The sequence below is a fragment of the Musca domestica genome, unplaced genomic scaffold (assembly GCF_030504385.1).
Source record: "Musca domestica strain aabys unplaced genomic scaffold, Musca_domestica.polishedcontigs.V.1.1 1, whole genome shotgun sequence".
In the NCBI taxonomy this organism is placed as follows: Eukaryota; Metazoa; Arthropoda; class Insecta; order Diptera; family Muscidae; genus Musca; species Musca domestica.
The window spans coordinates 41,013,799-41,119,571 of NW_026712114.1; the positions used below are offsets into that span (position 1 = coordinate 41,013,799).

General features: G+C 34.8%; 7 protein-coding genes and 1 non-coding gene across 8 annotated transcripts; 5 read left to right on the forward strand and 3 right to left on the reverse strand.

Annotated features, from left to right (window-relative positions):
- The first annotated feature begins 27,290 nt into the window (after positions 1 to 27,290).
- TRNAL-AAG (transfer RNA leucine (anticodon AAG)) lies at positions 27,291 to 27,372 on the forward strand. Its single transcript has one exon. It is a non-coding gene; the product is annotated as a tRNA-Leu (tRNA).
- A 10,154-nt stretch (positions 27,373 to 37,526) lies between these two features.
- Positions 37,527 to 40,766, reverse strand: LOC131806038 (uncharacterized). The gene has a single exon (XM_059130103.1). It carries the CDS (start codon positions 40,764 to 40,766, stop codon positions 37,527 to 37,529), a length of 3,240 nt encoding a protein of 1,079 aa, XP_058986086.1.
- Positions 40,767 to 46,006: 5,240 nt separating this feature from the next.
- Positions 46,007 to 56,050, reverse strand: LOC101897444 (putative aminopeptidase W07G4.4). Its single transcript, XM_011291942.3, has 6 exons — positions 56,033 to 56,050; positions 55,589 to 55,728; positions 48,625 to 48,997; positions 48,421 to 48,562; positions 46,908 to 47,248; positions 46,007 to 46,837 (listed from the first exon to the last, which is right to left on the reverse strand). The coding sequence occupies exons 2-6, from the start codon at positions 55,603 to 55,605 to the stop codon at positions 46,187 to 46,189; spliced, it is 1,524 nt and encodes a 507-aa protein (XP_011290244.1). The 5' UTR covers positions 55,606 to 55,728; positions 56,033 to 56,050; the 3' UTR covers positions 46,007 to 46,186.
- Positions 56,051 to 59,844: 3,794 nt separating this feature from the next.
- Positions 59,845 to 61,073, reverse strand: LOC101897612 (protein BCCIP homolog). The gene is made up of 3 exons (XM_005177948.4): positions 60,858 to 61,073; positions 60,674 to 60,800; positions 59,845 to 60,606 (listed from the first exon to the last, which is right to left on the reverse strand). Exons 1-3 carry the CDS (start codon positions 60,981 to 60,983, stop codon positions 59,972 to 59,974), a joined length of 888 nt encoding a protein of 295 aa, XP_005178005.1. The 5' UTR covers positions 60,984 to 61,073; the 3' UTR covers positions 59,845 to 59,971.
- A 505-nt stretch (positions 61,074 to 61,578) lies between these two features.
- Positions 61,579 to 62,055, forward strand: LOC101897951 (COX assembly mitochondrial protein 2 homolog). Its single transcript, XM_005177950.4, has 2 exons — positions 61,579 to 61,790; positions 61,900 to 62,055. Exons 1-2 carry the CDS (start codon positions 61,710 to 61,712, stop codon positions 62,053 to 62,055), a joined length of 237 nt encoding a protein of 78 aa, XP_005178007.1. The 5' UTR covers positions 61,579 to 61,709.
- A 13-nt stretch (positions 62,056 to 62,068) lies between these two features.
- Positions 62,069 to 62,762, forward strand: LOC101897788 (protein Abitram). Its single transcript, XM_005177949.4, has one exon. The coding sequence runs from the start codon at positions 62,069 to 62,071 to the stop codon at positions 62,675 to 62,677; it is 609 nt and encodes a 202-aa protein (XP_005178006.1). The 3' UTR covers positions 62,678 to 62,762.
- Positions 62,763 to 67,821: 5,059 nt separating this feature from the next.
- Positions 67,822 to 72,914, forward strand: LOC101898118 (uncharacterized). The gene is made up of 4 exons (XM_005177951.4): positions 67,822 to 68,293; positions 68,647 to 68,708; positions 72,126 to 72,493; positions 72,566 to 72,914. Exons 1-4 carry the CDS (start codon positions 68,270 to 68,272, stop codon positions 72,856 to 72,858), a joined length of 747 nt encoding a protein of 248 aa, XP_005178008.2. The 5' UTR covers positions 67,822 to 68,269; the 3' UTR covers positions 72,859 to 72,914.
- A 7,201-nt stretch (positions 72,915 to 80,115) lies between these two features.
- Positions 80,116 to 93,474, forward strand: LOC101898296 (endochitinase). Its single transcript, XM_005177952.3, has 6 exons — positions 80,116 to 80,242; positions 86,906 to 87,539; positions 87,599 to 88,214; positions 88,400 to 88,561; positions 92,732 to 92,902; positions 93,035 to 93,474. Exons 1-6 carry the CDS (start codon positions 80,239 to 80,241, stop codon positions 93,185 to 93,187), a joined length of 1,740 nt encoding a protein of 579 aa, XP_005178009.1. The 5' UTR covers positions 80,116 to 80,238; the 3' UTR covers positions 93,188 to 93,474.
- Positions 93,475 to 105,773: the final 12,299 nt, after the last annotated feature.

Here is a 105,773-nt window from a genome sequence, read left to right on the forward strand (position 1 = left end):
CACTCAATACTAATATTTTTTATACCCTCCAACATAGTATGTTATGTCAGCAGGATTTATGGTATTGAAAATGGGCCATGTAGATCCACGTTTTGGTATAGCTCACATATAACGGTATGTAAAGTTCGAAATTGATACTACAGCCTAAGACAGAAAATTGTCTCTGCAGGTCTACATTTTCGTATAGCCCCCATATAACGGTACCCCCCGATATTCGGTACTTTGTTGATTTTAGCAACATTATTCACCGCAATTGTTTAAAATTTGGTCTTTGAAGTTCGAAATATATACTACAGCCAAAGACAGGAGGTTGTCTGTGCAGGGACACGTCTTCGTATAGCCCCCATATAAAGGTACCTCCCGATATTCGGTATTTTCATGACAGCTACATTATTCACCATTTTTTTTTTAAGTTTCGCATTTGAATATTGTAATGGCTTATGCCAAAAGTTACCTAAGTTACCCAACTTTTGAACTTCCATTTGAAAAGAATGTTCGCATAACTCACCCAAGACTACGCCCTATGAAAAAAATTCAAGTTATTATGTCACTTCCTAGCAATGTCTTATCACTTTGTACATTTTAGTAAGCTTCGAAGAAGCTAAGATGAAAATATCAAAATTCTTAGCTATCGATCAATAAAAATGTTGTAGTATTTTGAACCTTTAAAATACGAAGGTTCAAATATCTCTAAAACTAAAGTAGTCTTTCTTTCAAATGTTTGGCTCATACCAATCTCTCGGTTATAATAATACATGGTTTTCCTTAAATGTTGTTTTATCTCAAGGCTCTAAAGAAGGGAGAGCCAATCGATACAAAAAAAAAAAAAAACTTTTAGTACTATCTAAAATGCCGCTTTATTTCAGCCAAAATGTTAATTTTTATCGATCTCCATATCAATAATGTAGCATTTTGTACTTTATAGTACTTTTCACACTCTTACAGTACAACGTTTAGAAAATCCTGCCGATATCGCTATGTTACTCTTGAACCTTTAGTTTCCAAATTTCTAAAAACCCCTCTTTACGAAAGATGACTGCGATGTACCATTTTTTTGTACTTTTAGTAAAAAAATCAAAGAAGTAAGAAAATATTTCATATGTTTATATTTTAAACCTTTCGACCTTGAGAACGAAGAAGAAGTTACCGACTTTTTTCCATTTTTATATCCTACACCACATAGTGGTAAGAGTATTATGTCTTTGTTTGTAATATGAAGAAGGAAGAGAGATAGAGCTATACTTATTTTTGAGGATCTTCATAGAATCACTTTTTGAGTCGATTTATGCATGTCCGTCCGTCCCTCCATGTATTTTTGTTAACAAAATGCAGGTCGCATTTATTATCCGGTTGAGAAATTTTGCAAACAGTATTTGTTTGGCTCAAGGACGAACCCTATTGAAATGGTTGATAATCGGATCAGATTTAGATATAGCTCCCATATATGTTAAACCGATTTCGGGTTAATAGTGCATCAAATAGCCAATATCCGCCAAAAATTTTGGCGTATCCGACAGAATTCAGTCTAGAAGCAAATATATTAAATTTGGTGAAAATCCGTTTGGATATATCTATAGCTCCGATATATATCTTTATCCGATATCAGGTTTATTGTGCACTAATATCAGTCCAAATGCACTGAATTTTGGCAATTTTTACTGTTTTCATTATATAAACCAGCATTTCAAATTTGGAGAAAATCGGTTGAGATATAGCTCCCATATATGTTTAATCCGATTTGAGATTTAAAGTCCCTCACATGCGTAATATGCATTCCACGACAATTATCTTTAGTACCAAATATTAGATACAGCTCTGAAATAAGTGTATCAAATTTTGTCAAAATCGGTTCAGATTTGGATATAGCTCCCATATATATCCTCAACCGGATTAATTGTGCACCAAATAGCCAATATTAATCCAAATGACCTGAATTTTGGCATACCTGTCCGAATTTAGTGTAGAAGCAAGTACATTACATTTGGTGAAAATCGGTTCAGATATAGCTAAAGCTCACATATATATGTTTCATCTGATTTGGTGTTTAAGTCCCTCACATTCGTAATATGCATTCGACAACAATGATATTTGATACCAGATAATTTATTAAGCTCGGAAATACCTTTGCCAAATTTTATCGAGAACGGTTATGAATTGGATATATCTCCCATATATGGCCTTAATCCGATTTCAGGTTTATTATGCTAATTTCAGCCCAAATTGAGTGACGTACGTTTTCATTTTGTGCAACTCGGCCCCGATATATATTCTTTTAATATAATCCTTCTCGAAGTGATATCATGCACTCTATAGCAAACTATAACTGCTCTAAAGCCAAGGTGTAGGGTATCATATAATCGGCCCGCCCGACTTTTGACTTTTCCTTACTAATTTTATCTCGATTTCATTATCCATTTTTAACATGGGGAGTACAAAAGTTCAAGGCAGTCGGTGTGGACCTAACCTTTTTTCGAAGGGATCCACTTAAACACAAAAAGTCAAGAGTGACAAGACCTTCGAAATACCTAAAATCACCTCACATCACTCCATGGGGGATGTACCGAAACGTTGACCTATATTAAGAAGATTTATCCTCATCCCAATAAAATTAATTATCTGCAATTTTAAAAGAATCAAATCTCTAAACTAAATAATTCAAAATCTCTCATCAATTATATTTTTTATGCTTCATTAGAAAAAAAAACGCACACAAATTCCCTAATCTTGCCAGCATTTCCACACAGTAGCATCGAATGAAGTTTAACAAATTAACAACGGCTACACATAGCAACAATGCCTGGATGGGAGAAGATACCATAGAAGACGAACAAAAAAAGGTTCATTGACTTCTTATCAGCCGTGACCCAACAAACAATTAGCAGAAAATAAAACTTAAAATTTCACCATATCACGATTAAGCTATGACAGCAGAAGGCAGGCAGGCAGCCCAGCGAGCTTAGCAGAAGATACCGTAGCGACGTTTCAAACCTACAGAAATAGTAACAAACCAAACAAAAAAAAAATGCCGGTGATTAGTGGCGTATAGTCTGGCGGGAATGGTGGCTGCCAACCTCGGGAATATGAAGAAGAAAGCCGAAAAAGGTGTGAAAATCACGTTCAAAACGTCAAACAAAATGATTGTGCTATTTTTGGGGGGTTTAAACATCCCAAATGTATCATTCTACTCTCATCGTCAGCCGTCATTCATTACTCGCTCATTCACTTGACAACAACAACAACGCAACCAATGAATCGCTTGTAATTGAGTCGTATAAATAGGGACGGCAGAACAAAATGGAAAAAATTCCCGAGTCATTATAATCAAATCTTAATTAATAGTATCGTTGTTAAGCGTCTTTTTTATTCGCCACATTATGCTGGGTTACGAATGTCTCTTAGGTTGGCTGTTGTTGTTGGTTTTCTGTTCGATTGCCTACATTTTAAAATATTCTTTTTTTGGTAAATGAAATTATTTACGGTTAAAAGGGAATGGAAAGATTGTGGGTTGTCAACTACATGATTGAACATTTTAAATTAATTTATTTTTTATGAAACACAATGTTATAATGCAATAAATTTATTATAGCTTATAAATTATAATAGGAATTAAAATAAATAACCACGTCTTCTGTTTCAGATAAATGTAATGCAGCAAAATTCGGAATCTTTTAAATCGAGCGGTAAGTGTTGCCAATGCATGTATTAATTTTTAAGATGTTGTAGATCGATTGAATATGAAATATTTCGAAAATGTCGATAATCTTAATGTATTTAATATATATGCTTGAATAAATCCTTCGTACATCAATAACTAGAAATGCCATTTTATGGAGGGAACATTAAGTTTGTTATTTAGCCATGTCCGTCTGTGGAAACCTCTATAGCTTCCGAAGGAATTTATATAGGTTAATAACATTTAACTCAGATGTATTTTAGGTCCAGATAATGTTTATATTGAATATGGAAAATATGCGTCCACGTTTTAATATACAGAAAAACAGCAACCAAGTCAAAGGCTACAATTTTTATTGTTTTTTTTTTTAATTTAATTGACTGAAAGCAAAAAATGTCGGAAATAGCATCAAATTTTAGAATAAGTTTTGATTTGTTCGAATTGGTCACCTTTGGCACGAATTAGGGCCTTCAAACGGCCATTGAAACCGTCGCACGCTGCCCAAATGTTGATCATTCCCTGCGAAGCGCTTGCTTGAAGTTATCGACACTTTGGTATTTTTAAGTGCCAACCTTGCTTTCCAAAATACTCCAGACACAATTGTCCAACGGATTGGTATCCGGAGATTTTGGTGGCCACTGTGTGCTGGAAATGAAGCAAGGAGCCTCATTTGAGTGCTGAGGTGCTGACTCATGTTGGCATGTCCAAGGTCTGCGGCCAAAATGTTTGCGTGCCCAAGGCTTTAATACACCCTCCAGAATATTTTCGCGATAATATTCGGCATTTATTCTGATGCCACGGTCGATATACGAGCGGAGAGCGACCATTGGCTGTTATGGCGGCCCACACCTTCACCATGGCCGGCAATTGAGTTCTGATGGCCAACTGAAGGTGCACATTTTCAGCTAACCTCTTTGGCAAGTAAACACGATCAAACACGAGAAAACCAAATTTGGCAGTTCACCACATTCTGCCAAGCGAAGCAACTCTTAAGTTCTTTTGAGTCAATTTTCTTTCTGTTGCGGTGTAAGTTTTTGCACTCTTTGGAATTTCATTGGTTTTACCCCAACCTCATTTTTCAATATTTGCCGAATGGAATATTGCGATATGTTCAGCCCAAGAGTCAGTTTTGGGCTACTGCGACACGGTAACGAGCGATGGTGCGAGACATAAAAGATTTATTCACATTAAATGCTGGAGTACTCTAACGATAGCCACTTGTGGGTTTCCAGCCAAATATAAAGAAATCACACTATCACGCTTAAATTCCATCAGGAATAACTTTTTTCTGGAAAATTCTCATCAAAATGATTTTGTACGCTTGTAAACAATATAATGAGCTGTCACTGGAATAATTTTAACAGCTGTTGGACGAGTGGTTTAGAAACGAGAGCATTCTAAAGTTTGTTGCAGTTTTTTCATCTCACCCTGTATATCGCCATATAACAATAACGCCAGATTAATAATAATATTAGCAACTGCTCGCAACTACGTCAACGAAAACTCGACCTTAAAAACTCCACTCGTGTTAGGTCATTTGTATACCCTCCACCATTCTATGGGGGTATACTAGCTTTGTCATTTTATTTGTAACTCCTCGAAATATTCATAATAGACCCTACAAAGTATATATACTTTGGCTCAGTGTAAAATTCGAATACGAATTTTACGCTGATACGTCTATCTGTTGTAATCACGCTATCTTTCGAACAAATTGAGATAGTCCCTATACAACTGTTTTCATTTAAGTAGTAGTTTTTGGATTTTTTTTGTTTTTTGAAACATCTCAAGTTCCTTCCAAATGGTGAATAGTATTAAAAGAACTTAGCTGCTTTTTTACTTGTTAATACTCAAAATGAACAATTTGTTCAAATTGACAGGACATTTAGTTTACGTTTCCAAAACCAACCCCATGTATCAAACTTACTTTCCAACCTTGATTTTCACACAAAATTTAAAGTTTTTTGCTCCATCCTAACTTTAGGAGTATTCAAATATTCAATTTTTAGTACTTTTCGTACCCTTTTAGGGCGAATTTCCAAAAATCCAGCCTTATCACACGCCTACACAGTAAGACTGGCCCTTGTGCAAAACTTAAAGATTCTTTTGAATACGATGAAGGAGGTACAAGGTCAGTTATTTTATTTGAATTAAAATCTGGTTATGATAACAATTAGACCGAATTCAATTGGAATTTTCCACAATATTGGGACAATTTGTTTAATCTTGAAGAAAATTTCAGGAAATTCCCAACTATAGTGTCAAAGGGACAAATCTGTCATGACTTTGCATCAAATACAGATATATATCCAATACAATACATGCACGACACCAACAATAATAATTTTCTTCCACAAAATACGACACGGAATAAATACAATATCCTAAGAAATGAAAACAATTCCAATCAAAAGTGGCAGTCGCTGTCGCAGCGACAGAATGCAGGGATTTGTGCTCCACAATGAACATTAAAACTGGCTAGCTAGCTGGCGCAGCGGCAGGCTATGGTGGCATCCTAAGGCGGCATAAAATTACAGTGCTCTCGATGTGCATAAGATCAACCTATAGCCAAAACGACTTACATGCTCAACCATCCATGATGACGAGTGACGAGTTGTCTAACCAACCAACCAAGCAACAGGCCTGCCGACAAGGCAAGCTTGCTTGTTGTTGTTTTTTTATTTGTCGCTTACCGGCAAACAATGTTCCAACCATGGGCTCCAACCAATTGGACTCAATGAATGAGTCTTGTAAAGCTGTTGCAGATTCGCCTGTAAAGAGTGTCGTATAATCATGATGTTACTTATTGACTGGGATTTGCTTGGCACAGTGGTCAAGAAACAGCAATTTTTATCGGTGTTGAGGGTGGGTGGTAAATTGTGGAAAAGTGTGCATGGGTAGGACAACAGTTTAGTTAATGTGGATCCAGTACTGGTTGTGTATAGATTAAACTACTATTGTAATATTACTCGAGTGGAGAGTATTTGTGAAGCCGAGTTGACACCGATCGACTTAGTTCAACAAACAAAAATCGAAGGAGCAATTGTTGAAAGAGGTGTTTAATATTCCCTAAAAAACACTCATTGCCCTTAAAAACTATTGATACAAAAATTATATGTTAACAGTAAAACCCATAAAAAATATTTGAAAATGTTTACGACTAAATATCTTCGCCTTCCTTCAAAATTGTTAAAAGCTTTGTTTAAAAAAAAATAAATCTACTATTTTTCGAAACATACTTTTAAAAAATATATAACTTAAACCCTTATAGTTCATAATATATAAGACTCCAAGACTTTGTCAAAATCTATCCTGATACGTCATCAAAGAATAACATTGAAAACCCACGACTTTATTTTTTAAAATATATTGGCAGTTTCACGGTTTTAGTCCTGATAGTTTTCCATACATATTCTCAAATCATTTTAAACGACAATTTAAGGACTTATATTTCACACTTTTATGATATTCAGGACTTCTTTCGAAAAATGTCCTTCAATATTGCAACCAGGGTAGTTCTTTACAAAAATATTGAAAAAAAAAATTGCTTCCAAAAATATTCTTAAAACCAGTATAAAACAGCTAAGTTCGGCCGGGTCTAACTTTTAATATCCTCCACCATTTCGAAGAAAATGGAAATATTTCAATAAAAAAATTCCGAAAACTACCATTTAAATGAAAACCGTTATATGGGGACTATACGAAGATGTGGACCTGCATACGAAATTTTTCGTCATAGGCTATAGTGCCCATTACGAACTTCAAATACGAAATTTGTTAGAATTACGGTGAATAATGTCGCAAAAATCATGAAAATACGGATTATCGGAAGGTACCGTCATATGGAGGCTACACGAAGACGTGTACCTGCAAACCAAAGTTCTTCCCATAAGTTATAGTACTTATTAAGATCTTTCAATACGAAATTTGAAACGATTCCCATGAATGATGTTCCTAAAATCGTCAAAATACCGACTATCGGGTAGTACCGTTATATGGGGGCTATACGAAGCCGTGAACTTGTAAATAAAAAATTTTGTCGTGGGCTGTAGTACCCATTACGAACTTTAAATACGAAATTCGAAATAATTCCGGTAAATAACGTCGCTAAAATTATAAAAAACCCGAATATCGGGAGGTACCATTAGGATCTTCCAGTACGAAATTTGTAACAATTCCGGTGAATAATGTTGCTGAAATCATCAAAATACCGAATATCGGGAGGTACCGTTATATGGGGACTATACGAAGACGTGGACCCATTATGAATTTCACATATGAAATTTTAAATAATTCCGGTAAATAATGTCGCTTAATTACTAAAATACCGAATATAGGGAGGTACCGTTAAATGGGAGCTATGCGAAAACGTAGATCGACATGGCCCATTAACGAAACTATGCATGTATGCAACATTTTAGCCTTTTATCTCAATTCGTTCGAAAGATAGCGTGATTATAACAGACAGACAGAAATCGCTAGATCGTCTTAGAATTTTACGATGATCCAAAATATATATACTTTGTAGGGTCTATTATTAATGTTTTGAGGAGTTACAAACGGAATGACAAAGTTAATATACACTCCATAGAAGGGTAGAGGCTATAAAATACCCTTAAAAATTTATGACTAGGTATATATCCAATAGATATAAAAATTCAGGGCGCCTATGCTTTCTTCTTTTGCCTCTGGTTATATATTCCAAATTAAATCTGTCAATAATATAAATAGTTATTTTTTCCCACTTTTCTTCCACTGTTCCCATACATCGAAGTGTTTGTCGTTTGCGGCTGTTGTTGGTTGGTTGGTTACTGCTTGATGACTTGGTTACATGGCCTTTTCTTTATTTAGTTTTCTTTTTTTTGGGCTGCCAAGAGCTTTAAGGCATAATACACACGTTTTACATTTGCTGCAAGACCAAGCCAACTAGCCATACCAAAGCCAAGAAAACTACCAACCAGCCAGCCAGATAGCCTTCCAGCCCATCATTCCATCAAGCCAAATGAATTTACAACGAAATCCAGAAAAGAACACAAATATATATGATCTTACACACATGGCTACATGTGTACATACCTACAACGAAGAAAAAAAAAAGAAGCGCACCACTGAGTGGAGTGCTCCAGCCATGATGTTCCATGCAATGCGCCGCCATGCACTCCGCACATTGCAATGTGACAATGGAGTAGGCCCAGGCGCAAGAGAGGTCCCAGAGACAGCGATGACGAAGATATTTGTTGTGGATCATCATAATCATGATCTCTGTCGCCGTTGTCTGTTACCTTCTTCTTGTCAATGCTCCCCATTTGGAAAGATGCTACGCTGCTCTTCTGCCGCGATCCACCTAAAGGCAGAGAACAACGTCGTACGTCTGTTGCTGGTTGGTATAGTGCAGTGTTATAGCGTGAGTGAGCGAGTATATATTTAGATACAAGCTACGTTACCCATCAGCAAACAGCAAAGCCAGCCGACCAACCGACCACCGAGCAACCAACGAAACAGTGATGTGAACGGTCAATGACCGTACAAATAGTGACCCACTAACATCCGCGAGTGCGTTCACCTTAAGAAAGCAATTCATGTGACGTATAAAAACACAACAACCTGAAGTACGAGCGTAAAAACACGTCTGAACGAGCCCAACTAAAATAACCAACCAGCAAGCCGGTTGGTTGATCGGTCGGACGCTCGCTCATTCGTTGGATCGGGCCAACTTACAACATCTCATCGTCATCAAGCCGGAAAAGAAGAGATTTCGATATCCGTCCAGTTCTCTTTGAAGGGGTATCGAAATAGTGAATCTCTTTTTTCGGGAGCTTAAGACAAGTCATACTTCATTGAGATGATGTCTTATAATTATTTCGGTCTCAAGCGAAGAGTAGCTAAGAGAGTAGGTGTGAAGAAGATTACGTTTTTTTTTTTTTGATAGAATTATGTTTGAGGCTAAGCTGAGCTGTGGAAGTCAATTATTTATTTATTGATTTTTTAGATAAATAAAAATCCATTATAATCATGCTTTGGATGTGTAAACTCATTGATCTTTGCGATAGGTTTAGAATAATTATTTTAGCTAATATTGATCAAGTCCATTGATCTTGAAGTTGGCAAATTGGGAAAAACGCTTATTCATTGGAGAATTGAATGAAACAGTTTTAAGCAACTTGAAATACTAGCTGACCCGTTCCGCGTTGCTGGCCCATAGTTTTAGTATTTTATGTTTATTTTTCTTCCGATATCCTATATATCTTATTTTCAACCTTTACTCTAAGGTCAACAATTTTTATGATGAATGCATGAACACTATTTCACTCCATCTATTTCCAATGAGTGTCTTCTTATTATTATGTATATTTTTGGTATTTTGGATTTAGTATTTTGGATTTATTTTGTAATTTGTTGTTCAGTTTCTCATAGGATACCCACTTTGAAGCTAAAAAATCCATATATAATTTGGCATTTTTAGTTCTTAAAGTGAATCTTCAAATCGGAATATTTTCAAAAAAAATATATAATCTTCTTCTATATATATAAAAATCAATTGTTGTTCGTTGGTAATGGAATCAGTTGAGAGCGGCTGGAGCGATTTGCATTATTTTTTTGCACAAAAGTTCGTCAAACCCGAGTTTAGTTTTTAAAGAAAAAAATATTGACCACCCACTATTTCGATTTATCTTAAATCCTTATATTTGCCAAATAATAAAGATATCGGTTTTAAATTTTTTACACGACATACTGTTGACTTTCCCTCCAATCCTAAGTATTTATTTGGGGGCTGAGGAACTGACCATGCCTTACTTTTAAATCTATATATATATCGTTGGTAATTGAACCAGTTGAGACTGGCTGGAACTATTTGGATATTGTTTTTATAAATGTTCGTCCTACCCCGATCAAAGAAAAAGTGACCAATTTTTGCGCCCATTTTTTTCGATTTATCTAAAATCCTAATATTTGCCAAAATCTGAAGATATCTGTTCCACAGTTAGTATACGACGTAATCTTGACTCTTTCCCTCCAACCCTAGGTATCTGTTTGGGGTTAGAGGAACTTGCCACACGTACTTCTTTAAATTTATATGTAAAAATTTGAAAAAGTATAGTAACACATCAGTTGAGAACGGCTGGCCCGATTTGACTCAAATTTTCTTTTGGTTAATTGTAATTACAGTGAAACCCTTCCCGAACCCTTTAAAGTAACCTTAAATCATAGGTAACGTTATAGGGGCACTATGCGCTATCGTCAGTAATTATACTGCGCCGCAGACAATCTTGGGGTTAGGATATTTTTCGGTTGGTAAATAAAAATCCCAAAAGAGGGATTCCCGGATATAACTTTTTTAGAGTCCGTTTTGCCCCATACTCCACGAATGTAACGATAAAGTTTTAAATTTGATACAGTCCTAGGGGTTACATTTGTACAAAAGGTTGGTGTACATTGCAAATAGCCCCCCTCAAATGATTAACCACCTTTCAAATTCCTCAAATGATGCTAATTTGAGATTTTAGAAAGAAGAACAAATTCGTTAAAATAATTATAAGTATAGGACCATGCTTCATTATAACTCTTATGTGAAGCTGTTCGTTGATTTTAGCTATTACCAGGGTCTTGGTCACATTTTTCAACTGATTTTGCCCTTATTTGGCATTTAGCTTCTGGTAGAAGACCTCTCGCGGAATTGTTTCAATGTCAATGTTTCGGAGTAGCGCTCATATAAAAGTACCTCCTGATTTTACCTATTTCGAGGGTTTTTATTATATTTTTGAATCGATTTGAATAAAAATGTGTGTTTAGGCTACTTTAGGGGGTAGATAACCAACTTACATGGGCCTATTATAAACAGTTAATGTATACTTTTTAATATATATGCTATATTATTTAGGTTTTTAACTCTCAAACTATAACCTCTTACTGAAAAATAGGATCAGTTTTTTTGAAAGACGTATTTATTTCTATTTAATCGAGTCATTATTTATACTAGAAATTGTGCCACTTATGTGAGCCAGATTTGTGAATTATTATGCTTTAAAAACTATGCATTCAAGACTAAAACTACGGGCCAGCAACGCGGACTGGGACAGCTAGTTTTGTATAAATATCACAAAATGTAGCAGTTAAATGCGAAGTTTTGTACGATTTTTTAAGATCCTTTGTTTTAATTGCCAATTTTTTTCAATTAAAATTTTATAAAACTATTAAAAACTTTAGGGTCATTTTTATATCATCATTTTTATACTCTACACCACAAGGTGGTCAGGGTATTATGTCTTTGTGCATTTGTTTGTAACAGGCAAAAGGAAACGAGATAGATAGAAGATCTGCATAGAATCACTTTCTGAGTTGATTTATGCATGTCAGTCCGTCTGTCCGTCCGTCTGTCCATGTATTCTTGTGAACAAAATGCAGGTCGCATTTATTATCCGATTGAGATGAAATTTTGCAAACAACATTTGTTTGGCCCAAGGACGAAATTGGAAATAATAGATAGATATAGCTCCCATATATATCTTCGTCCGATTTGCCTTTTATTGTGCACCAAACGAGTAATATCAGCCCGAATAGTATGGAATTTTGCACATACAACCAAATTAGGCCTGAAAATAAGTATGCCAAATTTTATCGAAATCGGTTCAGATATAGCTATAGCTCTCATATATATTGTTCATCCGATTTACTGTATTTGTTACCCACAGCCGTAACATGCACTCCGTAACAACGATATTCAGGGAAATATATCAAATACAGCTCAGAAATATCTTTGCCAAATTTTATCGAGATCGGTTCAGATTTGGATATAGTTTCTATATATATTTTTATCCGATTTCAAATTAATTTCGCCCCAAATGGGCAATACAAGTCCGAATTTAAAAGATACAAATACTTCGGCATATTTAGTCCTTTGAATTTTAAATTATAACTATAATCATAGCGTGTATGATTGAATTCTCCCATAAAAACTTTTAATTATTAAGTGGAGCTCAACTAAATTAGCAAAGTGGTGTAGGGTATCATAAAATCGGCCCCGCCCGACTTCAGGACTTTCTTTACTGGTTTTAAATTATTTTCAAAGTCTTCCTCCCATATATTATTCGTGTGTCTTTTAAGAATATTTTTTGCAATATCTTCCATGACAACATTTTTTAGGAATATATCGTGAATTTTTTGTAACATTTTTCTGTTAATAAACCCATATAAGGAACTTCCAGGCCAAATCTTATTTATTTTTTCCAAGATGGACGTCCTGGCAAAGAATTATGCGTATTTAAGAATATTCATAAAAGGTCTTCCGGGACAAAAAAAAGTAAGCAAAGGCTATAGTCGTGCGGCCGACTATGTGATACCCTAAAACACTACAATATGTTCGAAATCCCCTTACGTCCAAATCCATTTTGGAAAATTTCCTTTTTGCAATAATGTCAAAGAGCCCTGCCCAGATGTTACCCTTAGGTTTTTGATCCGGAGAATTTGGCCAATATTTATTTATTTCTTACATAAAATTAAGGGATATTTTACCCGCTAACGGCTCAAATTGGTAGGCTTCTGCCCAGTCCCAAACTATAACTCTTTGTAAATTTTCGCGTCGATTGGTTCATAATTGTGGCCTATAGAGCAACTGCAAAATCTAGAATTTTTTCTGTTCATTTTCTGTCCATTTCAACCCCTAAATATTTTGCGATTATCTCCAATCATCTCCAGTAGGGTTCTATTCTGACCCCAACCCCATCTCCATTTTCAATTTCGTGAGGATCGGGCCATAATTGCGACCTGTAGCTTGATTACAAATTAACATGGACAGACGGACGAACGGACATACATTGCTAGATCGACTCAGCTTGACGAGTTAGGAAGATCCATATATAGGTTCCCATGTGGGGGACCAATATTTCGAGGTGTTACTTAATTTTTGGCTCAATCAATACCCCCAACACATAGTGTTGTAGTGTATAAATATAAAGAATCTCATGACAAACAAATCGTAAATCTTTTACGAATATTTTGATGGACCTCCGGACCAAAACCACAGATTTTTTAAGAACATTTGTACATGGACTTCTACGACAAAAATTGTGGAATTTTCTAGGAAAACTTATTGGAGAACATGCTGACCAAAAATTGATATTTTTTTTAGAATCATTTTCAAGGACATCCTGACCAGAAATCACGATTATTATTTTTTTCAAGAATATTTTGAATAACATACTGAATTGTGCCATTGCGAAATTTAAGAATATTAAAAAAAATCGAGAATTTTTCCAGAACTCGTGGGATTGGACTCAGTCTGACCACAAATTTTTAAAACTAAAATCCGAAAGTTTTGGATTTTTAAAGTACGTTTTTTCCAATGTCTTCCTGTAAAAACATGACGGATTTTTTGTTTAAAGGTTCCCCAACCAAAAAATTTAGTTTTTTTTTTAAATGACCGACACTTTTTTAGAATATTTTGAAGTATGTCTTGATCAAAAATAGTGGATGTTTTAAGGATATATTGTAGAATATTCTGAGCACAAATTTAGCATTTATTTTGAATTTATTTAAGAATATTTTAGAAATGTCTTTCAGAAAATGTGAACTTTTTTGCGACCTCCTAAGCAAACAATTTTAGATTTAGCATTGGCACATAATTTAAATGAGAGGAAAAATTTTATTATGGTTATATAACTCTTATGATTCTTAAAAATTATATAATAATAATTGATGTTGGACAATGTCAATTGCTGCCTTATGACGTTATTTTGGATCAATTTGGCAAGAAATATGCTCCATTTATGTACCAGTAAGAAATAATTTAAGTTTGCTTCTATCGATGAATTTTGAATTTTTTTTATGTAACTCGATAATTTTCAAAAATAATCCCCTTGAGGCCCAAAGACCACATAGCTTACAAAACGCTTCATAAAAATATTTTCTCAGATTTTTTTCTCACAGTTTCAACAAATCCTTGAGCACCTACCACGCATATATATTTCTTCTTTCTCACGACGGGTATTTGACTGTTAGACCCTGACTTTCATATTAAATGTTCATCGATTTCCTGCGAAGTATGGCACCCCGTTTTGACACTTTCACATAAATAATTTCAATATTTTTTTTATTACTTACCACCGTGCGACCAATCGAACTCACGACGTGAACGGCAAAGGAGATAGTATCCTTTTGCCGGTGTTTCTACGAAAACAAAGTCATAAAACATAAAATCATAATTTTATGCAACATAAAATATATTTTTTTCTATTGGCAAAAACACGAATAAACTAACACCTCAGGGACCCTTAACTTAACGACCGAGTGCCCATGAACAGGGGCTCTTATCTGAAGGACAATCTCTCAAGTGAGAAATAAATGTGAGCGGACAACAAGGAACCCTAGGATGATGCAAAGAGTGACCTTTGTGTGGTCGGTGGCCTTAGTTGTTGTTGTTGTAGGATTCAAAAGGTGTCATAACATTTATGACATTATTCATAATCTCGAAAGGAACATTTAGCACAAACAACACACAACATACTTAGGACAATAATAACACCCGCATCTAGACTCACTCTCACCATGCCAAACGATAACTGCACGAGATGACAATGAAAATATGGACCACCCTTTAGGTAGCAGAAAAATATTAAATACAAACGAATTACCGCCAACCTAAAACTAGCAAATGTCACCAACCAACCAAACCAAACTTCTTAGCGTGTGGCTGCCTTTAACAATCATAAAACTATCGCAAATAACAAAACTTTACATAGCTCATAAAGATAAAACCGAGCAATGTAAAAGCAAGCAAGCAATGAATGTGTATTGAGATAACATTGAGATTTGTACAATGCTGTCAACTGTCTACTATGGGCGTTACACAAATAAAACCTAACAAATATTTCAATTATCAATAAAATTATTAAGAAATTTAGTTTTCTGATTGAGATTTTAAGGCATAAAATTGTAACTCCATCTGCTTGTTTTTACAAGTCTAAAGATTTTAAATTATAAATGTAACACAAAATAAATTCAAAATTCAATATAGAAACCCCATAATTTTCTAACTAATTTTATGGAGAAATGTAAATTTCGATCAGAGAGAACAACTTTTACAAGAAAGTACGGAATCAAACAACAGTAAAAAATGTCAAAATGAGCGTTATTATTCCATCAAAATCAACATAAATATAGGACGAACATTACAATCACGCCACTATTTAAAAAACGGTAAAGTTCGAATAATCTTCGCACGTAAAGAAAAAAACGTATATTGAATTATATATTCCACTATTTGAGTCTGTTTTATAATACAGTGTTCATAATTTCAGAAGTTTTTAATTGGAGATAAAAATACGTAATCTATATGAGATAATTGTGAAATTAACGTTCAGGCTGCGGCATATACCATATCTCAACCCATGATAATTTAGGAATGTAAATTGTGATTTTTAAAGAGTTCTTGTAGCTTAAAATTTGAACTAAAAGTACAACTCAACATCAAAAAATTATTTCAATATTTTTTATCATTATTATACCCTACAACACTATGTGTTTGGGGGTATTATAAGTTTAATTGGCTAAAAATTGTGTAACAACTCGAAATATTGTTTTCCCACATAGGAAATTATATATGGATCTCTTTCTCGCCGAGCTGAGTCGATCTAGCTATGTATGTCAATCCGTCCGTCTGTCCATGTTAATTTGTAATCACTCTACAGGTCGCAATTATGGTCCAATCCCCACGAAATTTAGTATGGAGGTGGAGTTAGGGTCAGAATAGATTCCTTTTTTTTGGAGATGATCGCATAATATTTACGGGTTGAAATGGACCAAAAATGGCTGGGCAGAAGCCTTCCAATTTGGTTGGTCATCGGGTAATATTTAGTGGGTAAAATAGACCATAACATTTGTTTTAAATAAAAGTCAAATTTTTGCGTATATAGTAAATTTATCTGATATATATAGCGAAATATATACAATGTGTGTATACAAAAGAAAACAATGTGCGTTAGCTAGAATGCTTATATCTCAAGAATGGCTGGACCGATTTGGATTGTTATTCTTGTTTTTAATGATGTCCGCAATATATTTAGGGGTTATAATGGACCAATGAATGAAAATGAATGTTCCTGATTTTGTAGCCGTTATAAAGGTCACAAATAGAAACCAAATGACACGACATCTTACATGAAATTAGAGTAAAACGGACCACAACTTTTGTGTGAAAAATACCAACATTTCCATTCTACCGAAACGTTGAAAATAACTTACAGTCGAAATCCAAAATACGCAAATGGCCAAATATCGGAAATATTATATTGTATTATTATTTATTATTATTATATTTATTATTATTATTGTTATTATTATTATATTATTATTATTATTATTATTATTATTATTATTATTATTATTATTATTATTATTATTATTATTATTATTATTATTATTATTATTATTATTATTATTATTATTATTATATTATTATTATTATTATTATTATTATTATTATTATTATTATTATTATTATTATTATTATTATTATTATTATTATTATTATTATTATTATTATTATTATTATTATTATATTATTATTATTATTATTATTATTATTATTATTATTATATTATTATTATTATTATTATTATTATTAGTATTATTATTATTATTATTATTATTATTATTATTATTATTATTATTATTATTATTATTATTATTATTATTATTATATTATTATATTATTATTATTATTATTATTATTATTATTATTATTATTATTATTATTATTATTATTATTATATTATTATTATTATTATTATTATTATTATTATTATTATTATTATTATTATTATTATTATTATTATTATTATTATTATTATTATTATTATTATTATTTATTATTATTATTATTATTATTATTATTATTATTATTATATATATATATATATATATATATATATATATATATATATATATATATATATATATATATATATATATATATTACTGCATACAAAGAATAATCCGATTTGGCTTCAACTTTGCAAATCCTAATATTTCCATCAGTACTACCTCAGGTGAGAAAATGAACAGTATCGGTCCACTCCGTCAAGTACCTCCCCCTACAAAGTGTCAACATTTTGAATAATTATAATTCTAATAAAATGTGGAATAAAAGTCCGCTTGCCTTCAAATTTGGTACATCATAACATTTTTATTAAGCCAAAGTCTAGTATGAAGATGGAACATATCGGTCAAATCCTTTTGGTACCTCCAACAAAGGGTCAACATTTTGAATATCCATGAAGCTTTTAAAACGCGAAATTAACATCCGATTTCCATCAACACAAGATCTGTTATAAAAATGGTAGATATCGGACCATTTCTTCTGGAACCTCGCCCACATAAGGTTCAAGATTTTTAAAAAAACCAAACTCTCAAAGAAAACGAAATAAGGATCCAACTCTCTTAAAATTTCACGCATACAAACTATTTTGATTACACAAGATCTGTTGTGAATATGATATATATCTGCGAACCCCTTCTGGTACCTCAACCACAAAGGGACACAATTTTTCAATACCTTTATCTGTCATAGCAGCGAAACAAGTCGGCGATTCTTTACAATTTGCAATATCTAAGCATTTCCCTCAACAAGAAACCTGCTGCACCATTTTCTTACAATTTTGCCAATACCAATATTTTTATCATTTATTTATTAAGTATGAAAATGGAATAATATTAACAGAAGTCAAAATATATGTAAATAATGTAACGTTGGGTGAGGGTATACATCTGTCGGCAAAAACGGCTGATGCTTTTAACTTGTTTTTTTACCAACTGTCACATTACTTTTATGACAAACAATAGGTATTCTATCAAATATTCATATTTCGTTTAATTAAACCAACAAATCTTGGTAGAGGAGTAGTAAAAAATATATTTTCTGTTATTTTCCTTGTTCATCTGTTAATATCTTGTGGTGAAAGTAAAAAAAAAACCCTCCACAATTTTCCATGCATTTCAAGATAACGAAAACAAAATAACCTAAAAAAAACACTACTCCAAACTAAGCCTCCAACCATAAAACAACAAAAAATAAATAAACAAAAATAAGAAAAAAATCGCCGCTACCACTGCATATTGCTTTTGTCGGTGGTTGTGGCTGCATGCTGCACCTTATTGCAATATTAAATTTGTTGCTGCTGCTGCTCCCCGCTTTTGTATTTCTGAGTAGGAGTCTGTCTGTGACCGTGCTGTGCATATTTTCTTCAACTTGGTCTCAGCGAGGTTAATGTCAAAAAAATGATCGTGATCTTAGGTCTCACTCAGTGACAACTTGAGTGGGCTTTTCTTTAATGGAAAATGTTATTTATTTTCTGCATAGTTTTCGCGAAATTTCGAGGAGAAAATTTTCACCAAACAAATACATTGATGAATGAAAACGACGAAAAAAATTGCATTTTACAACACACTTGCAACAAGTAGCTATATCTACAGAGAGTGGCGAAACAAGTTTTTTGACGTTTCAACGATGGAAGTATGAACAATTGGGTGTATATTTTAGTGTTTACTTATAGTCCGATTTAAACATGTGGCTAAATATTGGTTAAAATTGCGCAGAATATTTTGGAAAATAGCAGCCTCTAACCTTACCGAATCAGCTGCAAATATATACTTTGTATTTTAAATGGAAACAATATATATTCGCCAAAAATGTCAGGGCCATTCCCATTTAATTTACTTTGCTTGTTTCGAATGCCAGTTTAGCTGTAAATTTAAGTTCCACATTCTAAAAGATGACAAATCATTCGTACAGAAAATATGAGGCATTTCCCAATTATTGGTACGTTGAAAATTTCGGTCACACTATCCAAACGAAATTGTTGTGACTAATTCTTAGGGGTTTGTGAATGGTTTTACGTAACATTTTCAATATCGGTCGACGTTTTGCAATGACTATCCAGAGATTTTAGGGTTTTAAAGACACAAGCCCTATTTTCCATTTAAAGTGGCCCTAATTTGACCATAAGTAACAGGTGGAAACATCCTTAACATAACATCCATTAACATAACAGTGGCATCAGAAGAAATGCCGAATATTATCGCAAAAATATTCTGGAGGGTGTATTAAAGCCTTGGGCACGCAAACATTTTGGCCGCAGACCTTGGACATTCCAACAGGACTCAGCACTATCGCACTCAGCCACCCAAGAATAGTTACAAGATGAGGTTCCTCGCTTCATTTCCAGCGCGCAATAGACACCAAAATCTCCGGATACCAATCCGTTAGACTATTGTGTCTGGAGTATTTTGGAAAGCAAGGTTGACACTAAAAAATACCAAAGCGCTTCGCCGGGAATTGGCCAAAATACCGCAGAGCAACATTCGAGCACCGTGTGACGGTTTCATTGGCCCTTTGAAGGCCATAATTCGTACAAAAGGTGACCAATTCGAACATATCTAAACTTATTCTAAAATATGATGTTTCGACATTTTTGCTTTTATTCAATAAAATTTAAAAAAATGTAAAAACTATGGCGTTTGACTTTGTTGCATTTTTGTATCTCACCCTGTAGTAAGTCGTATAAGTCTTCTATATAAAGAGATCTCTTGAAGGTCCTCTCTCTATAGAACAAAAATTAAAGGACTTCTCTATAGACCTTTCAGGTCTGGCATGATTTTCCATGCAGTGAAGACCTCATAAAAGTTATTTATGGATTAGGTCCTTTACCTGTTAAAGAAGCTTGGAAAAATTTCCATGGATAGAATACGTTTTAAAGGCCTTCTTAGAAAGAAAGATATCTTAAAGTCTTCCACCTATAGAAGATCTCTTGATGGTTCTCTATCTATAGAAGAATCTTCAAAGGTCTTTTACACATAGAATACAGGGTTGCCCATATTCGACGGACCCATCCGGCAACGCCATAACTTTTGACAGAGATGTCACATCACTTAATAACATACCGCGTTTGAAGCGTCAGTCCAAGCAGATTTTTACCATGAACCAATACACGCCACGCGAGCGCTCTGAAATAGTTGAAATTTACATTCAACAGAAGAAGTCAATTGTGAAAACTCAACGTGCTTTTAAAACATTAAAAAATGTGAGAAGTGCGTTTCTAAGAACACCATTAAGCGTTTATACGAAAAATTTTCGATTTTCGTTTTTTTTCAAAAACACCGTTCTCAGCAGTTGGACATGCCTCGGTCCACTTTACAAGGGATTATTCGCATTGATTTGCATTTGTTCCCGTACAAAATTCAATTGACGCAAAGAATGTTGCTTGCAGACAAGCCTCGTCGATTGGATGGGCCCAAAAAAAAAAAAACATGGGTCCGTCGAATATGGGCAACCCTGTACCTCCTTAGAGTCTTGCTTATAGTGAAGACATCATTTAATAGAATTTACTAGTACGAAATTAGTTGTTATTTTTGACCAAGGCATTGAACTCGCAACTTTCAATTTTGCACTCAGAGGCATTGTGCAATTTGATTATAAAATTACTTGAACATACGGAAATGCGCTAATCGACTCAAAATGTAATTCTCTACATAAAACAAGCTATAGGTTTATATCGTTTCCTTTGACAATCAAATCGACAAAGACATGATAATGCCCTACCCTATGTGGTATAGCATATAAATAAGGCAGCAACATCCCCCAAATATTTCTCTCAGTGTACATAAAAGGTGTTCAATTTATTTTTGACATTTATATTAATAAAAAAAATCTAAAATATATTCATCTGTGTGCGTGTGTGGGAAACTATAAAATAATATTTAGGCACTAAAAATACTATTTTAATAAAATTAGTCTCCCATTTAAAGGGAAAAACATCATAATTTATCTTTTTTCCAAAGTATTCTACCCAAACATTCCTGCGTAAATATTTGTGTAATTTATGATGTGTCATATTTGAAATGTATTTACACCAAGTACTCCTCCCGCAATAATGAAGTGAAAAAGGGAAATGTGACGAACGTGACCCGAATAATGAGACAATTTGCTATGCCCGTCAAGCATGCATTTGTCTTTTGAAATGAAAGGATCGCTACGAACTGACTGACTAACTAGTCGATCGGATATTTTCTTGTTTGCTATTTATTCCACTTTGATATTGAAGTTCATGATACAAGGACAAAGAAAAGTAATGTCAGCAGCAACAACAACAACTACTCTGGGAGTGCCATTAGTTGTTGCTTTGTTTGTTCAATTGTGGCTTTGTTATGGCCTAATAATGAAAGGTGAAAGTGAAAACAATCTGCCCGGGAAATATGAGATAGCGGTACGTGTTCATTGTTAGCCAACCAATAATGTTGGTATGGCTTTTGTTGTATTCCAGTGGGCCAAATGGCGCCTAATTTCAACATCCTTTTGTCTTCTCATTTTTTGTTATTTACGAGTTTATGCAGAAATATGGTTTTGGGATATTTTTGATGATTATACCGTTGCACAAACTCCATTGTCCTTGTGTCGTCTTCAATGTCCACGCTCAAGCACACACACACAGCCATACACAGTGAAGAGGGCTGGTTGATTTGTCATTTTTATGATGTGCTAAGATACAACTTAATTTTATTTCTCAAACTTTCCCATGTTTCTGTGTGGGCATATTTTGGTGTTCCTTTCCTTTTTCGATTCTCTTTTCATTGGTGTTTCATATTTTGCTTTGGTTCATTGTGTGAATGAATGAATTGAAATATAATATTGTGCCTGCTCTTGAGAACTACACTCCATGGGGAGTTTATATTGATATTTTAGGAATTTCTGAAACGAAATGAGCATTTCTTTATTTTTTTCACAAAAATTTCATAATGTCTTAATTAAATGGGTGGTCCTTTTTTCTGGTAGTTCATAAATTTGAATTGTTACCTTTATTCTAATGGTCATATGTCGAAGACATTGAAGTATAAAAATGGGACAAGACAGAGTCAAAATATTGTCACCAGGTGTAAAAACCTCAGGTGTTATGGCCCGGATTGACCTCTATTGGGCCCAGATTGCAGAACATCTGCCCGCTGCATCTCTTTCGCTGCCCAGCCAAACCTACTCAACTAACTCCAGCATCTTTGTGGACCCAAACCGTACAGGTTGCGTCCTTTTTGAGACTGAACTTAGAAGCAGAACCCGATTGATAGGAGTCAGAACGAACACAGCAGTATGAGCTGCTACAATATCTGTTGTTATGATATCGTTAAAGCATAGTTAACAATGTTAACTAATTTAAACCGCTAATTCAATATGCAATTAATTGGGAAAGTCTATGAAATAAAATTTTGAAATCAAATGTTAGGATTATTCAAACTTTTACAGGGTGAAATGAAAGAACTGCAACCAACTTCAGACTGCTGTGATTTCTAAGCCACTCTTCCGACAGCTGTTAAAATTATTCCAGTGACAGCTCATTATATTGTTTACAAGCTTACAAAAGCATTTTGGTGAGAATTTTCCAGAAAAAAAGTTATTCGTGATGAAATTCAAGCGTGATAGTGTGATTCCTTTTATTTGGCTGGGAAACCACAAATGGATAAATCTTTTGTTTCTCCATTTCCATCGCTCGTTACCGTGGTAACTTTCGATTTCTTTTAGAGAAAATCGATTTGGTCCAAACTTGGTATATCGTAATGTTATTATCAAACTTAGATCGAGTTCGGAGATGGGCAATATCGACCTACTCCTTCCAGCACTTCCCTTCCAAAAGATCAAAATTTTCTTTGAAATAATTTACATAACAGAACAAGTAGGGATAATCCAATTTTGTTAAAACTTTGCAAACTCCAATATTCGTACCAGCGCTAGGTCAGGCGAGAAAATGGACAAATTCGGCCCACTACATCAAGGACCTCTACCACAAATGGTCAACATTTAGAATAAGTGTAATTCTCATAAAATGTGAAAAAGAGTCAGATTTTCATCATCTGAATATTTTTACCAACACAAGATCTGTTATGAATATGAATTATAGCGGACCACTCCTTCGGATGCCTCCCTCAAAATTGGTCAATATCTTGAATATTTATATTTCTCATGAAATTTCAAACTTGGTATGTCTTAATATTTTTTTCAACCTGAGATCTGATGTATATATAGAATTTCAGAATCGGTCCACTCCTTCAAGTACCTTTTCCACCAAAGATCAAAATGTTCAAAGAAAATATTTGACTTATTAGAAAGTAAAAGGATTATTTTATTTGATTCAAACTTTACAACTTTACAACCTAATATTTGCATTAGTGCTGGGTCAAGTGTGAAAATCCACAAGGGGTCAAAATTTGGAATAATAAAATGCGAAAATCACATCACACATCCCAATATTTCTACTTTCACAAGATCTGATGTGAAGATAGAATTTATCGGCCATCGTCCCTTCTCCACAAAAGATTAACATTTCGACAATTATTATTTCGTAAAAATTTGGAAATAAATGTTCGATTTTCTTTCAATTTTGCACATACTAATATTTTTAGCAGTATTAGATGAAGTGGAATAATTCTGACCGCCACACACTTATGTACTTTCCTAACATTTCAACATTTTACAAAAATTATGACATAAAAATGAAGGATATAGAAATGATACAGTCCAAATATGGCAGGCAGTATAATTTTTATCAGACTTAGGCTCGATACGAAATGGACAATATTGGCCTATTTCTTCAGAACCTGCCCCATAAAGGGTCAACAGTTTGAACAAACATAATGCAAGACTGAAACTATAAATCTGCCGGCAAAAACGACTCATACTTTTTACTTTATTTCATTAAAGCTTTAGCCTCAGTTATAAAATTATCGTCCTACAAAAATAACCAAGAATGTTTGTCATATTCATTGCCACAAGAATTCGTTTTTTTATCAAAAATACACACTATTTTTTGAACATTATTAACATTCTTGCATAAATTACTGTAGGGTACAATATTAGTTTCTTTATACATTATTTGAGATATTGTTCATTCTCACATCGAATCCTTTCACCCACAAGTGTCACAGACGACTCCTGGTGTGCTAACACTCTGCCTGCCTTCAGCATCCAAAATTATTTGTGTGTTTTAAAACGCAAAAAAGGCTAAATGAGACCATATGGCTTAAATTAGTATCGAAATTTTAATTACTAATATCTCGTTCATATCCTGATCCTACCAACAAATAATCAATGTATTCAATTTGCAATGACACGTTTTTTTTCCATTGGCCACCTCCAACCATGCATCATCGTCAACATTATCATCATCGGTAACAGCATCCTTTTTTGCTGGATATGTTATGTTAATGATGAGAAAATTGCCAAAAATATTTGTTAACAACGGCGCTCTTGTCGATCGTGATCATCACGACGTATCAAGTAACCCACATTCAATATACGTTATACGTACGTATATATGTATGCCCTGCACATGCAGTCACCATGTATCATTGGGTATGTCCGTATGTGGCCATCGTCGTCACATCATCTCGTATACCACCTATAAAATGACCGGCCAGACATCAAGGCAGGTGTTGTAGGTGAAAACAACAACAGCAACAACAACAAATATACACGAAATATAAACATTTGAATATAAAGTTTGAAATATTGAAAAGACCCATGAAAATGTTCACACGCTTCTCGAAAATCCAACAACTCAACACTTGTGTATCACAGATTTATTAATTTCAACCAGCTATCGAAACAATCTGCTGCAAGGAGCGTAAACAATGTTGCAGAGACATAAAACATTTGGTAGGAATATGCGACAATAGTTTCAAAAGTAATGTTTGCCAACGGCTAGATTTTTTATTAAATTGTTCCCAAAATGTAAAAAACATAGATCAGCCGACCTTAGGTATTTTGAAGGGCCTATCCATATAATTCAAATAAAAAAAATTTACTTTGAGTTTTTCAAAATTGTACTGGATAGAACGCACTTAGAAAAAAAAACAACCTATGATTTTTAATTTTTAGTTATTAAAAAATATTGTTTTAACTTTTGTATAATTATTTGTATGTTTTAAGTACAATTTTGCAAATCGATTTTCGTCGCACGGAAGTTTAGATCTGAGCCTGTGACATTTAGTATTTTTTTCTCAACGCTCGCACAAATTTGTACGATTTTATTTCTTAAAGTACAGAATTTTAGTTTCAACCAGTAAAGAAAGACCAAAAGTCGGACGGGCCGACTATATGATACTCTAATTTAAATTATTCCATTTGCAATTCGAAACCAAAAGTTACTTTTTTTTTTGCTTGGTTGGGTTTTTTCCATTTAATCGAATTTTAGTCGAATTACAAATAAAATAATTCGAATTTTAAATAGATATTTACCAATTACAATTCAATTCTTTCAAATTACAAATGAAATAAATTGTTTCGAATTATATCTGAAAAGGTGTGGAACAAAGATGGGATACATCGGTTCACTGCCTGTGGTACCTATCCCAAAAAATCACCATTTAAAAAAAAAATAACCCTCAAAATAAGTGAAATTAGTGTCCGATTTTCTTCAAACTTATCACTTATCAATATTTCTTCTCATATTACATCTAATGTGAAGATGGGATATATAGGTCAACTCCTTCAAGTACATCCCAGACAAACAGTAAATTCATAATGGGGAAATTTATATCAAACCGTATGTTGAGGTTATAAATATGTCGATAAACAGACTGATATTTTCTAAGTCGTTTTGTATTCGGAATGAGTTTTTCATGCTGTGTAATTATTATTTTTTCCTAAACTTATAAAATAACTGTTTGTGAAAATTTAACAATTTTATTTTTAAAATTATATCAAGTAAAATAGGTATAAGTTCGGCTGGGCCAAACTTTGAATGCCCTCCACAATTTGGAACGATTTTGGCAACCCTCAAAACAATAAAATCCGTTAAAATTCTGTTAAAATCTTAAAAATACCGAATGTAGCTGTTATATTAGGGTCTATACGACATTTAAATGCGAACCAAAAAAAATCGGTGAATAATGTAGCTAAAATCATCAAAATACCGAATAGCGGTGGTACCGTTATATGGGGGCTATACGAAGACGTGGACCCACATGGCTGTAGCATCCATTACGAACATCCAATACCAAATTTGAAAGAATTCCGTTATTCCATGGCCCATTTTCAATACCAAAAGTCGTGCAGACATAATATTTATTCGAGTAAAATTCGTTCGGAAGCTAGAGTGATTTCCAAAGACGGACAGACTGACTGACGGATAGACCGACGGAAATCGCCATATAATTTTATGCTGTTCAAGAATATATGTACTTTGTGGGGTCTAAAATGTATATTTCGAGGTGTTACAAACGGAATGACAAACTTAATATACCCTCCATACTATGGTGGAGGGTATAATACGCCATTGTTGAGTAATAATTAAATTTAATAGATTTGTTAACGTCTAATTTAGTTTTTTTTTTCACACCCTTATCGTATGAGTAGTTACTATAGCTAAATGTTTTATCTTAAGCCAAAATGCCCACACTCTTATTATATAGTCAAACACATCCATCCATTCAAACATGAGGCTAGGTATAAAAATAAATGGCTGCTTGACAGCAGCATGTTCTATTAAAAGAATTTGTATTTTGTCGATACGATAGTCTTTTCTCTCATTTGGATTATGTGCATGTGTGCGTATGTGTTAATTTGTATTGACCACACCGCATGGGTAGCGTGGCCGAGCGGTCTAAGGCGCTGGTTTAAGGCACCAGTCTCTTCGGAGGCGTGGGTTCGAATCCCACCGCTGCCAAGTTGATTTTTTATTTAATTTTTATTATTTTTTTATTTAATTTTCTTATTTTTTTTTTGTATTTTCTCTTGAGTCCATTTTTATTCCCATTGCATTGTTGTCTTCTCCTTTGTTACCTTTCAGCGTGTCAATTGCTTGGATCATTATCAAAGTTTATTTCGCAAATAAACATGATTTGTACGGCTTGGAATTCTATATTGCATCCATCGGCTGTATAATTTGCCCGGACACTTTGCTTATCAATTAATGACCCATGATTAGCCTCCAAATTTGCCAATATCTCATCCGTGTGAGTGTAGAGCGGCGCGGCGCGGCGGTACCTGGTGTTGTTGATTTATTCATAAAATTGTTTTCTCTTGGTAGTTGGTTTCTTCAATGGATCTCCTCGGTTGGCCTTTGTTTTAGTGTTTTTTTGTCTTTCGTACTGTTCGTCTATTGCAAAATAATGTTGATTTGTTGGTCCCGAACAGTGGTTTTGAAGTTCCAAAGTAAAATACGAAATAAAAAATGTTTATATGAAAAAGTTGAACAAATAGCAGAACCAACGGATTTTAATAATATATAGCTTCCATGTAAGGGTAACACCTAAATGGATTTTCAGATTTGAGACATATTTTTTAACCAACTTGGCAGGCATACGGAATTTTAGACACGCGATGGCTAAAAGCTTACTTCAAAATAATTTCAATATAGGCTGGTCACTTGGGGGATAAAAAGACGTAACTTTATTATTTTTAGAGACTTAGTAGACATTTCTTTCACTTTCCTTCCACTGTATTCCAATTGCCTGTTTTTAGCCATTGAACCCCAACTATTGAGTTAATGCCTTTGTCGATCTGCAGTTGGGCCAGACTACTGCAACCGACAACAACTGCAGCTAACAAAAATATAATGAGAAAAACCTGGTTACGAAAGCCTGAAGAAAAAAACTTCCGCATTCATTTAAGATCATTTCTGTCGTGTCTGTATAGCTGCCACTACTACTTTGCTGCCGGTGCAACATTTTGTTGTTGCTTCTATAAACGTTTGATTTTTGTTTAAGTAGCAGAAGCCGATGTTGGTTGACTACCAATAATTTACAGATTTGGCAGTATCATTGCAGTCTCTTATTTCATTTGGAAAAAATCAACTTCCCATGGGATTTTATAAATATGAATCAGAGATATTTGTTCATATGTATATAGAAACATTAGTTGTCTTTACTGCTTTACAAATTTCAAGGATAATGTCAGTGAAGGACAATTATGCCTTTATTGATGAATATTTTTTTATACCCCCACCATAGTATGGAGGGTATATTAAGTTTGCCATTCCATTTGTAACACCTCGAAATATACAGTGTAGACCCAACAAAGTATATATATTCTTGGTGGAAATCACTCTAGCTTCCTAACGAAATGAAGTAGTTTGATAAAATTTTACTCATATGTGTATTATGTCTGAAGGACTTTTGGTATTAAAAATGGACCATAAAGGTTTACGTTTTTGTATAGCCCCCATATAATGATAATTCCCTATTTCCGGTATTTTGGTGATTTTAGTTCGTAATGGATACTACAGCCTACGACAGTAAATTGTCCGCGCAGATCCACGTTTTCGCAAAGGATACTTCGCAATGGATACTACAATCTATGACAGAAAATTGTCTCTGTATTTCTACGTTTTGGTATAGCCTCCATATAATAGTACCTCCCTATATTCTGTATTTTGATAATTTTAGCTACATTATTCACCGAAATTTTTTTTTCTAGTTTCGCATTTGCAGGTCCACGTCGTCTTATAGGCCCTAACATAAAATTTAATAAAATTTTAAAGAAATCTTTAACAGATTTTTTTTATTTAATTTTTTTATTTATTTATTTATTTTTTTTTTTTTTTGAAAATTCACAAATTCGTTGCAAATGGTGGAGGGCAGTAAGAGTTCGGCCCGGCCGAACTTAGAGCTTTTTATACCCTCCACATTGGAAAAGAGGGTATATTAACATTGTCATTCCGTCTGTAACATCCCTAAATATTCGTGGTAGACCCCATAATGTATATATATTCATCAGCATAATCAACATAAAATTCTAAGTCGATTTAACGATGTCCGTCTGTATGTCTGTCCGTCTGTCTGTTAAAATCACGATACAGGCCACATTATTTGACGTAGAGCGTCAAAATTTAGCAGAATAATTTGTATTGTGTCTAGGATGGTTGGTATTGACAATGAGATATATCGGTCCACGTTTTGGTATAGTCCTCATATGACGATACCTCCCGATAATCAGTATTTTGATGATTTTTGCCACACTTTTTCACGGATTTGTCTGAAAATTGGTATTTGTAGGTCATAATGGATCCTAGTTCGTGTGGCGAAGCATTATATGAATAGGCCCACGCTTTGGTATAGCCCCCATATAACGGTACCTCCCGATATTCGTATTTTGATGATTTTTGCCCATTTTTTCATGGATTTTTCTAAAATTTGGTTTTTGTTTTCCGGAGATTTTGGTGGCCATGGCGTGCGCTGGAAATTAAGCGAGGAACCTCATTTTGTAACCATTCTTGGGTGGCGCGTGCTGAGTGCGATAATGCTGAGTCTTTTTGGAATGTCCAAAAGATCTGCGGCCAGAATGTTTGCGTGCCCAAGGCTTTAATACACCATCCAGAATATTTTCGCCATAATATTCGACATTGATTCTGATGCCACTGTCGATTAATATGAGAGCGACCATCGGCTGTTATGGCGGCCCACACCATCACCATGGCCGGCGTTTAAGTTCTGGTGGCCAACCGAAGGTTCAGATTTTCAGCAGTCCTCTTTGGCAAGTAAACACGATCATTTTGTTTGATTACAAACTTCTGGACAACGAATGTTTTATCATCGGAGAAAACCAAATTCGGCAGTTCACCACTTTCGGCCAAGCGAAGCAACTATTTAGCTCATTTGAGTCTATTTTCTTTCGGTTGCGGTGTAATTTTTTGCACTTCTTGGAATTTCAATGGCTTTACCCCAAGCTCATTTTTCAATATTTGCCGAATGGAATATTGCGATATGTTCAGCCCACGAGCCATTTTTCGGCTACTGCGACGCGGGTTTCGATCAAGTCGCTTCTTTACGTTTCGAACCATTTCTGCTGATGTTGCTGTTTTTTTTTTCGTCCACTTCCTTGACGTCGGGCTACGCAACCAGTATCACGGCAACAAGCGATGGCACGAGACACAAAAGATTTATTTACATTTAAATGCTGGTGTGCTCTAAGGATAGCCACTTGTGGTTTTCCAGGGAAACATAAAGAAATCACTTTATCACCTGAATGAGAAGAGAAAACCAACCGAACGGTTTGGTTGTTGATTCAATTCTGTTTTTATTTAAAATATTTGTTCCTTACGTACTACTGAAACTAATCTAACTTAACCTAGTCGCAGCCACACAATTGTTCTTATCTATTCTAATATTGAATGGAGAACATTGCAGGGCTGCTTTACATTTCATTCAAGTGATCTTGTGCATCTACTGAGCGCATCGATATCTGTGCGTGTGGGTCATAACCTTTATTATCTGACACATTATCGTATGCGTCAGCGCACAAGATCACCGAATTGTTCACATGTGGTATTTTATGGCGGCTGGGAAATATGTAATTTTTGAATATTTATTGTTTATTGCTAGTTTTTCCCAGCGCCTCAACCGCACTCAAAAGTATGTACAAAGTATTTTGTACATTCTCCCGGGCGGCTTAAATGTGCATGTTTATAGTGGACTGTATTTTTTATAAAGTTAACAAATGGATAATATGGAATATTTAAATATAAAGATATGAAAGATTTGAAAAGAAAATTTATGCGTAACTATCTATATATGTTGAAATGATATCAGGTAACCGCTTCCAGGAAACGACTCCAACGTTTAATCCAGCCTCTCTTGCCGATACCACCACCTTTATCTGCTGGCTTCATTCTCCATACCGCATTCATAGTCCATCGATGCAGACCGCCATCATTCACGTCGGAAAGGATTACCATTGGCTCCATGGTACGCTCTGCTTCCGTTCTTAAGGTTAATGTTGGTTTGTAATTGAGTTCTCTCTGGTAATATACTTCCGAAACCAGAGACATTTCTTGGGCTTTTTCTAATTCATCGATGCATTCTCTTCCTGCAAATTTACCACATTCGTAGACAATTTTTGGATCTTCTGTGCGTGGCAGCTTTTCTTCTTTTTCCTCTTCTGCAATAAGACTATTTATTACTTTTCTTACAGAATGTTCGTCCTCATTGCCATTGCATCGATTGTTTTTTAATAAATTGAGAGGTTCCTCCGGAAATGGTTTTCTATATGTCAGCGCTAACACGACACCAGAATATTCTTCTTCTTCCCGTTCCTCAGAATGAGGACTTGCCGGTGGGAATTTATTTAATAATTGATGTGAGGATCTCCATTTCCCAAAATTTTCATCCAAGCATCGAATTGGTTTGATTTTCACAGAATTATGTTCCTCTTTTACATCTGCCAGTTGTTTGGACAGGTCATCTCTCTCAGCTTCCAAGACTTGCCGCGCTCTTTCCGAGTTAGCCAATTTTTCATTGACTTTCTCTAACTTCGTTTTCAGATATCGCAATTGATCTTTCTGAACACGAAGTTTTTTTTCGAATTGTTCATCTTTGGCCCGCAGATTTTCTTCAGATTTGGCGAGCAGATATTTTTCGTGGGCCTTCGCATTTCTCAATATCCTTTCACTTTTTTCAACTTCGATTGTTAGTTGAGAACGCAGTTCGCTTGCTTGTCCCTGCAGAGATTGTAACTTGTTTTCATATGCTTGCATTTGTTCGTGCAAACCATCTTCTAATTCTCTGTCGTAATCTTCCTTTGTTTCGACATAGTTGAGTTGTCTGTTTTCTTCCACTTGCTCTTCCCAAGTTAAATGGTCATATTTCAGCGAGAGTATCCATCGTGATGGAGGTTTCATCGAATCTTCGATTTCTTCATCGATGTCCAAGCCTGTGTAATTGCGACTCCGGGTTGCTAAAAGCTTCATTGCTGATAACATACACATATCCACATCACAGGACAATATCTTCATAAGGGTTGGAAGATATTTTTGGTGTACCCTCAAGTACCGTCGTAACTGGTAATATGTGTTTTCTACCAGTACCTTCCATGCCGCGACGTGTTTCACCTTTTCAAAGGCTGACGTCGACGTTAATAGCTGGAAATAGTCTGCCAAAGTGGTGATATTTTCTTCCATTTTTTTATTCATTTTTTAATTTTAATGTTTTAGATGGGACTATTTGTCCTCTTTTCAAAACTTTTTTATATTGCCTTCTTGGCTTTTTTCGATTTTTTGATTTTTTCTTTTCCAAAATTGTATATTTTTTTGTGGGACTGTTGTTGTCCTCTTTTTGTTATGTTTTTTTTTTTTTAGTTTGCCCCGAGGGTCTTTTTTTATATTTTTAAATTTTGCCTTTATGGCTCTTTACAATTTTATCCCTCAACGGATTTTTATTGGTAGCTATTCTCCTCTTTTTTGAAGAATAGCTACTTCTGCTTGTAGTGAGTCTCTTACCACTGGTGGGGGAAAACTCCTACTATTTTCTTTTTGTGGTCGCTAATTCGTTTCACTTTGACAAAAGTGAAGGCTCGATTGACCAATGAATGAGAAAGGAAAACCAACCGAATGGTTTGGCTGTTGATTCAATTCTATTTTGGATCCTGCTCGGAGGATCAATGTTTTTAATGATAAGAATAGAGTCCAATCTATCTCTTCGATTGTCAACTCTATTCTGTTTTCGGCTCGACTGGAGCAATATTTAGTGAGAAAAGAAACACGACCGCTTCGTTAGGGTGTTATTTCAATTCTGATTTTATTTGGTTAAATATTTTTCTTAAGAGCTAAGCTGCAATATTAATCTTAGGGTATCTTATTTTTAGAACAACCTCCACTTATCTTCTGTCGGCTGAGTGCATTATCACTTGGGCATTGCCTTTATTATCAGTGCACCCCAACCGTTCACATTAAGTGTCATAAACTATGCTGCACTTATTTAAAACACAAGTGTTTTCCCGATATTTATGACTACGGCAATAAAATATTTTATGATCGAGCATTGTCTATGTATAGATTAAACTAATGTAAAAATTATGTTCATATTTCTATGAACATTCTCCCGGCCGGCAATATTATCTAGACATTCGGTACGACTGGAAATTGTATAGCAGCAATATGTTTTCTAATTATCATTTTTCTTATAAATAGAATTATGAGAATTATGGATATTATTATTACTAAAATAAATGCAAAGTGTCCGGACAAATAATGGAATTCTAACCCTCTTAACTGGATGTTCTCCTTCTTCAAGTCATCCACTAGCTTCTTTAGTTGGTTGATCTCTTCATGATGATTGACTACCACATTGCCTAGGGGTTTTATAACATCCTTTTCTGCCTGACTCACGTCCTTTAAAAGTATAGGGTGAAATTGGGATGTTATTTTATTCCTTTGTCGATGGACTGCTACCAAAGTCACTTTATCAATCCTAGCCGTGCAGTCCGCCTCCAAAGATAAAATGCCTTGCTGCGGGAGTTCCATGATGACTTGCTGTTTTTCAGAGCACTTTATATGAGCCGATGCATTTCCGAAAATCTTAAAGAGCCAATTTCCTTTGTGCCTCATTTGTATCCAATATGGACTTTTCTCCACTTCATCATACGCGCAGTTTAGCTTAATGTGTGGCCTCAGTGGTGCTAGTTCGCAATTGTTTGTAATGGCATCTCTCCAAGGGAAGTTCTCTTCACATACAATTTCATCTCCCAATGTTCTTTTGCATTCGTTCAGCATGGCTTGTGTCAGGTAGTGAAACGAATCTAATTCGAAATTATAAACGATGTATGGTGCCTTTATCCTCGGTATCAATACCGTACCCTCTTGCTCAAAGGGAATTGGAATTACTCTGTAGACTTGAGATGAATGCCGATTGAATAGAGGAATCTTTAAGTCGATTATCAATTGTGAACCGATGAACATTCCATGTCCCCTCATCAAATGTAGTTCTGTTCCAGTGCTCTTACCGGGTAAAACATATTTAGCGGGTAGCTCATTCCGAATTCTAGCTACCTCTGACTGCAGTTGTTCCGGACTTATAAGCACAGGGTGTACATGACCATTATTTGCGTCTAACAATATCTCCAAACCTTCTTTTTGCACCTCCTCACATTCTTCTATGAGTTCATGCATCTGTTTGGTGATCATAAAGAATCGAATTGATTCTCTATAGACGAAATAGCTCTCGTTCATTGTGGCGCTTATGTTCTCAATTTTACACTTTATTTCCGTAAAGTGAGAATTGACTTCCTCTGTCGTTCTTTTCAGCAGGTTGATCGTAGAATCAACTACCGATGTCTGCTTTTTCGTTAGTTCTTTTAGATCATGTTGGTTGGCTAATAAGTTTCTCATATTGCTTTCCATTGTCACGCGGTCCTCGTCGTCCATCACTCCGAACGCCCAATGCTGAAAAGACCCTATGAAATTCAATGGAGCTCCCCTTCTATGTCGTTTATCTTCCCTCAAGAATAAACGGTTATTCGTCTTGATTTTGTTAACTTTATACTCCATATTGTTTATGACTGACCAGCATTGATCCTTAAATGTTTGGAGTCTAGGGCATATCTCCTTCGAGGTGTTTAACAACCTTGTTGCAAGCTCCAGTGTCTCTAAGTAGGGTTTCATTTCAAAATAAACAACCATGTTCCATGAAGATGTGGCCATATGAATTTGTGAAAATGGATCTAAGTACATTGCCGACGAGCTGTTCAATTCTTTGACGGAAGATGCCTTAGTCGACATTACCAAACAAAGATTCATAATCATGGTCAGCATCATTGCAGGATTTCGCATTAGATTCGGTAACCGCCTTGTTGTATTCACTGACATGGGTTTTTGTTGCAGATCTTCTTGTATATTATCTACGTGCTCTAATGTGCTCTTATTTATTGGTCTCTTTAATTCTCCGTCTTGTGTTTTCACAGTTGCCACTCTTACAACCCCACCCTTTCCCGGATGTACATCTGTCACTTTCGCCAATGGCCAACGAGCTGGATGTGTCTCTTCATTTTTAATGATAACTACTTGACCCACTTCCAGATATCTATCCTTCTTCCTCCATTTCGTACGATTTTGCAAGGTCATCAAATATTCCTCCTTCCATTTTCTCCAGAAATGATTTTTTATTCTAAGTAGTAGTTTCCATCTGTTAACGCATGCTAAACTTCCTTCCTCGATTCTTGCCGGAGCCTCTAATAAAGGACGTCCAATTATAAAATGGCCTGGTGTTAAAGTGTCGATGTGTTCCGGGCTGCTATCTAGCTCGTGTAATGGCCTCGAGTTTAATACCGCTTCTATTTGGGCCAGCACGGTGCTAATTTCTTCATACGTCAACTTCATGTCACCAACGATTCTTTTTAGGTGATACTTCATCGATTTGACAGCCGCTTCCCACATTCCTCCGAAGTGAGGAGTTCCCGGGGGGATAAAATGCCATTTAACTCGTTCATTTTCCAAAATTGGAGTTAAATTAGAGTTGTTTTTTAAGGCTTCTATATAATCTTTGTCCAATTGTCTAGCTGCCCCCACAAAGTTCGTTCCATTATCCGAATATAAATCGCTTGATCTGCCTCTTCTAGCAAAGAATCGTCTAAGAGCTGCTAAAAATGCTTCTGTGGTAAGCTCGCTAACGACTTCCAGATGAACTGCTTTCGTCACCATGAAGACGAAAACCGCTACATAGCCTTTCATTGATTTAGTTCCTCTTGTTTTGGAACACCTTATTTGGAAGGGGCCCGCATAATCTATTCCACTATGTTGAAAAGGCTGGTTTATGTTAACTCTGCATTCCGGTAAATCCCCCATCAACTGATTTTTCACTTCACCTCGATAACGTATACATTTTGGACAGCTTCTTATACATAGCTTTATCCTGTTTTTTGCTCCAATAATCCAGTATTTTCTTCTTACTATGTTATCCATAATTCGAATTCCTCCATGAAAAGTTTCCAAATGAGCTTGCCGAATAATATTTCCTGCTAACATCGACTTCTGGATTATAATCGGATGTTTTTGATTATACGGCAACGATGAATATTGGAGTCTTCCTCCTACTCGCATAACTCCAAGTTTGTCCAGCCGCGGGTATAATGAAGCAATTTTACTTTTATGATCTACTGCTCCTTCCGATTTTAACTGACTCATTTCGGCCGGCCATTCAAGCTCCTGATGTATCTTTATTATTGCCATTTCTGCTTCCTCTAATTCGATCGCTGTCAGATGCTCACATTCTGTTTTAGTCCCTTTTAATTTTTGAATAAATCGCCGTATGTAGGCCATGACTCTTATTTGTTTTCTAAATGATGCAAACTTCATTACTTTTTCATAGACGCTATTCTCAACCGCTGATATTCTTGTCGTTACTGCCATTGTTGTCTTCGGATTTGGTTTGGGCCATTCATTTTCCTTTTGTACTAGCCATTCAGGTCCATTCCACCATAATTTATTATCTATTAGTGTATCGGGAGAAACACCTCTTGATCCTAAGTCTGCCGGATTCTCTTTTGATTTGACATATCCCCATTTCGCCGCCGGGATTCGTTGCAAAATATCCACCACTCTGTTTCTTACAAATTTGTCTTTGTTTTTTGAGTTGTTTATCCACGCTAACGTAATCATTGAATCACTCCATGCATATACGTTTTCCGCTGATGTCAAGGTATTCCCTATCTTTTGAAGTAGCTTTGCTAGGAGATGTGCCGCACTGAGTTCTAATTTTGGAAGAGTCTTGGCATTTTTTATCGGATTCACTTTGCTTTTTGCTGCCACTATTGAAATTTGCGAATCTACCTTCAGATACACTACTGCTGCGTATGCTTTTTCCGATGCATCCGCAAATCCATGAAGCTGTACTGTACTGGACGGTCTTATTTGATACCATCTTGGTATTTTCACATTTTTCAGAGCGTGGAGATTTTGCTTGAATTTTCTCCATTCAGCTCCTAGACTTTCTTCCAATGGTAAGTCCCACTCCATTTGCTGCTTCCATAAATGCTGAATGAACAGCTTAGCTGTTATTGTAACTGGGGTTAGCCAACCCAACGGATCGAAAATCTTTGCCAAACTCGACAATGCTAATCGCTTCGTAATTTTTCTTCCTCACCTATTTGCATATTGAAGGTGAAACAATCCATGGTTGGGTTCCACTGCAACCCTAATGTTTTCAGGCACTCATCTTCTTGTATATGTAACACTTCGTTTTCCTCTCTTCTGTTCACAGCATCCAAAACTTCAGAGTCATTTGCGATCCATTTCCTTAAGTGGAACCCGTAAGTCTCTAGTTCCTGCGTTATTTGCTTTTGAACTTCCCGACATTCTTCCTTGGAATTGGCTCCTGTTAGCAGATCGTCCATATAGAAATCCTCTTTAATTTTTCCAGCTATCTTTTGATTTTTGCATCTATTTCCAATTTCAATCAAGGATTTCACAGCCAAGAACGGAGCTGATGCGGTGCCATATGTAACTGTTGTTAATTTATATTGTTGTACAGGCTCGGTCTTGCTGTTTCTCCAAAGTACATATTGATATTCCTGGTCTTCCTCATCAATGTTTATTTGCCTAAACATTTTTTCCACATCGGCTGAAACAACGAATCTCCATGTCCTCCATTTAGTGATGATGTCGAATATATCTCTTTGTAATTTTGGACCCGTATGAAGAATGTCATTCAGCGATCTCCCGTTTGATGTTTTTGATGATGCATCAAACACCACCCTCACTTTTGTAGTTAGACTGTTTCCGCGTACTACTGCTTGATGCGGCATGTAATATTTTCCTTGTTTCATTTGATCTGCTTTCCCCATGTGTTTCATTGATATTAGCTCCTTTATGGTTTTTCTATATTCTGTTCCCAATTCTGTACAACTTTCCAGTCTTTTCTCTAGACTTAAAAATCTTGCCATTGCTCTTTTGTACGATTCTCCCAAAATTTTGTCTTCCACTAATGGTAGCCGTACTACAAATCTTCCCGAAAGATCTAATCGTGTTGTTTCCTCATAAAGTTTTAGGCAAAAATCATCTTCCGCGATCGTCTCTTCGCCTTCTATCTCCTCGATCTCCCAAAAACGCTCAATTGTTGTTGTAGCTGCAGACCTTATGTTGTTCGTTGCTGGCTTCATTTGTATTGTTCCCGATAGAATCCATCCTAACTTTGTGTTCTGTGCCACAATCGGCTCATCGTGACGAACTCCATCTTCCAATATTTGTGGGAAAAGGTCCGCCCCAATTACCAGATCGACCCTTTCAGACTTATTAAAGTTGGGATCCGCTAAACTTATGTTTCCCCATCTTTCAATGTTGTATTTGAAATTGTTATCCGGATGTGCTGATGCTAACTTCGGTAGAACTAGTGCCTCTGCTTCGATTTTGGTATCGCTGAAAAATCTTGGCCTTATCACCAAAAATACTTTCGATTTTGCAACGCCTACCATGGTTTCACCTAGACCTCTTAGTCTTACGTCTGTCTTCAATTTGGGCAGCTGTAGTAGTTGTGCTGCGTCTTCGGATACAGATGTTACTTGCGATCCTTGATCTATCAAGGCTCTTAGAGTGATGTATTCTCCATGCACGGACTTGACACGAACTTGGGCGGTAGCCAGGAGAACATTTGCAGCTGTATTGGTTGTCATTGCCTTGGTGTTGCTCGTTCCCTCCAGATGGATTAGGGTATTATGAAACAATCCACATTTCTGGCATTTACTATCGCTGAAGCATTTGTTTTCTTTTCCGTGCTTTAGACATTTAAAGCACAACTTGGCTGCCTTCACCCAACTGTACCTTTCGTTTGCTGTTTGTGCCGCAAATTTTCTACAAGTCACAATATCATGACCCATGAACATGCAAAACCGACATGGTCTTTTCTCCGTCACTCCAAGTCTATCCAGTTGTTTGTATGGAACTGGAACGAACTGCTTCCTGCCCGCCGAAGCCTCCAATGCTTGATATTGCTGTTCTAGAAAGTCCAACACATCCGCCAGCCTTTGTATTTCTTTTGATTTTTTTACATTTTGCTCATATTGAATGAGCCCATCCTTATCCAACTTTCTTATTATAATTCTTGCTAGAATCGGGTCTGCATGATCTAGCGGTATCTCCATAGCTTTTAATGCATGAATACTTTCATTCACGCTGTCCAATAACTTTCGAAGGCTTGTTGCTGATTGACTATTTATATTGGGATGATCCAAGACTTTGTCCACCAGTTTAGTGAATAATATTCTTTTATTATTATAGCGTTTCTCTAATAATTCCCACGCTGCCTTATAATTTGCGTCCGTAACTTGTAAATGCTGCACCAAACGAAACGCCTCTCCTCTTAGGTTAGTTTTGAGGTAGTATAGCTTTTGTACCTCCGATAGTTGAGCATTACCGTCGACCATTTTTTTGAATAAGTCGTGGAAAGAACTCCACTCCTCCACATTTCCATCGAAGAATGGAATCTGAATCCTTTTTAATTCCACTGTCTGAGCGGCTTCTTTCAGGCCACTTATCTTTTCGATTACATTGCATACTTTCGCATTCATTTTTTCTTCCACCTCTTCTAATTCGTCGTCTACTTCTTCCATTCCATGTTCGGTGGTTAGTTCCAAATGCAACTGTTTAATATCTTCGAACTGCTTTTCCCAAGAAAGCTTTTTATTTTCCAAAGCGTATTTGCTCATGCCCGAAATATCTTCTTCAACAGCATTAGAAAGTTTCAAGATCTTTCTTCTGAACTGCGATAGCACTGCGTTCTTCTTCTCAGTCTGTCTGCATGCTACGGCTTGCCTCTCCACTTGTTCCGTATCTTTATTTTGGTTGGATTGTTGTTTCAGGAACATCTGCTGAAATTCTTCGCAAATTGATGTTATTTGCTCCTGCTGCTTCTGCAGCAACATCTCCTGTAACTCCCGAAACTGTTGCTGCATTATTGCTGTATTGTTGCATTCGGGTGTATTCACTGCTCCAGGATTTTCTATTTGAATGTCTCCTGACGCTGTTGAATCCTCTGCTTTGTGAAGCTCAACCTCCAATTCTTGTAGCTCCTGTTTTTGGAACTCATTTTTCCTTTTTTGTATCAGCTCCCTGCTTTCCTCATAATAGTTCTGGATTCTCTCCCAGATATTATCTTTAAAATATGCGTCGTTTTTGGGCTTCATTTCACTCAATTTTGAGTGGTACAACCTTGCTTCGCCCATTTTGTTCTCCAATGAATTTAATGACGCGTCTAAAGCGGCTTTTCTTGTTGTTCCAGTTTTTACCTTTTCCGAAATATCAACTATTTCCTTAAGGATTGTTTGCTGGATTTTATAGAGATTATGTCTTTCTGCTGACATCTTGCTTATTTTTGTTGTGGTTCTTTTTTCGCTTTTTTATGTTGCCTTCTTAGCTCTTTTTTTTTTCGTTGGGACTTTTGATGCCCTCTTTTTGTTTTTTCTTTTCGTTGCTTTGATTTTTTTTTTGTTTTATTAATTTTTTTTTTTTTTTTTTGGCTTCTTTTTTGCAGTGAATATTATTCTAGGTCGTTGATTCTTTTAATTTTTTCGAAGGACCAATGAATGAGAAGAGAAAACCAACCGAACGGTTTGGTTGTTGATTCAATTCTGTTTTTATTTAAAATATTTGTTCCTTACGTACTACTGAAACTAATCTAACTTAACCTAGTCGCAGCCACACAATTGTTCTTATCTATTCTAATATTGAATGGAGAACATTGCAGGGCTGCTTTACATTTCATTCAAGTGATCTTGTGCATCTACTGAGCGCATCGATATCTGTGCGTGTGGGTCATAACCTTTATTATCTGACACATTATCGTATGCGTCAGCGCACAAGATCACCGAATTGTTCACATGTGGTATTTTATGGCGGCTGGGAAATATGTAATTTTTGAATATTTATTGATTATTGCTAGTTTTTCCCAGCGCCTCAACCGCACTCAAAAGTATGTACAAAGTATTTTGTACATCACCCTTGAATTCCATCACGAATAACTTTTTTTCTGGAAACTTTTCACCAAAATGCTTTTGTACACTTGTAAACAATATAAAGTTCTGTCACTGGAATAATTTTAACAGCTGTCGGAGGAGTTGCTTAGAAATGACATCAGTCTGAAGTTGTTGCAGTTTTTTCATCTCACCCTGTATATTGAACCTATTTTGATTTATATCTGATATCTCGTCTTTTTGCATCACTATAACGGTCAGAAGTGACTTGTTCGTGTGTTTTTGGTTTCGCCAAGATTAAAAATATTCGCGGTTTAATGGAAATTTTCGCATTTTCTTATATAAAAGTTATGGACTATTTTACCCGCTAAATATTGTTCGATGTCCATCCAAATTGGTAGGATTCTGTCCAAAATTATGGTATGTAGAGCAACTGTAAAATCAGGAAAATCCATTTCAACACCTAAATATTTTGTGATCATCTCCAAAAACAATGGGATTCTATTGTAAACCCAACCCCACCTCCTTTTTCAATTTTGTGAAGATCGGGCCATAACTGCGACCGATGGCGTGATTACAATATATATATCCTAATCCTAAATGTAATATAAACTGTTTTGATTTCAATGTACAGATAGTCACACAGAGTTGGTCAAATTCTGAAAATCCGGCTTTACGAGGTCATTGTCTGCCCTAACAAGGACTTTGTTATCATGCTGTTTCCTATAAACATTAATTAGCATTCTACTTAAAAATCATTAAAATGCAAAAACCTACGATGCTTCAAAAAGAAGCTTAAGGCCAAGACTGGGCTTAGGTCTTAAATCAATATTAACTGTTTAAACTCGAGTGCTTTCTATTCCCCTCGTTCCATTTTATGTGATTGAACAACAATGGACATTGGAAACCGTTATTAGGTCAAACCAAAAGGAATGTCCACTATTTACATGCAAACCCAGTTAGAAAGAAGTCTGTGGCAGACGATAATGCATCAGAACATTGTACGTGAATGAGTCCACGGCAGATGTTTTTTCCCTTCTTTCTTTCTTTTGTGGGCTGTCAAAGTCGCTGCATAATTATATGGCCGCAAAGACGTCTCCCCAACAAGTCAATAACAATATAGAATATATAATTGTGCCTTCTAACCAGCTATCCATCCATAGCTACAAACAATTCGCATTCACAAATGCAAAAACCCGCATAGGTAGGTAAATACGTATACTGTTGTATGAAAAGAACATTCATTCATCCATTCGCCATTTGTGCCACCCTAGTTGTAGGTGCCACACACCTCCCGCATATGTACCGCAACCGCACTCCAACTTACAAGCAGAACAAGACTGACAATGTGTAAACTTGCGTCGTCGGGAGCACATAGCCCAACAATTCGATTTGACTCTACCTCACTGACCGGTGCATAATTTATAGCACCAAAGACCCATCTATGAGCATTTCTTTTCTTTGTTGTTGTTTGTCTAACTGCTGCTGTTCTTGGCAAAATAGTTTTCTTTTCTTTTGTGTTTTTTTTTTCTTTTTTTTGTGGAAAGTTAAAAAGGAAAAGGCAAAAACAAAGATCGTAAAAAAGAAACAGTTTTGCCAATAGTGGCCAGAAACTATTGCACATTGGTGGCTGATGGCTAGCTGGCTAGGCTAGCTCGGTCAAGTAAACCGTTAGTTTTTCAGTTTAACTGCAGAAAAAAGTCGGTCAAGAGTGTCTCATTCCTGTTGCTATTGCATCATATCCCGTTCTTTAGTAGTGGTACATTTTCAGTTAAATGCCGGTTATTACTAAATGCTGTTTATGTGGCAGTTGTTGTTGCTGTTGTTCTTGGTGCTGACACCGAGTGCTGTTGTTGGGGCAAAGAGCGTAAAGCACGATCTGGGAGTCCAAATGGATGGAGACGAGATTGAAAATATCGGAAACTTTTTACAAGTTGTAAAAATAGCCTTAACCGTGGGGGAATAATACAACTTTAACCAGTTCAAGTAAAAAACTGTAAGTTCAGCCAGACCGAACTTTGAATACCCTCCACCATTTGGAACGAATTTGGCAATTTTCAAAAACAATAAAATTTTTTAAAAATTCTTTTAAAATCTTAAAAAATACCGAATGTAGCTGTTATCTTAGTCTATACGACGACATGGACCTGCATGGGTAACGTTTGTCATAAGCCATTACAATATTAAATGCAAAACTTAAAAAAATCGGGGCTATACGAAGATGTGGACTCCACAGACGATTTTCTGTCTTAGGCTGTAATATCCATTATGAACTTCAAATACCAAATTTGAAACAATTCCGCTGAATAATGCGGCTAAAATAAAAAAACGAATAGCAAAAGAAATGGTCCGACCTCTACCACCATGGAAATATTGAGATGTACCATGTCTGGAATGGATTCGGATGTTTATATCGCTTTTTATGAACTTCATGGATATTCAAAATTTTAGGCGTTTGTGGGGGAGGTACCAGAAGAAGTGGACCGATATATTCCGTCTTACTTCCAGATTTTTGATTCATAAAAATAGAAAGATGTGTGAAATTTGAAGACAGTCGGACTCTTACATCACATTTTATAAGAGTTGTAATTATTCAAACTTTTGACCATTTGTGGGGGAGGTACTTGATAGAGTGGACCGATATTGTCCATTTTCGCATCTGACCTAGTACTGACGCAAAATCGGATTATCCTTTCTATTTCTGTGCAAAAAACATATTTTTTGAAAATGTCGACCTTTTATGGGGGAGGTACCAGAAGGAGTGGACCGATATTGTCCAACTTAACACCAGACCTTGGGTTAATATAAATATTTATTCACATTTAATGAGAGTAGTAATTATTCAAAATTTTGACCATTTGTGGGGGAGGAACTTGATGGAGTGGGCCGATATCGTCCATTTTCACACCTGACCTAGCACTGACGCAAATATTATGATTTGCAAAGTTGGAGCAAAATCGGATTATCCTTTCTCTTTCTGTGCAAGAAATATATTTTTGAAAGTTTCGACCTTTTGTGGGGGAGGTACTAGAAGGAGTAAACCGATATTGCCCATCTCCGAACTCGATCTAAGTTTGACAAAAATATTACAATGTACCAAATCGGATACTCCCTTCGAGAGTTATAGTGCGCACCAGCCAGCCAGACAGAGAGACGGACGGGCGGACGGACGGAGAACAGACATCGCTAGATCGACTCCAAATGTTCTGAAATGGATTTGGTCCAAGGAGACCTAGGGTCTAAAACCGTTATTTCGACTAGGCACGTTTTGACATATGACTGAGGATATAAAAATACCGAATACCAATTTCACAGGCTGTAGCACACATTACGAACTTAAAATGTGAAGTTTGAAACAATCCCGGTGAATAAAGTCGCTAATGTCATTAAAATACCGAATATAGGAAGGTTCCGTTATATGGGTGCTATACGAAGACGTGGGTCTATATGGGCAATATTCTGTCATTGGATTAGGAACTTTAAATTTAAATTCAAATCACCAAAATACCGAATATTTGGGGGTACAGTTATATGGGAACTATATCAAATCTTAGACCTACATTGACCGTTTTATGCAAGGATGTTTCCTACATAATGGGAACATAAGTTGCCAATTTACCGCAAATTTGGGTTAAAATTGTGACAAATACAGCCAAAAAAACTTAAATCTGTCGGTACAATTATTTGGGGGATATGCCGAACCGTGGACCTATGTAGCCCATTTTCAATACCAAATATCCTGCAATAATATGATATTCTTTCAATATAAAGCTTTGTTCCTGTGGTGATTCTTTGGAATCAAAAACCTCAAATAATGAATGTAGACAAAAAAAAACATTCACGAGTCTAGGAAAGACCTCAATCTCTAAAAGATATTCTGCAGAAAGAAGGAACTTAAAATATTTTCAAAAAGGAAAAACGTGGTTTGTCCAACTTCGTTTCAAATAGAAAAGGTTTTTTTTATTGAAAAACATATATTACAAATTCCCTAGCAGCCTACTTCTATTATTTAATTGTGTTAAAAATATATAAAACAGAATAGTGTGCCATAAGTATTTATATTGTGGCAAGCAATTAATGATATCCCCTTTTCCTTTTTTCTTTCATTCCAGGTATAACGAAAAACCTTACTTGAACAAATAAATAAAGGATATTTTTAAGAATTCATCAAAAATATCCAAGACAAGTGTCACAAAATACGACTTTCCAGACTCCGGAATGGATCCATGTAATAAACCACTATTTATTATAAATAAACAACCACTAAACACTATTAATAATAAATTGTTTAAATAATAATAAAAAGTGTATTTTTTATTTTATAAGAATACCAAAAAAGGGGGGACATTTAACATAAAGAAATTGGGACAGTGCATTAAAATGATTTCACGAAACCCTGTCTTGTTTGAATTTTTTTCGAATTTGCTCACCCTCAAAAATCGAAATGCTCAAACTGCAAATTTCGTGAAATACCAGGCGACCAGAAATAACAGGAAGCGCCACAGAATTTATTTTGGCTGTCAATCGAAAAAAAGCAAAGCATACTTTAGGGAGCTAGAGAAATATTCATAAAAGTTCTTATCAACATTTCAGAGCATACTTTGAGGCGCTATCTGTAATTAATCGATTGATTCAAATAAAACCCAATTTAATTTGTTTGTAGTGATGTGTGTTTTATTTAGTTGTTTGAAACAGTAATACTTAAATTAAAAAATATAAAAAGCGCATAGCAAAAACATACAATTCAATTCACCAAAATCGCAGATAAACCATATAATTTTAGATCAATGAGAACAGTAATGTTACTCTTTTTAAGATAAATGGGCCTTTGCCAAAGCAATAATTGGAGCAGCAGTTGGCATCTTTGGATGCTCACCAGCACTGGCGGCAATGTCCAAATGGGTATATTTCAATGGTTTCTGTGACTCCAGGCCGTGTTTATCCAAACCAGTGGTTTGCATAAGGAAGGCAGCCGGCACTTGGTGACCACGAGGTGTACGAGAAGATGGCAAATTATTACACTGCAAAATATCTTCGCCGATAACTTTGCCTGTATTAAAATCGAAATCATCTTGACGTATAACGGAAACTTCGAAAGGTTCGCCAAATGAAGTGCCAATATCTTGTAATTTACGGGCATGATCAGCAGCACGGGCCACACTATTATCCATAATGATGGAGTAACCTTCGCCAGCAGCCACAAAAGCATGGCCAGTCAATGTAGCAATGGTGAAAAGATGAGGATCGGGCAAATTTTCAGCAACAGCAATTTCCTTCATGCGGCACAAAGCATCAGCCATGCACATACGTCCTTCGGCATCGGTGTTGCCAACACGTACACGAACTCCAGCCCTGGAGGTGATAACCTCATCGGAAACATAACATTCTTCACCGACCGAGTTACGCACCATGCATAAAGCAGCAATAACATGGACATCAGCTGGTTTTTGTTCCTTGACAATCTAAATTAGAATATACAGTTTTGAGTTATTTAATTTCTAAATTTGTTTGTTTTTTCATAGACCAACTAACCTGCATAAAACCAGCAACAGCTGCAGCACCACACTTATCGCGCGACATACCAGCCATAATGCCACCAGCTTTGATGTCAGCACCGCCAGTGTCGTAGGTAACACCCTTACCCACCAACATCAGGGTCTTCTTGGCCGGTTGTGGTGGTACATATTCGAGGAAGATAATACGTCCTTGATGGCGTTTTACAGAGTTTGCAGCACGATTAACGGCAGCGAAAAGTGGATATTCCTTGGTAAGGGTATTGACATCACTAATAACCGTCACTTTGAGACCATCAAACAACTTGTTTACATATTCTTCAACACGTGGTGGAGCCATACGTTCTGGATCACCAACACCTGAAAAATTAAGTGGAGAAAAAGATGATTTGAAAGTTTTAAAAATACATGTAATAAAAAGGTCAACATTTTTTATATATATATAATAATAATTAATGAATTATAATTGTTTCATTATTTTTATTTATTATGGTATATTCAAATGTAACCGAAAATGAAAATAAAACAAGGCCAAGGTATATAGTATACCAAACGATAATATCCAGCACTGATAAATAAAATAGTATACAATGGTTAATTTTAATGTAAGATATTTTTATCAGATATATTTTTGCCAAATTTGAGTTTTTTTTACTGGGATACATTTGCATTAAAAATATTTCCTTTTTCGAGAAATCTGGCTCAAACAACCTAAACTGAATGTTTCTGACCAATAAAGCGTGGTAAACTAATCCCTAAAAAGCTGTATTAAGACGAAGAGGAAATAGAAAGTCTCATTTTTTTATTTATCTACTTCCATGCAGGAGATTGCATACAACGGGTGTAGATGGGTATAAAGTCTGATATAATTTTCTAAACATCTTGTTTAATATCAACATTCCCATAAATGGTCCTAAGGAGGACCGAAAATTTCAAAATGCCGTGGCTCTCTTTTTGGCGAAAAACATATACATTTCCTTTGGTAAAAATCGTTAATATATTACCCCTTCCCATTTAAAATTTTTAATAAAGCTTATTATATTATTCTAGCTTGTTTAACGCAGAAATATTCGAATTATGTCTTCGTTTATGTCGTCAAAGTATTTCTTATTGATGGGAATTTTAAAGCATACTTTAGGGCAGTTATTTTGAGAACAGTACGGAACTAGCGTTCCCAGTTTCATTGACAAGAAGTAAATAGTGGGCTAATTTCATAGATATGCACATTATCTTAATTTATATACATGAATATCGCTCATTTATCCTAAGAGATTTACTATATCTCTAACAATTCAGTTTCAAGAAAAGCGTGTTTCAAGAATTAAAAAGATTGTTGCACAAAAAATAATATAAATATATAAAGACATTTTTTTGCAGAGGTCGGCAGATGCCAGTGCTAAGTTTCTGTACAAGAACAATCATAATTTAAGGAGTTCTAAAGTTATCAAATATATTTCATAAAAAGATAAGGTAAGACTCGTACTCTTACTCTTAAGTAAATGAGCGAAATGTAAACTTCAGCGACTTCTTACCGATATCACGAGCGACAAATCTTCCAGATTCCAAAACCAAGGCTTCTTTCACAATTTCTTCTGCTTTAGGATTTGAAATGAGAACAGACAAATTTTCGATGCGTTGACGCTTGTCTGGTACATCCTCTCGCAATTGAATGGGCTAAAAAAAACAATGGAAAATGTTAAAATATATCTTTGTAATACAAAGAAATTACAACTTACAACATAGAGTTCTTCCAAGGCACCCAAAACGGTACACAACTCAACATTTCTGAATTTTTTACTCTCGGGAATCAATAACAAAGGCGATTTAAAACCAGCCTTAATAGCTCTTTGTAGCGATTTGGCTGCGGCCTGTTGATAGGTACGCACATCATGATAGTCGCTCAATTCGGGTACTGGTGAATAGACCACTGGCAAATTCAATTTTTGGGACTTGAAGCAGGAGACCACACTGTCAAATGCCTTATCGAATGAACGGAATTCATTGAACTGTTCAACCAATTCACTGGGAATTTGACGGTCAATGATGCAGAGGACATCACAGCCGGATTTTTGGATCATTTTAGCCACTTGAACTGTGCATGGTATTAACCTGAAAGGAAAATTACAGTAAAACAATGAAAAAAGTTGTTGGCAACAAAAAATACAATTGGGGTTTATTAATTGTTATGTTATCTTCTATTCATTAAACGCATACTCTCTTTCAAGTATTATACACTCTTGTCATATTTTTCGTTTAAACAACAGACGCCGATGTGGAGCTCAGATAAGCTATCTGTGAAAAATTTATGAGTTATAGGATTGTTTGAGATTATACTTATCAGGAAATTAAACACGTAGCATTGCATATCATAGTCTGACAATCTCAAACAAAAAAGTAGCCAACAAGCAATGAACAGATTTGAAATTCCCAGTCATATATAACCGAATTGCAATACTAAAATCAAATGCAATTTCGTATAAATACTGAAATTCATTTTTTTGAAGATAAGGTTTTGAGAAATGGATATAAAAGTTGAATATGCCATACGTTTTGTGAGTTCGACAACATCATTGTAAATCTCAAGTTGGACGAAAGCATAATTCACACCAGGGTAAGTTGAACGACATCCAACTGATATCAGTGAAAAATATTTAGCACAAGCAACATATTTATTGATAACGTATAATTACGCCCTAATCTTATTGGAAATTTTAAACACATACAAGTTTATTTGGTTAAACCATTATAATTTATGAACATTGTGACAAACAATGTAAATTTCAACTGCATACTTTGCTTACAATAATTACAGTTCTATAGAACAAAGTGATAAACATTTACCTACATATGTTTGAAAGAAATGCAGCATAGTCATAAATATTTCTTTCTTATCGATTTAATACAAATCAGCGTATCAATTCTAATATTGTTACTGTTTTCTGTTCATTAAAGATATTATAGAGCCCAGTGTGCCTATTCCAAAAAATTTAAAGTTATTACATGTAATATTTTTAAATGCATACAACAAACATAAAAATCCAATTTTATTCTTCCAATGGATTTAGATTTCTGATGATAAAATATAATTTTATTAAAAAATCTATACAATTTTTCGCTGGGGAAACAATGAAAATAAACAAAAAGCGTTGAGTTCAGCTGAGTGAACTTCTTTAAACCATTAAAATACCGAATGTCGACAGGTAGCGTTACATGGGGCTACAGGAAAAAGTGGATCAATTTAAATATCTTTCTGTCTGAGAGGTTGGTATCTACTAAGCGATGCCGATTATTGGGATGTACCGTTATATGGGGATTATACAAAATTGTTGTCCTATGTTATAAATGTTGTTATCTTTTACTAGTTTTAAGCATGGTACAATTAAAAAAATAACAGGTATCAATTTTTTCTATAGATGTGGTTACGTAAGCAGCATGACCACACGCAGGTCCTGCGTTTTTCCTTATAATTTGACATTAATATGCCTAGCTGTGATGCCAAGCTGAATGGGTAGAAATGCCAGGTAGCAACATTGGCGAAAATTACAAGGCAACTTTTCTGAAAACTTGGTATGTGAAAATTGTAAGCAAGGCGAATTCCATTCACATATAGAATTCGAGAAATAAAAAGTCGACCTTAATATGTGGATTTTCTATAACAGCTTCTGGATTTTGATCGTGGATTTCTAAACATAAAAAATTCCTTCAAAACATCAAAGAATTGATTATTAAATAATATTTCCGGGTCTAAAATCGTGAATTTTAAGGAACATTTCCGGATCTCAATTCGTGAAGTTTAAAGAATATCCTCGGGTCTGAAATTGTGGGTATTTTAAGAATAACTAATAATCAATTCGTGGTTTTTGAAAGAACTTCCCCAAGGTATAATCATGAATCTGTTATGATTTACTTTAGCCCTCAACTTTACAAATAAACGTCCATGTCGAATCTGAAATTAGTAACATGAGGGTAATGACGATACGTTTGCCATTTAAATTATGAAAATATTGAACAGGGAAAAGAAAGAATTTGAAAGAATTTATTTTGAAGGATAGAGAAGAAATCATATATTGGCGAATATTAGGAAATAGGCATCTAAATGCCTCTAGATATTCATAATGGAATGGAATTTTTATGTGTGTGACTCGTGAATACACTCATGAATAAATATTAACTTAATTAAAGTATTGGACTCTCCCTCAATATACGTTCGTTTACAAACCATACAACACTATATATTTTGATTTTTTATTTTTATTAATTTTTCCAAACTTTTCAATTTTAATAATTATTTACCTTCGTTTTTCGCTTTATGTATATGTGGGCGAATTTCGAATTCAACAACTTTTTTGACATATCAAATTGCCTACTGCTGGCTACCTTTTAATTCTACCATGCCAAAATGCTTATGTACCCACACCTTCTGTCAATTTTGTGTATGAATTAATTATTTAATAGATAAAATAATGTAGTTTAGATAAAATAAGGTAGTAAACAAAATATTGTCCTAATTGGCAGTACTTTGCAGAAATGTTATTTACCTTTCAATAAATGTACAAGATTGAAAACGTAAAGTAACTTTTCAAAATTAACTAATTTAGACTAGTTTAGTACTTTTTTATGTTTTTTTTCTGAAAAAAATTTCTGCATTTATATAGGTTAATTGGTTTCTTAATTTTAATTTTTGCCTTTTCTGACATTATAGAACATTTTAAAGCCTTGCCTTTCTCTCCTACAAACAGACACTTGCGGCGAGAAAGTTTGCTTAATGTAACTTCGGACCAACTACCTTGGATTTTACAAATTTGTCGGAAAGGACAAATTTTATGGAAAGGTTCAACAAACTATGCGATTATTTATCAAAGAAACAACAATCTTATTATGAAAATAACTATATCTATATACTATTATTTAGAATTAAGAGACACAATTACAATTTACTATTAATTTAAAATTGTATATGCACTTAGATCTTTAGTTTCACAGATTTTAGATTAAGGAAAATTACCTTTATAATAACAAGAAATTGCAACTAAATATACCATATATTACTATAGAAATTATACTGCAGTGATTAATGCAAATTTAGTTGCATACATGGTACCATGGTACAATGAAGAGAAGGTAGGTCAACTTTAAAAAAAATGCAAGTATAGAGGTCTACCTGTTTGGCTTGTAATGTCAGAATTAGTATCAAAACAATAAAAAATCAAACAACTTGTTGCATTAATTTTGAACAAATAATTGAAAACCGCGAAAACTGAATGAAAGATCAACATTTCTTTTCAAAATCATGTTCTATATATCTCTTATGGTTTATTTCGCGACATAAACTGTAGACTTTGTCGATGCATATGATGCAATAAGCATTTTGAAAACACCCGAATTTGAATATTTTCTGAACAATTTTTTTATTATTGAAAAGAATATGCACACATAAACAAATGAAGTTGACATATTAAGCCAGAAAAATAAAAAAATTGAAATCATATGGTAGTTCTGCCCTACCTTGAATTTATTGTACCATGCATGGTACCATGGTACAATGAAGAGAAGGTAGGTCAACTTTAAAAAAAATGCAAGTATAGAGGTCTACCTGTTTGGCTTGTAATGTCAGAATTAGTATCAAAACAATAAAAAATCAAACAACTTGTTGCATTAATTTTGAACAAATAATTGAAAACCGCGAAAACTGAATGAAAGATCAACATTTCTTTTCAAAATCATGTTCTATATATCTCTTATGGTTTATTTCGCGACATAAACTGTAGACTTTGTCGATGCATATGATGCAATAAGCATTTTGAAAACACCCGAATTTGAATATTTTCTGAACAATTTTTTTATTATTGAAAAGAATATGCACACATAAACAAATGAAGTTGACATATTAAGCCAGAAAAATAAAAAAATTGAAATCATATGGTAGTTCTGCCCTACCTTGAATTCATTGTACCATGGTTGCATATAAAATTTTCATATGATCTGACAACTGATTGATTAAATTGCATATTTTTATTATGATCATTAATTTATTTTATTGCCATATTTAGTTATTACTATAAGATCGATGTTGTTATTGTCGCCACCCATCTAGTTACAAAATGTAAACAAAATTAACCTTGACTTTAAATAAGGAAATATGACGACTGACTGTCCACTCAGTCAGCGCTATTCAAAAGAACTTTCGCAAAAAGAAAGAAGAATAAAGAAAAAGAGTAAAGAAAACAATCATACTGAATCAGATACGCAGCAATGTAGAAATACTATAAAATGTTTATGAATCGAAATTGCCCACAGCCACACTTACATATAAACATGACTTACAATCGCTTTGACCAATTAATTCGGCACGCTTTTGCACTTTAATGGACATTTAATTATTCGACATGTTTCTGATATATGCAATAACCACAACATCTCCTTATTAACTGGAAATAAACTCATTACTTATTAACCCTACTAATCGACAATTAGAGAACGAACCTTGATATTTAGAATGATTTTTAAGTTGTGTCAATATCTTGAGCATTTTGTCCATTCTAGCCAAAGGAATTCAAATTATAGATACTTTACTGTAATGCTATAACCTTTGTGTAATTGCTTCTTAAAACATGAAGTTTACAATTCAATTCAAATTAATTTTGAACTTTTATAGTTTCTGTAGACTTTACATTTATTCAAAAAATCCTTGTGATAATAATAAGAAGTTCAATTTATTGGTTATTTTAAATATGAAGATCATTGCTTTTTTAATATGAACAGTCCAAGATGTAGGGAAAGCACTACTTCATTTTGAACAATATTCATTTTCTTGCTGGATTGATTGCAACAAAAAATGTGGCAACTAACAGTCTAGTAGTGGGATTCTCTAACTTATTTTTTCAGTTACCGACAAACATCAGTAAAATTAATTCACAAAATTATAAATAACAAGTAAAAAAGCTGTAAGTTCGGCCGTGCCGATCTTTGAATACCCTCCACCATTTGAAACGAATTAAGCAATTTTCAAAAAAAAAATAATATCCGTTAAAAAATCTGTTAAATTCTTAAAAATACCAAATGTAGCCGTCATATTAGAGTCTATACGACGACTTGGACCGGCATAGGTAATTTTTGTCATAAACCATTACAATATTCAAATGCAAAACTTGAAAAAAAATCGGTGAATAATATCGCTAAAAGCATCAACATACCTAATACCTGGAGGTGCCGTTATATGGAGGCAACACGTAGGCGTGGACCTACACGAACTATTTTCTTTCATATGCTGCAGTATCCATAAGGAACTTCAAATACCAAATTTGAAACAATTCCGGTGGATAAAGTCGCTAAAATCATCAAAATACCGAATATCGGGAGCTGCCGTTTTATGGGGGCTATATGAAGGCGTGGACCTACATGGCCCATTTTCAATACCTGCATAATATATATTTGAGTAGGAGTTTATCAACCTACTTCATTTCGTTCCGAAGCTAGAGTTATTTCCACAGACGGACAGATGGACGGACATCGGTAAATCGACACAGGTATAATAAAAAGTCTAAATTAGAGTTGCTGTCGGTAGGACTTAGCGAATACTTTATTTTTCTCGCTAACTTGCCGAAAATTTTCGTTAATTACCGATATTATAAGCATAGTTCTAATAAGGTTAACATTTATTGGGATCTTAAACATTTCCCTCAGCGAAACATTCGAACACCGACTTCAATTAAGTTTAAGGCTATCCATCATGGCTTAAATCTCCTAATTTAACTTGTTATTCTTAAATAAGGGCTTTTCACGTATATAGTCTTACATTAAGCTGAAGTCCCGCCCTTCACAAGATCGCGTAATCAATCTAATTTTCAATCTGGAAATTGAGGGATTTCACGATTTTTTGAACAGCCATGACTTCGGAATAATAAAAAAACAAAATTGCAGATCTGTAACAAAGATATTAAGGGCTTTTGCTATCAAAGATCAATGGTGTTTACAACATTTTGGATGCAGTTTAGGATTTTCAATATGATCTTTTTAAACTTGACCCTGTCCCTTTCGCAGATTTGGTTCAAGGCTATATTTGTTTTTATTTTTCCCTTAAAATTTTTAGTAAATCATTATTTTGAAGTTGATTATTAAGGTATAGAAAAATAAATGTTCTCTCTGCTTTAATCGGAAACTCCCTAAAATAAAAATATGCAAAATAATCTACCAAGATTTCCCAAAATCTTTTTCTGACAATTCTGAGCTTTTTTCTTTTTGAGTCACTTCTCCGAGTTGTATATATTTGTATTTTTTATGTTTGTTTTCATATATTTGTCATTGATATGTTCTGTTCAAATTACAGGGTACTGCCCGACATTGTCGAATTCTCCACGAAAAAAATGCGGGAAATACCCATTGTTCACAAATAATAGGAATGTGATGATGTTAGGTTTACCAACATATATTTTTCAAAAGTCATTTAATATTAATATTATGCCTAGCATTAATTACAAAATATTTCATGCAATAACAGAAAAATTATTTTGTTTTGTCCAACAATTGTATCTATATTTAGAAATCAAAGCTTTTAATTTTGTTGTTTCTTTTTGCATTTTTTCTGCCAACTAGCGAGTTACTTGTTACCACAACAAAATAAAAATGGGGTTAGTGGGAGAATACATTTTCTTGTTTACGAATTATATAAAACTTGGTAGCAGTAAATTTGTATATACTTACTTGTCCAGTCCTCCCATGTTGTTTGCTAAAGAATTTTCACTTGATCTTCACAATGCAACCGCGAAACTGTATGAGCAGCAGAACGATCTGAACCAACCAACAACTCGAAAGTAACTGATTGAATCTAATATCAACGGCAACTGGAAGTAGAATTGCAATGTGATGGTGAACCTCCTTCTTTAGATAGATTGTATATGTATGCCGGCTGACTTGGCAGATAGCAAAATAATCAACCAACCGAACGAACGAAGAACTACTCTCAATACGTTATCGTAGCTTATCGCCCAACTATGCCAAGTGTTCCAAAACAATGGCCAATACTCTGCCTTTTTATACTAGGAGAGTTGTAAGTTGCTGATAAGAATATTGTAATGCAATGCTAATGGCTGGCAGTGAGTAATTTCTTTGTTGAGAAAAGAAGTTAGTTTCGTTTGCTATTAATACCTTTGTTCAGTGTTTGTTTGGCAAACACGTTCTATATGAATGCCTACACTCACAAACAACGCGAAAATTGCCGGCTGATAAAAACAAAATCAGCTGATTTAGCAGAAAAGATGTAACATGAAATGTTATAATGCATGAGCTTAAATGACGGCATGTGACGTATAACGCATAACTAAAGTAGTGAAGAATTTTTTATAAATTAAGATTAGTTTTTACATTTTCTAAAAAAAAATGAATAAAAATGTAGTACGCCAAAGTGTAGCGGTTTGAAGAAGTACATTAAACCATGGTACAATGAAGAGAAGGTAGGTCAACTTTGAAAAAATTCCAAGTATAGAGGTCTACCTGTTTGGCTTGTAATGTCAGAATTAGTATCAAAACTATAAAAAATCAAACAACTTGTTGCATTTATTTTGAATAAATAATTGAAAACCGCGATAACTGAATGAAAGTTCAACACTTCTTTTCAAAATCATGTACTATATATCTCTAAAGGATTATTTCGCTACAAAAACTCTAGATTTTGTCGATGCATACGTTGAAATAAACATTTTGAAAACACCCGAATTTGAATGTTTTCTGAAAAATGTTTTTGTTATTGAAAAGAAAACACATGCATAAACAAAACAGATGACATATTAAGCCAAGAAAATGAAAAAATTAAAATCATATGGTTTCATAGCCCTACCTTGATATCATTGTACCATGCATTAAACCAACTTCACATTATTTATCTCCTAATTATACAAATAGTTAATTACTAGCCTTTCCTTTACTTTAACTGATATCTATGTGTTACGTTAAAGTCATTAACGTCCCATTTTATAATGTAATTGAAACATATCAAAAATCTATTTTTTGTACGTTTTATTTTAAAATAAGAAATGAAAACAAAATATATTTTGTTTCTAGCTGACCCGGTCGTTAGCTTTAGTGTTTGAAATATAGTTTAATTGCATAATAATAATAATAATAATAATAATAATTATAATAATAATAATAATAATAATAATAATAATAATAATAATAATAATAATAATAAGTAATAGTAATAAGTAATAGTAATAAAAATAATATTTTAATATCATAATAATCTACAAACTAACAAAGGTGCATTCCCCACAATTTCTGTACAAATGACGGGTAATACCCGTAATTTTAATAGTCTAGCAATGTGTGTGACGGCATTTCATATTAAAAATCACGAAGAAAATTAATTATAACAACATTGTAATAACAAAAAAACTAATTGTAGCTAACAAACAAACGATATTTTAATTGAAATTGCCACGAAAAGTATGTATACTTTTCGTGGCAATTTCAATTAAAAACAAAAATCTGACCTCAATTAAATTTTTTCTAAAGCATTATTTTTTGCATATTTAATGTTTCCAAAGGTACGTCTTTGTCGGTACACATAAATAAACTTATCTAGCTAAAGTTATTGCTTCTTATAACGGCACTGTACAAACCGACAAACGCAACATGGTTATCATTGTGAAGACATTTATATCCTAATTACAATTACGTTTCCATATTCCATAATTCCTTTAAAAATTCGTAAAATTTATCTGAGCCCCGATCAGAATTAAGTATTGTCCTTGTGGACATTAATTTAAGAATATTAGTTCACCTCAATACATAAATTTTTCCTAACTACCTAAAACCTACCGACAGGAACAATATTAATAGCTTTTATTTCTCTCTTTTGTCTGTGATGATGTGGCTTAAATTAGGTTAAATGTATGTGACTTATCTACATAGTTTTGAAACAGTTCATAAATATTTATGCATTAGGCATTCGGTTCTTCAACAAACATTCATGCCATTGACATTCATTTAGTAAGTTAATGTTTGTAGTGTTACAAAATTCATATTATTATACACTTCACCTTGGAAAGGAGGGTATATTAAATTTGTCATTCTGTTGTAACACCCCTAAATAAACATCGTAGACCCCATATGATATATATGCATATTCATGATCAGCATAAAATTCTAAGACTATTCAAAGATATTAGTCTTTTGAAAATGAGGTATATCGGTCCATGTTTTCCTATAGCGCCACCTTCCCATATTCGGTATTTTGGTGATTTTCACCCCATTTTGCCACGGAATTGTATTGAGATTCTTCCTCATGTGGCTGAGCTTTGTCTATATAGGTCCACGTTTTACTATAACACCCATATAATAGCCATATTTTCTATCGGATTTGAATAGGATTTTATTTCGGTATCATACCTGAATCTACAACTGGTGTCGAAACTTTATCTATATTCGTCCAAGGTTTCCATACAACGGTATCCGCCGATATTCTGTATTTCGATGACCCTAGTGACACTTTTCTGCGTTTTGAAATTGGTATTTAAGACAAAATAGATAACAATCCTTATATTTATTTATTAATCAATTTTGTAATAAAAATGCCTAACAGACCGTATATAAGTATTACATAGCTTTCAAAAACCTGAGTTACAACAGTTAAAATAAATGGAAATGAATAAATGTACAATGGCATGTCATATCCGTGCGTACATACTTATTGACTCCCTAACGACAAAAAATGTAATATAAGGTGTTTAATATCCATCTTAACAATAACTTCTAAATTAGATAGCAAAAAATTAAGTTATACAACGTTGATATATGTATTAGGATACAAGATGCTGAAGCTGTTTTAATCGAGAAACACTATTTGAATGTGAAAAAACTCTTAATTCATAGGGTAATGTGTTCCGAACATCTTGGGACCTGTACCAAAAACGATCTTACATAATCATTTCTATAGATCCTAGGTATAACAATTTGAGAGTTTCTTGCTAAGTGAGAAAAAGCAAAACTCATCGTGAAAGAAAATGGCTTACCACTGCCTATAATATGAAAAAGGGATCCGACATTACGACAGGTAACTATGTAAGTCATTAAATAAACATCCGATTAACCGTTTTACATTTTCGGATATATATTCTCTTTCACGGACATTATAGACTAACAGAATTTACGATTCTACGCAAGTGGAGAAGGTGAATATCAGAAGCACCGGGTACACTACCTTAATGCCATGTAATATTGTAGACATTAGCAGAGTATGTGCCAACTCTTCCAAGGTAATTATAGGTTACATGCATAAAATCGTCGTAAAGAAGACCACACCTTTCCCGATATGATGTCAATATGATTCTTAAAAGACATTTCGTTATCAATTACCACTCCTAAACATTTATGATGGGAAACAAATTTCACATCGTTATTGAGCAATTTTATATTAATAGCGGAAAACAGATTTTTAAATGCTTCAAACATCATGGCTTTAGTTTTGGTGGGATTTATCGTTAGTAAATTCGTGGATGACTAATATGAAAACTGGCAAAGGTACGTACGTATTAATGCGATTTTCAAATCCAGAAGATGACCCACGATTACCAGCAAAAAGGAGGAAAATGTCATCAGTGTGATCTATATATTAGAAAATATTATATATATTAATAAATTAATTAATTTTTAAACTTTAACAGCATTCTTCAACACGTTTGAATCCAGATACTTTTATTTAAAAGTGTTATTTTCCTAATCGTGGATGGTACTAAAAGTCCGACAAAAAGCACAACAAAGATTACATTTCGACGATATTGATAACAACAATAATTCCTGATTTTTGTAAACAGATTCATATATTTCCACCACAGTAAATAAAAAGTAACCCAGCTGCGACCTTTTTACTGGATATTCTAAAGTGTAATCTGTAATAATACATAATATCATGACCATAATATATAATTAAAAACTTGTATTGGTCGAAGAATAGTGGTTGATTTCATATGTGGGTTCTTATAGTCATTTCACTTTATTTTTAGTCTTAAAATATTAAAAAATACATACTTTATCTCCATTTCGTGTATAAATATCAAATGTAATTTCGCTTCGTGTTATCAATAAATTTTATTCACCATTAATATATTTTTGAATATCCAGTATTAGCTGGGGCAAATTCTTTGCATCGAATAATACAACTTTCCGATATGGTGTCAGATTTGCATCACCTTCCAACCAATCACCTGACATTCCCATATCGCATTCATCCGCCACGGAATATTCAAATGAATTCACAGCATTTGTAGCTATGAGTTCTTCTTCAGCATTTGTGTAGGTATCTTCTTTTGGTTTGCCTTTTTTCGCCTCCTTACGATAGAATTTGATGATCATTAGAAAATAGACAAAATTGAATGGCATTCCTTTCTGTTTGGCTGCATTAATTTCCTTATATAGATTTTCCAATAATGGCACTGATATTTGTGAGGGAATATTTATGAAACGTTCGTTTATCAAGTATCCAATGGGTCTAGCCTCATTGCCCAAAACATCACGGAAATGTTTAAGCACCGAATCTGGGGCATGTTTTTCTGCCTTTTGAACAACAAATGAACGAAACTGATCAATACAGGGAGAGTTTTTCTTGGCAGTGATATTTAGAACGGTTGTAATTCCAAATATGGTACCATCTTCGCACATATCGTCGGCATCACTTTCCATGCCATCGTCGCATTGACAAATAACGCTACCAACAAAGTTTTGAGCTGAAGTCAAAAGGGCAAAATATTGTGGTTAAACCATTGCACTAAAAAAGTTTTTGATTCTACTTACCAATTATCATATCAGCCATTTGCATGGTGTTAATATGAGCCTTAAGAAAAACTCTTTGCAGGAGCTGTGATATGCCATGGCAATCAGGATCAACAGGCGCCCGCCCTTCAAAATCTATTTGAACTTCCTTGACATTGAGAGAATTTGTAAGTTAATGTTTTTAAATAGCACTAAATAAACAAACCTCATTTCCAGTATAAGCATCTGGATGTGGACCATCGTCTTCATCATCGTCACTGGATGTTTCCGAATCCGAGTCACTGGGATCTTCTTCCATGGCATTAAGATTTTTACGTTTGCTTGCAGACATTTTGTTAATTATAAAAAATTTTAAATACTAAAGTGTTCAATTGTTTTGAAACACGTTTTGTGTCAGCTGTTTTTAATTTGTTTTTTTCTTTACGCCAGCACGTGTAAAAGCATAGGTTACTGGTTACTTATTCACAGAGCGATTATTATATAACGGACATTTAAATTCTAAATAATTTAATATTGGCGTTTATTAGTAAATAACGGCAGTTTAACTTTGAATTTAATTTTTTTCTAATTTTTTATATTTTTATTTTGCAATTTTTGTAATAAAATATCGTTGTACGATTATTTATTGCCGGCTTCTTCTAATTTGTTACATCTGTAAAAGATTCTTTATTTTTGAAATTTTAAACACAAATAATGTATTTCACCTACAAAATTGGCATCCCGTTGGCTCTTTTGTTTGGTCTGTCCATAAAGCATCATTTCGCCTTTCTTTATCTTAATTTTTTATAAGAAAACCAGAAAGTAATTGATTTATGTTGTTGTGATATAAGGCGATTACGCGCTGTCTGAGTGAAACAAACGCTGCCTTACGTTACGTCAGGCACTAACCACTTTGCCATTGACCAGCTGAGCAATGCTAACATTTCGGTGTTATTGGCACGTTTTGACAAACGATAGAAGCAGCATTTTTCAAGTGGAAACATAAAATTGTCTATATTTTCAACTTCGTAACTACCGGTAAAAGGGCATAATTATCCTGGTGTGGTTCTAAATAAAAATGCACACAGATTTATCACCCCATCTTCACACACCGCATTGTAATGAACTGATTGAAGCGTTAAAAAAGTGTCACGAAGATGTAAGTAAACAAAACTTGTGTAGACTTGTTCATGGATAAATTTTACTTCAGTCTTTTATGTTTATATAACATATTGCATTAATTCCCAATTCCCATTAAATCTTTTCAGCACAAGTTGGGAAAATTTGTGGGATATTGTAATTCATTTGACAGCGCTGTTGTAAAGTGTTTGAAACAGGAACGTATCGCTCGTTCAGCTGCTAACAGAGCCAAAGCACGTGAAAGACAAGCAGAACTAAAACGTAGACTCAACGAAGAGGCATAACGAAACTAGCATCATGCAAATTGATCCTTTGGCCGAGTATTACTTTCAGCATGAACCACAGACAATTTGTGGCCAAGAAGTTACAGCTATTATCGATGAATATGTCGACAACTATCCCTCTGTGGTAGATCGTTTCTTTACACGTTACTATTACATAAAGAAGAGCGGCAGTGATAAGTCACCATATCAAGTACTGTTTCACTCAAATCGTATTTGTTTGATATCCCTGGCACCGGAACATCCTGCATATAGCAATGGAATTGCTAGTCTAAATTTTGATATAGGACAAACGGATAGAGCAAAAAACACAGTAAAGGGAAAAGGAAAAAAGGGTGGTATGGTGTTGCAACATGATTCAACATTGGCTTTGTTGACCACAAAATCTGGAGAAGTTTATAAAATTCCAAGTTGTGTCCGTAGCAAACTTGTTGAAGTGAACACAACATATTCCGAAAATCCTGAAAGTTTACTCACAGCTGAGGAGGGAGCAAATTATATAGCTATTGTACTGCCAAAACCCGAACATTGTGAAGATATTAAGGCAAGCCTTATGACACAGGAACAATATGACGAATATAAGAAACAATTGATGGAAACTTCGACTGAAGAAGTGGAAAAATAATAATTGTAACATAAACTAATTGTATTTGTAGAGCACTCTTGTAAGTTTTTTTTTAATTTTTAAATAAATACTATAAATAGTTGTAACTAGAAGATTAATATGGAGAAATATTTTCGGTTAAGGGTGTTTTCAAGGTCTTAAACAATGTTTTTAGATACTTCTGAAAATAATTATAAGATTCATAGTTTGAAAAGTTTTTTCCACTTAAAGATATCGAAAAAATTGCAAAACTAGGAGATTCTTGCAGGTTCTGGAACAGCCCTATAATGTCTATCATTGTGAAGTCCTCGAGACAATTTGCCAAGGTTGCCAAGTTTCATATGGAAAGCTAAAATGTTAGATGTTGACAAACTCCAATAACGGCTATGCCACAAAATCTTAAAAAAAGTTGTAGGTTTACACACCATATCATGGTTTGGATAGCACCCAAGCAGTAACTGCTATATGATTATACTTACGTACGGGAAGAACCTTCGCCTCCTCATTTCATTAATTCTATTTTTGACAATCTTCTTTTGTTCATTTGTGTTAATGTTTAAGTAACATGTTTAAGGTTAAATTAAATGTTATAATTTTAGACATCTATGAATAGGGCTTGGTAACTGTTTATATTAAAAATAAAAAATAGAGGAGGCAACTTGTCGCAGTTCTCAGGAAGCATTCTACAAAGTCTTGATATTCTTCCACTGCGAAGGAAAACAAAACAAAATTTCACAAATTTTACAAGTTTTGTTTGACAGCAATAAAGACTAAAGATAGCCTTTCTGTTTCACTTTGTAAATACACCTTGATCTCTACCTTTGCTGATGAAATTTAATTAAAAAAGCGTATCCGAAAAAATAGAAGAAAAGAAAATAATATCCGTTAAAAAAACAATTATTTGGCTAGTGAAAAAATTATTAGGAATTAAGGAGCAATAGAAATAATATCAATATTATTAAAAGTTAAAGATGCCTTTTTTAATTGTTAAAATTTTTGGAATGGAAGGCTGTCATCCAATATTGTATGATGTATCAACTCAATATTTACATTCCAAACATACTAATCCTAATACGGAAACAGTAAAATTTGAAAAGAACTCTGTAAATTTGTAACAAAAACAAGCGTTTCCTGGTAAAAAATATAAACATACGAAAATTATTTGTAACAATCGGCCGTGTCGTCGATCAATGTGGCAGAAATTCAAGATCAATGTTATTATTCGCAACCGCCAATATAATTCATTAAACAAAAGCGATATTGTCTAACAAATTACGCATGGAACAACAACAACAAAAGAAGAAAAAACGTGAACATGCCAGTCAGTTTCATTTGTGGGGATGGTGCCAAGTCATCTACCTACGTTTGTCACTTTACAATGGAATAAAGATTTACTCGTAATCTCATTATTAAAACTGCACACGTTTCTGAAGGTATCGCCCATAAACTTGTTATTAATGACACTTTTTTTGTCGCTGGCGGTTTTATGCTTTTGTTTCGTTAGTTTCTTTGAAAGGAGAAAATCATTTGTTGTGTTTGTTTTTTAGCAAATTGGTCAAAACAAAGAAATATATTTTGTTTTCAATATCTTCGCAGTCTTCAAGGCATCAATAATGGTCGAAATTCCTTATCAGATGTTCTAATTTTGAACTTTCTAATGGATTTGTTAGGGTGATTTATGTCAAATTCAATTAGGCTTTATTTACATAATCGTGATCTTGTTACTCTCAATTATTTTTGAATACGACTTGAATGAAAGCGAATTATTTAAAATTGTCACACGATGGCAATAATTCATTAAGAATAACGGGTGTTTATTAAATCGAACCCAAATAAGGTAAACGTATTTTTAATGTTTGTTTTGCTTTCACTGTTTATTTGTTCAATATTAATATAAACGACATTTATAAAAAATTATAAAATTTTGGTTTGGTCTCTGAAATCAAATTTTTAAGGAATCTTCATTGCTTGAGTTTTGAGGAAAGGAGTTTGGCTGTATCCAAGATTTGCTACAGCCAACTGTAAAACATGACAAGGAAATATAACAAAATGAGAATAAAATGCGTCACGCCCCGAAAGTCATTGTCCTTTTTTCGAATAACTGAACTTAATACTTTAAGTAAGTTAAGTTGTTATTTTTTTAAAAACTGGTTTCAAATTCAGTGTTGAAAGTTTAATCGTTCATCAGGTGATTAATGGGAACCATACAGCAAATTTTTGTGAATATACCCGACTTAAATATTTTTCTCTAGTACTTTGGTATTTTTTGGAATATTGATAGGGAAATGTGTGTTGCCTGCACCAATGAGAACCACATATTATATTGTTTGTGATCATTCTGATGAAACAAATGTTTTATCTGTGAGAATATATGTTTTAAATGTGCCGTCTATTCAAAATTTTGATATCCTAACCGAATACCTAACGTAAAACAAAATGCGTTATAAAAAATATGTACAGGCGCTGAGCACAACAGAGACTTCTTGGCATAAAAAACACAACATTTTCAAATAAAAAAAAAACAATAAATCTTGCAAACAAGATACGTTTATGGAAACAATTTTAGTTCTCTTCGGTGAAAGTTACATGATGACAAAACGGACAAGTCTACATTTTTAAGTGTAACAGGAATATATACACTTTATAATTTTCGTTAATTACCGAAATTATGCGCATTTTAATTTTATCAATTTTTGCCTGTAATTAAAAAAAGTAGCCATTACAGATCTCTGGTGGAGAGAAATATCTAAATATACCAATTTTGAAAAGAATCGTTGACAAATTTCGCAAGTAATAAGAGATATAAATATTGAAAATTGTGCTTATTTAGGGTTTTATAAGCTTCATAGTTATTCAAAATTTTGACTCATTGTGGGGTAGGCATCAGATGGACAAGTCCATTCTTCATACCAGATATTTTGTTGGCCGTAATATTGAGATTTGACAATCGGACTCTTATTTCACATTTTATGTAGAGTTAAAATCAATCCAAATATTGACAATTTTTGGGAGAGGTACTTCATGGAGAGGGCCAATATTTTCCATATTTACCAATATTAGGATTTGCAAAGTTTGCACAAAATTAGATGATTTTTGAGATGATGTTCTATGAAGTAAATTATTTTCTTTGAAAGTTTTGGCATTTGTGGGGAAGATATTAGAAGGGGTGGACCGATATTGCCCATCTCCGACCTCGGTATCAGTTTGATAACAATATTACGATGTACCAAGTTTGGACGAAATCGGATATTCCATTCGAGAGTTATCGACAGACGGACGGACACCCCTAGATCGAATTCAAATGTGCTGAAACGGATTTGAACTAAAGAGTCATAGGTTCTTAAACCGTTATTTCGAAAAAGCACGAGGCCGTATCAAATTATATAAATATAAATTATATATAGGGTGAGATAAAAAAAAACTGCAAACAACCTCAGACTGCTGTAATTTCTAAGCCATTATTCGAGTAAGAATTTTCCAGAAAAAAAGTTATTCGTGATAAAATTCAAGCGTGGCTATCGTTAGAGTTCTCCAGCATTTAAATATGAATAAATCTTTTGTGTCTCGTACCATCGCTCGTTACCGTGCCATGATACTGGTAGCGTAGCTCGACGTCAAGGAAGTGGACGGAAGAAAACAGCAACATCAGCAGAAATGGTTCGAAAAGTGAAGAAGCGACTTGATCGAAACCCACGTCGCAGGGGCCGAAAAATGGCTCGTGAGCTGAACCTATCACAATATTCCATTCGGCAAATATTGGAAAATGATCTCAGGGTAAATCTATTGAAATTCCAAAAAGTGCACCGCAACAGAAATAAAATAGACTCAAAAGAGCTAAAGAGTTGCTTCGCTTGGCCGAAAGTGGTGAACCGTTGAATTTGGTTTTCTCCGATGAGAAAACATTCGTTGTCCAGCAGTTTGTAAACAAACAAAATGATCGTGTTTATTTGGCAAAGAAGTCAGCTGAAAACGTGCACCTTCGGTTGGCCACCAGAACTCAAGCGGCGGCCATGGTGATGGTGTGGGCCGCCATAACAGCCGATGGTCGCTCTCCGCTCGTATAAATCGACAATGGCATAAGAATAAATGCCGAATATTATCGCGAAAATATTCTGGAGGGTGTATTAAAGCGATGGGCACGCAAACATTTTGGCCGCAGACCTTGGACGTTCTAACAGGACACAACACCATCGCACTCAGCACGCGCCTCCCAATAATGGTTACAAATGTGGTTCCTCGCTTTATTTCCAGCGCACAATGACCACCAAAACCTCCGGATACCAATCCAAAATACCGCAGAGCAACATTCGGGCAGCGTGTGACGGTTTCATTGGCCGTTTGAAGGCCTTAATTCGTGCCAAAGGTGACCAAATCGAACAAATTTTAACTTATTCTAAAATTTGATGCTATGTCCGACATTTTTTGCTTTCATTTAATAAAAGTAATAAAAAATGTGAAAACTATGGTGTTTGACTTTGTTGCAGTTTTTTTTTATCTCACCCTGTATGTGTAGTTAACCAAGTTCGAAAAGATCACTTCATATTTCGCCCGATTTAAAAATACTGGTTTTGATTAAGCGAGTTTCTCAATAATAAATATTGAACACAAAGCAACGGCTTCTTGGCTTCCGTTTTGGTTTACATTTCTGAGAAAATCAATTGGAACAAAAACGTATATTCCTTTGTTCCGTTCGAAAATTCTTATGAATGATTAATAAACAATTTTTGAGAAAATGTAAATATAACGCGAATGCTCAATTATTTTACACTAGTCTACCAATACCAAAATTTTGGGGGAGAAGGCAACAAATGTAGAAATTGGGTAGGGGGATATCATCTACAATTTTTTACTTCCTCCAAAAAAGCAGGTATTTTAAATTAGAAAAAAATCAAAAGAAATACTATTATTTATCGATATCAATTAATTACCAACAACAAAGACACAATATTGAATTTACTCTCGGGAATCACCTGTTGTATACAATCTCTTGATAATAAATATTTAATAATATGCATTAAAAATGTACACAAAATACCTTTGTTGGTAGGTACGTTTGTTTGTCTCTCGCTGTGTGTGTTTTTTTTTCTGTAGTTATGTTTATAAATTGTTTAGTATCATCTTCATTTCAATTCAAGTTCATTCATTCACTGTCTGGCAGTTTTTAAATTAACATACAACCAAACAATAAATTGTTATAAAGAAAAAAAAACAACAGCAACAACAACAAAAGGCTGAAAAATGAACAGTCACTATCAGTAAGAAGAAAAAAGTCACAGAAAACCCGTCACTTACTTACACAATGAGATGCTGCTGATGCCGATGATGATGATTATGATGAAAAGTAGAAGACAAAAATTTTAGTTAAAACCTAAAAATAATGAAAAAATCTTTAGTCGATAAAGAGCAATAAACGGGAGCGAACGAACGCCTGCGAACAGCATCTTAAAATCGAGTGAACAAAAGAAACACTCAACCAGAACAGTGAAAAAATTTAACTAAAAATACCAAAACTGTTTTGGAGTATAAAACGTGCAAACAATAAAAACAAAAACTCGCTAACATAAATCTCATAATTATTTTAAAACGCTGCTTGTGCTGCGCACTAAATAAAAAATGAATAAGAATTTATTAATAACGGTAATTAGATGCGAATGGTGAAAAAATACGATTATTGGTCAATCCTCTGGAAAACAAAAGATTTAAGACACAAACTTGCTGCAAGATATTCCACACCGAGGTTGGAAAAACAAAGTCCAACTTTAAATTTTGATCAAAAAACCCAAAAATTGAATGAATCAACAGCTTTGAAGGAAATCCCTCGGCTCCAATAAATAAAAACAAAAACAAATAACCAATTTAAAGACCATCCGAAATGTAACGCTTAATTTGTTTTTGTTTCTACTGAAGTCAATGTGTTTCAGCAAATTTAATTATGTTAATTAATACAATTATTAATGATGGTGTTGTTGTTGTTATTGTTTTCATTTTAGTTTTTATGTATGGTATGCATACATTCTGTCAGCGTTTATGGGAAATCTTTATTCGACAGCAAGTAAGTTAACGTTAAATATAAACGAATCGCCAAAATACGTTGTCATTATGATAAGTTTGGAAAATAATTGCAAAAAAATTAGTGAATTTATTATTAGCTTATTTTGTTTACATTTGATTACCGTTATATGTAAGGCAAATATATATGGACTGCAGACATTGATGAAAAAATTATAGGAAAAGAATAAAAATAATTAATTTATATGTCACATGGCCGGGTGAAGCGTTTGTCATTCCGTTTTTAACACCTCGAAATATACATTTTAGATCCCACAAAGTACATATATTCTTGATCAGCATAACATTCTATGTCGATTTTGCGATGTTCATCCGTCTGTCCGTCTGTGGAAATCACTCTAGCTTCCGAACGCACTGAAGAAGATTGAAAAAATTTTACTCAAATGTATATTATGTCTGCATGACTTTTGGTATTGAAAATGGATCATGTAGGTCCATCGTTATAAGGGGGCTATACCGAAACGTTATAGCCCCCTTATAACGGTACCTCGCGATATTCGGTATTTTGATGATTTTAGCGACATTATTCATCGGGATTGTTTCAAAATTGGTATTTGAAGTTCGAAATATATACTACAGCCTAAGACAGAAAATTGTCTTTGCAGGTCCGTGTCTTCGTATAACCCCCGTATAACGGTACCTCCCGATATTCGGTATTTTGATGATTTTGCCGACATTTTTAACCGGAATTTTTTAGATTTTAGCGACATTATTCATCGGGATTGTTTCAAATTTGGTATTTGAAGTTCGAAATATATACTACAGCCTAAGACAGAAAATTGTCTTTGCAGGTCCGTGTCTTCGTATAACCCCCATATAACGTTACCTCCCGATATTCGGTATTTTGATGATTTACAAGTTACCTATACAGGTGCATGTCGTCGTATAGACTAATATAACAGCTACATTCGGTATTTTTAAGATTTTAACGGAATTTTCAAAGGATTTTATTGTTTTTGAGAATTGCCAAATTCATTCCAAATGGTGGAGGGTATTCAAAGTTCGGCCGGGCGAACTTACAGCTTTTTTACTTGCTAAATTTCCGAAGTAAGATTCCTCGAAATCCTTGCATTTTGGGTATAAAGTGCTCGAGCGGTACACCATAGTGGTCTTTTTCTTTTAAAATATTGTTAACAACTCCCTTTCGACGGGATAGAAGCAAGTAAAGAATTTAAGTAATTAAGTAATTTGAAGTAGAAAAAAACAAAACAAAAAAGAGCAAAACTTATTTCTTTGGCTCCGCTCTAATTAGGGCGAGTATACTTTGCTCGTTTTAAAGTGGGAGCAAAATTTGTTCGTAACAAGCTGATGCTGCTACTGCCAAGTACTCTTTTAGTTGTAGTACTTCTATGCATGGCTATTCTCTCAAGCCACAGCAGCAATACGCATTGAGAAGCATTGTTGCTCATTTGTACCAACAGAGCATATGATAGTGTTGTTGCTTTTGTACACAAAATCCACAGGACCTTGCTTATACTGTTTTTATACCCTCCACCTTGGAATGGAGGTTTCATGAACTTCGTCATTCCGTTTGTAACATCCCTAAATATTCGTCGTAGACCCTTTATGCGGTCTATATATATTCATAATCAGCATAAAATTCTAAGTCGAATTAACGATGTCCGTCTGTCTGTTTGTTGAAATCACCATACAGCCCACATTATTTGACGTAGAGCGTCAAAATTTAGCAGAACAATTTGTATTGTGTCTAGGATGGTTGATATTGAAAATGAGATATATCGGTCCAAGTTTTGGTATAGTCCCCATATAACGGTTCCTCTCGATATTCGGTATTTTGATGATTTTTGCCACATTTTTTTACGGATTTGTCTAAAAATTGGTTTTGTAGGTCGTAATGGGTTCCAGCTCGTGTGGCGAAACATTGTATGTATTGTACATTGTACGCTTTGGTATAGCCGTCATATAACGGTACCTCCCTATATTCGGTATTTGTGGGTCATAATGGGTTATAATGTTTCCTTTATTAAAAGTTCGGTCCGGCCGAACTTAATGTTTTTTACTTGTTATACTTTACACCACAAGGTGGTCAGGGTATTATATCTTTGTGCATTTGTTTGTAACAGGCAAAAGGAAACGATATAGACCCATAGTTCCTTTTGAGATAATCACATTCTGAGATTTATGCATGTTCATCCGTCTGTCCATGCATTTATTGCCCGATCCATATGAAATTTGTTTGACCCAAGGACGAACCCTATTTAAATTGGAGATTATCGGTCAAAATTTATATATTGCCCCCATATTTATCTTCGTCCGATTTACCTTTTATTGTGCACCAAACGTGTAATATCAGGTCAAATAGCATGGCATTTTGCATATACGACCAAATTATTTGATGGAAATGGGATCAGATACATAATGTCCACATTGTCCTGCAGTGAAACATTATATAAAAAAGAATTATACATATTATATATAAAGAATTGGGGTTTGCTTCTACCTGTAGTAATTATACCATGAGCAGACTGGTAGAAATGTTATGGACTTTTCTATCCTTACTAAAATATTCACCTGTACACTAAAGCCTGTTTTTACTCTACGCATAAATTGTGCCACTGCAAATGAAAATGACTAATGTTATTGGAACAAATACCAATTAACTGTCAGTGATTGTTTAATGGAGATTCATAAATATGTATGACAGGAAAACACATTTGACATATTTACTTTAAGAATTCATTCAAAAAATAAAAATATATATTTATTTCCAAGATTTTGAGCAATGGAAACATATTTATATTAATAAATTTCTTAAGCCCTCGGCAATGTCAAAAGTGTCTACGTTAGTGGGAAGTCCGAGCAGAATTTAATACAATATTGACAGACTGACAGAAAAAGTAGAACAAGAAAAAAATATTACTTTGACAGATGTGATGGGTGTTCTATTTTTAATTGGACACCGGGGTTTTTACTCAGTACTAATCTCTAAATAATTGTGGGTGTTGGCGATGAAACATGAGAATTGTGTAACACAAATTCTAAGGAATTTGGAAAGATGTGTACAATTTCTAAAATAAAATATTTCTATTTGTGATAAAGTAATAATATGTAAACTTGCCAAAAATATTTTTATACTAGATTGTCATAGGGTTGGTTGTTGGATAACACCATGAGGGACCCGTAAAGATAAGAAGGATTTTTTTAACAACATTTTGTGAGATTTGAATATATAAAATCAGATATAGAGCTTTTACGTTGTGCCTCCCTTACATTTGAAATACCAAGATTTCGAAGAAATTTCAATTTCTTAAAGTTGCAGACATGGACTTTGCCTCAAGAAGCCTCAACGACAAACATATCCAAATTTACTCATAATACTACTCTTTTTAAAACATTTCTTTGCCAAATACCGTCATAATTGATAATGTCTACTTTCCAGATCGAATCCAGAACACGATCTAAAACCCGAAGGAGCTACAAGTTATTCGAATTTTTGGCCATATCACGAAAATGAATATCGTCATGTGCGTTATGGACGACATAAGCCATATAGTCATTTCGATTCTGACTCGGATTATGATGATGGTGAAGACGACGACGATTCATTTTATGGACATAATCATGATTACCATGATCATCATTTCCACGACAGTTATCCGCCAAAACACATACCACATCCAGTTTATGGTGGCAGTCATGAAAGAAATCCACAATTTGGGGTACATGGTGGTTCACCGCATGTGAGTACTGGATATGGAAGACCATCCGTACAAGGAGGTTATGGCGGACGTCCGCCATTTCCAGGACGTAAGTATTATTTTTTTTTTTTAATTTTTTGACTTTAATGACGAATTTCAAAATATTTTCTTATTTTTTTAGACATTCCTCCACGATTTCCACCACCTCCGGTAACGGATAACAGTTTTATAAACCCTTGGCACGAACAGCCTCCATCAAACTCTTGGACACCTTTTATCCCTGCCCCTGGTAATAGAGATGTAATATCACAGATTCCAAATGTTCCTAAGACCACATCAGTGCCTCTTCCAACGTTAAGTGCTTCCTCGACCACAACGGAACCATCAACTACAGCTCCTACAACGTCATCCACAACGACGACAACAACTACCATTGGTCCTCTTGAAATAGATTTACGTTCTGGTTTTAAATAGGTGCACTTTTATTTATAAGCAATACAATAAAATGAAAAACCATATAGTTTTGTAAATTTTTTTTTTTTTTTTTTTGTGAAAGTTAGTTGATAATTCGTCGTTGCGTGAAGATAAATTTTAAATTAGTATAGACACAAACCATATTTGCTTTGTTATTCTACCTAGCGGATTTTTTTTTTTGTACATACATCTTGCAACTGAGACCACTGACAATGTAGGTGCAACTCATGCAAAACCTGTATGCAATTTCTACTTACATTTACACAGCGATGACCTAGGCCGTCAGACTAGACCGAAATCTGCCGACAATGTAAGCGGATGTTGGAAGGGCCCGAAATCTACCAACATTGTAAGCGAAGGTTGAATGGGTTCAAAATGTATCGACATCCGATTCAGATACAAGTGCGATGGATACATTAGATTATATTTTGTTTTGTTCTTTAATTCTAGTATGGATTTTGATTCACAATGCAATAGCAGTACGACTCATTTTATAAATGATAAAATAGCATACATTTGAATGGGTATTAAATTGTAATGACCAGCGGACTGCGATAGAGAAAGAGTAACAGCAATCCAACCAATTTTGAAGATAAATGAGCCTACTTTACATAAAGTAATGAAATTAAGGGACATCGAGGCCAATAGACACATTCCGTAATTGCTAATTTAGCCTGTTTTTATACCCTCCACCATAGTATGGAGGGTATATTAAGTTTGTCATTCCGTTTGTAACACCTCAAAATACACATTTTAGACCCCACAAAATAAATATGTTCTTGATCAGCATAAAATTCTATGTCGATTTAGCGATGTCCGCCCTTCAGTCCGTCTGTGGAAATCAATCCAGCTTCCGAACGAATTGAAGTAGATTGATAAAATTTTACTCAAATGTATGTTATGTCTGCTGGACTTTTGGTATTGAAAATGGGCTATGAAGGTCCACATTTTGGTATAGTCCCCATATAACGGTATCTCCCGATATTCGGTATTTTGATGATTTTAGCGACATCATTCACCGGAATTGTTTCAAATTTGGTATTTAAAGTTCGTAATGGATACAACAGCCTAAGACAGAAAATTGTCTGTGCAGGTCCACGTCTTCGTATAGCCCCCATATAACGGTACCTTCCGATATTCGGTATTTTAATGATTTTAGTGACATTTTTCACCGGAATTGTTTCAAATTTGGTATTTGAAGTTCGTAATGGATACTAGAGCCTAAGACAGATTATTTTCTGTTTAGGTGCACGTCTTCGTATAGCCCCCATGTAACGATACATCCCGATATTTGCTATTTTTATGATTTTATCTACATTTTTTAAGAAGGTACCAGCTGGAGTGGTCTGTTCTATTCTATCTTCATATCCGAGATTTTGTAGGCAGAAATATTGGAATCTACAAAATTTGAAGACAGTTTGGCTCTTTTTCATATTTTATAAGAGATATGATTTTCTAAAATTGTGAACCTTTTGTGGTACTGGAAGAAGCGGGCCGATATTGTCCCTTTCCACATCTGAGGGGGAACTGGGGATTTATTTATAGGATTTATTTGGCCGGCCAAATGAAGCGAAGAGCCTTATTTTGTAACCATTCTTGTGTGGCGCGTGCCGGGTGCAATGGTGCTGAGTCCTGTTGGAATGTCCAAGGTCTGCGGTCACAATGTTTGCGTGTTCAAGGCTTTAATACGCCCTCCAGAATCTTTTTGCCATAATATTCGGCATTTATTCTGATGCCACGGTCGATTAATATGAGCGGAGAGCGACAATCGGCTGTTATGACGGTCCCCACCATCACCATGGCCGGCGCTTGAGTTCTGGTTGCCAACCGAAGGTGCACACTTTCAGCTGACCTCTTTGGCAAGTAAACACGATCATTTTGTTTTTTTACAAACTGCTAGACAACGAATGTTTTCTCATCGGAAACAAACCAAATTCGGCAGCTCACCACTTTCGTTCAAGCAAAGCAACTATTTAGTTCTTTTGAGTCTATTTTCTTTCTGTGGCGGTGTAAATTCTTGCACTTTTTGGAATTTCAATGGCTTTACCCTGAGCACATTTTTCAATATTTGCCGAATGGAATATTGCGATATGTTTAGCTCACTAGCCATTTTTCGGCCACCGAGACGTGGGTTTCGATCAAGTCGCTTCTTTACTTTTCGAACCATTTATGCTGATGTTGCTGTTTTCTTTGTCCACTTCCTTGTCGTCGGGCTACGCTACCAGTATCACGGCACGGTAACGAGGGATGGTATGAGACACAAAAGATTTATTCATATTTAAATGCTGGAGTGCTTTAACGATAGCCACTTGTGATTTTCCAGCCAAATATAAAGAAATCACACTATTACGCTTGATTTCCAAACCCGAATAACTTTTTTTCTGGAAAATTCTCACCAAAATGTTTTTGTACGCTTGTAAACAATATAATGAGCTGTCACTGGAATAATTTTAACAGCTGTTGCACAAGTGGCATGAGAATGACAGCATCTCACCCTTTATAAATGATTTCAAATATTTCCCAAACCAGATATAAGCTTGATAGAAATATTGCGGGGTAGAAACTTCGGAATTTTTTTACCAAAGAGAATTAGGATCTAAATCTGTTATTTCGATGACCGCTTTCTAAAAAATACAGCTTTGAATCAAGGATAACGCGTAGATATTTGGAATTAATTTAATTAGAGTTTGAAATGATCCACTTACAAGTGTAAGCGGGGTAACTTGCGTATTTGATGAAATGTATAAAACATTTAAAATTGCAGCAACAAATTTTGACATTAGAATGAATGTTTTCCTTATAATGGCATAAAAATTTATCATTCTGATGTCTATTTAAATAAAAATAATCGGAACACTTTCTTTTGTAACCTATTTTCTAACAACTTTTCACTGGTATCAATTATTTCAGTGTCTTGTTATGCCCACACGTATTTATTTTATTTGGTTCCAGAACAAACATAAAATAAACAACTAATTTAGTTAATGAGACATTGCTGCTTCTTCTTTAGCGTCTCACAGACTACTAATATTTCTTATCGGTGCAACAGCATATGTAACAAGAATTGCGGAAAACCTACGTTCAACAATTGTGCATTTAATGAGGTTGTTAATGATGATGACTGGTGAGAAAAGGCTGGCGGCCGACAAACGCATTTTAATGCGGATGCATTTAAATTAATCCGCTTACGAAGATGTAACCCAACAGAAAACAATGAACTGGAATTGAGATTAATGTATTTATAATCTACTTACTATACATTTTATAGGATAAACCACAATATAACAAAACACAAGACCAGTAGTAGTGCAAAACAGAAAATAAAACTATCAAAGTATTTGCCTTAACTTTTGTGGTACAGGGTATTACTTCTTTGTGTATTTTATTCCTTTTGGTGAGCTCCATATAATCATATTTTGAGTCGATTTATGTATGATGGCCAATCTGTCCGCCCGTTTGTCCATTTAATGTACAATGTACAGGTCGCATTTTTTATACAATTGAGATAAAATTTTGCACTTGTGATTTGTTTAGCATATTGACAAACTAGGTTGATGATAATCGATTAAGATATTGATATATCTCCAATATTTATATTCAGCAGATTTCTTGAATATTGTGCAGAAAATGGGAGATATCGGATTTATTCTAATAGCACGTTGACGGAATTGGTGAATATTGATTCAGATATAGCTATAGCTCCAATGCATACGTTTCATTTAATTTTGATATTTAAGTCTTCCGAAGCCGCAATATGCATTCTATAACAGTGATATAAGATATATACCAAAAACATTTGCCAAATTGTGTCAAAATCGTTTCATAGTGCTGGAAATTTGCCTAAAATGTTTGGTATTGAAAAAGGTTTATATCGACCCCTTGGGGTACAGTTCCTATATTTATATAGGTATTTTAGACGAACAGGTCAATTCTGACCGTTGCGTAGATACCGATAGTAAATATATCGGATATATATATATAAAGCGAAATATATACAATGTGTATATACAAAGGAAGGGGATGGTAGCTAGAATGCTTATATCTCAAAAATGGCTGGACCGATTTTGACAAATTTTGTCAATTCAGAATGCTCTTTTGGCATAAAAGTATAAAATCTAAAAAAAGAAGATGCCAATAACGATGTAAAAATAGATTTTGTAGTATTTTGTGAATTTTTATACCCTACAACACTATGTGTTGGGGGTATTATAAGTTTGATTGGGCCAAAAATTATGTAACACCACGAAATATTGGTTTCCCACATAGGAAAGTATATATGGATCTTCCTATCTCGCCGAGCTGAGTCGATCTAGCTATGTATGTCCGTCCGTCCGTCTGTCCATGTTAATTTGTAATCACTCTACCGGTCGCAATTATGGTCCGATCTTCACGAAATTTAGAATGGTGGTGGCTAGGGTCAGAATAGAACCCTATTTCTTTTGGAGATGATCGCATAATATTAAGGGGTTGAAATGGACCAAAAACTGAAAAAAATCCTGATCTTGCAGTTGCTCTACAGGTCGCAATTATAGACCAAACAAAGCGGAAGTTAGCATGGGGCTAGAGCTTAAGGCTGGGCAGAAGCCTTCCAATTTTAATGGTCATCGGGTAGTATTTAGTGGGTGAAATAGACCATAACAAATAAAAGTCAAATTTTAAACGGCGAATATTTTAAATCCCGGCGAAATCACAAATAGACGAACAGGTCAATTCTGACCGGTTGGTAGCTAGAATGCTTACATCTCTAGAATGGCTGGACCGATTTTCACAAATTTTGTCAATTCAGAATGCCCTCCTGGCATAAAAGTATAAAATCTTAAAAAAAGAAGATGCCAATAACAATGTTAAAATAGTAGTATTTTGTGAATTTTTATTTATTTTTTTCAATTTTTTATCGCATGCGATTTTTTTCAATTTGACTTATAATGTTAAAGTGTATAGTTTGTAATATTTTTTCACCTTACAACTCAGGTTGAGGTTGTTATATATAGATTGCAATTATCGTCGATCCTCACGAAAATTTTCACAAGGGTAGGGTTAGGCTCAGAAGGGCTAGGCCTATTTTCAAAGATGTCCGAAATATATTTAGGGGTTGAGATGGACCAACAACTAAAAATATTCCTGATTTTGCAGCCGTCGCATGAAGTTAGAGTTTAGGACAGCGGGTAAAATGAACCACTACTTTTGTGTGAAAAAAAAATACCAGCATTACTTATAGGCGATGTTCGAAACACACAAAAGACGAACTTCTAGCTTTTTTATACTGATTTCGGTGACGAATATAGCAAAATATCGTAAACAAGCAAATCATATAGATAAGTCTAAATTTGGAGATACAGAGGGGCCTCTTGCTTTTGGAGATGATCGCAAAATATTTAGGGGATCAAATAAACCAAAAACAGGAACAATTTCATGATCACACAATTGAAGCCAATCGACAAGCCTTCTATCATTTTGGATGACCATTGTATTATATTTAGCTGTAAAATGGACCACAACCACGAACAGCAAGACGGAGTACGTAAATATTGGGCAAATGTCCTTGGTCGAAATGCTAGGGGTAACATCTGGGCAGTGCTCCGTGAAATAACTTCAAAAGCGAAATCTTTCAAAATGAATTTGGACTTAAGGGGGCTTCTAACATATTGTGGTGTTATATGGTATAACATGGAGTGGATTGCCCTCCACCATTTACAACAAATTTGGAAATGAAAAAAAAATTAAATCCTTCAAAAAAGGTCTTAAAAATACCGAACATAGCCCTTATATTGGGGTCTATACGAAAACATGGACCTAAATAGGCAACTTTTGTCAGAAGCCATCACAATATTCAAATACGAAACATGAAACACGATCCGGGGAATAATTTAATAATTTCATCAAAATACCGAATGTGGGGAGTTACGTTATATCGGGTTTATACGACCTGGACCTGCATAGAAAATTTTCTGTCACAGGCTGTAGTACCTATTACGTGTTCTAAATACGAAATTTGAAACAAATCCGATGAATAATGTCCCTGCAATAGTCAAAATATCGAATACTGGGTGTACCATTGTAGGTGGACTATTCGATATCGTGACGATATATAGACATTTCTCTTCTAGGGGGTAAAGTGCTTAGAAAGAACTTCTAGCATAGATTGTTAGATAATTCCATTGAAAAATGTAGCTAAAATCATCAAAATACCAAATTTAGGGAGTTACCGTTATATGGGAGATATACGATATTGTGGACCTATATAGGCATTTCTCTTCCAGGGGGTAAAGAACTCAGAAGTTCTGTAGCTTGGTGTGTGGAATTTCAGCCAATTTCATTGGAAATTTTGGCTACAACCATCAAAACATCGTTATATAGGGGCTATACGATATATTGTACCGATATAGCCTACCTTCGGACTTGACCTGCCTGCAGACAAAACTTTGATCTGTGCAAAATGTTAGCTTCCTATCTTTATTTGTTTTAACTCTAGCATGATTACAAAAGACGGACGCACGGATAGGGTTAAATTGCCTTAGAATTTTACGCTGATCAATAACATATACAATATGTTATGTCTAAAATTATTATTTAATTGAATTACAAACGGAATAACGAACTTTATAGATATGTATGGTGGAGGGTATAATAACAAAAACCTTCAAATGGAAAATGTCAATATTAGGTCTGAAGCTGGATTCTAGTTCTATGAAAATAAAAAAATATTTCCTTTATAAAATTTTTCATTTCACATTTCTTCCTTTTATAAAAATTTTCATTTTACAATGGAGCCATTTGTTTAAAATAGGACATACGGTCAACTTCTGTCGATACCTGATGATTGATGATGATTATTTCGATTAGTCACAAACAGAATGACACATTTTATGCACCCTTCATTCTAAAAGGAGGAACCGGAAATATTTCATCTACTTGATATGATATGCGTGAAGAAAAATATTATTGTTTATAATAATAACAATAAAAATACGAAAATAAAGCGATAATGCTGAACGTGTTTTTTCCCTAGCATGTTAGCTAGGATTTACAATGGGATAAATGTCTAGTCTCACCGTTGATCCCAAATTATATTCTTAAAGCTTAGTAAAATTTCCAACAAAACTGCATTACAAAGTAACAAACACAAAATCCAAAGGAGATGAACATAAATATCGTTTACGATATTCCGTTAAGCCAAAGCCGTACAACTCATACGCATTTCTACGGGCCGTTGTTTGGCTGTTGTGTGGTTTTTTTTGTTGTTTCTGGCATTGGCTAGCCATTTCCATAACGTTCGTATATAAGCCGGCGTTTTGTAACACTTTCAAGTTATTTCAAATCAGACATTCGTGCAGAGAAGATCGTTACTTTCTGTAGTTTCAAAATATATTTTAAGTCATAATGGGTAAGCGGCAGTGAAGTGAAAGAAAGTTAAGAACCAAGAAACGTTATGAAAATAAAATACTATCTATTCCAAATGTGGTCATAGAAATTGTGTGTTTGTTATTACGAAAAAAATAAGTGAAAGAAACTGAAGAAAAAAAAGCCAAACTAATTCAAAATATTTTTACTGAAACTATAAAAATGCTACCCCGCCAGTGAACATGGACATGGTGTGCATCGCACAAAGCCATGGGTGTTAATGAACTTTTCCATTCATGCAATGGATTGAATGATGATGATGGTGCATCCACCTGCACCTACTTCCCTCCCACCCAAGCCAGCCAGCCAGTCATGCCTCAATCCATGGGAGTTTAAACAAAGACAACTGTAGCAATCATAACTCTTACCTTGACAGTTGCAACAATGTCAGAGGAATCAGCTGCAATGGAATGTCTCCATTGTCCAACAGAGAAAAATAAAAGAAGAACCTCAAGAAGTGAAGAAAGAAAATAGAAAGAATATTTCTCACTGTTGTTAACCACAAAAGAGAGTAATGAAAAAACGAAACAAATTTCAACAACGTCTTCAAAATTTTAAACAAAACTTTTCGATCGCCAAAAAGATAAAAACAAAAAAATATGTGATCGTGCCGAGCGTGTGTCAATTATGTATTCTAAGAGTGTATTTTGAAATAATTATTTGTTGTTGTATTTGGAATAGTTTGTTGTTGTTGCTTTGTGCGATGTGTAACCATGGCGGGGGTTCAATTCGATTCGATTGCTTGATTCCTTTCCGCTTTTGGCAACGTCAAAGACATTTCATTTATTGACGGCGCTGTCCAAGGCATATCCACGTAATCATGTGACAACCAAAAAATATATTCATTGTGCAGTTGATTGAACCTCTTGTGTTGAAAAAATTTGTAATGCCTAATTAATGTAATGTTTTCAATTGAAAAACTATTGAGTGTTGATTTGATGCCAAATTGTGTGTGTATTTTGAGTTCATTAACAGAAAAATATTTGAATAAATCTTGCAAAATATTGGAATACTGAAGCCTATATGAAATACCACCTCTGGTGTTGAAAATCAATTCCAATGATTTAAACATTTTTTTTATACCCTCCACCATAGTATGGAGGGTATGTTAGGTTTGTCATTCCGTTTGTAACACCTCGAAATATACATTTTGGACCCCACAGAGTATATACATTCTTCATCAGCATAAAATTCTATGTCGATTTAGCGATGTCTGTCCGTCTGTGGAAATTACTCTAGCTTCCGAACGAATTGAAGTAGATTGATAAAATTTTACTCAAATGTGTATTATGTCTACAGGACTTTTGGTATAGACCATGTAAGTCCACGTTGACCATGTAGGTCCATGTTTTGTTATAGCCCCCATATAACGGTACCTCCCAAAATTCGGTATTTTGTTGATTTTAGAGACATTATTCACCGGACTTGTTTCAAATTTGGTATTTGACGTTCGCAATGAATACTACAGACTAAGACAGAAAATTGTCTGTGCAGGTCCACGTCTTCGCATAGCCCCCATACAACGGTACCTCCCGACATCATTCACCGGAACAAATTTTGATATTTGAACTTAGAAATGGATACTACAGCCTATGGTAGAATATTGTCTGTGCAGGTCCACGTTTTGTTATATCCCTCGAAGAAGTCATGGTTTAGAAATAATTTCACCATGGGGAGATATAAACAAATAAAATCAAACCGTTAGAAAATTTCAGTACGTATTCCTTCACATGTATAGCCTCAGCATTCTACCATTTTTTATGCGCCGTCTCTTTGTAGAACGTACCATAAAGATTTGACCCACTTATTCCATTTCTCCTGTAAAGACATAGAAATAGCTTACATCTTCGTCCGATTTGCGTTTACTGTGCACCAAAAGAGTAATATTAGTCGAAATAGGATGAAACATACGATCAAATTGGGTCTAGAAATAAGTATTTCGAATTTGGCGGAAATCGGTACAGATGTAGCTATAGCTCCCATATATATTGTAAATACGATTTGTTATTTTTGTCCTCTATAGCCATAATATAAATATATCAAATTCAGTTTAGAAATACTTCTGCCAAATTTCATCGAGATCGGGTCAGATTTGGATGTAGCTTCCATATATATCTTTACTAGATTATTGTGCACCAAATTGTTAATATAAGTCCAAATTGAATGGATTTTGGCACATAGGAACGAATTCAGCCTGGAAGAGGGTGTATTAAATTATAAAATCGGTTAATATATAGCTATAGGTCCCATATATATGTTTAAATCGATTATGTATTCAAGTCCCTAACACCCGTAAAATGCTCCCCACAACAACCATATTTTGTCACACACAGCATAGAAATACCTTTGCAAAATTGTATAAAGATTTGTTCAGATTCGGATATGACTCCCATAAATACCGTCTTCCGATTTTACGTTTATGGTGCCTACAAATGGAATATCACCTCAAATAGGATTTTGATGAATATCGTTCAGGCACAAAGATATACCTTCTATATATTACTTATTATAACCTCCACCATACATATTATGTAGAGTATATTAAGTTCGTCATTCCGATTGTCACCTATCGTAAGAATAATATTAGGCCCAACACGTCCACGTCGGTCCACGATATCGTACAGAGTGAGATAAAAAACTGCAACAAGGTCAAACGCCATAATTTTTACATTTTGTTTTAAATTTTATTGAATGAAAGCAAGAAATGTCGGAAATAGCATCAACTATTAGAATAAGTTTAGATTTGTTCGAATTGGTCACCTTTGGCACGAATTATGGTCTTCAAACGGCCAATAAATCGTCACACGCTGCCCGAATGTTGCTCTGCGGTTTTTTGGCCCATTCCCGCGAAGCGCTTGCTTGAGGTGATCGACATTTTCGTATTTCTTAGTGCCAACCTTGTTTTCCAAAATACTCCAGACACAATAGTCCAACGGATTGGAGATCCGGAGATTTTGGTGGCCATTGTGCGCTGGAAATGAAGCGAGGAACCGTGCGTTTGCCTCCAGAATATTTTCGCGATAATATTCGGCATTTATTCTGATGCCACGGTCGATTAATACGAGCGGAGAGCGACCATCGGCTGTTATGGCGGCCCACACCATCACCATGGCCGGCACTTGAGTTCTGGTGGCCAACCGAAGATGCACATTTTCAGCTGACCTCCTTGGCAAGTAAACACGATCATTTTGTTTGTTTACAAACTGCTGGACAACGAATGTTTTCTCATCGTAGAAATCCAAATTCGGTAGTTCACCACTTTCGGCCAAGCGAAGCAACAACTTTAGCTCTTTTGAGTCTATTTTGTTTCTGTTGCGGTGCACTTTTTGGAATTTCACTGGCTTTACCCCGAGTTAATTTTGGAATATTTGCCGAATGGAATATTGCGATATGTTTAGCTCACTAGCCATTTTTCGACCACCGAGACGTGGGTTTCGATCAAGTCGCTTCTTTACTTTTCGAACCATTTCTGCTGATGTTGCTGTTTTCTTCCGTCCACTTCCTTGATGTCGGGCTACGCTACCAATGTCACGGTAACGAGCGTTGGTACGAGACTCAAAGGATTTATTCACATTTAAATGTTGGAGTGCTCTAACGATAGCCAATTGTGGTTTTCCAGCCAAATATAAAGAAATCACACAGGTTACAGGAATACAGGTTATTTTGAATTTTATTAGTCATTTGGTGCACAATTGAACCCAAATCGGGTGAAGATATATGGGAGCTATATCTAAATCTGATCCGATTATCAGCAATTTCAATAGGGTTCGTCCTTGGGCCAAAAAATATTATTTGCAAAATTTTATCTCAATCGGATAACAAATGCGACCTGCAAAGTGTAGGCTATTGCCCTGCTTTAAAGTCGAACCCTATGCAAAATTCTGCATCGATTGGTCACAATTGTGATGTGATGGAAAAATCAGCTTCAGATTCAATTCTCTATATATTACAGGCTTACTGCAGAGGTTAAAAAAAACAAAAGATAAAAAGGTAGATGGACCCACTCAGCTCGCTCATATAATCTGAAAATCTGTAATAATTATCATTACCGTCGGTGTTAAAATGTCACATATGTGTGTGTTAAATAAAAACAAAAAATATTCTTTAACGAATTTTTGAAAAATCCAAAATAACGTGTTTTTTGTGGTACCTTTTTTTTGAATTTTCATTTGGATAGGGCCCATAAAGTAATTATATACCTAAAATACCGAATTTTCTATTTTAAATGTTAAATGTTAAATGTTTTTATGTTCACGCCCTTGTCAACAGACCCAAGTGAGTACATAAGCGCATAGACATATTTACACAAAAAATCTTATCAAAATACATAGTAATTAAAATGGTGTGATAAAATGCAGTCAAAAGATTTATACCTACATAGCGAAATACTCGTACATACATAAATACCAACATCCTATATTCGTGTTATAATTTGTCGTAAATTTGTAAAAAAGAAGAAGAAGAAGAATATACATGCATACATATATTTTGGCGACATCGGATGAAATATAAGTTAATGTTATTTTTTCTACTTTTCGAAATTAATTAAATTTTTTGTATTTTTAACGAAAACAATGAAATAGCAAACAGTAGAATTTCGATTGTGTGCAATCAGATAAATGCGAATTTATTTTCTTTTTAAAATTTGTTAGTAAATGAAAAATAGTTTGTTTTGAATTTTTGCCGTTTCTCTCAAAATCGATTCGTACTACAATTATAGTGTTCCTACTGTATAATTCTATATATGTGGTTATCCTCATTCGTGTGTCTGTTAATTTCAGTGATCTATGGTATTTTCTATTTCGTTTAGCAGCAATTTATTAGCATAAACGACCATTATGAAAAGAAAACAATGTCGAAACATCATAAAAAAATATCTGTGTGAATTCGGTGTTGAGAATTGTTTTGTGAAATTCAAATAATAGGAAATTGCATATAAATCATCGGTCAAATAGAACAGTTAGAGCCAGAATTGGGAATTTTTGCCCGCACGTTTTGAGAAAGTTTTGAGGTGTTTAAATAACAACCCAGCATTTTTTAGATCATGTATCACTTGTCAAAAGTACTGAGAACACAACAACTTGGGAGAACTTAAATTATGTCTAAATGCGTTTGCTTCAAAATCCCTTAAATTCGAAGGTTCCGTTTGATCTGCAAAAAAAAAATCTTTTTAGAAAGCTTTTCACTCTCTAACAAGTAAAAAAGGTGTAAGTTCGACCAGCCGAACATTCCGAACCCTCCATCATTTAGAACGAATTTGGCAATTCTCAAAAATTCCAATTCAAAAATTCTGTTAAAATCTTAAATATACCGAGTGTAGCTATTATATTAGGGTCTATGCGACGACATGGACATGCATAGGTAACTTTTGTCATAGGCCATTACAATATTCAAATGCGAAACTTAAGAATAAATCGGTGAATAATGTAGCTAAAATTATCAAAATATCGAATATCGGGAGGTACGGTTATGTAGGAGCTATTTTAGGGTCTATACGACGACATGGCTGTAGTATCCATTACGAACTTCAAATACCCAATTTGAAACAATTCCGGAGAATAAAGTCGCTAAAATTTTCAAACTATCGAATATCGGGAGGTACCGTTGTATGGTGGCTATACGAAGACGTGGCCCTGCACAGACAATTTTCCGTCTTAGGCTGCAGTATCCATTACGAACTTCAAATTCCAAATTTGAAACAATTCCGGTGAATAATGTCGCTTAAATCATCAAAATATCGAAAATCGGGAGGTACCGTTATATAGGGTCTATACGACGATATGGACCTGCATAGACAATTTTCTGTCTCAGGCTGAAGTATCCATTACGAACTTCAAATTCCAAATTTGAAACAATTCCGGAGAATAAAGTCGCTAGAATCATCAAACTATCGAATATCGGGAGGTACCGTTGTATGGTGGCTATACGAAGACGTGGACCTGCACAGACAATTTTCTGTCTCAGGCTGAAGTATCCATTACTAATTTTAAATACCCAATTTGATACAATTCCGGTGAATAAAGTCGCTAAAATCATTAAAATACCGAATATCAGGAGGTACCGTTGCATGGGGGCTATACGAATACGTAGACCTGCACAGACAATTTTCTGTCCAAGGCTGTAGTATCCATTACGAACTTCAAATACCAAATTTGAAACAATTCCTGTGAATAATGTCAATTAAATCACGAAAACTCCGAAAAAAGTGATGTAAAATTATATGGGGGCTATACCAAAACGTGGACCTACATGGCCCATTTTCAATACCAAAAGACCTGCAGACATAATATACATTTGAGTAAAATGTTATCAATCTACTTCGTTTTCTTCGGAAGCTAGAGTGACTTCTACAGACGGATAGACGGACGAACATCGCTAAATCGACATAGAATTTCATGCTGATGACCCCTTGTGGGGTCTAAAATGTATGTTTCGAGGTGTTACAAACGGAATGACAGGGTATAAAAATCCGAAGATTAAGCATTTTGGCTTTTAATTGTGACTTTATTATTTAGACCATAATCATCACTTTCAAACTTATTGTGAGGACACACTTATTCAAAATAATAATGTAACTTTCTCTCGTTTTCCCTCTCTCTTAAGAACTTTTTCAATCTCCGATATTTCTTTTTTTGTTTATTTCCAGCCAAAAGCCTTTTCTTTACACTCCTTGTCTTGGTGGGAGTTGCACTGTCTAGTCGAACGACAGTGGAAGCCGCCTCCGAACAACAGGCTCGTATTGTTTGTTATTTCAGTAACTGGGCTGTTTATCGGCCAGGCTTGGGACGTTATGGCATCGAAGATATTCCAGCGGATATGTGTACCCATTTGGTGTATTCATTTATAGGGGTTGATGACAAAACATGGGAGGTGTTGGTCATAGATCCCGAGATAGATGTTGAACAGAATGGTTTCCGTAATTTTACCCAGCTACGTAAAACGCATCCGAATTTGAAGCTACAAATTGCTGTGGGTGGATGGGCTGAAGGTGGTTCCAAATATTCCCGCATGGTAGCTGTGCGTGACAATCGTTTACGTTTCATTCGCAGCGTCGTGAGTTTTATGAAGAAATATGATTTTGATGGTTTCGATTTGGATTGGGAATACCCCGGTGCCACAGATCGTGGTGGTACCTATGGTGATAAGGATAAATTTTTGTATTTTGTACAAGAACTGCGCCGAGCATTCGATCGGGAGGGTCGTGGTTGGGAAATCACAATGGCTGTGCCGGTGGCGAAATTCCGTTTGCAGGAGGGCTATCATGTTCCGGAGCTATGCGAGTAAGTCGATCGTTTTTCTCAGCACACTTGACAACTTTGTAATATTGTTTTCCTTTCAGAGCCCTGGATGCCATCCATGCCATGACTTATGATTTACGTGGCAATTGGGCCGGTTTCGCCGATGTCCACAGCCCCTTGTACAAACGCAAACACGATCAATATGCCTATGAGAAATTAAATGTCAACGATGGTCTTGCCTTGTGGGAAGAAATGGGTTGTCCGGCCAACAAACTGGTAGTTGGTATTCCCTTCTATGGTCGTACCTTCACCTTGAGTGCCTCAAACAAAAACTACAACATGGGCACGTATATTAACAAAGAGGCAGGCGGTGGTGCCCCTGGCCCCTTCACAAATGCCAGTGGTTTCTTGGCTTACTATGAAATCTGCACCGAAGTCAAGGATAAAGCCAATGGCTGGACCGTCGAGTGGGACAAGGATGGCATGGTGCCCTATACATATCGCGACACCCAATGGGTGGGCTATGAAAATGAGGCCTCGGTACAAATCAAAATGGATTGGATAAAACAGAAGGGCTATGCCGGTGCCATGACATGGGCCATTGACATGGACGATTTCCATGGTCTGTGTGGTCGTCCCAATGGTCTCATGCATATCTTATATGAGAATATGAGAAATTATCGTGTGCCGGAACCAACGCGCGAAACAACGCCTAGGGTAAGTTGTCACTTATTATGTGTCACAAGACGTGAGCAGGTGCCAAATGAATTTAATTTTTTTTTTTGTTTCTGTGGTCGTTATCATTTCATTGTGTCTGCGGTTTATTTATTTATACACTTTGTTTTTGTTTTTGATTTGCTTTGGTTCTTGTTTGTCAATTTTGTTTTCTGTTTTTATTATAGCCTGAATGGGCCAAACCCCCAGCAACACCACCAAATCCTGATGAGGGCAGTTTGGCAGTGCCAGAGGCAACAACAACACGCCGACCAAAACCCGCCACAACAAAAAGACCTGCAACAATGGCACCATCACCAACAGCGCCACCAACAATGCCAACAACCAAGGTAAGAGACCCTCAAAAAATGTGATTTCTAGTCACACGAGTGAAAATTTCAAAGTATTGAGTAACGGTTCGATCTGCTAGTCGGGATATATTTAAATATTGATTTTGATGACGAAAGATACCTGGACATCTAGCACGTGAGAAGAACTTTTAAAGTGGTAGTAGTTATATCCTACAACACTATGTGTTGGGGGTATTATAAGTTTGACTGGGCCAAAAATTATGTAAAACCTCGAAACATTGGTTTCCCACATAGGCAATTGAAAATGGGTCTTCCTTTCTCGCCGAGCTGAGTCGATCTAGTTATGTATGTCCGTCCGTCCGTCTGTCCATGTTAATTTGTAATCACTCTACAGGTCGCAATTATGGCCCGATAAGGACAGCGAAGAATTCTAGCATTTTGTATGACCATTATATTTAGCTGTAAAATGGACCACAAAAACTAACAGCATGGCAAAGTACGTAAATATTGGGCAAATGTCACTGGTCCAAATGCTAAGGGTAATATCTGGGTAGTGTTCCGTGATAACATTTTAAGAGCCAAAACTTGGACATAAGGAGACTTCTAACATATTGTAGAGTTGTAGGGTATACCATGGTCGGCCCCGCAAGCCTTTGCTTACTTGTTTTTATTTCAAATTGTAATGTTGAACAGATATTTCCAAATACTCACAGATTAATCCTTCATATGTATATATAAATAATCGATTTTTACAGCTCTAAAAATAGTTTAGAAAAAAAAATCTTAAAAAAAACTTTCAAAAAAAAAAAAAGCTCCGATGGTCCCTTCAAAATATTCAATGGTTATTAGTCACATAATCCCTAACAATAAACCTAAAATCTCCACCGTTGAAAAACATTTAAAAAATTCCCTTTTATAGATTTCATATTCCATAACAAGAATCCCTTTAAAATTTCATTTAAATTTAAATTTCAGAATATCTTACAAATACTCTCCAAGAAATTGAGGGTTATAGCTCTGATGGTACCTCAAATATTTTTTGAAAAACTATCACAAATTTGTAAAGAATATTTTTTGAATCTGTATATACTGTCAGAGATATTTACAATAGTTCTCAAAAAAATATTCTCTAATTACTCGAAAGTTTTCTTCTTTTTAGTTCTATATTCTTAATCACGATTTCTTATTGGGCTGTAGACCCCCAGACCGTATTTTTATACCCTACACCACATAGTGGTAAGGGTATTATGTCTTTGTGCATTTGTTTGTAACACTCACTTTCACTTTCTCACTTTCTGAGTCGATTTATGCATGTCAGTCCGTCTGTCCGTCCGTCCGTCTGTCCGTCCGTCTGTCCATGTATTCTTGTGAACAAAATGCAGGTCGCATTTATTATCCGATTGAGATGAAATTTTCCAAAAAATATTTTTTTGGACCAAGGACGAACCCTATTGAAATTGGTGAGAATCGGATCAAATTTAGATATAGCACCCATATATATCTTCATCCGATTTCGGGTTAAATGTGCACCAAATGTCCACTATCAGTCCAAATTACCTGAATTTTGGCACACCCAACCGAGTTCGGCCTAGACGCAAGTATATCAAATTTGGAGAAAATCGGTTCAGATATAGCTATAGCTCCCATATATATCTTTCATCCGATTTGATCTTTAAGTCCCTCACATTCCTACTATGCACTCCACAACCGTGATATTTGGTACCAGGTATTAGATGGAGCACAGAAATAGCTGTTTTAAATTTTATCGAAATCGGTTCAGATTTGGATATAGCTCCCATATATATCTTCATCCGATTTCGGGTTAAATGTGCACTAAATGGTCAATATCAGCCCAAATCACCTGAATTTTCGTACATAACCGAAATTAGAAGCTAATACGTCAAATTTGGAGAAACCCGGTTCAGAGATAGCTATAGTTCGTAAAATGCACGATAGAATTAGACAGATTTTGATTTTGTACCAAATATCTCATAGAGCTCTGAAATGGCCTGTATAAACCTTATAAACCTACTTAATATGCATAGTGGTGTAGGGTATCATATAGTCAGCCCCGCCCGACTTTTGAGCTTTCCTTACTGGTTTTAGTATGTATTTCTAAATCCGTCTTCATATTTCAACCACACACAATAAAAGTGACCCTAATCAAACCTGTCCACATAATACCAGATTTAGTGCTTTATGTACACATATAATTGGAATTTAAAAAAAAAAATCTTTTGGTATATCTATCCTACACCATATAAGGGACCCCACATTTAAATTTTAGAATTCTAGCTTTATCAACCTGGAAGATACAATGGATTCGATTTTTAGTACACTTATAGTTCCAAAAAAAAAAAACAGTCTTATCTCATCCCCACATACCAACATTGACCCACATTCACTCAACACTCTACTTTTTATACCCTACACCACATAGTGGTAAGGGTATTATGTCTTTGTGAATTTGTTTGTAACATGGAGAAGGAAGCGAGATTGACCCATAGTTACTTTTGAGGATCTTCATAGAATCAATTTCTGAGTCTATCTATGCATGTCAGTCTGTCCGTCCATTTGTCCATGTATTCTTGTGAATAAAATGCAGGTCGCATTTATTATCCGATTGAGATGAAATTTTGCAAACAATATTTTTTTTTGGCCCAAGGACGAAGTCAATTGAAATTTTGGATAATCGGATCCGATTTAGATATAGCTCTTATATACCTTCCACCGATTTCGGGTTAATTGTGCACCAAATGGTTAATAAAAGTCTAAATTACCTGTATTTTGGTACGTCCTACCGAATTCAGTCTAGAAGCAAGTAAATCAATATCAATCAAAATCAGTTCAGATATAGCTATAGCACCCAAATGTACGTTTCATCCGATTCGGGTTTTATCTCCCTCCATAATATGCATTCCACAACAATGATCTTTGGTACCAGATATAAGATAGAGCTCTGAAATAAGTGTATGAAATTTTGTCAAGTTCGGTTCAATAATGGCTTATATCAGCCCAAATGGAGAGAATTTCGGGACGTACGTTTCTATTTTGTGCAACTCGGTTCCGATATATATTTTTTAATATAATCCTTCTCCAAGTGATATCATGCACTTTATAGCAAACTATAACTGCTCTAAAGCCAATATTGATAGGTGGTATGATCTACTTGAAATATATTCGTTTGTTACGTGAGCTCTAGTAAATATGCATAGTGGTGTAGGGTATCATATAGTCGGCCACGCCCTACTTTTGTCTTTTCCTTACTGGTGTATAGATATATAGATTTAATAATAATATTTTATAGAGTCTCTCTTATAAGTATTATAGAATCTGAAGAAATATCATATTTTTAGCCCTTAAGTTTTATAAATTTACGAATCAAATAAAAAAAATATTTGACTCTGATAGTACCTCAAAAAATCCAATTTTTTTTAAATCCTTGTTTATTGCTCTGATAGAATATTTGCTAAAAAGAAACATATTTTATAGCTTTTATAGTTAATCGAAAAAAAAAAATATGGGTAAATGTGACTGGGATTACCAAAATACTATATCGGTGGGTATCGTTATATGTGCGCTATAGGAAAACGTGGAACTAAATATTCACTAGAACCCAACTAGAACTCATTACGAACTACAAATGATAATTTCTGGACAAATCCATTAAAAAATGTGGCAAAAATCATCAAAATATTGAATATCGGCAGTTACCAGAACCTGGACCTATACATACAAAAATATATTTTCAAAAGTCCAAACAATTTACATAATTTTATTATAAATTCCTCAAAAATGTATTAAACACAAAAACAATTTATTAATCGAATTAAAAAATAAATCAACATTTATGAGGAACAAGTAAAAATCAAAATAATATTTTTATAAAGCTCTGATAGTTGCTCCTAACATATTTTTATAAATCCACGTTTATAGCCCCTCAGCATTTTTATCCGTGGTTATAGCTCTGATAGACCCTCCAACAATGTTGTTAAAAAGTTCACGATTACATTTCTTAGAGCCCTTTTTGAAATATTCTTAAAAATCCATAATTTTTGATTTTATGTTTGATTTTATTTGGTTGATTATTGTTATGTTTTTATTTATTTTTTATTGTTTTATTTTTTTTTTTTTTCAAAAACATCGAAGTAGCCCTCATATCTGTTTATAGACGATAGTAAATAATTTTTTTCCTCCTCAATATTTCAGAGACCTATGAAAGCAACCAAAAAACCTCTCACAACCACAACAGGAGCCCCAGTGCCATGGAAACCTGATCCAATGGAACCCGAAGTTACAGTTCAAGGAAATTCTAATCCAGACTTAAGTCATATCGATTGTAGTCACAAAGATTTCGTGCCACATGAAGACTGCAGAAAGGTAAGAAAACTTATCTCGATGTCGATGCGATAAATTCGATGAGATAAATTCTTTCTTATTGAACACGCATATTTTAACAATCTCCTTATTTAACATTTTAATAATATTAACCCCGCATTTCATTTATTCCAGTATTATCGTTGCGTGCACGGCATGCCCGTCGAATTCGAATGCAAAGAAGGCACCGCCTTCCATACCATATCAAATGTTTGCGATTGGATTGAGAATAGCGATCGGTACTATTGCACCCAATTGAAGGACAAAAGATCTGGCAATGATGCCTAATACCTGATAACGGAGCCGTGTGTGTGTGTTGACTGTGCAAAATTGTCACACATATTTTTTCAGATACATTTCTCAAGTGCATAAATGTATGTATGGCCGTTTTACACTCGTTCTCACTCGTTCGTCTTTGTGTATTTGCATTTGTGTATTTATTAGGTTTAATTAAAAACGAAAAACTATTAATTTAAAATAAATTACATTTTAAGATATACATATACATATTTTTAATATGGCATTTCGAAATTCGAGAAAATAAATCAAATCTCTATAAGATAAATAAAACAAAATGCTGCATTTTAATTGTTGTTGTAATAGGCGTATTGTTCATGGGATGAACAATGAGTATGTATACGCCGTAGTGTAGTTTAAATAGAAAAATTCGATATAGCTTTGAAATCCCTATATAAGTGTTTTTAAACAAGTTAAAAAATATTAAATTCGGCCGGGCCAAACTTTTAATAACCTTTGGGTAAAGAAAAAAATATTATATAAAAGTATCTTAATTCAAACGTATCTTAATTCAAACGTATCTTAATTCAAATACCAGTAAAACCGTTTGGATTATGCAATAACGATACCTTCAAAGAAAAATAAATTGGGTAAAGTCAATTTTTTAAATTTTTTTTTTAAACAAATTTTTAATTCAAGGATTGTTATCTATTGCTAGTCTTCAATACCAAATTTGAAACAATTTCATGGGTAAATGAAACTAGGATTACCAAATAACCGAATGTCGGTGGGTAACGTTATATGTGCACTATAGGAAAACGTGGACCTAGATATTAAATGTTCTGCCACCGGAGCTACAACCCATTATGAACTGCATTTACCAATTTTTAGACAAATCCGTTGAAAATGTGGCAAAAATCATCAAAATACGAAAACGTGGGCATATATTTACAATGTTCCGACACCGGAGCTAAAACCCAACTACAGATACCAATCCGTAAAAAATGTGACTAAAACCATCAAAAGACCGAATATCGGGAGATATCGTTATATGGCGTCTGTACGGAAAAGTGGACCTATATGTACAGGGTGAGATGAAAAAACTGCAACCAACTTCAGACTGCTGGCATTTCTAAGCCACTCGATCGACAGCTGTTAAAATTATTCCAGTGACAGCTCATTATATTATTTACAAGCGTACAAAAGCTTTTTGGTGAGAATTTTCCAGAAAAAAGTTATTAGTGATGGAATTCAAGTGTGATTTCTTTATATTTGACTGGAAAAACAACAAGTGGCTATCGTTAGAGCACTCCAGCATTTAAATGTGAACAAATCGTTTGTGTTTCGTACCATCCATGGTAGAATGAAGGATATGTTTACAATTTTTTCAAAAAAATATTTATTTGACAACATCTCATTGTCATCAGAGATGGTTTTCATGTAGTGAAATGTGACAAGGTAAATTACAGAAAATGCAGAGATGGGAATGCTTATATGAAATGACTTTACCTTCTTAATTTCGTTACCGTGATACTGGTAGCGTAGCCCGGCGTCAAGGAAGTGGACGGAATAAAACAGCAACATCAGCAGAAATGCACTTGATTGAAACCCGCATCCCAGTGGCCGAAAAATGGCTCGTGAGCCGAACGTATCGCAATATTCCCTTCGGCAAATATTGAAAATGAGCTTGCCCCGAGCCATTGAAATTCCAAAAAGTGCAAGACTTACACCGCAACAGAAAGAAAATAGACTGAAAAGAGCTAAAGAGTTGCTTCGCTTGGCCGAAAGTGGTGAACTGCCGTTTTCTCCTATGAGAAAACATTCGTTGTCCAGTAGTTTGTAAACAAACAAAATGATCGTGTTTACTTGGTGATGGTGTGGGCCGCCATAACAGCCGATGGTCGCTCTCCGCTCGCATTAATCGACCGTGGTATCAGAATAAATGCAGAATAGTATCGCGAAAATATTCTGGAAAGTGTATTAAAGACATGGTCACGCAAACATTTTGGCCTTGGACATTCCAACAGGACTCAGCATCATCGCACTCAGCACGCGCCACCCAAGAATGATTACAAAATGAGGTTCTTCGCTTCATTTCCAGCGCACAATGGCTATCAAAATCTCCGGGTACCAATCCGTTGGACTATTGTGTCTGGAGTATTTTGAAATGCAAGGTTGGCACTAAAAATACCAAAGTGTCAATCACCTCAAGCAAGCGCTTCGCCGAGAATGGGCCAAAATACCGCAGAGCATTATTCTAGCTTCTATTGAGCTTGGGTAAAAAATGTTTTTTGTCATAGAAGTTATTTTTAAAATAACTTCTGGAAAAATATCCCAGACAAAAAAAAAACAAGGGAACTGATGAGGATAAGTGGCTTTTTTCGAAACCTAGGTATTCCCTGCCTTACTCCCTGGTAAACATTACCATCGTTCTCCACTAATAAACAAACGTTGTTTTTATAAAAACAACAACAAAGGGATAAAGCCTGACCATTTTGCAACAACAAAATACTATGGTATCGCGAACAAACAAGCCAACACTGTTCTTTAAAAAAAATTAAAAATTATGGCGTATGATATTGTTGCAGTTTTTTATCTCACCCTGTATGTATAAAATGTAGCAAAAATTAACAAAATACCGAATATCGGTAGGTACCGTTATACGGGGGCTATACTTTCCTCTTTTTCAAGGTGGAGGGTATGAAAATTAGATTATAATACACAAAAACATATTGCCTGGTAGTAGTTTATAAAAATGTTGAGGGTTGAACATCACAAACTTATTAGCTTTTCAGAAACTTATTGATAGAAAATGTAATGAAATTAAATACATCAACTAAAATATTATTAAAATCAAGGTTTAAAATCAGATATGGCTCATACATGGTATTTTTATCCTATTTATACCACATATTCCGTAGAAAATATTCATAAAAATCCACGATAAGAGTCGTGAAATATTTAATTTTTTTGTAGAAAAATCAATTTAATTTTATTAATTTCCACTTGTGACGTTTCATATTAATAATATTTTGACATTTTTCTCAAATATAAACCTTAATACGTATATAATATACATATCACCTTTGTACATACATCACATTCTTTGTTAATCCCTTTTCAAGAGTGTATGTTTTTTATTTGCCATATCAAAATTGAAAATTTCACGAAAGAAATTTTTAAAATTCAACGAAGCATTGAGAAAATGTCCGACACCAAAAAAAAAAAATCAAGGTTTTTATTCTTATATTGTGTGATGTAAAAAAACTCATATTTATAGCGAAAATTTTTCAATGTTAACTAATGTATAGGGATTGGCTTGAAATAGACTAGGTTACACAACGAGGATGGTATGGAAATATGTGGGAAAACTGTAAAAAGCTATTATAATATGTGAAACAAAATAGTAAACTTACTTTTTAATGAAATGGAATGTTAATGGAAAGTTTAATAGTTGTTGAAATTATATACGCAGTGGAAATATCAAAAATGCAATCAAGTAAAAAAATTGAATTTCAAAATTATTATATTGTAAAGTTCATTCTGAATGTAATTTTAAAGCTAATTGAGGAATTATACCTCACAAAACCATTTTAGACATACTATTTTGTAAACATTGTTATTTATAGATCATTTGAGAATATTTCTTCCTTTGACACTATTCAGAAAAATTAAGTATTATGGAAGATTTGGACTCAGGTGAGAAAGGTATAGAATTAAACCAAAAATAAGTAAAATAATATCAGTCGGTTTTGCCGACAGATGTATACCCCCAGCCTTGAGTTATAATTATTCAAACAGTTGACAATTTATAGGTTAGGTTCCGAAGCAGTTGCCCAATATTGACCAATTCGTATCTGACCTAAGACTGATATAAATATTACAACGGGTCAGATTCGGACTATATCGACTTCCTCCTTTAGAATTTTTTCCTATGTACACATTTTTTGAAAATGTGGAAATATGCGTGAGGTGACAGATATAGTGGACCGAAGTATGTCATCGAACATTTATATCCAATTTTATTCGAAATCATAAATTCCAATAAATTATATATTCATATCAGATTTCTGGTTAAGAGAAATATTTAGTTATAGCAAGTTGTAAAGAATCACCTACTTGTTACAAGATATGACAGTATTGGAAATTATGACAAAAATGTTTGTACAGAGTTGGATGTTTATTTCGCTTTCTTGAATCCTACATGGGGGAAGTACCAGAAGAAGTGGTCCGATCTCTAACATCTTATTGTGTTGATGGAAATACTGAGATATACCAAATCAGAATGGAATCGGATATTATTTGCTCGTTTTATGAACTTCATGGCTACTCAAAATGTTGACCCTTTGTGGGGGAGGTACCAGAAGGAGGGGACCGATATATTCCATCTTCACACGAGGCCTTGGATTAGTAGAAATAATGGGATGTGTGTAATATGAAGAGAACTGGGTGCTTATTTCGGATTTTATGATCGTTTTGGGTATTCAAAATGTTGACCCTTTGTGGGGGAGATACCAGAAGAAATGATCCGATCTCTATCATCTTTATAACAGATCTTATGTTGATGGAAATATTAAGATATACCAAATCTGAATGGAATCGGATGTCATTCAAAATTCAAAATTTTAACCCTTTGTGGGGGAGGTACCAGAAGGAGTGAACCGATATGTCCCATTTTTCACACAAGACTTTGGGTTAATAAAAATATTGTGATGTGTGTAATTTAAAGAGAACCTTATTTAATTGCTTATTTCGCAATTTATGATCGTTTTGGGTGTTCAAAATTTTGACCCTTTGGGGGCGAGGTGCCAGAAGAAGTGGACCGATACAGACCATTTTCACAGCAGACATATTTAATAAGAGTTATAATTATTCAAAATTTTGACTATTTCTGGAGGAAGTACTCGATGGAGTGGACCTTGATGTAAATTTAGGATTCGCAAAGTTGGAGCAAAATCGAATTATCCTTTCTATTTCTGTGCAGTAAATTATTTTATTTGAAAATGTTTACATTTTGTGTGGGAGGTACCAGAAGGAGTGGACCGATATTAGCATCTCCGAACTCGATCTAAGTTTGATAATAATACTACGATGTACCAAGTTTGTCTCAAATCGGATATTCCATTCGAGAGTTCTTGTGCGCACCAGCCAGACAGACGGACAGACCGACATCGCCAGAACGACTCCAAATGTCCTGAAACGGAATTGGAAATATATGCACTTTCGGTTGGCCACCAGAACTCAAGCGCCGGCCATGTTGATGGTGTGGGCCGACATAACAGCCGAAGGTCGCTCTCCGCTTGTATTAATCGACCGTGGCATCAGACTAAATGCAGAATATTATCCCGAAAATATTTTGGAAAGTGTATTAAAGCCATGGTCACGCAAACATTTTGGCCGCAGACCTTGGACATTCCAACAGGACTCAGCACACGCCACCCAAGAATGGTTAAAAAATGAGGTTCCTCGTTCATTTTCGGCGCACAATGGCCTCCGGGTACCAATCCGTTGGTCTATTGTGTCTAGAGTATTTTGGAAACCAAGGTTAGCACTAAAAATACCAAAGTGTCGATAACCTCAAGCAAGCGCTTCGCCGGAAATGGGACAAAATGCAGCAGAGCAACATTCGGGCAGAGTGTGACGGTTTCATAGGCCTTTTGAATGCCATAATTCGTGCCAAATGTGACCAATTCGAACAAATTTAAACTTATTCTAAAATTTGATGCTATTTCCGACATTTTTTGCTTTCGTTCAATAAAATTTAAAAAAAAATTAAAAATTATGGCGTTCGACTTTGTTGCATTTTTTGTATCTTTACTCGATTTCAAGTGTACCAAATGGTTAGTATGAACTCGAATAGAATGGATTTTGGCACATACTGACGAATTTAGCCTGAAAGAAAATGTATGAAATTTTGTAATAGGTTAAGATGTAGCTATAGGTCCCAAATATATGTTTCATTCGATTTTCTATGTTACTCCCTCTCACCAGTAAAATAATATTCACAACAACAATATTTGCTGACAACTATCCGATATAACAAAGAAATACCCCTGCTTCATTTTACAGATATCGGTTGAGGTGTGGATATTGATGAATAATACGCATTTAAACGCGGTCATATTTGGTTATATTTGTTATATGCAGCTCTACTATATATGCAAAATGGTGTAGGGTATCATAAAGCCGACACAGCCCGACTTTGGTTTTTATACCCTACAACACTACGTGTTGGGGGTATTATAAGTTTGATTGGGCCAAAAATTATGTAACACCTCGAAATATAGGTTTCCCACATAGGAAAGTATACATGGATCTTCCTATATCGCCGAGCTGAGTCGATTTAGCTATGTATGTCCGTCTGTCCGTCTGTCCATGTTAATTTGTGATCACTCTACAAGTCGCAATTATGGCCCGATCTTCACGAAATTTAGAATGGAGGTGGGGGTAGGGCCAGAATAGAACCCTATTGCTTTTGGAGATGATCGCATAATATTTAGGGGTTGAAATGGACCAAAAAAATTTTCATGATTTTGCAGCTGCTCTACAGGTCGCAATTATAGACCAATCGAAGCGGAAGTAAGCATGAGGCTTGAGCTTAGGGCTGGGCAGAAGCCTTCCAATTTTGATGGTCATCGGATAATATTTAGTGGGTGAAATAGACCATAACATTTGTGATATATAAATTTCAAATTTTATATTAAACCGCGAATATTTTTAATCCCGGCGAAATTACAAATAGACGAACAGATCAACTCTGACCTTTACGTAGATGCCGATAGTAAATATATCGGATGTATATAGCGAAATATATACAATGTATATACAGAAAGGAGGGGGATGTTAGCTAGAATGTTTATATCTTAAGATTGGCTAAACCGATTTCGACAAATTTTGTCAATTCAGAATGCCCTCTTAACATAAAAGTATAAAATCTAAAAAAATCGCATTAAAAGGTGCCTATAATGTTGATAATATAGATTTTGCAGTATTTTGTTACATTTTTTTTTATTTTTTCATATTTTTTATCTCATGCGATTTTTTCAATTTGACTAACAATATTGAATTGTACATTTTGTAATATTTTTTCATTTTACAACACAGGTTGGGGTTATTATATACAGATTGCAATTATCCTCACGAAAAAGGGTAGGGTTAGGCTCAAAATGGCCAGGCATATTGTTTTCAAAGATGTCCGCAATATATTTAGAGGTTGAAATGGACCAACGACTAAAAATGTTCCTGATTTTCCAGCCGTTATAAAGTTAGCAAAGTGAATCCAAAGGAAATCTCGCATGAAGATCGAGTTTAGAATAGCGGGTAGAATGGACCACTACTTTGGTGTGTAAAAAAACAACATTTCTTACAACTTCTGGCTTTTTTTTTTGCTGATTTCGTTGATGAATGAAGCCAAATATCGTAGACAAGCAAATCATATACAGATAGGATTCTTGTTATTGGAGTTAATCGCAAAATGTTTAAGGGTTCAAATGAACCAAAAACAGAAAAAATTTCCTGCTCACACAATTGAAGAGAGTTAAGAACAGGGAAGAATTCTAGCATTTTGGATAACCATTGGTATATGTAGCTGTAAAATGGACCACAACCACTAACAGCACGATGGAGTGCGTAAATATTGGGCAAATGTCCTTGGTCAAACCGCTAAGGGTAATACCTGGAAAGTGCTCCATGACATAATTTTAAAAGCGAAATATTCCAAAATGGATTCGGACATAAGAGGGCTTCTAACATATTGTAGTGTTGTAGGGTATAACACAGTCGGCCCCGCACGACTACAGCCTTTGCTTACTTGTTCTTTACTGGTTTTGAATTGCAGGTAAGCTTAACACAAACATGTTCACCGCCCCTATTTAACAGACCTCGTTAACATTACATGTGAACGACGTCAACACACTGCTTTCAAAATACATTTTATTTCGTTTAGATTTATGAATACAAATAGACGTTTAACCTTTCGCTAAGAGTATATTAGGACTTGTGTAACGGCGGGTACTTTATTTGACAGAAAACATTAATATTGGCCGTTGTAAACAAGCTACAGTATTTGTTAAAAGATACAATTTTCATTTGTATTTTTTTGCTGTATTTTCTTTCTTCTTCCTTTTTATATCACAGCAGCGCTATTTTGAATTTCCCTTCTTCCGGTGGCAAATCAGAAACCAACAATTTTTTTTTTTTGATAATTTTCACCAAGTCCAATCATAAACGACAGCTGTTGTGTAGGTTTTCAAAACGTTGTTGTTATTGTTGCTGATATTTTGCATGAAAATAAAAGAAAATTAGAAATCTGTTTCGCTTTTCGTCGCTAACCACCTAAGCAGGCTATTTAGCAACTGGTGTGTCGATTGTTGTTGGTTTTGTTATTCCTTTGGCGATTTAATGTGACGTTTGTCGCTATGAAATTAAATCATTTGTGGCACATAACAAATCATTTTGGGCTTTACAGATCTATGTCGAATCTTTGCAAATATCTCAAATTTTTGATGGCAATTTTCTTGTTCTTCCACCCGATGGTTTCACACATTTAATAAATATACATACACACATATATATGAATGTACGAGTATGTCTGTAAGTTGGATGGTGGGATGGCTGTTCTTCAAACCATTGCTGCTGCTGCTGCTGTTTTCAATTAAGAAACATTCACGTCAAACCATTGGTAATGGTGGTCATTGTCGACGACGAAGAGAAAAAAAACGATCTACACCTCAACCCCTTTTCTTTTTGGTGTGTGAAAATTTTCATTTTCTTTTTTGTGGCCAAGATGTGCAGCCGATGTTGCTGCCGTGATGAGTTCACGCAAAAGAAAATACGAACAGAAAATTAGAAGAAATCGCTTGTCTAAATTTAAAATTTGAGCAACAAGTGTATGATGGCAAAAGTCGACGACGACGACAACAATAACAACCATAAGATCTTTTGAGAAACATGTTTGCCCCAATGAAATATTGGTCGAATATCCCTGAGTGCTGAAACATTAGGTGGAACAGAAAGTTCGAGACTCGGCGTTGTTATAAAACGGAAAACAGTTAAATTCGCCGGACCGAACACCACACCATTTGGAAAGTAATAAAACAAAATAGTTCAGTAAATAAATCTAGCCAAAGTTATTAGTATGCGGAATATAAGGAGGTACTTTTATATGAGGAATATAGAAAAATGGATCTATATTAAAATGTTTCTGCATGAGAAAGCTACCTGAATATGTATACTGCTTTCAATCCCATTCACATTTTAGGTTTAACATCCGTATGACCAAATGTATGCAAAACAAACGCCCAACAAAAACTAAACCTTTCATGAGCTCTGAACGTCAGACTGACAACAAAACACAACAATGAAAATGTTATTTTAAAATTCGAATACAATCGCGCAAAGTATGCTAAGAACTTCGCTATTGCAACACTACATGCGGGAAAAAACAAAATTAACAAATATAGGGTACATTAAGTTTGTCATTCCGTTTGTAAGACCTCGAAATTTTAGATCAGCATGAAATGCTATATCGATTTAGCGATGTCCGCCGTCTGTCGGTCTATCCGCCTGTGGATATTACTCTAGCTCCGAACGAAATGAAGAAAGGTGGTAAAATTTTACTCAAATGTATATTATATCTACAGGACTTTTGGTATTGAAAATGGGTCATGTAGGTCCAGGTTTTGTTATAGCCCCCATACAATGGTACCTCCCTATTTTCGTTATTTTGGCGATTTTAGCAACGTTATTCACCGGAATTATTTCAAGTTTGGCATTTGAAGTTCGTCATGGATACTACAGCCTAAGACGGAAAATTGTCTGTGCAGGACCACGTTTTCGTATAGCCCCCATATAACGGTACCACCTGATATTCGACATTTTGATGATTTTAGCGAAATTATTCACCGGAATTGTTTCAAATTTGTTATTTGAAGTTCGTAATGAATAATGAAGCCTATGACCGAAAATTGTCCGTGTATGTCCATGTCTTCATATAGACCCCATATAATAGTACCTCCCTATATTCAGTATTTTGATGATTTTAGCTACATTATTCACCGTTTTTTTTTCAGTTTCGCATTTGAATATTGTAATGGCTTATGACAAAAATAGCCTATGCAGGTCCACGTCGTTGTATAGATCCTAATATAACGACTACATTCGGTATTTTTAAGATTTTAACAGAATTTTTAAAGGATTTTATTTTTTGGAAAATTGTTAAATTTGTTGCAAATGGTGGAGGATATGCAGGCCAGATCGAACTTACAGCTTCTTTACTTTTTCCTTTTTCGGAAGGAATAAAAGGAAAATGTTCATCTTGCAAACTAAAAAGTCTTCAAAATCTTTCATCCAAAAGTTTATTGCGGAAGACATAAGTAAAACCATTGCACAATGGACCCACATCCAATTTTTCTGTCCATGACTATTTCAACATATCCATATGTAAGCCCTAGAAACCAACAGTGACCTCAATAACAAATTTTATTAAGATTTAGTACGCATATCCAAATGAGATAATTTTGCTCCCTCAATCCTAAACACCTTTAGTTATCCAAAATTAGTATCTTCAAGTACTTTTGTAACGATTATAGTACGTATTTGCAAAACTACCTCCATATCTTAGCTACAGATACAAACAATGACATCGGCATAACATTCCAGGATTCCAGCCCTATTTCAACACCCAATATCATATCTTAAACAAAATCACCAACAGAGAAAACCTCAATAGGAAATTTGAGGATGCCGGAACCCTTCCCTTCCCAAAATACCAAGTTTAGTATAATATATAATTTAGTATATATATTAGTATAATATAATAATTTTCGTAGATACATCGTTCATCGACCCTAAAACCAAATTTCAGATCCCACCAATACCCACCAAGATCACCCAATACCAAATAGTGGCAAATATAGTACTATTTCGTACTTTTCGTGCACTTTTAGTACACATTTCCAAAACGCATCTTTATTACAAACCTGCCACTAACAGGGACCTTAACACACAATTTTAACATTTCAGCTACATTTGTTCACCCTAAGCAAACGGAGCTAAATTTAGTACCATTTAGTACCGTTCGCACACCTAGTAATCATTTTTCAAAGCACCATCATATATCAGTCTTACTTCCCAATCTTGATTCTCATACCAAATTTCAAGATTTTAGTTCTATCCGTTTACATCGTTCCGTTCAAATCGTACCATTTTAGAAGTTTAGTATAATTTTATAACTTCTGGTAATCTTAAAGTTCGAATTTCCAAAAACTCTATGGTACTTCTATCCTGACTCTTATTTCAAATTTCAGAAATTTAGCTCATTCCGTTTGTCCAATAGAAAGTATTCGATTCATAGTACATTTCGTACCGTTTTAGTTCGAATTTCCAAAAACCCAGCCTTATCACTACGCACCAAGTGCAAAATGACCCTTGCGCAAAATTTGAAGATTATATCTTTAGCCGTTTCGTCTGGGCGTTGATTCTCCGTCAGTCAGTTATTTCATTACTCTTATAAATATATAGAAGATATCGTTACGCAGGCATATCCGTCCGTTTCTCCGCCTGTCCATGTATTTTTGTAAACAAAGTACAAATCGCATTTATTTCCGATCGAGATTAAATTGTTTACAAATCATTTGTTTGGCCCAAAGACTAGCCTTATTCAAATTTATGATAAACAATTTCAGTCTGCTAACATTTCTAAGCCACTCGTCCGACAGCTGTTCGAATTATTCGAGTGACAGCTCATTAAATTGTTTGCAAGCGTACAAAAGCATTTTGGTGAGAACTTTCCAGAAAAAAAAGTTATTAGTGATGATTTTGTGATTTCTTTATATTTGGCTGGAAAGCTACAAGTGGCTATCGTTAGAGCACTCCAGCATTTGAATGTGAATAAATCTTTTGTGTCTCGTACCATCGCTCGTTATCGTGATACTGGTAGCCTAGCCCGACGTCAAGGAAGTGGATGGAAGAAAACAGCAACATCAGCAGAAATGGTTCGAAAAGTAAAGAAGCGATTTGATCGAAACCCTTGTCGCAGTGGCCGAAAAATGGCTCATGAGCTGAACATATCGCAATATTTCATTCGGCAAATATTGAAAAATGAACTCGGGGTAAAGCCATTGAACTCCAAAAAGTACAAGAACTTACACCGCACCAGAAAGAAAATAGACACAAAAGAGCTAAAGAGTTGCTTCGCTTGCTCGAAAGTGGTGAACTGCCGAATTTGGGTTTCTCCGATGAGAAAACATTCGATGTCCTGCAGTTTGTAAATAAACAAAATGATCGTGTTTACTTGCCAAAGAGGTCAGCTGAAAATGTGCACCTTCGGTTGGCCACCAGAACTCAAGCGCCGGGCATGGTGATGGTGTGGGCCGGCATAACAGCTGATGGTCGCCCTCCGTTAGTATTAATCAGCACGTGTAACCCAAGAATGATTACAAAAAGAGGTTCCTCGCTTCATTTCCAGCGCATAATGGCCACCTAAATCTCCGGATACCAACGCTATTGTGTCTTGAGTATCTTGGAAAGCAAGGTTGGCACTAAAAATACCAAAGTGTCGATCACCTAAAGGAAGCGCTTCGTCGGGAATGGGACAAAATACTGCAGAGCAACATCCGAGTAGCGTGTGACGGTTTCA

Coding starts and splice junctions, on each gene's coding strand:
- LOC131806038 (XM_059130103.1), bottom strand. CDS start 40,766: ATGTCAGCAGAAAGACATAATCTCTATAAAATCCAGCAAACAATCCTT.
- LOC101897444 (XM_011291942.3), bottom strand. Junction 48,563..48,624: donor CCTTGGAAGAACTCTATGTT/GTAAGTTGTAAT, acceptor TGTTTTTTTTAG/CCCATTCAATTGCGAGAGGA. Junction 46,838..46,907: donor CTGTTGCTGGTTTTATGCAG/GTTAGTTGGTCT, acceptor ATTCTAATTTAG/ATTGTCAAGGAACAAAAACC.
- LOC101897612 (XM_005177948.4), bottom strand. CDS start 60,983: ATGTCTGCAAGCAAACGTAAAAATCTTAATGCCATGGAAGAAGATCCC. Junction 60,801..60,857: donor ATGCTTATACTGGAAATGAG/GTTTGTTTATTT, acceptor CTCAATGTCAAG/GAAGTTCAAATAGATTTTGA. Junction 60,607..60,673: donor AATGGCTGATATGATAATTG/GTAAGTAGAATC, acceptor TTTTGACTTCAG/CTCAAAACTTTGTTGGTAGC.
- LOC101897951 (XM_005177950.4), top strand. CDS start 61,710: ATGCACACAGATTTATCACCCCATCTTCACACACCGCATTGTAATGAA. Junction 61,791..61,899: donor TAAAAAAGTGTCACGAAGAT/GTAAGTAAACAA, acceptor AAATCTTTTCAG/CACAAGTTGGGAAAATTTGT.
- LOC101897788 (XM_005177949.4), top strand. CDS start 62,069: ATGCAAATTGATCCTTTGGCCGAGTATTACTTTCAGCATGAACCACAG.
- LOC101898118 (XM_005177951.4), top strand. CDS start 68,270: ATGAATAAGAATTTATTAATAACG. Junction 68,294..68,646: donor ATAAGAATTTATTAATAACG/GTAATTAGATGC, acceptor TTTTCATTTTAG/TTTTTATGTATGGTATGCAT. Junction 68,709..72,125: donor AAATCTTTATTCGACAGCAA/GTAAGTTAACGT, acceptor TCTACTTTCCAG/ATCGAATCCAGAACACGATC.
- LOC101898296 (XM_005177952.3), top strand. Junction 88,215..88,399: donor CGCGCGAAACAACGCCTAGG/GTAAGTTGTCAC, acceptor TTTTTATTATAG/CCTGAATGGGCCAAACCCCC. Junction 92,903..93,034: donor CACATGAAGACTGCAGAAAG/GTAAGAAAACTT, acceptor CATTTATTCCAG/TATTATCGTTGCGTGCACGG.